This window comes from Dendrobates tinctorius, unplaced genomic scaffold (assembly GCF_039654945.1).
Source record: "Dendrobates tinctorius isolate UK_male_01 unplaced genomic scaffold, ASM3965494v1 ptg000038l, whole genome shotgun sequence".
NCBI lineage: Eukaryota > Metazoa > Chordata > Amphibia > Anura > Dendrobatidae > Dendrobates > Dendrobates tinctorius.
Genome location: NW_027361706.1, coordinates 11,728,327 through 11,872,505, shown reverse-complemented (window position 1 = coordinate 11,872,505; position 144,179 = coordinate 11,728,327). Strand labels below are relative to the sequence as shown.

Genomic DNA, 144,179 nt, shown 5'->3' with positions numbered 1-144,179 from the left:
ATTAAAATATTCCCAAACTGGGTCTCTTTTACGGCCTGCTGCCATTATAAGGAAAGAATGTAATAAACCTCAGATCGTACACACAAACAGATCCAGACTTGTCTGTCTGTGGCTATGCTGCAGTATTGTGCTCAAAGTTTCACTTTCATTTTCTTGTCTGCTTGCCCTTCCTCCTCCTCACACTTAGATTCACATTCTTCTTGTGTTGTGCAGATCTATTCCACTCCAAACAATCAGAAACATATTGTCTAACTTCTTGGACTTGGCACTGAAGGGGTTAATTCTGTATTCATAGGTTTGTAGAACAATAGGATTAAGGTCTTTTTCTCAACTCTGTTCATGTTGTAACATTTTTGCCGTGAAGAAGAGGCTGGGACCTCTGCGGAGTCAAATTCAGTTTTGAGAACTGCATAAGTAAAGCGAGCGTCTGTGATAATATAGGAGAGAAACTGCCCACTAATCCTACAGAAACCTCTGGAAGAGCATGGCATTGTGAATGTTACACATATACAGCCTTTATTCTACTGAGTTAAACTCAGCTTTATCTCATGATGGAAGAACCTTTGGATGGTAAAATATTTTCCTCAAAAAGCAGTTTATTGAAAAAAATCCGATTTAAATCAAAAAAATCCAATTTAAATAAAAAAAATCCGATTTTTTTGATTTTTTTTAAAAAAACATTGATTTTTTCCACCCTGCCTCCATCACACCTATCCTCAAAAAGCCCTCTCTTGACCCATCCTCTGTATCTAGCTATCGCCCTATATCACTTCTCCCCTACGCCTCCAAGCTACTGGAACAACACGTCTACCTTGAACTGTCCTCCCATCTCTCTTCTTGCTCCCTCTTCGACCGCTTACAATCTGGCTTCCGGTCACACCACTCCACTGAAACTGCCCTTACTAAGGTCACCAATGACCTCTTAACCGCCAAGAGCAAGCGACACTACTCTGTCCTCCTCCTCCTGGACCTGTCGGCTGCCTTTGACACAGTGGACCATTCCCTATTATTGCAGACCCTCTCATCCCTCGGCATCACAGACTTGGCTATCCTGTATCTCATCATACCTAACAGACCGGACATTCAGCGTCTCCCACTCACACACTACCTCCTCACCTCGCCCCCTATCTGTCGGAGTCCCACAAGGTTCAGTCCTTGGGCCCCTGCTGTTCTCTATTTACACCTTTGGCCTGGGACAGCTCATAGAATCTCATGGCTTTCAGTATCATCTCTACGCTGATGACACACAGATCTACATCTCTGGACCAGATATCACCTCCCTACTAACCAGAATCCCTCAATGTCTGTCCACTATTTCATCCTTCTTCTCCGCTAGATTTCTGAAACTCAACATGGACAAAACAGAATTCATCATCTTTCCCCCATCTCACGTGACCCCCCCCTACGAACCTATCAATTACAGTAAATGACTGCCCACTCTCCCCAGTCCCACAAGCTCGCTGCCTCGGAGTAATCCTTGACGCTGATCTCTCCTTCAAACCACATATCCAAGAACTTTCCACTGCCTGCCGACTTCAACTCAAAAATATTTCACGAATCCGTTCATTCCTCACCCAAGAATCTGCAAAAACCCTAGTCCATGCCCTCATCATCTCGCGCCTTGACTACTGCAACCTCCTGCTCTGTGGCCTCCCCTCAAACACTCTCGCACCCCTCCAATCTATTCTAAACTCTGCTGCCCGACTAATCCACCTGTCCCCCCGCTATTCCCCAGCTTCTCCCCTCTGTCAATCCCTTCACTGGCTCCCAATTGCCCAGAGACTCCATTACAAAACCCTAACCATGACATACAAAGCCATCCACAACCTGTCTCCTCCATACATGTGACCTCGTCTCCTGGTACTTTCCCGCACGCAACCTCCGATCCTCACAAGATCTCCTTCTCTACTCCCCTCTTATCTCCTCTTCCCACAATCGCATACAAGATTTCTCTCGCGCATCACCCCTACTCTGGAACTCTCTACCACAATATATCAGACTCTCACCTACCATCGAAACCTTCAAAAAGAGCCTGAAGACCCACCTCTTCCGACAAGCCTATAACCTGCAGTAACCACCGATCGACCAAACCGCTGCATGACCAGCTCTACCCTCGCCTACTGTATTATCACCCATCCCTTGTAGATTGTGACCCCTCGCGGGCAGGGTCCTCTCTCCTCCTGTACCAGTTATGACTTGTATTGTTTAAGATTATTGTACTTGTTTTTATGTATACCCCTCCTTACATGTAAAGCGCCATGGAACAAATGGCGCTATAACAATAAATAATAATAATAATCTTAAATAAGACTCCAGGTTCTGGTTTGTTCTCTCAGTCTGCCCATTGGTCTGGGGATGAAACGCGGAGGAAAAGGATAACTGAATTCCCAGATTGGAACAAAAGGCTTTCCAGAATCTGGAAACAAACTGGACCCCTCTATCGGACACAATGTTCTCAGGAATCCCGTGTAACCGAACCACCTGTTGTAAAAACAAGGCCACCAACTCAGCGAAAGATGGCAACTTTGGGAGTGGTACAAGATGGACCATCTTCGAAAATCTATCACAAATCACCCAGATAACAGTCGTTCTCTGAGAGACAGGAAGATCAGAAATAAAATCCATTGAGATATGGGTCCATGGCCTCTTGGGCACCGGCAGGGGCATCAGCAACCCACTAGAACGAGAACAGGGTTTAGACCGAGAACAAGTCCCACAGGACTGTACAAAATTCCTGACATCACGAGATAAGGCAGGCCACCCAAACAACCGACTCACCAAATCTCTGGTACCAAAAATATCCGGATGACCAGCCAATGCGGAGCAATGGACTTCAGACATCACTCTTTCTCCACTGGTCAGAAACATACAATTTTCCCATAGGGCAGCGCTCAGGTTTATCCTCCTGAAACTCCTCCAGGGCGCATCTCAAATCGGGCGAAATGGCAGAAAGAACTACCCCCTCACCTAGGATAGTAGTAGGCTCGGTCACATTAAGAGAATCAGCAAAGAAACTCCTAGAAAGGGCATCTGCCTTAACATTCTTAGTGCCCGGAAGAAAAGAGACCACAAAATTAAAACACGTGAAAAACAAGGCCCATCTAGCCTGTCTAGGATTCAAGCGTTTGGCCGACTCCAGATAAATCAGATTCTTGTGATCGGTGAGGACCACAAATTGATTTCTAGCTCCCTCCAACCAATGTCTCCACTCCTCAAATGCCCATTTCATGGCCAACAATTCCCCACGTCATAGTTGCGTTCAGATGGGGAAAACTTTCGAGAAAAGAAGGCACAGGGATTCATCTTAGAAGTCACAGGGTCTTTTTGGGACAACACAGCTTCTGCACCAATCTCAGAAGCGTCCACCTCCACTTGAAATGGAAGTGAGACATCAGGTTGCCGTAAAACTGGAGCTGAAGTAAATCTCCGCTTAAGCTCCTGAAATGCTGAGACAGCCTCAGGAGACCAATTCAGCACATCAGCTCCCTTCTTGGTCAGATCAGTCAGTGGTTTGACAATACTAGAAAAATTACCTATAAATTTACGATAGAAATTAGAAAAACACAAAATCTTCTGGAGAGCCTTCAAAGAAGTAGGCTGAACCCAATCATAAATGGCCTATACCTTGGCCGGGTCCATTTCAATAGTCGATGGAGACAAGATAAATCCCAAAAATGAAATCCTCTGTACACCAAAGAGGCATTTCGATCCCTTAACAAACAGGGAATTCTCCCTCAAAATCCGGAACACAGTCCGGACATGTTCCACATGGGAATCCCAATCACTAGAAAAGATCAAAATATCATCCAGATACATGATCAAAAACTTATCCACAAAGTCTCGGAAAATATAATTCATAAAGGACTGGAAGACAGAAGGGGCATTAGAGAGCCCAAAAGGCATCACCAGGTACTCAAAATGTCCCTCCGGAGTATTAAACGTCATCTTCCATTTATCCCCGTGCTTGATGCGAATAAGATTATACGCCCCCCTGAGGTCAAGCTTAGTAAACCAGCAGGAACTCTTAACTATGGAGAATAAATCAGACATCAGAGGTAACGGGTACTGATATTTAACCGTCATCTTGTTAAGGGAACGATAATCAATACACGGTCTTAATGAACCATCTTTCTTGGCCACAAAAAAAAAAACAGCGCCTAACGGTGACGAGGATGGTCTAATATGACCCTTCTCCAACGACTCCTTAATATAGGATCGCATAGCATCATGTTCGGGTACTGATAAGTTGAAAAGCCGACCCTTGGGAATTTACACCCAGGCATCAACTCAATTGCACAGTCATAACTCCTATGAGGAGGCAAAGACGCAGACTTACTCTCACTAAAAACATCAGAGAAATCAGCCAGATAGTCAGGAATATCATGAGACTGAGGAGAGGTGGAGAAAACAGGAGCGTCCTTAAGAACACACTGACAACCCCAACTCACCACAGACACAGATTTCCAATCCAAAACTGGGTTATGAGTTTGCAACCAGGGGAAACCCAGAACAATAGTATCATGCAAATTATGCAGCACCAAAAATGTACAATTTTCTTGGTGGTCTGGGGCAACTCGCATTATCACCTGGGTACAAAACTGAGGTTTATTCTCCGCCAAAGGAGTGGCATCAATACCCCTCAAAGGAATAGGTGTCTGCAGAGGCATCATGGACAAACCACAACGTTTAGCAAAGTCCAAATCCATCAGATTCAGAGCTGCTCCTGAATCCACAAAAGCCTTAGTGGAAAATGTGGACAAGGAGCAGATCAGAGTAATTGCCAAAAGGAACTTAGGTTGTACATTGCCCACAGCAAATGTGTGTGCAAAACGTTTCTCTCGTTTAGGGCAGACAGAAATAGTATGAGAGGCGTCTCCACAGAAAAAAACACAGCTTATTACGCCTTCTAAACTCCCGACGTTGCGCCCTAGACAAAACCCCATCACATTGCATAGGTTCAGACATTTGTTCAAAAGGTGGCAGCGCCTCCCGCGTAGTCTTACGTTCACGTAAACGCCGATCAACTTGAATGGCTAATGACATAAAGCCATCCAGACCAGAGGGAACAGGAAATCCCACCATATCATCTTTTACGGTCTCTGACAAACCTTTCCGAAAGAGAGCTGCCAATGCACTATCATTCCATGTAGTAAGGACCACCCACTTGGATAAATGAAGGCAGTGCTGAGGGCCATATAGTCTGGGATACTATGAAGGCCTTTTTGAGAGGGATTTTATTCAGTGAAGTATCTCGATATAAGACTAAGTCTCAAAATCAAGACAAAGCAGTGATGGAGGAACTAAGGGCAGCGGAGGAGACATTGGGTGCGCAGTGTAATACAGATACGCAGACCCGCATGAAAGTGGCCCAATTGGAAGTTAATAAACTTCATATCCGTAAGGCGGAGAGACGGCGGGCGTTTCAGAATGAGGCATTCTACGCGGAGGGTGAAAAAGTGGGGCACCTGCTCAGTGGTGGCGTCGGCACAACGGGAATCTTCCCATGTATATGCAATTAAAAATAAGGAAGGTACCGTGGTTTCACATCGGGATCAAATTTTGGAAGTATTTAAACAGTTTTACAGTGAGTTATACTCCTCACAGACACATAAAGGTCAAGAGGAGATGGACAGTTATTTGGGGACGATTGAGCTTCCTAGATTGGGGGATGAAGATAGAGAGTGGATGGATAGGCCGCTTACGGCAGAGGAGTTGAGGGTGGCATTGGCGGACATGGCGGGTAATAAGGCCCCGGGGGCAGATGGTATTCCAATGGAGGTCTATAAAATACTAAATGAAGAAGTAATAACTAAATTGGGGAAGGTATTTGATGAGTCGTTGGAGAGGGGACAGCTGCCTACTTCTATGAGAGAGGCCATTGTTGTGGTCATTCCTAAAGCCGATAGAGACCCTTTGGATCCGGAGTCCTACAGACCGATTTCACTTCTTACGACAGATATTAAGATATTGGCAAAGGCCTTGGCCAACTGGTTGACCCGTGTGGTGGCTAAAATAATTCACCCAGATCAATCGGGTTTTATGCCCAATAAATCTACAGCAATCAATCTAAGAAGATTATATTTAAATATGCAAATTCCGGCCGATAATGCTGGAAAAAGAGTGGTAGTGTCTTTGGATGCCCATAAGGCTTTTGACTGTGTAGAATGGAAGTACTTGTGGTCGGTCCTGTTGGGCTTTGGGTTCGGGCCTAGGTTTATGTCTTGGGTGGGGTTGCTGTATTCCACTCCGACGGCAAAAATCAGAGTAAACAATAAATTATCTGATAGTTTCTCACTACTTAGGGGTACGAGACAGGGATGCCCATTATCTCCGTTGCTGTTTGCCCTCGCCGTGGAACCCCAAGCTATTAAAATAAGGGATACACAGGAGATAAAGGGATTTGTTTATGGAAGGAAGGAGGAGAAGGTGTCTCTGTACGCTGATGATATTCTACTATACCTGGGGGACTTGGGGGAGAACTTGGATAATGCGATGGCATTAATTGAGGAATTCGGAGAATTTTCTGGACTCAAAATTAACTGGGATAAATCGTGCATCATGCCCATTGATACAGTAGATGGAGATATTGGGGAGGTTGGAATATCACCGAAATTGAGAGTAGTTTCGAGATTTAAATATCTGGGGATACAGATCGCCCTCCCTTTGAGTAGTTTTGAAGAACTTAATTTAAGCCCTCTGCTACAAAAAGTTCGTTCCAAGATTTCGGCGTGGAATAAATTACATCTTTCGGTGATTGGAAGGGTAAATCTTTTAAAAATGATTGTGATGCCGCAGCTGCTGTATGTACTGCATAATTCTCCAATTTGGATCCCACAGAGTAGGTTCTGTAAAATTAAATCGCTGTTCGGCGACCTAATATGGGGGGGGGGGGAAGCCCACGGTTTAAACAAGAAACGCTGCAGAGGCCGAAAGAGGACGGGGGGGTGGCGCTTCCTAATCCCTGGGTATATTTTTTAGCAGCACAATGTCAACATATGGGAGGATGGGGGGAGGAGACGGGACAGAAACAATCGCCCAGTAGTTTGAGAAAGCTGTTTGGGAAATGGCCTTTGGGAGAGAGCCTGGAAGGGGGGCAGTTTTTAAAATTTGGCTCTAGGTTTCCTACGGTTCTCCTTATTCATAAGGTATGGGAGAAAGTTAAACAGATTAGGGGTGTCACGGGCCTTACTAAATACTCTCCAGTGTGGGATAACATAAATTTACAAGAATTCCAGCGAATGGAGGGCTTTGGGCTTTGGAGAGAGGCAGGAATCAGACGGATGGGTCAGCTTGTGGGTCAGGGGAGACTTAAATCATTCATGGAGCTACAATCAGAGTTCCAGCTTCCACACTCAAATATGTATCATTATAAAAGAATTCAGCATGCGTATCGGTCGCAATGTCGGAGGAGGCCTGTTGAGGTCCAGATTGATGTCACGCTGGCCTCCATTTTGGGGAACAGCGAGACGAAGGGGGCAATCTCAGAAGTGTATAGAGATTTATTATTTACATTTCTAGTCAGTCATCCCATCAAGGCTAGAGTGAAATGGGAGGCTGAATTGGGAGAAATAAGTGATGATAGATGGGAATCTATTTTAGAATATGTGCCTAAGATTTCTATGAGCGAACCTGGGAGGATGTCTCAGCTGTACGTAATTCAAAGAGCTTACAGAACTCCTGATAGATTGTTCAAGATGGGTTTGAGGTCTGATTCCGATTGTCCACGGTGTTCGCAGGAACGGGCAGATACGATGCACATGTTGTGGTGTTGCCCTAGATTGTCTACATACTGGACAGTTGTACTGAATCGGATCTATAAATGTGTAATCCCCAGAGACCCTTTGATCTGTATTTTAGTCTTTGTGGAAGAATTGGCAGCGGCGGCTATGGTCAAACTGGCGATTGCTAGGCTGTTGTTCATAGCAAGGAAATTGATTGCCCGGTTTTGGATCAGAGAGGAGCCTCCGACTAGACGGGACTTTCTTGCGCAGGCGGAGCATATAATTTCATTGGAAAAAAGTATTTACACTAAGAGAAATAAACTTGAGGTGTTTCACAAGATATGTGTCATGTCGGACGCTGTTCACACCACAGCGTCCGGCAGGCAGCGGTAGTTCCATCTCCGTCCACTATAGCCTCAGTGGCGCCGGCTTGATTTTACTCAGGTTATCTGGGGTTAATCTAGCTGGAAATCAGGTGGGATGTTTGGTCACGCCCACGGTCTTTAAATAGTCGTGCTGGCCTGTGGGCGTCGCCGATTATAGCTTGTGTTTTGTGCCAAGTGGTTCCGGTCTGGAGTGGAGGTCTTGGAGAGAGAAATTCATAGCTGGTGGCGTATGATCCGTTGTTACCTTTTCGTCTTCCTATATTTGTGCTTTGTTTTGCCCTGTTCACATTATAGTATTGTCCTGTGTGGTTGCGGCGCGGTGTGGTTTGAGTTCTCCCTGTCTGTCATTACTGTGTGGGTTTTGGTGGTTTGACAACTCACTGGGTGGAGGGTTCAGCTTAGGGCTGAGCAGGAGATAAGGAGAGGCTGGAGGCTCAGGCATTTGCACCTTTAGCAAAAACCCTGGGTTGAGGGTCAGACAGGGTTTTCCCTAGTTTGAGGGACTCGGCAGGGCCCCAGGTATTTCAGCCTCCTTCGACCTAAGCCTCGCATAACATTATAATCGGCCCAACATTTTTCCATGGATTCCATGACTTCCATAAACCGCCAGTTGGCGGCGCTGTCCGTACAGGTCACCGAGTTGAAGGGGGCAGTTCAGCAGCAGGGCCTGGTTGTAGCTAATGTACAAGCGGCTTCTGCTGGTGCAGGTGCAGAGCCTAAGATTCCGCTGCCTGAACGATTTTCTGGGGAACGCAGCAAATTTGTCATCTTTCGGGAGGCCTGCCAGTTATACTTTCGCATGCGCCCAGTCTCCTCAGGTAATGAGGCTCAGCGGGTGGGTCTGGTGTTATCATTACTGAGTGGGGACCCCCAAGCATGGGCGTTTTCCTTACCAGCCGACTCTGCTACATTTCATTCGGTTGAGAATGTTTTTTCAGCACTCGGGCTCATTTATGATGACCCCGACAGATTGGCTTTAGCAGAATCTAAGATCCGCGCCCTCCGTCAGGGGGAACGTATGGCGGAAGACTATTGTTCAGAATTTCGCCGTTGGGCAGTAGACACACAGTGGAACGACCCAGCGCTGCGGAGTCAGTTTATTCATGGGGTCTCAGGAAGAGTTAAACAGGCCCTCCTGATGTATGAGACTCCTGCATCGTTAGAATATGCCATGAGTTTGGTTATTCGTATTGATCGCCGTTTGCGTCAAGGGGCGCAGGAGACGCTGCCTCTGGGGGAAAGCAGGGGTGCCAGTGTGGTTGCTGCAGATGAGCCCACGGAACCTATGCAAATCGCTGGGGTATCACATGTGCAGCGTCGCGTTCCTGGGTTCAGGAAGCATGGAGCATGTTTTTACTGTGGTAAAAGAGATCATTATGTAAATGCTTGTCCTGTGCTACCAAAGAAAGTCGCACCGGCGGAAAACTGGTAAGCTCAGAGGGTATGGAGGAGGCCCATCTGAGCGTATGCATATCCTCCATGATGGTATCTCAATGTATGCTCCCTGCCAGGGTTATTATTGCGGGCAGAGAGCTACCACTATCAGTGTTTGTGGATAGCGGTTCAGCCACCAATCTCATGGATGAGGAGTTTGCACGCATGGCAGGTTTCAAGATCGAAAAACTCCCTCATCCTATTCGCGTGGTTACCATTAATGCCGCTCCCCTCCCACAGGGGGAGATTACTGAGTTTGTAGCTGAGGTTAAACTCCACATTGGGGTCCTACATTCTGAGTGGGTTACATGTAAGGTACTCAATAATCTCCCAGCACAAATAGTCCTGGGTTTCCCATGGTTGTCTAAGCACAACCCGGTGATTGACTGGAGAACCCAGGACATAGTCCAGTGGAGCAGTTTCTGCCAGGAAAATTGCTTGGCCACATGTGTGTCCGCCGTGAAGTCCAGCCTTCCGGAGGCATTGCTGGATTTTGCGAACGTATTCTCTGAGAGGGGTTGCTCAGAACTACCTCCACATCGAGCCTATGACTGTCAAATTAGGTTAAAACCCGGGGCTAAATTGCCAAAGGCGAGGATGTTTAGTATTTCTGGTCCGGAGAGACAAGCTCTTAAGGACTACATTGCAGAGAGTTTAAGTAAAGGGCACATCCGGCCTTCATCCTCACCTGTAGCAGCGGGGATTTTCTTTATTAAGAAGAAAGATGGGGGGTTACGCCCGTGTCTGGATTTCCGGGAGTTAAACCAGATTACGGTCCGTGATCCCTACCCGATGCCTCTGATCCCTGATTTGTTCAACCAGGTGGCTGGTGCGAAGTGGTTTTCCAAACTTGACCTCAGGGGGGCATATAACCTCATAAGGGTCCGTCAGGGGGATGAGTGGAAGACGGCATTTAATACCCCTGAGGGTCATTTTGAAAGCCTAGTTATGCCATTTGGGTTGACAACCGCGCCTGCTGTGTTCCAACATTTCATAAATGATGTATTTGCTCATGTGCTGGGGAAATTTGTGATTGTGTACCTGGATGATATCCTTATTTATTCGAGCGACCAGGACACTCATTTAGAGCATGTCAGGCAGGTGTTACAGCTGCTCCGTGAGAATAAGCTCTATGCTAAGCTTGAAAAATGCGTGTTTTTTGTTCAAGAGTTGCCTTTTTTGGGTTATATTGTGTCCGCCGCAGGGTTTAAAATGGATGCCGCGAAGGTGCAAGCGGTGCTGCGATGGGAACAGCCTGGTAATCTAAAGGCGCTCCAGCGGTTCCTTGGGTTTGCCAACTATTATAGGAAGTTTATTAAGAATTTCTCTACTATAGCCAAACTGCTCACGGACATGACGAAAAAAGGTACCAATCTCGCTATCTGGTCTGAGGATGCGGTGCGTGCATTTGAGCTTCTGAAGAACCGTTTTGCTTCAGCCCCCATTCTGGTGCAACCGGACGTATCTAAACCTTTTACGGTGGAGGTCGATGCGTCTGAGGTGGGAGTGGGGGCAGTACTGTCACAGGGCTCGTCCTTGAGCAATTTGCGTCCATGCGCCTACTTCTCCAAGAAGCTGTCGCCGGCCGAACGGAATTACGACATCGGCAACAGGGAGTTGTTGGCCATCAAATTGGCTTTTGAGGAATGGCGACACTTCTTGGAGGGGGCGGCCCACCAGGTCACAGTCATCACCGACCATAAAAACCTGCTCTATCTGGAGTCGGCCAAGCTTCTGTCTCCCAGGCAGGCTCGCTGGGCATTGTTTTTTACACGTTTTAACTTTCTGGTGACTTACCGTCCTGGGGCGAAAAACACCAAGGCGGATGCCTTGTCCAGGTGTTTTCCGGGGGGAGAACCTCGGGAAGAGCCGATACCCATCCTCCAGGAAGGTGTAGTGGTTTCGGCTCTCACGACTGAGGTAGAGGCGGAGATTGCCGAGGCCCAGGAGGAGGTACCACCAGGACTTCCCGCTAATAAGTCGTTCGTACCCCTTCATCTTCGTCTTAAAGTGTTGGGGGAACACCATGACTCGGTCCTGGCCGGTCATCCAGGGGTTAGGGGCACCTTGGAACTGGTATCGCGCCGCTTCTGGTGGCCAAAAATCCGGCAGGATGTGGTTTCCTACGTGACAGCTTGCATCACGTGCGCCAGGGCCAAGTCGCCCAGAACCCGTCCTGCTGGCACTCTACAGCCTCTGGGGATACCTAGTAGGCCATGGACAGAAATCTCCATGGACTTTATCACAGACTTGCCTGCCTCGGCGGGGAACACGGTCATCCTGGTGGTGGTTGATCGATTTTCGAAGATGGCGCATTTTGTGTCGTTGCCTTCCTTGCCCAACGCGAAGACGTTGGCTCAGGTCTTTGTGCAGGAGGTGGTCAGACTGCACGGAGTTCCGTCGGACATAGTGTCTGATAGGGGTACCCAGTTTGTGGCGAAGTTTTGGAAAGCTTTTTGCTCACGATTGGGGATCAAGTTGTCTCATTCGTCGGCGTTTCATCCGCAGTCAAATGGTCAAAATGAGCGTATGAACCAAAATCTGGAGCAGTATTTGCGATGTTTTGTGTCTGACAACCAAGAGGAGTGGTCGACGTTCCTTCCCTTGGCCGAGTTCGCATTAAATAATCACCGCCAAGAATCATCGGGAGAGTCTCCGTTCTTTTGTGTTTATGGGCACCATCCTCAATTTTGTACCTTGCATCAGGGGGGCTCTGGGGGCGTCCCAGAGGAGGACCGGTTAGGAGTTCAACTATCATCGGTCTGGAGGAGTGTGAAACAGCGATTGCTGAGCATGAGTGCAAGATACAAACGTGTGGCTGACTCTAGACGCGTGCCAGGTCCGGACCTGTGTGTGGGTGATTGGGTGTGGTTAGCTACTAAAAACATAAAACTCAAAATTCCATCATTGAAATTGGGTCCAAGGTTTATTGGCCCTTTTAAGATTGCTGCCATCATAAACCCGGTTGCTTTTCGGTTGGAGCTTCCTGCGGTATACAAGATACACAACATGTTTCACAGGTCTTTATTGAAAAACGTGGTATGCTCTGTGGACACGACGCTGATGCCACCTCCAGTCATGGTGGATGGCGATTTAGAGTTTGAAGTCTCCAAAGTGGTGGACTCTCGAGTACTGCGCAGTACCCTTCAGTATTTGGTGCACTGGCGGGGGTATGGTCCGGAGGAGAGGTCTTGGGTACCAGCCTCGGACATACATGCGGATCGGCTGGTCAGTTCCTTTCACCGCCGTCATCCGGACAAGCCGGGTCCTATGAGTCTTGAGGGCCCTGGGGTCCCTCGTAGAAGACGGGGTACTGTCATGTCGGACGCTGTTCACACCACAGCGTCCGGCAGGCAGCGGTAGTTCCATCTCCGTCCACTATAGCCTCAGTGGCGCCGGCTTGATTTTACTCAGGTTATCTGGGGTTAATCTAGCTGGAAATCAGGTGGGATGTTTGGTCACGCCCACGGTCTTTAAATAGTCGTGCTGGCCTGTGGGCGTCGCCGATTATAGCTTGTGTTTTGTGCCAAGTGGTTCCGGTCTGGAGTGGAGGTGTTGGAGAGAGAAATTCATAGCTGGTGGCGTATGATCCGTTGTTACCTTTTCGTCTTCCTATATTTGTGCTTTGTTTTGCCCTGTTCACATTATAGTATTGTCCTGTGTGGTTGCGGCGCGGTGTGGTTTGAGTTCTCCCTGTCTGTCATTACTGTGTGGGTTTTGGTGGTTTGACAACTCACTGGGTGGAGGGTGGAGGGTTCAGCTTAGGGCTGAGCAGGAGATAAGGAGAGGCTGGAGGCTCAGGCATTTGCACCTTTAGCAAAAACCCTGGGTTGAGGGTCAGACAGGGTTTTCCCTAGTTTGAGGGACTCCGCAGGGGCCCGGGTTTTGTCAGCCTCCTTCGACCTAAGCCTCGCATAACAATATGGCAGCCATGGGTAGAATGGAGTTAGAGGGGTGGGAGGGACGTATTGGGATATGGAAGATATTCACATTACATAACTATATATGGATGTTGGAAAGAGTACTGGACGAGGAACGGGGAAGGCACTGAAGGGATCTCGGAGGGGGATGGGGGGGAAAAGGGAGGGAGGAGTTTTGTTTTTGTTTATAAAAACATGTTTATATGTGAACAATTGCTTGATGTCATGTATATGATGTAATTGTTATCATAAATAAAAATGTATCTGATAAAAAAAAAAAAAAAGGACCACCCACTTTTGGAATTTTTGACAGTACAACTCTGCAGGATCCTGACCCTGGTTTAATGCCAACAGTGTTCTCTCAGCTTGATCAACGGCATTAGGGTCATCATACAACAACCCCAAGGCCTGAAAAAATGCATCCACATTAGGCAGAATAGGATTTTCAGGTGTCAGAGAAAAAGCCCAATCTTGGGGATCGCCGCGCAGCAAGGAGATGACAATTTTAACCTGCTGCACAGAGCTCCCCGATGAGTTAGGCTTCAAAGCAAGAAATAATTTACAATTGTTCTTAAAGTTCAGAAATTCAATCCGATCCCCAGAAAACACATCAGGAGTAGGAATCCTGGGTTCAGCAGCATGTGACTGAATAAGGTAGGTGGAAGTTCCCTGTACTTCAGCAGCAAGCTGCTCCACACGATCAGACAGTTGCTTAATCTCAATTAGGAAAAAAATCCTCCTACGGCCCCAGAGAAAAAGAGGAAAAAATACATAATAAAAAAAAAAATTCTGACACTTTTTCTTTTTTTTTTTTCTTTTTCTTTCTCTAACAATTCTTTCCTGCTTTTGAGTACCCTAGAATCTGCGGTATGGCTGGTGATTCTGTTATGAATGGGTAACCAAGGAGGAAAAAAAGACAACAAGCTAAGTCTCAGAACACCAGAGAAGTTGGTAACTATGCAGATTGCAGATCCCTGAACTTAACCGCACAGCTAGCAGCAGTCGTGGAGCGTTCCTACGTTGGTCCTAGACGCCTCGTCACAACCGGAGAACTACATAAGCCTAAAGCAGGAAAAGAGGAAAACTAACTGCCCCAGAGCAGACCCCAATGGAAAGACAGTCCCCCACATGTATTGACAGTGAAAGAAGATGAAAATACAAACAAAGGCATGAAAATAGGCTGAGCAAACGATGGGGCCCGGCTAACTATAAAGGACAGAAAAGGAAAGACACTGCCTGCAATCTGCCAAAAAAACCTACAAAAATATTGTCCAACACTTCTGATAGCAAAATTAACCCTGAAGTAACTAAACTTCTAAACCTATATCAGCACTCTGAAATATTCTGAGACAGAGCAAAAAGAGGCCAATCTAATAAGGGACACAAAGCAATTTGGCAAATACTGATTAATAGGAGTGGAATTTCAGCATCGCCCCAGCAGGGGCAGGCTGATTACACAAAAAACTGATTGACCAACAAGCGCAAGTGTGAACATTAGCAAAAAACAAACTTAACTTGAGAAGACTGGAAGAGAGCTGAAGTCCAGGACCTGAGAAACAGACTGAATCACCAACACCCGGATAGGGCGTCGGCTGTCTTATATCCAGTCTGATACTCCAGAGATCCAATCGTTATCTTCCTCATCAGGTGGCAGATCACTACCGCTTAAACCAACTGCACTACCTCCTGTCACCACCAGAGGGAGAACGGAAGGGGAACTCTCAACTGGTGGAGCAGGAAATGAGTTTATGACCCATAACCCTACCCACAACCCTAACCCCAACACACCCCTAGCCCTAATCGCAACCCTAACCATAACCCTAACTACAAACCTAACCCTAACACACCCATAACCATAATCCCAACCCTAATCCTAATTTTAGCCCCAACCCTAACCCGAACTCCCTTTAGCTCAACTCACTTTAGCCCAACTCTAACCCTGATAGGAAAATGGAAATACACTTTTTTTATTTTATTATTTTTCCCTAACTAAGGGGGTGATAAAGGGGGGGTTGACTTACAATTTTTTTTTTGATGACTGTGATAGGGTCTATCAGAACCAATAGGAAAAATCTCCTATTGTTGCCAGAAGCCGGCCGGCAGATCTCAGTGGAGAAATTCCGAATCTGAGGGGTGCTATACACTTTTTCCTTAGTGCTGTTAATTAACGGCACTGTGGTTTAAGTACCTTTAACTGCCGCAGTTAAAAGCTGTATCGGCGGTCATTAAGGAGTTAAATGGCATCATTTATTTATTTCTTACTAAATTTTTTTATTTTTTTTCACCAATTAAATAAAAAAGAACCTAGACATGTTTGATGTCTATAAACTCGTAATGACCTGGAGAATCATTATAGCAGGTCAGTTTAAGCATTTAGTGAACATAATAAAAAAAATAATAACTGTGGAGTTTCACTTTTTTTGCAATTTCACAGCACTTATATTTTTTTTTTTACCATTTTTCAGTACATGATATGTTAAAACCAATAGTGTTGTTCAAAAGTACAACTCGTCCCGTTAAAAACAAGCCCTCACATGGCCATATTGTCTGAAAAAAAAAAGTTATGGCTCTGGGAAGAAGGGGAGAAAAATACGAAAACGCAAAAACTGGAGTACCTCTGGTCGTTAAGGGATTAAAAACTTCACCAAATACATGCGTAGTGTATGTAGCATTTTTCCTGCCAACTCTGTCTGTTTTTCATGTGGATAACAGGAGATAGCCGCACGCTCCTCCGATCCTGTCCAGCTTCAAAGCTGTGCTTACAAACTAAATAGGAAAGAGCTTGCGAGCACTGCCCCATGTAATATTACAGCCCAGGTACAGTGAAGTAAATGAATGACCTGCAATGCCACATTTAGCCTGTGGACAGACACGGGCTGTTTTTTTTTTAGTTTTTGTTTTTTTTTAAGAATGAGTATATTTTATTAATCTCAGAAAACCTTTTAATTAGGTTTTCTAGTAGTATAATAATAATGATCTCTATTGGTGATGGGTAATCAATATCACATCAGCGGGGCTGTAAACAGTGACGGAGCTAACCATCATTGCTCGGATCAGTGGCTGCTGCCGGGTAGTGCAGATCAGCTAATATTCATGTAATAGGAGCTGATCCGCAGCACCAGGAAGCGGCCACTAAACAGTGAACGGAGCCCTGATGTTCGACTCCTCAACCCTGTTGACATCAGACCTACGCCGGAGGTGAAAACATCTGATTAGTGGAGGATTGCAAAGAAGAATGTGAAAACATTTCAGCCTCTAGATGTGCAAAGATGGTAGAGATACACCCCAAAAAGACTTGTACCAGTAATTGCAGCGAAAGGTGTACTTACAAAGTATTGACTCTGAAGGGGCTGAATACAAATGCACGTCTCAGTTTTCAGATTTATGAAAAATTTAGGGTATGTTTCCACGGTCCGGAAACATTCAGTATTTGCTGCGGATTGAACGCTGCTTCTTGCCGCAGCGGCCAGATGTTCCTGCATAGTGGAGGGGATTTTAAGAAATCCTGTCTCCACTATGCATCCGATTACGTGAGTGACACCCGCTAAACCGCACACACGGCGCATCTTTTTAGAACGCAGCATGTCGGTTTACCTTGTGGAGGTGCTCAGTCTTTGCAAGGTAAACTGCCTACTCTATGGCTACGCTGCGGTGATTCCGGATGTATTCAAAGAGCACATCCGGAATCACCGGGGTTTCCGCTCTGTCCAAAGCGCAGGGATTACGGTACGTGGAAATGTACCCTTAGAAAACCATGAATCATTTCCTTTACACCTCACAAATACTTGCTGCTTTGTGGGAGACAGATTCCTTTTATGTTACATTAGCTACTTAGATGGTAGTTGCACTTAGGTATGATGGTATTGGATGTAAGATAATTGCCACATAACAAAAGTTACTAAAACTGAGCTCTTCAATTGCTGGAGACATTTTGGTTATGTGCACCGTTCTGTACCATTTCGGCATCTCTTGGCAGGAAAAGAACGACTGCAAAAACACACGTTTTTACTGCATTTTTTTTTTTTTTACTTTCGTTTTTGGTGCAGATTTTCCCCCCACTTTAAGGGTAAGGAAAACCACTGAAAGAATTGACATTCGCAAGTCACACATAAGCAACGTGTGCATGGCACTTCAGGATCCTCAATCATTTTGCCGGCATCAGGAAACCCTTCAGGTTTTGTGACAAATCTGCACTGAAAAAAAACAAAATGCAGCAAAAATGAAACGTGTGCACACAACCGTTGAGTCTAAAGAGTATAGTAAAAGATTAATTTGTAATGCTGATGTGAGAACTATCTATTCATGAAGAAGAAACATAACAACTAAGAGGAGGGACCCACAAGACTAGGGAGAAACAAGGGGAAATAATGGGACCGCCGGGCACACATTCCCGCTCTCATTCCAAGCAAGGGAGGGGCTTCGCTTGAGCAAACATTTTAAGAACCCTGGAATAAAAAGTGTTGACTTTAGTGAAGTTTGATCATGTCGGCCAATGTATCACAGTCATATATTATGTATTACATTACTGGCTTTAATCCAGACAATCTTGAAGATTAGAGCCTAAGTAAATGTTGCTTCTAGCGATGAGCGATCATGCTCGTCACTACTCGTTACACGCTCGAGCATCAGTGTACTCGTGATGCTCGTTACTCGGCGAGCATTTTATTAATGCTTGAGCGAAAGCCCAAGTCCCCGCCCTGCCAATAAACATGCAGGGATTGCCTGCCAGTCACTAATGCCGTAGCCATCTTGGCTGTGATTGGCTGGCCACATAGCGTCATCGGGTCTATGTAAGACCCGTGACGCTATGCTCATCACACTGTAACAGGCAGAGCAGGGAGAGGTGCTGGTGATTTTGGGAAAGTTTAGTTGCGAATACGCAGGGATTGCACAGTAAGGCCGGGGTCACACTAACCGACGCAAAATACGGTCAGTATTTTACATGCGTAATACGGATGAATGGCCCCTAAACAGTGCTCCGTATGTCATCCGTAATCAAGGTGTGGTCGCGTATTTTGCGCATGTAAGCATCCGTATGCTGAGATTTTCTCGCCGCCTTGCAAAATGGACATATAATGGAGCCCTATGACAGGGTTTATAACAGAAACCAAAGAATAGATATAGACACATAGAATGCATATATATATATATATATATATGTATTCTATGTGTACATATCTATTCATTCGTTTCTATATTAAAACTGTCAGTGTGAGTTTACTGTATAGCGCACTGAATTGCCGGCTTTGCTAAAAGACACCGGGTGTGTATTTCTCGCAAGTCACATGTGTGGTCCGTGTGTAATGTGTATTTTTTGCGCACCCATAGACTTGCATTGGCGTACTACGGGCGTAGTACGCTGACAATCGTAGCATGCTGCGATTGGCACGGAGTGTAGAATACGGACGAGAAATATACGCCTGGTGCGAGTGACCCCATAGAGAATCATTTGTCCGTGTCTAATGCGTGCTTTTAGCGCCTCTCACTCGGCCGTATTCTTCGCCAGTGTGACCCCGGCCTAAGAGTTATATTTCTTTTAACTGCAGCAACAGCAGCCTAATAGGGCTAATATCAATATTCATACTGCTGTTAGAAGCACTAAGGGCTCATACTCATCTGCGAGGAAAACGGAGGAGTGCAATCAAATAAAAAATAGGATTGCACTCAGACCTATGTTAAGCTTTGAGTCATAAATTTTTTTTAAGGGTGTTCATGATGCCCACATTAAGAATTTTGAGAGGTCTACATCAACATTCTTTATATATATGTATAGCCCCCAGGGGTAAATGTTTTTCAGCTTATGCACTTAGTGTATGCGCATTACCAGTCTAAGTCTAGTTTCACACTAGCGTTTATTCCACGCAGCGCACGGCGCCGCTAAGTCCCACCCCATCCGGTCATCGCCGCCTACTATCGCACATGGACGCTTGTGATCTGCGCACCCTATCTTTAGTATAGGGTGCGCAGATCGTGCGCTGGCCGTGCCCTAGTAGGATTTTGGCGTGCGCTGCGCATTTTTGAAGGCGCGCCCGTGTGCGCCGAACGCAGCATGTTGCATTTCGGCACGCTCGGCGCACCTTCAAAAATGCGCAGTGCACGCCAAAATCCTACTAACGCATGGCCAGCGCACGATCTGCGCACCCTATGTTAAAGATAGGGTGCGCAGATCGCAAGCGTCCATGTGCGATAGTAGGCGGCAATGACCGGATGGGGCAGGCAGGGAGCCGGCAGGGGACGGGGCTTAGTGGCGCCGTGCGCTGCGTGGAATAAACGCTAGTGTGAAACTAGCCTGAGATACTCACTTCTTAATAATGGGAAAACAATGTTTGCGTCTCTCATAGGGCAATTGTAGTGCCTCCTAATTTTTTGACATCCCTTGCACTTAGTGCATATGCTTTACCAGTGAAGGACACCCACTCTTTAGTAAAGGGAAAAAATGCTTTTCTGAAGCTCCACCTTCTAGTTGAGGGAACATTTTTGGAAACCAAAGGAGCCGGTGGGTTCTATTATTATATGATCCTGTGCATTGTTGTGGGCTGTCAGGTGGTCGTCACATAGGGAGTTCTCACACTGCATACAGGGTTTCGCAGCCAGGACAGAAGACTTTGGTCTCCTCTATATCAGTCTGAGTAAATGTGAAATGCGCCACTATATTCCTCAGCAGGGTTGATGAGATAACAGTACTTGATGCTGCTACTTTAAACTAAACTTTTTTCAGGGCTAACTCTTCTCTGTCGAAATTATACTGCTCTTATCTGCAATTCATCTACAGTGAGGTGTGCAAGTAGGTATAGCATAAAAGATGATGTATCGGGTGCACCACAATATCTTAATATTAGATATAGTATAAATCAGGGTGCTACAGACTGCATGGAAAAATAGCATAACAAAGGAGAAAAAAAAGACAATGCATAAAAACCTGTGCACACCTGTAATGTATTGAAGCATAAATTTTATTACACCAAAGACAACAAGGGAAACAATTAAAAACATGATACGAACACCCTTCCCTGAAAAAGGACAACCACCATGATGGAAAGTCCTATACAAGAATAACCCATACTATGACACCTATGGCACTAGGTACTATAATAATTACATAAAGTCACCATGTAAACACCAGTCAAATCCAATAAACCTGAGCTGGCTTGTTGCTAATCACAGTATATACAACATGATTATGGTGAGCTAGGTCACTATATGCATGAGTATAAAACCCAACAAATAATATATCTCATATGTAAAACCCCCACACAGGCATTCAATGGGCGTCCCCAAAGAAGACCTCATAAGTACCTGTTAGTGAAAGAGTCATGTGGTGTAGTAAAAGGGTTGAATAAGAAGAGCACCTATCAGGTCCCTGCTGGTTGGACATAAGATGCATATGGAGAGCACATGGAAAATAGGAATTAAATGATAAATAATACCAAATGTGCCACATGCATTATGAGGACCAGGAGTGGAAATTGCTCAAAGTAAGCATGAACTGAAAGTCCCGTTAAAGTGTCAATGAAAAAACTCCCCCATGGTCCTGGTGAAGCAACAGCAGGGAGAGCTACAGAGTGGAGTACATAAGGTGCAAAAGGGAAGGGTGTGGGAAGACCCATAGGTAAAGTGTATGACAGGCATCTAGTTAGGGATTATTGCCTTATAAATTCTAAGCCTTGCTGCTGCTGATTTCCATGCACTCATTGTCCGATTTGTGCTTTTTACAGTGAACTGTACTCAGAAATTCATCAAAGCTTGTAGTGTTGCTTGCATTCCTCCAAACTTAAGATAAAAAGGCGGCTCCTCTCTCTGCATCAGTGGTTTCCTGTCCTTATAGGGCGGAGCCTTTACCTGTATGATTTTTCCCTGGCATACGCCTTTCCCCCAATCTGTCTGGTACCAGCAGTCCTCAGGAAAATCAGGCAGGACAGGGCGAGAGTAATACTCATAGCTCCCTTTTGGCGCAAGAGGCCCTGGTTCTTTTGGCTGAGGAGTATATCGGTCACGGATCCCTGGGTCCTTCCAGAGATCCCAGACCTTCTGGCTCAGGGGCCGGTGCTTCACCCTCAGGTGACTGGGCTGCACTTAACAGCCTAGAACTTGAAAGGTCGGTGCTAGAAAGTAAGCGATTCTCGGCCAATCTGATTTCTACATTACTTGCTAGTAGAAAGCCGGTCACTACAAAAATTTATGGTACATGGTGGTGGACATGGAAGAAGTTTTTGTTGGCCACGGGGTATTTCCCAGATGGAAAGGTACCCCTGAAAGAAATCCTGGAGTTCCTTCAGAAAGGGCGAGATCACGGCTTGTCACTGAGTTCAGCTGTCAGCGTTAGGGGCGCTTTATAACTACAAATTAGCTGGTAATTGGTGGATGATTAGATTCATTAAGGCCTGTGCTAGATCCAGACCAGCCCCGATAGCCAGAGTCCCTCTGTGGGACTTCAACTTGGTCTTGAATGCCTTGACTTAACCCCCATTTGAGCCTTTAGCGGATAGATCCATGAAACTGGTTATATTTAAAACCATACTCCTAGTAGCCCTTACATCGGCATGCAGAATCAGTGATCTACAGGCCCTTTCAGCAGATCCACCCTTCAAGGCGGTAATGGATGATAGAGAGGTTCTGAAGCCTGATCCATCTTATTTGCCTAAAGTAGTGTCTAGATTCCATAGATCACAAGAGATATCTATACTTATGGATATCTATACCCTAGATGTTAGGAGGTGCCTCCTTCATTATTTGCAGGCAACAAAATCCTGGAGGAAGGATATGGCTCTGTTTATCTCCTTCCTAGAGGTGGAATTACCACTTCTGAACTCTCCAGTTCTTTGTTTCCATCCATTTCTGGCTGCTTCTTGAAGTATGTTTGGGGTCATTGTCCTGTTGTAAGCCCCATTACCTAGGATGTGTTTGCTTTCTGACCCTGGGCACTATATTGCGACACAAAATCTTTTGGGAATCTTCACATTTAATGACGCCTTGCACACAGTCAAGGCACCCAGGGCCAGAGGCAGCAAAACAACCCCAAATTATCTTTCAACCTCCAACCTATTTGACTGTAACTACTGTGTTTTTTTTATTTGTATGCCTAAATTCATTTACACTAAATAGTAGAATGCTGTGCTTTACCAAAATGCTCTATCTTGGTCTCATCTGTTCACAAGACAGCGGCAGGCTCTCTAAAACTAGTGGGGGCCGCCTGCTGGCCCTCTATAAATTGTGAGGACCAGCTGCTGGCCCTCCAAGTTTCATCTTTACATTATTCATTTGAAAAAGAAAAGTTGCCCACCTCAGATGGATAAATTATGTTGCAGTAGCAATATATAGCTAGGCAAAGCATAGCCAGCTCCTGGCCTTCCAAAAATGCTTTAGTGAGGGCCACCTTCTGGCCCTGTAGCAATAGTAAGGGCTGACTGATGGCTCTCTACAAATAGTGACTGCCTCCTCATGGCCCTGAAAAAAAAACAATTTTTGTGGCTTTCAGAGTCCTTCCTTCATAAATTAAACAGGATGTGCCTGATCATGTCGCACATACCACATGGCCAGATAAGGTATTTAAATGATTAAATTACATTTCCTGGTGAAATGTTTTTTCACCATTGAAAGCAATGCAAATATGCACAAATGCAGCAAAAACACTGCATGTGAACATAGCCCAAGGTGTGGAGGAGGATTTTTTTCCCTTATTTATTTTGCCTTATATACAAGTCATTATCCTGGAAAGATTATTAAATTAACATTTTTTTTCCAGTAAAATCCATTTTATCTTCGGTTTTGTATGTTTTATTGTCAGTCTGTAAAAGTGGCTTTATACTCTGCCAACATTGTTCCCAGCAGCGACCCGAGATGCTTCCTGGGGTCTTCCCCATGCTGTTCCCATGTCATTTCAGAACTGTTTCCATCGATTTCAGCAATTTTTAGACCCCCTCCAGTCGTCGGGAAAATGATTGAATTTCTCATTGATTTCCATTATACTCAGGTTAAGCATCCGAGCATTACGATTTGCTCAACTCGAGTAACTAGTACCCGAGCATATTAGTGCTCGTTCATCACTAGTACTAGTTGCTTCCAAACATTACGTAACACCATATAGACGGATCTTGTACAGAGACATATAGGATCCCCTTAGCTCATTGCTATCTAACTTTGGGCACTTCATGGGTCACCAAATAGTGCCTCCTTATGTCACATATCAGGAAGCTCTTACCTAAAGGCAATGCTTCAATTCATCAATCAATGGCACCATTTTTTCTGTTCTCATACAGAGGTAAATGAAGAATAGCTATTTCTGCTGTTCAGGGTCCTCTGCAGAATGACATTTTGTCCTTAAAGATGACAACACCACGTAAGTGTGTCAGTCACAATACACTATAAGGACGTTTGTGATGGTCATCATGCTTGTGTAAAGTGATTCAGAGGGGACTATTAGGTTATGCAAATCTGGGACCCTTCCATTTCTGAAAATATGTAGAAAAATCCAGTGAGAAAAAATGAGGCAGATTTTTTTTTTTGGCAGAAATACTGCGGATCAGCCACACATTTCACTCTTTGAATTACAAAGGATGCAATATGTATCTTGGAGCGAACTTTGCAGTCATTTTTTTTTTAACTGAGTGCCTCCTCCAATGGGTGCTGGTCCACTGAATCTGGAAGTTTTTCTTTTTCTTCTGTGGCCCTCCTTTCCAAAGAGATGTTCACCGGCAATAACACGCTCTTTGCATTACAAAGGGTAAAATCTGTTGTGTATTACGTACCTTAAAAGACACCTTCCACTAGATGTTTAAATTTTAACTGAGAACCTCCTCCATCTGCTGCTGCTTCGCTGATTATGGAACAGTTTTTTTTTCTTCTGTGCCCCTCCATTCCAAAGATATACACCCCGTAATAAAGGTGCTAATTTTTCCTTTAACTAACTGGGGGGCGTATACCACAGACCTCCTGTGTGGGTGTTTGCTTTTCCTCCTCTGATGCTAGCCTATCAAAACACAGCCACGCCCATAGTTTTGTAGCATGTGCCCAGTTCGTTGTAGGGAAAATTTTCATCTTTATTACCAGGAGCCATAACTTTGGAACAGAGGGGTCCAAAACAAAAAGAAAACTGTTCCATAATCGGCAAAGCAGCACTAATTGGAGGATGACCTATGTCTAAAGGTCCTCTTTAAAACGATATGCTACTGCCTTTGTGGTGAAATCTGTAGTGTTGGTCAGTTTTCTCTACAATGTGTATATGATATTTTATTAAAATTTTTATCCAGGCCAATTTTTTTTTTTTTTACTATGAGCCTAAAAACTAAATGGCAAGTAGGTGCTATACCTGCCTGTTCTACCCGGTGCTGGCACAGAGCAGATAATGACGAATGCCAGCAATTCAATTTTTCCACATCAACAGAACAGCTCTTTTTCTTCCTCTCTGCTCTGTTGATGTGGAATGACTGTTGATGTGGAATGACTGCCGATTCCCGACATCTTGCTGATTGACAGCTGGCTCCCCGCAGTTAGGCAACAGGGAGCCATCTGTAAATCATCATGACCATTCTGTGCTGGCAGAAATTACCTTGTGGGTATCTCCCCTGTGGTATATCCACAGCTACAAAATTCACAGTTGAAAAAGTTGTCGCTGTGGATTTTGTTGCAGATTTGCCGAATGACGGTTTTTGAATTGCAAATGCCAAATTCAGCGGCAAAAATTGCCACGCTGCAAAAGTAAAATTTTGTCTCCCAATAGCCACTACTGTAACTTTCAGCTGATTTTCTGTAAAACCCTAACAAAACGTCCACTCCTTTTTTCGTTTTTCACTGAAGCCTTTTCTGAAAAAGTTTTTGAAGCCTTTTTTTTTTTCCAAACTGTGTTTTGCAGACTTTTGACTTGTGTCAAGTTGGGTACGGATTTGACAAGAAATTCACCGCTAAGAAATGACATGGCACTTATTTTTTTTTTCGCAACGAAGTTTTCAAAATTTCGTTAGAAAAAAACTTAGAATGCATTTTCAATTTAAAGGGGTTGTCCAGGCTTGGGGCTCAAGTCTGCAGTCACTCTATTTGACTGCAGACTTGTGAATCTTCACTGTGCTTACGGTGCGCGCTATAAGGATTCCCCGGTGTCGGTGGCAGGAAGTTATGTGACCGCAAGTAAGTCATGACTTACATACTTCTGGCCACATTCCGACTAGACGTGTCCAGCCTCTCTCAATTTACCGACATTGGGCGAGGCAATGCACGTCTAGTTGACATGTGACCGCATGTTTGCTAAATATGCAGATCGCATACTTGCGGTCACGCTCTCGCCTGTTCTTAGCGTCGACGAATCGTGACTCACATAGTGACTGCAGACTTAAACCCCAAGCCTGGAATAGGAAGTGAAGTTAAAGAATATTTGAATGAGTCAGAATGAGAGTATTCAAAGAGTATTTGAAGCCTTTTTTGATGATGATTTTTGGAGCGAATCTGCTTTCAAATCCTTGTAAAAACATCTTTAAAAATGAAATGTGTAATTAGTAGCTTAGTACCACTAATTTAAAACATAACTGTGCAGATATATACACTAGGAGGCGCTGTATATCTTTCTACCAAAATGACATTTATGTTTGAGTTTGTCTAAGCTGCAGAGACGCGGCTAAGGCCGGGATCACTCATGCGAGAAACTCGGACGAGTCTAGCATACCCGGCACTGCCGCCGGCACTCGGAACGGAGCGTGCGGCCGCATAGCAATACATGCAACCGCACGCTCCGCTCCTGAGTGCCGGCGGCAGTGCGAAGTATTAACATGCGAGACACGGCCGTGTTTCTCGCATGTGTGATCCCGACCTAAGGGTTCAGCTCATGGGGAGCGAAACATTGGAATAGGCGCTTAACCACGCAGCCCTCATTACAACTAAGGTGGCGGACCCTGAGGCCTCATTGACACTTCAGTTTTGGGTCAGTATTTTACATCAGTGTTTGTACACCAAAACCAAGAGTGGAACTTTATAGAGAAAAACTATAACTCAAAGATTGACACCTGTTCTCTGTTTTGGAGACACTCCTGGTTTGGGCATACAAATACTGATGAAACACTGATCAAAAATAATGATGTGTCAATGAAGCCTAATAATGGGTACACCCATAACCTCAGCAGATGTTTACGCAATTACTGTAATTACTTTCTATACAAAGGCAAACACTGATATTACCGCCATATGGTGCCCACATAGTGGTAGATACCAGTGCTGCAGCACATGTAAGATTACAGCAGTTATAGATGGTGACCTACAGCTGATGTTGTTTCCGATGGCATTGTCCACTTTTCCCTTCTTTTCCATCTGGCCCAGGCCGACATGACAATTTCTCCAGCCACGATTTGGCTGCAAAGATTACAGCAAAGCCACATTTGACTTCTCATATTTCCAGCACTATCCATATCTATTCCCAACCTGCACAAACCCCTTATCCTGCTGATGCCCCAATACTGAGCCACTGCTGCCATATGTGTCCCTATTACTGCACCTGCTGTGTAAAACAACCCTCTAGAATATAGTAATGCTGTGTGCAAGTGTCCTAGAAAACAGTGCCCACGTTTTGCTGCTAAAATGAAATAATGCCCCATGTGTACCCTTGATGGTCACAATACTCTGAGTGCACCTATAACAATAATTGCTGTCAGCAGGATTGTGCTTAGTAACCTACAGACAATGTCATGCCGGCACCATTATACTGATAAAAATGATACCTTGGGTGATGAAATCCGTCTTGTGGCTATTGTTTAATCTTTATTTTCAGTTTTGAGTTAATGATATGCTCGTGCTCCGGGGCAGCCTGTGGGGGGGTCTTCATGTCCGTGCCCGCATTAGATATTCATAATGCAGACTGCTGACAGGTCTTTGATCCCTCCCTGACCTGTCCCCTAGTTTACATAATGAATAATATACAGTACAGACCAAAAGTTTGGACACACCTTCTCAATCAAAGCGTTTTCTTTATTTTCATGACTATGAAAATTGTAGATTCACTCTGAAGGCATCAAAACTATGAATTACCACATGTGGAATTATATAATTAACAAAAAAGTGTGAAACAACTGAAAATACTGTATGTCTCATATTCTAGGTTCTTCAAAGTAGCCACCTTTTGCTTTGATTTCTGCTTTGCACACTCTTGGCATTCTCTTGATGAGCTTCAAGAGGTAGTCACCGGAAATGGTTTTCACTTCACAGGTGTGCCCTGTCAGGTTTAAAAAGTTGGATTTCATGCCTTATAAATGGGGTTGGGACCATCAGTTGTGTTGTGCAGAAGTCTGGTGGATACACAGCTGATAGTCCTACTGAATAGACTGTTAGAATTTGTATTATGGCAAGAAAAAAGCAGTCAAGTAAAGAAAAACGAGTGGCCATCATTACGTTAAGAAATTAAGGTCAGTCAGTCCGAAAAATTGGGAAAACTTTGAAAGTGTCCCCAAGTGCAGTGGCAAAAACCATCAAGTGCTAAAAAGAAACTGGCTCACATGAGGACCGCCCCAGGAAAGGAAGACCAAGAGTCACCTCTGCTGCGGAGGATAAGTTCATCCGAGTCACCAGCCTCAGAAATCGCAGGTTAAACAGCAGCTCAGAATAGAGACCAGGTCAATGCCACACAGAGTTCTAGCAGCAAACACCTCTCTACAACAACTGTTAAGAGACTTTGTGCAGCAGGCCTTCATGGTAAAATAGCTGCTAGGAAACCACTGCTAAGGACAGGCAACAAGCAGAAGAGACTTGTTTGGGCTAGAGAACACAAAGAATGGACATTAGACCAGTGGAAATCTGTGCTTTGGTCTGATGAGTCCAAATTTGAGATCTTTGGTTCCAACCACTGTCTTTGTGCGACGCAGAAAAGGTGAACGGATGGACTCTACATGCCTGGCTCCCACCGTGAAGCATGGAGGAGGAGGTGTGATGGTGTGGGGGTGCTTGCTGGTGACACTGCTGGGGATTTATTCAAAATTGAAGGCATACTGAACCAGCATGGCTACCACAGCATCTTGCAGCAGCATGCTATTCCATCCAGTTTGCGTTTAGTTGGACCATCATTTATTTTTCAACAGGACAATGACCCCAAACACCCCTCCAGGCTGTGTAAGAGCTATTTGACCAAGAAGGAGAGTGATGGGGTGCTACGCCAGATGACCTGGCCTCCACAGTCACCAGACCTGAACCCAATCGAGATGGTTTGGGGTGACCTGGACCACAGAGTGAAGGCAAAAGGGCCAACAAGGGCTAAGCATCTCTGGGAACTCCATCAAGACTGTTGGAAGACCATTTCTGGTGACTACCTCTTGGAGCTCATCAAGAGAATGCCAAGAGTGTGCAAAGCAGTAATCAAAGCAAAAGGTGGCTACTTTGAGGAACCTAGAATATAAGACATATTTTCAGTTGTTTCACATTTTTTTGTTTATTATATAATTCCACATGTGTTAATTCACAGTTTTGATGCCTTCAGAGTGAATCTACAATTTTCACAGTCATGAAAATAAAGAAAACTCTTTGAATGAAAAGGTGTGTCCAAACTTTTGGTCTGTACTATATATAAATATATATTGTATATTCCCCTTCGCCAGCTGTGCCATCTTGCTAGAGAAGAAAAAATTGTCTCCTACAAGATGGCGCCGCCCCGCCCCGCAGAGTAGCATCTATTGGATCACCAATAGCGTTACTGCACAGGTGCAGCCGGCACCATTTTGAGACTGATTTTTTTTTTTTTTTTTTTTTTTTAATGAATTTATGCATATCATTAAATAAAACCATTTAATACACATTATAGATGTAATCATGCTGCAGTGCAGGTGCGCCTGCCTGCCGGTGGTGATTTTTTTTTTCCATATGTATAATATTCATTATGTAAACTAGGGGGCGGGTCAGTGAGGGATCAGTGACCTGTCAGAAGCCAGACTGGTGAACACCTAATCAGAGCAACACATGAAGACCCTGCACAGGCCGCCCCGAAGCACGAGCATAACTCAAAATAAAGATTAAACAACAACCACAAGAAGGATTGCATCACCAGGTATCATATTAATCATTATAACGGTGCCGCCCTGACACAGTCTGTAGGTTACTGTGCACAATCCAGGTTTTCATTAATCACACAAGTTGCCCAAACTTTTGCATCAGCCCATTTTTTTTTTGGAATTTGTAAAATGGAAAAGGTGAAACTATATATGTGTATTTTTGCCTAATATACAAATGAAATGTGTCATCTTTAACTGTAGGCCTTTTAGAGATTAATTTAATCTTCAACTTGCTTAACTGTTCACAAAAAGAGTAATTTTGACCAGGGGTGCCCAAACTTTTACTTACCACTGCATACTGTTTTACGAAAAAGCTAGAAAAAATAAACTGTAGTTAATGTTTAAAAGTCTCTTCAGGTTGTTATGTACACCCTTGCACAGATTTTCTTTTTTCATCGTTCATTTGCTTCCTAAATGCAAAATTAGACAACTTTCCAAATAATCTACATAAAAATGTTCTATCAGTGAGTATGTAAATCCTTTATCCGAGTGGTTTTGAAAATATTCTACAAATCAGTCAGATCTGCTCACGGTTTTGACGTCTCTGTTCTCACCTTCCCTTTTCTCAGTGTTAAGGCGCAGTCAGATATCCACTTAATTCAGAAGAAGTTCGAACTGGCTTCCCAGATCCGAGTGTCACAGCATGTATTCCTATGCAGCTGTCACGCTCAGGTCAGGAGAGCGGACGGACAGTTTGAGCGTTGCATTGGATCATTGTCCAAGTTAGGCGAAGGTCGCTTGGCCGCTGAATTTATTCGATCGATCACCTGAATACACAGAGCTCCCATCCAGCCTAAATTACTAGGAGAGTTACTCGAACAAGAAAAAAATCTGAACCTTGAATTAGACTGCAAAATGCATATCAAGTGGTATGAACATAAATGTAGGAATGAAGAGCGCAACCTGAAACGTAGTGCAATTTTATTAACGAATGGTTACCACTAGGGATAAGTGAACCCGAACTGGAAAGTTCAGGGTCTGTACCGGACACAGACATATCACTGTATATCCGCTTTTATGTTCGGTTTCACTAGTCTAATAAAGCTTCTTGGAAGACTGCAGTGCAGCCAATCAACATGCTTTTAGACTGTGAGCACTTCCAGGACCATCACAGCCATACCAAGTATTAGCATGGCTGTGATTGGCCGGCGCAGCACGTGACCCGGCTTGTATAAAAGGCTCGGTCATGAGTGCTGCTGCCATTATGCTCTCGTTAGAGTAGGGATAGGATGCAACTGGAGTGAGGGACAGATTCTGACTGCGCTTTCTACAAACACAGCGCTGTGTGTACTCTGCAACCCCTATATGTCCTATTTCTGTGGTAAAAGCTGCTGTGTGCACTTTGCACCACCCCTGCCTGAGAGAGTACTGTCGTTTAAACCTCTGTGGGTACTCTGCACTCCCCAACTGTGGGAGTACTGTCCTTTAAGCTGCTGCGTGTACTCTGCACCCCCCAACTGTGGGAGTACTGTCCTTTAAGCTGCTGCGTGTACTCTGCACCCCCCAACTGTGGGAGTACTGTCCTTTAAGCTGCTGTGTGTACTCTGCACCCCCCAACTGTGGGAGTACTGTCCTCTAAGCTATGTGTACTCTGCACCCTCCAACTGTGGGAGTACTGTCCTTTAAGCTGCTGTGTGTACTCTGCACCCCCCAACTGTGGGAGTACTGTCCTTTAAGCTATGTGTACTCTGCACCCCCAACTGTGGGAGTACTGTCCTTTAAGCTGCTGTGTGTACTCTGCACCCCCCATCTGTGGGAGTACTGTCCTTTAAGCTGCTGTGTGTACTCTGCACCCCTCAACTGTGGGACTATAGTCCTTTAAGCTGCTGTGTGTACTCTGCACCCCCCAACTGTGGGAGTACTGTCCTTTAAGCTATGTGTACTCTGCACCCTCCAACTGTGGGAGTACTGTCCTTTAAGCTATGTGTACTCTGCACCCCCCAACTGTGGGAGTACTGTCCTTTAAGCTATGTGTACTCTGCACCCCCCAACTGTGGGACTCTAGTCCTTTAAGCTGCTGTGTGTACTCTGCACCCTCCAACTGTGGGAGTACTGTCCTTTAAGCTATGTGTACTCTGCACCCTCCAACTGTGGGAGTACTGTCCTTTAAGCTATGTGTACTCTGCACCCTCCAACTGTGGGAGTACTGTCCTTTAAGCTATGTGTACTCTGCACCCTCCAACTGTGGGAGTGCTAGCCTTTAAGCTGCTGTGTGTACTCTGCACCCCCCAATTGTGGGAGTACTGTCCTTGACGCAACTGTGTGTACTTGTAAGATACCCAAGTGAGGTAGTGGGTGAGCTCCTGTCTCCACTCGCTTTGACATCCTAGAGACAACTCGTGTCCCAGTCCCGGTGGACTGCTGCATGTGGGGTGCATCACACTTACTGCAGGCCTCTTCTGACTCCAGGAATCCCTCTTCTGGAACCAGGGCAGCAATCAATCCAGGAAACACAAGGGTCATAAAAAGAATTAAACTTTTACTTGGTGATTGGCAGTATTTACAGGCAGGTATAGAGGATCTTTCCCACGGCTACAGGACACAACTTCATCCCTGGTTCTCAGTACTGGTAGAACATTCCTTTTACTATCTTCTCTAGCTCTAGGGAATCTTCTTTTCTAGCAGTATATCTGGATTACATCTCACCCCGCCTCTTAGGGTTTGAGTCCAGTTTCTCCTGCAGCATCACAGAAGGAGGGTGCCCCCGGGCCCCAACATCTATCTCAAGATTCCCAGACTGGAAAAAGGGGAATTGTGCGGAGTTCTCTCACAATCCACTGATTGAAGGTTAGGGGCTCACAATGTCCCTAGCAGCCCCTGTCATGAGCCTGTTGCTTGTCACTGCTCACCACACTGACTGTCACTTCCTGTACTTGACAAAATCTCTCAGTTCCCCTTCTAAACTGGAGCAGTCATTACAGTCAACCCTGTCTAAGCTAACTGCTGGAGCTTCACCACTCCTACATTCTCCCACACTTTAATTATGGTCATCCCCAACCATGTCAGACCTTAAAAGAATAGTTGGTGCAGAGGCTGCCAGGGCTGTGGTGTTGGTAAGTCAAAACTCCAACACCACAGACCTGGTTGTGGGGTGCAAAAAAATGGTGTATGGCAATGGTGGATGGATTTATTACTGTGTAATTTGTTATTGAGTTTAAAGCGGTTTTGATAAAAACTATTTGTAAAAAAACATGTCAATAATCAAGATGAGGATGGTATGAAGTTGTCATAGTGGTCTGGGCTGCACGGAGAACATGGTACTTCATTAATCGCACCACTCCATCGTTTTTTTATAGTGCAGTGCTGTAACTAGTTTAAATTCCCTGTCCCTAGTATTGTACTTACCAGCCGCCGTCTTCATCGTTTACTCATGCTGCTCCAGTTGGTTTTCAACATGTTGTGACCTACCAGATCGCTCCAGTGTTTGCTGGGTGGACCAGAAAGTCACTTTTCATTGTACGTCTATGAGAGCAAGAATTAGGCCCTCAGACTTACATTGAGAGCTTGTGCCCATTACCTCTGACTTCCGGTCATTCAGGCGTCGTGGTCACAAGATGGCATGGGGAAGCAGCTGAAGACCGTCTCTTGAAGAACAAGTATAAAAAGATTTTCTTCTCCCTAAACGTTCATCCTCGTGAACGGATTTTTCTTATGTATAATCATCACTGATACCAAGTTGAATTTATTCATCCTTTGCAATCAGAATGCTCATTCTTTGTACCATTTTTTATTATATATTTCCAATCCATTTTGTTCAGCTGAAGAGCTCTATATCCAAATAAATGTTAGAGGTTGCCCAGCCTTTTTTCTTCTTTTGGAAAGTTCCCAGAATGATAAAAATAATACTCATCTTACCAAATTTGTATTATTTCACAGCATTCTGGGTGTTTTACAACCCCTTTAGAGGGAACCTGTCACTACCTTTTAGCCCTTTTCAAAGGCACTCCTATAATCCAGATGTCTCACCTAAGACAATGTCTCTAACGACAGTCCCGATGTGTCTCTCTCTCTCTCCGGGGCCCAGTGCTTCCTCTGTCTCCGCAATCGCCGTCTCCGACAACATTCACAAAGTCTGTTCAACTCTCGCGCCTGCACAGTGGGTAACGGGAGCTGCGCAGTGCAACGGACTGTGTGGAGGACATTGACCACGTCAATCAGGGCAGGAGGGTTGGCCATTGCATTATGGGAATAAAGGAGGCAGCGGAGCAAAGTCGAAAGACGCCCACTGACTCGATTGGTGCCAATTAGCATGGGGTGAGGGATAATTATAAAAGACATTTCTTAGTTATACAGGTGAGCTTGGCTCTTCCGAAAAAAAGTTTCAGGAGTGCTTGTAAAGACAACAAAGTTGGTGAATCTAGTTTACATAGGGAAAACTTGGGTGACCGGTTGCCTTAAAATGAGAACATTCCAGTTAGCTGCATCTATCACTAGAGAGAACTCAAACCCGCCGGGATTGGATGACCGTCTAACGTGTTTGGGGGCCCTCAAACTTATCCCGACAGATTGTCAGGGAGAGAAGGATCTGGCTTGTTGAATTTCAACAGCCAATCCTTTAGTTCGGTGATAAGATAAGCCGCTGCCAGAGGAATCCGGCAGCTCTCTCGAAAAGAACACAGGAGCAAAACGATCTGAGAAAAGAGAGTCAGTAGATCGCTGTCGGTCAAACGAACAAAGGTGTCCTAAATTCTATGGGTGAGGCTTAAGAGAGAGGCAAGCTTTTAGCTTGGAGCAGATAAGCGGGAAAAGAAGGTTTCTACACTTATAGTACTGAGAGAATGCTGATGAAGAGGAACCACTCACTTATAAAAAAAAAAAGTTACAGAAACTTTTAGGAACGAGGAACATGCATGGTTTTCTACGAAACATTTTAAATGAAGCTAAATCATATATAAAAAAAAAGAAAACAAATACACCAAAAAGCAATAAAAAGACAAGACATCCAGATGTATACTAAAAGAATAAAGATTTTTATTAAGCATTGTAAGTTGCATTCAATAGCCTTCAAACAAAACACACCACAATCCACCGACTTCCAGTCAAAGCCAACAGTAGTTCATTCTTGCACAATCCATGAGTTGGGGCAAAACTCCTTTCAACTTACATTAAAAAATACCTACTCAGCTCTTGCGGGCAAGGAACGGGGGAGTTACACCTCATTTCTGATCACTAATGAGTGATGAAGAGCATTAGGAGAATTATATGAAAACGAAGAGAAAGAAGTGATTTGGGATTTTTTTTCCCGTCAAAAAAGTACATTTAAAAGTTTTTTTTTGGAAACACGTTAACAGAAACATCGAAAAGGATACAGGTGTACTTTGCGGAAGGAAAAAAAAAAAAAGACTACGTTCCTGAAAGAGAAGATGCCAGGAAAGTAGCAGACCTGTCCTGCTAAAGAAGTTGGGGAGGGTGGGAGAAAGAGAGATTGGAAAGGATTAAAGAGCAAAGCACTTTATGATTTTTTTCATCACAGAATTCATTTTCTAACGTGAAAACAGCAACAAAGAACAATAATGCAATACAGCAATGGATACACCAGGGAAACGTTGATATTTAAACGGCTAGATAATTCGTATTATTTTTTTTTTTAGGATAAATGCAAACAGAGGTCAATAAATCACAAAAGTTTTTTTTTTTGTTTTTTCTTTAAAGGTTAGAGAGAGATCAGTCAATGACTAAACATAAGTAACATCTTTCAAAGAACTATTACTGATTATTAGTTTTTATTTTTTGTTTTTTTTCTCGTTTTGCAGATGGGCACAGAACTTGTAAGAATGGTAGAAATAGGACGAGAACATGCATAATATTAAACTACACACCTTAAAAATGATGGAACCATGCAGGTCAATAGTAGCACTAATGGTCTACGTCTGATTCAAGAAACCACACGACGTCATCGATCACGGATGCATGGTAGAACAGTATTACGGAAACTTTTTTTTTTTTTTTTTTAAAGAACGCCCGTTTTTCTCAATTTCGGGGTGGGGGGAAAGAAAAATAAGGGTTTTTTTTCTTCCTATGATTTCTAACTTGCTTGAATAATATGAGTAATGAGCATTTAAAATATCAGCAAAAATCTGCAAAGGTTACGCTATATTTTTTTGTGTTCCAATAAGTTGCATGTCTTAGTAGGAAAAAAAAAAAAAACCACGTCAACAGCGATGAAATAAAGAATGAAAAAAAATGCTTGTGCCATATTATCATAATCTGGAAACCAAAGTTTCTGATTTTTTTTTTTAAATCTCGTGACACAGTAATGTAAAATCAAATATAATGGCATACATATGGTGCCAGATACTACAAATTATATTTAAGCTATTTATATAAATATATACTGGGAAAAAAAAAAACTGCCAAAAATTTGTGTTCTAGTATCGCAAGAAACAGAACAAGCGGTTTTATTTTTGTCTTTCTTGTTGTTAGAACCAGTTTTTAAACTCTGCGTGTGTTTCTTTAAAGATGGGAGTCAAATGCTCTTATTCTCAACCTGTGATTCATCCTCGCGGCATTTTGACTACAACTGGTTAAAAAGTAAAATAAAATCTTTTCCTTTTTTTATTTTTTTTTAGCCTGACGTCAGAAGAGGGATCCGAATTTTTCCAAAAATCCTCATTTTTCGCTTAAAGAAAGGAAAAAAATGTACTTAACTGTAGGCTCTCCATCTTTCCAGATATTCCTCACCCAGAACTGTCTAACATCCTTCACCCTCTAGAAAAATAAGTTTACTCTTCTTTTTTAAAGACAGCCGCCGCGAGAGTCTCATCGTCGTGGCGCCCGCTGTCTGGAGCTAGTGCATTTGAGTGAGGATTTGTATTGCACTGTTTAGAGTCACTGCTTAAGGCACTTTCAGAGTGATTGGAAGGTCGGACGTCTCCCGAGCCCCCGTTGATCTGGGAAGCTTGTTTTTCCTCGTTCCCCACTCCGTTCTCGGCCAGAGATCCATCTGAAGACACGGCGGATGATTTGGAGTCTTCGGATTGTGTCTTAAGCTCTTTGGCCACTTCGGCGGCAGAAGTGGCGTATGGCGGCTTGGTCTACCGGTAAAAATGCACACAAGTCATAGTTATTAGCGGAAATTACAGCAAAGACGCATTTCAATGGAGATGGCAATCGTCGGAATGGGCTGTCGTAAGAAAGCTCACCCCTGATCATGGGCCGGTGCAAATATCCAAGCGATCACCGGATGAAAGAGCAAAACGCTAGTTTGCCGGGTGGTTCAATAGTTTATGCCGGAATAAATATAATTGTTGTCAACAGCACACAATACGTTATAGGGACAGAAAGCGCTTATCTATATTCTTCCTTCTTTGTAAGAGCGTAGAGAAGACTGTATCATATCAACGGTCGCCAACTGGCGGCAGTGGTCACATGAAGTAGCTGCATCACCTGCCTGCTGGGATATGCAGTGGGGAGGGTCAGAGGTGTGGAGAGTACGCAGTTTAGTTTATTTACTTTAACTATTAAAGGGGTTGTCCAGGTTTGGGGTTCAAGTCTGCAGTCGTGTGACTGCAGACTTGTGAATCCTCACATCATGCGCAGGATTCTCTGGTGCAAAGAGCCGGCAGTCATGTGACAGCAATCACGCAATTTGCACACTTTCGGCCTCATTACAACTAGACTTGTCAATTAACTTGTATTGAGAGAAGCGGGTCAAGTCTAGTTGGCATATGACTGCCTATACGCAATTGCATACATGCGCGCACATATTTTCAAAGTGGCTACCTGGCACGTTGTAGTGTTTACAGAGACACAGTCAGACTATACATCAAGTCTTGCGTCATACCAAACGTTAGGTGTTTTGAAGAGTTTCATTTTTTGTTAGATCTTAACGGGAACCAGTGAGCTGATTTGTGCTGCCCAGACCGCGGGCAGCATGATTGCAGTGAGGTATATCTTTCTCTAACGGTCCGGCGTTTCAGAGAAAATGTACTTTACAAATTTGCCTGGATCGACTTTGAAATGCCCCCAGGTAGATCTTCCCAGCGCTGCTAGAGGTGATTGACAGGTCTGTCCCTCGCGTGCACAGCGCAAGGGACTTGTCAATCAAGTGAAGCAGCATTGGGAGAAGCCGTCTGGGCACAGAGACAGACTAGTCTCGTCTCTGGTGGTAGGACAGTACAAGTGCACACACACTCCAATATCAAGCCCTCGATAATTTCCAGCATAGGTCAGTCATGTACCTGAAATGGCCCTTGATTTTTGTATCCTCCTCTTCCATAGTATTTACCCCCTCTTCCAAAAGTTCTTATAACTGGGGTTGATATAACTCCTCTGGGGCGTCTGAAAACAATATATAAAAAAATAATAATAAAATTACATTTCTGATGTTCCGTAAAAATAATTTTGTTAGGCATCAATTTGCAGAAAATCATTAAGCTAGGGTATGGACGTAGGTATTTCTGTCCAAACAGGTAAGAAATCTGAGAGTAGATGTTGGTGTTACGATCAAAAAATTATCACAATGGTAGTATTGAGCTATGCATACATACCCTCTATTTGGTCCACCAACGGAAACCACCTGCAGGGGAAACGGTCCTCTGCCACGTCCACGTCTTGTTCCTGCCCATTGACCGACCACCGTCCCGGCTATTTCTAGCTTTCCTCCCTGAGAAGGAATGGGCTGGACTCCTAAAGACATGACCAAATCACAAGTGGCTTAAGACTGGCTGTAAGATATCGCCGAGATGGCTGCACCCGGACAGCACGCTTGATCGTAATGATCTAGCGAGCCGACTGGCGTTCGTCTACTTTCATGGAAATGATCCCACCATCAAAAGATTTGAAGTTTTCAGAGAATTGTTTTCTGCCCCCCCCCAGTCACTCCATATTGTCAGCAGCACTCCTCGTGTATACACGGGTGAATGTGCTGCCAACCAGCAATGATTATTCTGCCATCAAAAATGCAATCCGTGGTAAAGCAGCCAATTATTGTTCACCATTCGATCGACTGATGCATTTAGACGGACAATGATCAGGAATAACAGATTCCTCTGGGAAAAGGGCTCCTTGGGGGCGGGGTGTACACCACCCAACTTCCTCCGTCACATGACCGACCATGACCTACTTGTGTCGGCAGCATTTTCCTACTCCCGCAGAACGATCAGTAATAGATCTTTCTGTGCACATAGGTTGCCGTTGTTCCCCATAGGACCACGTGCTGCTGAGAACGATGATTTTTTAAAGGGACTGGTCTTGGGATAACTAATTGATTGCTGGAAATCTTCCAAGAGTGATAACTTTTTCATTCGATATAGCAGAATGAAGGATTTATTTTTCTTTTACAGAAGTAGTTTTTGGGACAGAAATTTTCAAGTTTGGAGAAAAAATGCTTTTCCGATATATTGTTCTTTGTTTTGTGTTTTATAGCAGTCATTGTGCGGCAAAAATTCCTCAGGTAAAGACAATTAAAGAGATAAACCAAAAACGAAAAAAGTTATTATTGTATTTTTCGGATTATAAGACGCACTTTTTCCCCAAAAAATTTAGAGGGGGGGGTGCGTCTTATAATGCGGACATACCTTACCAGTCGCGGTGGAGGAGGGTCACAGGGTCGCTGGTGGAGGAGGCAAGAGTTGAGTGTTGCTGCAGGCTGGGATGAGGGAGTGTTCCGATATGCGCTGCTGCGGGTGTTCGGTGGTCCGGGGGGGGCTCTGCCGGCATTTTGTGAAAGCTCCGAGCTCCCGCACTTACATGCGGCCTCCAGCAACGCTCCACTCCTGCCTCATCCAGCAGCAAACCTGGGACCTTGCTGCAACGCAGCCACCACCCCCGGTAAGCAATAAGACGCATAGATTATAAGAAGCACCACCATTTTATTAAAAAAAAATTTTCGCCTCACAATTTGGGGTGCGTCTTATAATCCACAAAATACGGTACATCTTTTCTAAGTGTTTAAAAAGAGTTTAGAACTTTGCAAGAAACCAAAAATGGCAGTTTTGGCGTTTTGATTTTATTTCCCTTTATATTTGGAGAGTATGTTTATAGAGCATTTATGTTTTTACAGCTTCACAGATTATTTTTAATTTCTTCATTTTTAAAAGAGGGAAAAGCCAGATGATTTCCATGTTGTTGTTTTTATAATAGTTTTGAAAGTTTTTGTTTTTTTTTAACCTTTTCACTGTATTTATTACCCATAGGGAGCTTAATCGTGAGTATTTTTATATAATACAATAAAGTATTGCAGTATATAGTGAAAATCGCAGTCTCCTATGAAGATAAGCCTGTGCCTGGGATCAAAATTTAACCATGATGGCAGCGAGGTAGAGGGCTTCAGCAGGCCCTGGCAACCTATCAAAACCCACAATTGAATTGCAGGAATCAATGAGCTCCCAATCTGGATGTCCACTGTGATTGTGCCTCTTATGCGTCGCTGTTGGTGATTGACATTTTAGTGGTAAAACAGCAGCGATCGGAACCAGCTTCGATAGCTGCCATCATTGGCCATTGCCAGCTGTATAATACAGTCAGCACCAGCTTTGTATAAAGGCCGGGATCACACATGCGAGGAATACGGACGAGTCTCGCATGTTAATACCCGGCACTGCAGCCGGCACTCGGGAGCGGAGAGTGCAGCTCCATGTATTGCTGTGCGGCCCCATGCTCCGATCCGGGTGCGGCAGTGCCGGGTGTTAACATGCAAGACGCGCCCGTATTCCTCTCATGTGTGATCCCGGCCTAATGTGGGCTCAGCTTCTGAGCCCATTCCCAATATAGGATGTATTTGTACGTCCTAGATTAGGAAGGGGTTAACCTGACAGGCATTCTTACCCCAATTAAAAATGTAACGATATGATAGGAATTAAATCTTCCTTTGGTAACAGGGTTACATGAGCCTGATGCAAACCCAGTGACCTCCAATCTGCTCTGGAAACCCCCATCTTCCTTAAAGTGTAGGATGCACCCTTTATAATATTTCCTTCTCATGAAAATGCAACCAATAAGTAGGTCCAAATTAGCATTTGGTTTCGCCACACACACACACGTACCAGAGAATCCTCCTCTTCCTCTGCCTGGAGGTGGAGGCATTGGTCCAAAAGGTCGTGGATACATAGCAGCAGGGTAGAAAGGCATGGCAGGTGGCGGTGGGAATGGCAGTGGGTGGTTCTGCCTGGAAAAGTGTAGCCCTTCCAGGATGCTTTGCCTCATCTTATCCACCTTGGCAGCTTGTTCAGCCTGCAAAAGAAACGCACCTTACTGCATCTTGGAGGCCCATTTTTGGGGAATTTTTCTGGAATAATTTGGGGTTTTGTCTTGATTAAAGTTGCTGCTCTCTAACCTGATCTCTCGGAATAACTCCCGGACACGGCCAAAGACATTTTTAAGCCTTTGTATTACTGGGATATCTCCATCAGCCATCTACAGGTTAGAAGATAACTACTACAATAGAAGGGATTTGACTCCTTGGACTGATCGTCACAGTGGGGTCCCACGTCCCCCTTTTGAATGAAGCAGCACTGGCACCTGCCCGGACTGAACATCTTCTAGTCCAGGAATATGTCCACTGAACCTGCTCCCAACGTGATTTCTCTACATTCCCAAGACGACCGATTCCTCAAGCACTTACCTAGAAGAGCTCTGGGGGACATACCTGACCATCACAGAGGTCAATTAGTGAGGCCTTTTCCCTGGTGGCTTTTATGAGCTTGCTTTGAAACAATTTTCCATCAAAATACATCCAGGGACAGCAGTGCTCCCAGGGAATGGGCTGGCCGCAGGCGTCGTTGGCCAGAAGAGCCATGTCCACGCCACTCATGAATAGGGCAGACAGCTGAATCCCTCTGGGGTCTAGATTATCAATCTGCAACAAGAATAACCCAAGTGAAGAGACAATACACAAACTAAAAGGTTTGGGACTTTGACCTAACGTGAAGGCATCATAGCAGAAATGGATCAAATTTTCCATAAATTTTTTTAAAAACTTTGGCACTGAATGTAAATTTGTGTATTGTCAAAGGACGCGTTTTTGTTCCATCTGTAAGCTACATTTTTATTTCTGAGGTCATACTTTTAGTACGAGGGGCGGGACTACCGCTGATGCAGCTGCGACGGGGCCTGGAGTCCTCAGGGGCCCAATCGCGGAGCTGCAGCCGCTCATTGGCTGTGCAGCTCAGTTCTTTGATTGGCTGCAACTGGCTGCTCTGTGGGCACAGGACCTGTGAGGAGGTCACAGGAGGGGAGGAATCAGGAGTCACATGCTCAGGGGCCTCTGTCCGAGGTCCCTGATCATGTGTCCCCCTGACTTCTCCCCTCCTGTGACCTCATCACAGGTCCTGTGCACACAGCCCTCAGTGTTGGCAGAACTCTGCCGTGCTGGTTGTCATTTTGCACTGCTGGATGAGGGTAAGTTTGTGTGTGGAGTGAGGAGTTAACAGCAGGGCTGTGGAGTCGGAGTCGTGGAGTCGGAGCTCATTTTGGTGGAGTCGGAGTCAGTATAAAATGGACCGACTCAGACTCCTAAAATATATAATAAATTGGGTACAGTAGTTCAATGCCGAATGTGCTGAATATTTTTTCATAGGAATTTGGGAAATGTCCTATAAATGGCTGTTCTATTCCTGATCTAAGGCTACATTCACACACAGCGTTTTTTGAGTATACGTTTTTCAGTTGCAAAACCAGATCAGATTTTTAAAAAACGGCATCACCTGGAAGGTTTTTGAGCTCATAGCTAATGTTTTCAATAGCAAAAGCAGATTAGAAATCTGCTCTATCCATTTATCCCTATCTGTCTATCAATACCATATCTGTACCAAAAAGAATGAAAGCCGGGTAGCACACAGACTAACACTCCTTTTTTTTTTAGCACCAGTCAGGTACACCTCATAGCTGCCCAAAAGGACACCCAGGACAGGCATTGCTCGTCTTCAGTAACACATCAACATCAATCGATAGTTGGAATAAATAGACTGCATTCACCACCACATCTTCTTAAGGTGCAGGCTTTATTTTCAAGTGTAGGGGTGTGCAGTATGATGTTCTGCAGCAGCTGAGGTGTGCAGTATGAAATTCTGCGCAACAGTATGAGGTTCTGCCCCCCCCCCCCCCCCTAGGTTTGATCCTGGCTACACCCATAGTATGAATGCAACCTGAGGATCTAGGCTTTATCTTAGCCGAGATAAGTCATAGTGTGTGTGTGTGTGTGTGTATGTATATATATACATACATATATATATATTATATATACACATACATATATATACATACACACACACACACACACACACACACACACACACACACAGTACAGACCAAAAGTTTGGACACACCTTCTCATTCAAAGCGTTTTCTTTATTTTCATGACTATGAAAATTGCAGATTCACTCTGAAGGCATCAAAACAATGAATTAACACATGTGGAATTATATAATTAACAAAAAAGTGTGAAGCAACTGAAAATATGTCTTATATTCTAGGTTCTTCAAAGTAGCCACCTTTTGCTTTGATTTCTGCTTTGCACACTCTTGGCATTCTCTTGATGAGCTTCAAGAGGTAGTCACCGGAAATGGTTTTCACTTCACAGGTGTTTAATAAGTGGGATTTCTTGCCTTATAAATGAGGTTGGGACCATCAGTTGTGTTGTGCAGAAGTCTGGTGGATACACAGCTGATAGTCCTACTGAATAGACGGCTAGAATTTGTATTATGGCAAGAAAAAAGCAGCTGAGTAAAGAAAAACGAGTGGCCATCATTACTTTTAGGCTATGTGCACACGTACCGGAACTCTCGCGGAAATTACCACGAGAATTCCGGAATTCCATTCCGCGGGAAACACGGGTATTACATACCTGGTAATGTGTTTTTCCAGGGGACATGACGGCACCACGAGAGAGGGGATCCGCCCTACGAGGACAGGAAACCTTCAAGATAAAAGGGGGCGGCTCCTCTCTCCGCATCAGTTGTTTTACAGAGCACAAGAGGAACTCCGCCGGTTAGTGCACACATAAATAATACCTATTTTACACTGCTAAATTTCCCACACCAAGGGAGTGTATAATACTAACAAAAAACACCCAACTAATGACGTGATCAAATAGGGCGGGAATATAAGGGTGCCGTCATGTCCCCTGGAAAAACACATTACCAGGTACGTAATACCCGTGTTTTTCCATGGTACATGACGGCACCACGAGAGAGTTACAGAGATTTGTATTCTCTTTTAGGGGGGGATCACTGCCTGCAACACTCTTCTCCCAAATGTGAGATCAGAGGTAGCAGATAGGTCTAATCTGTAATGTCTGAAAAAGGTAGATGGAGAGGACCAAGTGGCCGCCTTACATATTTGGTCGATGGAGGCGTCCGCTCTCTCCGCCCAGGATGTTGCCATGGCTCTCGTGGAGTGGGCTTTTAGGCCCTCTGGAACAGCCCTGCCTGCACTACTATATGCTAGTATGATGGCCTCTCTCACCCATCTAGCTATAGTTTGCTTAGAGGCTTTAAGGCCTTTCCTTGCCCCCTGGTATGAGATAAACAAGGCCCTCTGTTTCCTCCATGGTTTTGTCACCTCTAAATACTGTAGGATACATCTCCTAACGTCTAGACAATGTAACCTCTCTTCCTTTTTGTTACCAGGGTAAGGACAGAAGGATGGCAAGATTATTTCCTGAGCTCTGTGGAATTTCGACACTACCTTAGGGAGGTATGCTGGATCTAATCTTAACACGACTCTATCGTCCATAACCTGAGTGTATGGCGGGTCTGCTGATAGCACGTAGGGTTGGGGACTTACACGCACTGATGTGAGTGCCACTAATAAGGCTGTTTTTAAGGTTAACACTTTGTCTGATATTGCGTCTATTGGTTCAAATGGACTTTCCGTTAGGGATGATAGGACTAAATTTAGATCCCAGGGAGGAGGTTTAGGCGATGGGACAGAGTCAGCTCTAGTACAGGCCCGGATAAATCTGGCGACCCATCTATCGCTTGCCAGGTCATAGTTGAATAATGCTGCCAGGGCTGAAACGTGTACTTTCAGGGTGCTGACCGCTAAGCCCAAGTCTAAGCCCCTTTGCAGAAACTCTAGCACTGCCCTTACCGGTACTTCCCCTTCCTGTATTGGGCCTGAGGTGGATAAGAACTTCCTCCATATCCTCCCATATATTTTTGTAGTCACTGGTTTTCTGCTGCTGATTAAGGTGGAAATCAATCTCGCTGAAAACCCTTTCTTTTCTAATAGTGACCTTTCAAATTCCAGGCTGTCAAATGCAGCCTGAAATTCGGAGGATGATTGAAGGGACCCTGTGTTAGGAGGTCGTGATCCTCTGGGAGCACCCATGGGTCTGTCACTGACATTACTCTCAGCCAATAGAACCACGGCCTTTTTGGCCAAAAGGGAGCTATCATAATTACTCTGGCTTGGTCCTCCCTGATCTTTTTCAGGACTAATGGAATGAGGCATATCGGAGGGAATGAGTACAGGAGACCTGATGTCCATTTTATTCTGAAGGCGTCTACCGCCAGTGACTTGTCTGCTGGTCTTAGGGAGCAGAATTTTTGAACTTTTCTGTTGGTTTTTGAGGCGAAGAGATCTATTATGGGTTTTCTCCACCTCTGCACAATTTGCTGAAAAATGGACTCTTTTAGGCACCATTCTCCTTGCTTTAAGTGATTCCTGCTCAGAAAGTCCGCCCTCAGGTTGTCCGCGCCTCGGATATGCAGGGCCGATAATGAAAGGAACTGATGTTCCGCCAGAGTCAGGATTCTTTTTGCTATTTCCATCAATGACCGAGAACGAGTGCCCCCTTGATGGTTCACGTATGCAACCGCTGTACGATTGTCTGATAGGACTTTCACATGATGTCCTCTCAGGTGTGTCAGTAATCCTTCCAGCGCTCTTTCGATGGCTAGCAGTTCCCACTCGTTTGAGGATAGATCTTTTTCCCCCTGAGCCCAAATATCTTGGAGCCATAGGGTGTCTAGATGGGCTCCCCAGCCCCAGGGACTGGCATCTGTCGTGACTACTCTGGAGGCTGCATATGTCCAGGGTACTCCCCTCGGAGCGGACTCTATCTGTAACCACCATTTTAGCGACTGGAGTACAGGATCCGGGATGGTGAGCTTCTGTTCTAACTGCCCCTGAAGCGTCAGATCGCTTTGTAACACACACCACTGAAGTTCCCTTGCGTGAAATTGTGCCCATTTTACCGCTGGTATGCAGGAGGTTAGGGACCCCAGCACTGACATGGCTTTCCTCAGAGTCATTGTTGGCTTTCCTAATGTTGTTCTGATTAGGTTTTTGATTTTCTCTTCTTTTTCCTTTGGGAGGCGACACTCCTGTATTACCGAGTCTATTGTTAGGCCCAAAAAATTCTGGACCATCGTTGGCTCCAACCTGGATTTTTTGAAGTTCAGTTGCCAACCCAGAGTCTGAAGAGTCTCTATCACTGTCTTGACTTGTTCCTGACAGTGAGCGAAATCTTTCCCCACTATCAAGAAGTCGTCCAGATATGGTATTACTAGAGCATCTTTTTCTCTGAGATGTGCCGTGACCTCCGCAATTAACTTCGTAAAGACCCGGGGGGCTGTTGCTACCCCAAAGGGCAGAGCCTTGTATTGAAAATGATGCCACTGAGAGTTTATCTGGACTGCCACCCTGAGATATTTGCGGTCTTGCTGCCGAATCGGGACATGATAGTAAGCGTCCTTGAGATCCAGGACCGCCATGTAACACCGAGGGAAGAGGAGTTTTACTGTAGATCTTATTGTCTCCATCTTGAATGATGGGACTACTAGATACTTGTTGAGGCCTTTCAGGTTTACAATCGTCCTCCAGGAATCGTCTGGTTTCTTTATCAGAAACAGGGGGGAGTAAAAGCCTCTCTTCTTTTCTTTTTCTGGAACTTCTTCCAGTACGAGTTTTTGTACAAGCGATAATACCTCCTCTTCCAAACTCTTTTGTCTTTCCTGAGATGATTGTACCGGAGTTTGAATGAATTTTTGTGGTGGCCAATGGTGGAATTTTAACTCCAGACCTGACCCTACTATCTGTCGGATCCAGGTGCTGGATGAGATTCTTTCCCAGGCTGGGAGGAAGTGAGAGAGCCTTCCCCCCACCTGAGAAGGACCGTCACTGGGTGGGTTTTTTGGCTTCTCTCGGGGGCTTACTGAAATAGAAGCCTCTCCCTCCTCTGTATCGTCTGTCGGAATTGCTCCTGTCACGATCTTTAAATTGTTGTCTCCTGAACTTTCGGCCCCTCTGAATGGAGCGCCGAAAGGCCTGAACTGGTTGTTTCGGAAAATTCTTTTTGGTATCACTCGCTTTCTCCAGCACTTCATCCAATGCCGGGCCGAACAAGAAATTTCCTTCACATGGTAGAGAGCAAAGTTTCATTTTCGCCTGGATGTCCCCCGGCCAGCATTTGAGCCATACCGCCCGCCGTCCTACATTGGTTAAGGCTGCTGATTTTGAGGCTAGTCTGGCCGAATCTGCTGATGCCTCTGCGAGAAAGTTTGCCGCTGCCCTAATAGCCGGTAATGATTCCAGAATCGTCTCTCTGGGAACCCCTTGTTCCAATTGATCCTCCAAGTTGTCTGTCCATATCTTTAAGGACCTAGCCACACAAGTGGCTGCGATGGCGGGTCTTAGTGCGCCAGCCGAGGTTTCCCAGGCTGCCTTAAGGCAACTATCCGCCTTTCGGTCCAGTGGCTCTTTTAGAAACCCCAAGTCTTCAAAGGGTAGGGAGGATTTTCTGGCGACCTTTGATATCGCCACATCAATTTTGGGGGTCCTATCCCAGGATGAGGATGCCTCTTCCTCAAATGGGTATCTCCTCTTCAGGGAATTTGTATTCTGGGATTTCCTTTCTGGTTTTTCCCACTCGCGATTTATGAGTGCTTTCAGTTGCTCATTAACAGGGAAGGTTCTACGTTTTCTCTTTTGCAGTCCACTAAACATGAGATCTTGGGCTGTCTTTTTTGTCCGCTCTTCTACTAGCCCCATGGTAGATCTAACTGCTTTAATGAGTTCATCCGTAGCTTCTACTGGAAACGTATCTTCCCCGTCCGAGCTACTTCCTGAGTACTGCCACTTATTTGAGTCGTCTTCTGACCCTGTAGAGTCCTGTTGAGAGACCCCTGAGGGGCTTAATCTCCTAGCTTTTCTTTCCGTATCTACCGTTTGTAATGCTCTTACTGACTTGGAAACTTCTGTCTGAATTATGGCCCTCAAACTATCCAAAAATGAGGGTGTCTCCTCCGCTATGGTCTTGTTAATGCACTCCTGGCATAATTTTTTGTTCCAGGCTGTTTCTACGGGACTTTTACATAAAGCACATTCTTTATTTTTTGACTTTCCTCTATATTTCTTAGGGACCTCCTATACTCCATCCCGTCCATATATATAAGAGGAGGAGGAGAGAAAAAGAGAGGCAAAAAAGAGAAAGAGAACAGACATTAGATTACTGGACTTTCTCGAGGTTCACTCACCACTCGGACGCTTCATAGAACGGGTACCGGATCTGGAGGTTGGCTGGTCCTCTCACTGTCTCCCAACGAGACTACGGACCCCTCTTTTTTGCGGTGACGATCCGCCCGTGCGCCGCCCGAGTGGCTCACACTACTGCTGCGGCGTGCTTTTGCTTTTTCGTCTGAGCACGACCGCCTCTCCTTCGCTTCCTGGCGCGGTTGTATATGCTCTGGCGAAGGGCTCTCCATTATGCTGCATATGGCTGCAAGCAGTCACCCCACTCAGAATTGGTGATGTGACACCCGCTCGCCTTTCCTGGCGATTTAAATAGTACCTTTTTTTTTTTTTTTTTCCCTTCCTTCCCTTCCGTGCGCGCTCGTGCCCCCCCCGGGACCGCGCACTCTTCCTGTCACTCCCAGGCCCCGCGGTGCCGTGCGCCCCCTCCACTTCCGGGTCGCACGCAACCGCTTCCGGTTCGGCGGCCATCATGCGCGCTCCGAGTGCGCGCTGCCCCCGGTGCGGCCAGACGACCTGCTGTGCGGGCCGGGTGAGCGCTTGGGCCCCCTATTTCGGGGCCCCACTGCCTGCAACACTCCCCCTTACCCCCGATGGACCTGGACCACGGATCAGCCACACCTGCCGCCGCTGATGTCATCCATGGTGGGCCTGGACTCCCATGCTGCAGAGCACCTTCTGACTGCAGGTACGCTGCAGGGTCCGGTGTCTGGCCTTCGACAGGGAGGGTCACTGTCCGTGGCCTCCGAGGAGCTCTTCTGCCCCGGCACCGATGTGTCTCCTGGGCTGCATGGCCACTATATGTCGACAGGGAGGGAGCACGGAAAGTGGCCTCCGTGGACTTCTATGGGGCAAGTTTTGGTCATCTTGGAGGGTACACGAACTATGGTCTCCGAGGCATCATTCCTTCACCCGGGCAACTGCCTCACGGGCTGTGGCCATGCACTCGCTCAGGGGGGACATAGGAATATATGGCCCCCGAGGCGACTACCGGTACCTGGTGACGGGTGTAGCAGACCAGTGCCTGCCACTAATCACCCGACCCAGGCCCAGGCATCCTCTTCGGAATCTTTAAAGAGGCTTTCATCTTGAGGGTTCCCCGTCGAGGACAGGAAACCAACTGATGCGGAGAGAGGAGCTGCCCCCTTTTATCTTGAAGGTTTCCTGTCCTCGTAGGGCGGATCCCCTCTCTCGTGGTGCCGTCATGTACCATGGGAAAAAAAATCGCATTTTAAATTCCCGCGATTTTCCCGCGGAAAAACTAGCATTTTGCAAGCATAATTAGATTGCAAAATGCTAGCGTTTTCCAAGCGATCTGTAGCATCGCTTGGAGAACTGATTGACAGGTTGGTCACACTCGTCAAACAGTGTTTGACGAGTGTGACCAACTTTTTACTACTGAGGCCGCCTATGCAGCATCAGTAGTAAAAGATAAAATGCAAAAAAAAATAAAAAATGGTGTTATTCTTACCTTCCGACGTCCCGCGCAGCCGTTCCCAGTAATCCTTTGCGAAAATGCCCGCGATGACGTCCGTTCTCGCGGGATCGCGATGTCTCGCGGTAATTCGCGATGACGTCGCTCGAATGACCGAGAGACTTCGCGATCCCGCGAGAACGGACGCCATCGCGGGCACTTTCGCAAAGGATTACTGGGAACAAGAGCGTGGAGAGGCGCGGGAAGGCTGCGCAGGACGCCAGAAGGTGAGAATAACAATATTTTTTATTTTAAATTCTATTTTTTACAGGGATATGGTACCCAAAGACCGGAGGACAGTCTCTTCTCCTCCGGACCGTGGGTACCATCCGCAAATGTTCTGCTTACTTTCCGCATGGTGTGCACAGCCACATGCGGGAAGTAAGCGGAACAATGCATTCCTATGGGTGCGGGATCGCCGCGATTCCGCAAAATTAATGAGCATGCTGCGTTTTTTACCGCGAAGCGATTCCGCCGCGGTAAAAACCGCAGCATTAGCACAGCATTGCGGAATCCCATAGGAATGCATGGGATGCTTATTTTTCGCGTTTTCGCGGTTAAAACCACCGCGGAAACGCGAAAAAAACGCCACGTGTGAACTCAGCCTAAGAGATGAAGGTCAGTCAGTCCGAAAAATTGGGAAAACTTTGAAAGTGTCCCCAAGTGCAGTGGCAAAAAACAAAAAGCGCTACAAAGAAACTGGCTCACATGAGGACCACCCCAGGAAAGGAAGACCAAGAGTCACCTATACTGCGGAGGATAAGTTCATCCGAGTCACCAGCCTCAGAAATCGCAGGTTAACAGCAGCTCAGATTAGAGACCAGGTCAATGCACACAGAGTTCTAGCAGCAGACACATCTCTACAACTGTTAAGAGGAGACTTTATGCAGCAGGCCTTCATGGTAAAATAGCTGCTAGGAAACCACTGCTAAGGACAGGCAACAAGCAGAAGAGACTTGTTTGGGCTAAAGAACACAAGGAATGGACATTAGACCAGTGGAAGTCTGTGCCTTGGTCTGATGAGTCCAAATTTGAGATATTTGGTTCCAACCACCATGTCTTTGTGCGACGCAGAAAAGGTGAACGGATGGACTCTACATGCCTAGTTCCCACCGTGAAGCATGGAGGAGGAGGTGTGATGGTGTGGGGGTGCTTTGCTGGTGACACTGTTGGGGATTTATTCAAAACTGAAGGCATACTGAAGCAGCATGGCTACCACAGCATCTTGCAGCGTCATGCTATTCCATCCGGTTTGTGTTTAGTTGGACCATCATTTATTTTTCAACAGGACAATGATCCCAAACACCCCTCCAGGCTGTGTAAGGGCTATTTGACCAAGAAGGAGAGTGATGGGGTGCTACGCCAGATGACCTGGCCTCCACAGTCACCAGACCTGAACCCAATCGAGATTGTTTGGGGTGAGCTGGACCGCAGAGTGAAGGCAAAAGGGCCAACAAGTGCTAAGCATCTCTGGGAACTCCTTCAAGACTGTTGGAAGACCATTTCCAGTGACTACCTCTTGAAGCTCATCAAGAGAATGCCAAGAGTGTGCAAAGCAGTAAAGCAAAAGGTGGATACTTTGAAGAATCTAGAATACAAGACTTTCAGTTGTTTCACACTTTTTTGTTAATTATATAATTCCACATGTGGTAATTCATAGTTTTGATGCCTTCAGAGTAAATCTACAATTTTCATAGTCATGAAAATAAAGAAAACTCTTTGAATGAGAAGGTGTGTCCAAACTTTGGTCTGTTCTGTATGTATGTAATCGATATTATAAAGTGTATTACATATTTACAATTTATTACAGTTTTTTGTGTTCTAAAGTTGTATTCCAATAAATAGATATTCTGTTCTATCTAAATATCTTGATTATTGGATCATAGAAATGATTAAATGTCTGATGTTCACATTGCACTAGAATAAATTTTTCACTTAAATATAAGCAATATATGTGGGAGTCGGAGTCGGAGTCTGTGTAAGGGAAATTGAGGAGTCGGAGTCGCAGGTTTGGCTTACCGACTCCACAGCCCTGGTTAACAGGGTGGATGTAGCAGAACCGTGTGTATGAGGTGTGGGGAACCGTGTGTGTACGAAGTGTATGGTACGAAGTGTATGGTGCGGAGCCGTGTGTGTACGGAGCGCAGCCGTGTGTGTATGAGGTGTACGGAGCGGAGCCGTATGTGTACTAGGTGTACGGAGCAGAGCCGTGTGTGTACGAGGTGAGCGGAGCAGTGTGTGCGCGAGTTGTATGGAGCAGAGCCGAGTGTGTACGGAGCAGAGCCGAGTGTGTACGGAGCAGAGCCGAGTGTGTACGAGGTGAGCGGAGCCGTGTGTGTGCGAGTTGTATGGAGTAGAGTCGAGTGTGTACGAGGTGTGCGGAGCCATGTGTGTACGGAGCACAGCCGTGTGTGTACGAGGTGTACGGAGCGGAGCCGTGTGTGTACGAGGTGAGCGGAGCGGTGTGTGCACGAGGTGTATGGAGAAGAGCCGTGTCTGCGAAGTGTATGGAGCGCAGCCGTGTACGAAGCGGAGCCTGTGTGTACGGAGCGCTGCCGTGTGTATACGAGGTGTACGGAGCGGAGCTGTGTGTGTACCAGGTGAGTGGAGTCGTGTGTACGAGGTGTACGGAGCAGAGCTGTGTGTGCGAAGTGTATGGAGCGCAGCCGTGTGTGTGTGAGGTGTACGAAGCGGAGCCATGTGTGTATGAGGTGAGCGGAGCAGAGCCGCGCATGTAAAAGGTGTATGGAGCCGCGAGTGTACGAGGAGATGTGCGTGTATTTTGGCATGGGGGCCCCATTTGACAGTTCGAAGCGGGGCCCATAACTCTCTAGTTACGCCATTGTTTAGCACCATAATGTTTTTACTATGAGTAAAACTCTCAGCTCTCGTGACATGTTCTGACCCAGCTTTACAATAACTAGCAATGTTATAAAAATGGCAGAGTTGATCAAAACTATTCACAGAAGCCACGAGGATAAGTCCATGACCACCTGAGCAGAGCACCGAGAGCCTCCAACTACCTGTGGCATCCACGGCATCTCTTCTTATGTAGGCCATGAGATGTTTAACGTTGCAGAGCGACACACACATGATGTCATGGGAGTCTACTAAACAAGAGACACCGAGGATGTCACAGGTACTTGGAGGTTCGCTGTGCTCTGGTCCGGCTGCCACGGATTACCGTATCGACTGCTGACGTGGCTGCATAACGATTTACTCAACTCTTAACAAAAAACATCACAACACTGGCCTAAAGTGCTGCTGAAAAGAATAAACTATTAGGGAGCACAGTTAAAGGGAATCTGTCAACTGGTTTTTGTCACCTAATCTGAGAGCAGCATAATGTAGAGACTGAGATCCTAGTTTCAGTGATGTGTCACTTTACCGGGTTGCTAACTGTAGTTTTGATAAAATCATTGTTTTATCAGTAGGAGATTATCATTACAGGATTAGTAAACCTGCTGCCAGGGAGTCAGGCATATTCATGAGCTTTGTATAAACCCACCACCACCACTGATTGGCAGCTTTCTTTGTACACTGTACATAGGCAGCCAATCAGTGCTGTGGGAGGGGTTAAACTGAGCTTAACATTCAGAGAACTGGTAAATCTGCAGCAGATAAAATAGTGATTTTTTTTCTAAATGCTAGCAAGCAGCTCGGTAAGTGACATCACTAAAATCAGGGTCTCTGCCGCTACTTTATTCTGCTCTCTCATGGAGTAGCAAACACATAACAGATTCCCTTTAAGTCTAAAATCAAGGCAGAAGGGCATGACAAACAAATTGGGGGCACTTACCTTGAGCTCTTGAAGCTGATCAGGCTCATAGAGTTTTGGTGACAGTGCTTGGGTGAGGAAGGCATCGAGTTCCTGGCGACGAAGTATTCGGATGCCGGGCCACTGTACCATATACCTACGAAGGAAAAACAAATAAAGTACAGTACTGAGCTTGTATAAATTGGTAACAATTTCTACTGTACGATAAACTGACTGTGCAAACCAAGCTCAGTCTCCCGCTGCATACCTGATGTGGTCGAACAGGTCAGATCACCAGCCACCTACTTGTTTTGCATTTATCTCCTCTCCGTCCACCCTACCCTTGTCGTGAATGACAGCTCTGGCTTTATAGTGTATGTAAACTTCTGGTTTCAACTGTAGTTTTTAACGAGACCATTTATTTTACCATACAAAAATGGTGGGGGAAAAAAAATGAAATGACGCCATTATTTTAGGGGTTTTGTTTGTAGAGCGTTCAATGTATGGTAGAAATGAACTGAAACATTCTCCAGGTCAGTACAATTATTTGCGATACCAAGGGAAGCATAGATTTTTTTTTTTCTAGAAGTGGTGAAAGAAAAAAATTCAGAAGTTGGAGAATTTTTAGTTTTTTTTTTAAATGTAGTTTTGGGTCACAAACGGCAACACGAACTCGACCCTGAGACCTTCTGACTTTACACCGGAATACACTAGTCTTGCAGTATATAGTGTAAGTGCAGACTATGGCCGAGCTTCACAGGAGTATTGAGGAGGCAGCGACGGTGGACTTCAGCGGGCCCTGTCTGACATGGTAACCCACTGGGGCCCAGTCATCGGTTTGTGGGCGGTCGTTTGTAATCTGTGCGTGCGAGCACTGGTATCCATTCCATTTAAATGCCGCTGTCGGATACTGACGGTGCCATATAAATAGATAACAGCAGTGATCAGAGCCCGGCTCCATTCGCTGCTGCTACAAAAGACCATTGAACAGTCCGACGTGATCATCTGGGGAAAAACGTATCATAAAAGAAGTAGTCTTTAACCAGCTGCTGCAAAACTGTAACATTCACAGCATGCTGGGAGTTGTAGTTTCACGCCAGCTGGAGAATCACAGGTTGCAAACAGCTCCTTGGAAACAAGGAATTGTTCTGCAACATGCTGGGAATTGTAAAAAAAAAAAAAATAGTTGTAAGCCACTTACCGTAAAACACAGCACAGCACCATGAGGTGAGTGGGCACATTGGCGGGATTGAGCATGGCCGGGGTGTCAGATCTCATGCATGCCAGGAAAGCTCTCATCCTCCGATTCTTGTCCTCCACCGCTTTTCCCAACCAAAGTTTCTTCAGATTAGGGCAAGTCCATTCCCTGAAAGCAAGGGCTTCCACAAGCTCTGGTGTCTGTGGAGACTTGCCCTTGTAGGTGGCCCACTCCTTAATAATGACAGGGTAATCTGTAAGGTACACATAGTGAGTCAGGAGGGCAGAGAAAGCTGAGACCACCCTGGCAGGGGCAACCACCCAGGCCATGAATTGTAAATGACGCTGTCAGCTTGCCACTGGAACTGTCCTGATGTAATTCCAAGTCCTCCTGGTTTATGTGCAGTGCAGTCTGTCTCAGCTGTCGTCCTGCCGGTGTCACTCTGCCTCAAGCACGGACAAAGTGTTTTTTACCTTCAGAATTCACTTTTATCCTCCTTCCTATGCATTCTCTGCTCCTGTACAGTACCCGGACTGACAGATTTTATCTTCTGCCATATGCATCACTTGACTGGGTGGTTTTACATTGATGGCAGGTTTCTAGCGGAGCTCAACTCTCCTGCATGCCTCCGCAACATAGCTTGTAATATAGCTAGACAGTGCAGAGCGGCATCTGTTCATGCACATGGTAGAATAATCCTCTGTCATTCACATCAACAGAACGGCATGTGCAACTTCACATCACGGATCTGTCAGCAGAAGGCAACAAACAGCTCAACTCTGCAAGCTCGGCTATAGAGGACTGAAGGAGAGTTGAGCTCTGCTAGAAACCAGTTAATAATATAAAACTACCAAAGTATCTATACTGATGCAGATGGCAGAAGAAAACATCGATCAGGCAGGGTACTATACCGGAACAGAGTGTGCACAAGGCAATAAGGTGAATTCTACACTTACATTAGCACGATGATAACTCAGAGGTGGGGCTAAGATGGAGCTGCAGCACTGAGGAGAAGCAAGAGCTGCTGGGAAACATAGTTTTAGCAGAATAGGACAGCCCGTTCAGCTATATGAAGCACAGAGGGGCAGATAGACATGAAAAAGACACAAAAGTACAAGAAAGAAAAGTTTTGTTGGGCTTAGTCTCTATTTTACCAATAAGTATGCTTTTACTGTGTTTTCTGAAAATAAGTGGAAATATGAGAATAACCCTTTAATGACAAAAGGGCCGAGTGTTAAAATTGAAACTGCCTGATCCTTATCTTTCCCAGAAAGAAAAGTCAGGAGACCCCAAACATTTCATATTGTCAGCCGATCCAGGTTTGGTTGGCTTAAAGCGGTATTCCAATCTCCACGATCCTATCCCAATATGTAGTAGGTGTAATAATATTATTAGAAAATACACAAGTTGGAAATGTAGTATAGTTCTTCTGATTAGGTATGTCACTTACCCCATGTGCTGGGTATTGCAGTAGCTTAGGTGTCCATAGTTACGACCACTGACAATTAACTGTCACTATATGAACGGTTGTGACCAGGAATACGTAAGCTACTACAATGCCCTGCACATGAGGTAAGTGACACATTGAATCAGAAGAACTATTCTCCATTTTTAACTGCAGGTATTTGTTATAATTATTACACATACTACATATTGGGATAGCGGCTTGGAGATGGGAATACCCCTTTAAGTCAAATGTGAACTTGGACTCTTAGTTCACAAATCAACCAAATTTTCTTTTCTGCTTTGTAAAACTAAAATTAAGCAAATATTTTTGTGCCTAGTCTCATAAATCCTTTAAAAATATATGTAGCGCGCTGATCATTTACATTACTGCACGTAGCTGTACTGCGTAGAGTAGATCACTTTCATGCAGCTGGGTGGCAGCTTTGGCCAACGGAACATGTGAAAAAGTCCGTCATCATTACTCCATAAATGGCGCCCTCCCTTTAAATCACGCGGGATCACTTACGGTCTGGGGGCATTCTGTTTTTTCTGAATGCCAGGCGCTCCGTTTTCTTCCTGCTTTCTGCCAGGCTGAAGAGGACTCCATAGACGTACTGGCGCACTGCTCGGTAAAGGATTGCGGCAGGAGGGAGGTCCTTGTTGGCTTCATCTTCTATTGTAACTGGAATTTTTATTTCACCCTTTTATATATATAAAAAATATATATATTAAGAAACCTTATAGGGAGGATTCTCTCAGATTATGGCCTTTAATTTCCTTGAAATATAATTTAACATCTGCATAATAAATCTTCATTTCTTGCTGACTGTTTCCCCAAAAGCAACATATTTGTTTATGGAAAGAGTAAAAAAAAGTTTTCTGGTTTTGGAAAAAAAAAACAAAAAACTACAGTTTGTTATACAAAAAAAACAAAAACAAAACTGCATTACTCCCTCTCCCCGCCTCCTATGTTGCTCCCAATGTCCGTCATTATCTGCACTGCTGATGTCATGTCTACAGCCCTGCAGCCAATCAATCATTCAACTCAATGGACGGATCTGGTCATTTTGTGCCGTCAACTCACTGACTGGCTGCAGCACTGGGAGCAGCGGCGGAGATTCAGCGCCGAACCTCAACAGGGTAAGTAAAGCGCATTTTGTTTGGGGACATTGGTTTTCCAAAACCAGAAAACCCCTTTAAATATATATAAAACTTTGGTAAAACACGTTTCTGTAAAGAAACATTGAGAAAAAGGCCTGATTTATGGCTCATAGTAGGAATCATAAGAATAGCTGTCAATACTATGAAAATTTTGGAATTTGCCCCTGCAGAAAAATCCAAAACTACATAAAACAGCCACAATATCTAACTTTAAAAAGGATTTTGTTACAGGCATCTAGGGATGGTACAACTGATTTGTAGGATTCTGGTCCATTAGACAGATTGGAGCAGGACCGCCATAAGGGCATTACTGCTCTTTCTGGCATATGGGGCCCGGTGAGGAGGGAGGCCTGGTCCTGGCCCCTCTACTCACCAGGCTCAAGGGGCAGGATTTGGCCGTTCACTCAGTCCCTGAATGTGCGTCCTTGGATGCACGTTCAGTTGCAATCTATTGCTGTGCAGGACCCTCTTCCTGCACTGCAATAGGAGATGCCAGCCAATCAGAGGCCGGCAGCTGACGTCGGCACGCACGTTGCTAATATATGGCGTCACTGTCATGCACCAGAACGTCCACGCTTCAAATGGTTGAGGAAGAGGACACCGCTGGACCGCGGCTAGGTAAGATTTTTTTTTGTACTGAAATAAACAATTTAGGTAGACATATGGGAGGGGGCAGGATATAGGAGACATATGGGAGGGAGCAGGATAGAGGCATATGGGGGGCTCTAGATGACTTATTTTCTGCAGAGCAGAGTCCTGGCTGGAAGTGATGGCGGTCTGTGCTGGATGAAGAAGAGAAGATGAATATCTTCAACTTGAGACATCACTGATGAGTCAGTGTGCTACCTGTACACTTACAATATATAGTATATACAGAGCTCCTGTGTGTAATGTTACCAGGGATCCCTGTATTACCTGTACACTGACACTATATACAGAGCTTCTGTGTATAACGTCACTGGTGATCACCATTTTACCTGCACGCTATACACTACATACCGAGCTCCTGTGTATAATGTCACTGGTGGGATACTATTACCTGTACACTGACACTATATACAAAGCTTCTGTGTATAATGGCACTGGCAATCACTGATTTACCTGTACACTATACGCTATATACAGAGCTCCTGTATATAATGTCACTGGTGATCACTGTATTACCTGTACACTATACACTATATACAGAGCTCCTATGTATGTCACTGTTGAGCCCTGTATTATCTGTACACTATACACTATATACAGAGCTCCTATGTATAATGTCACTGTTGAGCCCTGTATTATCTGTACACTATACACAGAGCTCCTATGTATAATGTCACTGGTGAGCACTGTATTATCTGTACACTATACACAGAGCTCCTATGTATAATGTCACTGGTGAGCCCTGTATTATCTGTACACTATATACAGAGCTCCTGTGTATAATGTCACTGGTGAGCACTGTATTATCTGTACACTATACACAGAGCTCCTGTGTATAATGTCACTGGAGATCACGGTTTTACCTGTACACCATATACAGAGCTCCTGTGTATAGTGTCACTGGTGATCACTATATTACCTGTACACTATACACTATATACAGAGCTCCTACGTATGTCACTGGTGAGTCACTATTACCTGTACACTGAATACACTGTATACTATGTACAGAGTTCCCTGTGTATTATTACACTAAGGCTATGTTCACAAGTTGCTTTTTTTCCAACTTTTTTTAATGCTTTTTTATGCAAATTTTCACCTCCATTATACAGTACCAGCAAAGTCTGAGATTTCAGAGATCTCATGCACACAGCTTGTTTTTTTTTGTCCTCAGGATTTTGTGCAAAACATTTGGTTTTACAGAATGCAGCATGTCACATTCAGCATTTTTTTCAGCGGTTTTCACTTATTGAAAGCAATGGATGGTGAAAAAAAATAGGGATTTTTTTTTACTCACCGTAAAATCCTTTTCTCCGAGACAATCATTGGGGGACACAGACAATGGGTGTTATAATGCTTGCCACTAGGAGGACACTAAGTAAACACAGAAAAAAAAGTTAACTCCTCCCCTGCAGTATACACCCTCTCGCTGCCTGGGAATTCCCCAGTTCGGAGAAAAAAAGCAGTAGGAGCATTAAACGAATGACAATAATCATAACTCGGTCAAAAGCTAATAATGCTACAGTGAGCCAATAGGCCAAGCATTGTGGGTGCTGTGTCCCCCAATGATTGGCTCGGAGAAAAGGATTTTACGGTGAGTACACAAAATTCCCTATTTCTCCTACGCCTCATTGGGGGACACAGAGACAGTGGGACGTCCCAAAGCAGTCCCTGGGTGGGGAGCATACATTTGCTAATACCCCATGTACCACTGAGTCAACACTGTGGTACTGCCGATTGCAGGATGCGTCTGCCAAGAGCTGCATCCCCACAGGCCCGAGAATGAAATTAGTCAATGTTTGTAAAGGTATGCAGGCTGGACCAAATCGCAGCCTTGCGGAGAGGCCTGAGAATGAATTTGGAAATGTTTTGTAAAGGTATGTGGGCTGGACTAAGTCGCAGCGTTGAAGACCTGTTCTGCCGACGCCTAGAGCCGAATGGCCTAAGAGGCGTCACTGAGCGGATAGAATGCGCCTTAATCCTTGCTGGGACAGGTATGTCTCGGACACGGTAGGATTCCTGAGTAGCCAAGCAAATCCACCTGGCTAGCGTGGTTTTTTTTTTTTGAAGCGGCTAGACCCTTCCTATTCCCCTCTGGAAGTATGAACAGGGCATCTGACTTGCGGAAGGGAGCCGTCCGCAAGATGTACCGTCTCAGAGCCCTAACCACATCGAGGTTGTGGAGGGGCCTTCTCAATGCGATGGACCGGTGTTGACAAAAGGAGGGCAAAACAAATTTCCAGATAGAGATGGAAAGAGGATACGACTTTAGGCAGGACGGACGGGGACGTCCTGAGAACTGCCTTGTGCTGATGAAACTTCAGGAACTGATGACGGCAGGACAGGGCCGCCAATTTCGAAACTCGACTGATTGACGTACTTGCCACTAGAAAGACCACTTCTTTCCAAGAGAGAATAGGTAGTGGTACGTCCTGCAACGGTTCGAAAGGAGCCTCCTGTAGGCCCCGAGAATCAAGTTAAGGTCCCATGATTCGAATGGCCCTTTATAGGGAGGCGCTACATGAGAAACTCCCTGAATGAACGTCTTGACTTGAAGTTTTGTGGCAACTCTGCGTAGGAATAGCACTGACAAGGCTGAAATTTGGCCCTTGAGCGAGCTAAGCGTGAGGACTGACCTTAAACCTGACTGAAGGGATTCCAATATGGCAGGAATGGAAAACACTAGAGGGGATCGACCATGATCCTTGCACCACGAAAAGAAGGTTTTCCAGGTGCGGTGATAAATGCGCATGGACACGAACTTCCTAGCACTAATCATGGTGGAAATCACGTCGTGAGAAAATCCAGCCTGTGCTAAAATCCAGGATTCAACGGCCACGCCGTCAAAGACAGGGCCCCGGAGTTCCGGTGGTAAATCGGACCCTGAGAGAGTAGATCCATGCGATCTGGAAGTCGTCAAGGGACGTCGGTGACTAGTTGTACTAGTTCTGCGTACCATGCCCGGCCAATCTGGCGCGACTAGGATCACTGATACGTCCTCTGCTCTGATCTTCTTGACCCTCGGGAGCAAAGGGAGAGGGGGAAAGATGTACAGGAGCTGGAACTGGTGCCACGGCAGAACTAGGGCATCCGCTCCAATGGCGATCGGGCAACAAATCGAGGAATCTTGTTGTTTAGGCTTGAAGCCATGAGATCCACATCCGGAGTGCCCCAACAACGGCAAATCTGCTGAAAACCTTCCGGATGAAGAGACCACTCTCCCGAGGCAAGGGCTTGGCGACTGAGAAAGTCTGCCGCCCAATTCTCTATGTCTGGGATGAGGATCGCTGAGATGGGCGAACGGTTGGTCTAGGCCCAGTGGAGGATGTGACTCACTTCGTGCATGGCCATCCTGCTCCGAGTACCCCCTTGACGGTTGATATACGCTACAGCTGTGGCATTGACGGTTTGGATCCTGATGGGGAGACCTTCGAGGAGAAAGTGGAAACTCAATAGGGCTAATTTGATCGCTCGTGTCTCCAAAGACGTTGATGGGGAGACGTGACTCCCGAATTGACCAATGACCCTGTGCCGTGTGGTGACAAACACCGCACCCCAGAAGACTTGCGTTGGTGGACACCACCAACCATCGTACTTGGAGAAAAGACCTCCCTTGACTCAGGGAGGATTTCAATGTCCACAACTTGAGGGCTTGTCTGATCCGCAGGGACAGAAGGCACCAATGGTCCAGGGAAGACGGGTTCTTGTCCCAATTCAACAGAAAGGTTTGTTGCAAAAGGCGGAGATGGAATTGTGCGAATGGCACCGCTTCCATTGCTGCCACCACCTTTCCGAGAACTCTCATGCTGAAACGAATAGAATGAGAGAACGGACGGGAAAGAGTCCGCGCTGCCTGTTGCAAAGCTCAGCCCTTCTCTGGGGAAGAAAGACCACCCGCGGGAAGTGTCCAAGACCATTCCCAAAAGGGAAATCTGCTGGACTGGTATTGGGGAAGACTTTTCGATGTTTATCTTCAGACCCAGGTGAGAAAGTGTATTTACTGTGATATCCATGGATTTCTCGCAGGCTGGAAGGGATGGACCCTTGATTAACAGGTCGTCCAGATACGGCAGAACCACCACTCCCTGAGTGTTGAGAATGGCCATGACATCCACCATGTCCTTGGTATAGGCCCTGGGGGGCGGTGGCAAGACCGAACGGCAACACAACGAACTAGAAGTGTTCTTCTCGAATTGCAAAACGCAGGAATTGCTGGATGATAGGGGCTCTCCCCTTTTGCATGGAAGTGACACCGACCGGAGGAATTCCATTCGGAATCGCCGTACTTTGACAAACTGATTTAACAGCCTGAGGTCCAGTATGGACCGCATCATTCCTTCTTTCTTTAGAACCACAAAGAAAAGTTTGAATAAAAACCGCTGAACCATTCTGAATGACAGCAGACGGCCGCCTACTTTGTCGGTGTCGGCCAGATACCACAACAAGTCAGAGTAGAGGATCTATGAGATCTGCTACCTTAGATCCACATGCTGCCGGCCTGGGTTTCCAAGAGTGGTTAGGATTGTGAGAGACCTGGGAACCTCTGTCTCCACGCGAGGACTGATCCGGAAGATAAGGTTGTGGGGGACCAGCTGGAGCTGTTGCGAAAAAAGGTAGAAAAACTAGTCAGCCGTTGATTCCGAAAAACGCCGGGCAGCCCCTTGTTTGGGGAAAAAAACCTACTCTTAACCCCCCCCCCGGAAGTGTCAGAAAAGAGCTGGTCAAGTTTCTTGACCAAACAAGCGACCAGTTTGATACGGCAGAGAAGTCTCATCTCTTGGAGGTGGAATCTGCTCACCAGTCGCATAGCCACAGGGCTCCCAGATGAAGACTGCATTAGCGGTTGCCTTAGCAGCGAAATTAACGGCATCTAAAGAGGCATCTACTGCAAAATCCCCTGCCTGAATTATCTGCTTGGAAAGCAGTAATTAAGACTTCTGCCCAAGTGGCCATGCCTTAGCCACTCAAGTCGCCGCGAAAGATGGGGAAAAAAGCCGCTCCTGAAGCTCCAAAAAACTGAACTGATGAGATAGCCAATTTGACGATCAGAGGGGTTTCTGACTGTGGAGCGCTCAGAAACAGATCGAAGCGTTTTAGGAGCAAGGCACAATACAGGAGAATCCACCGAGGGGGACTGTAACCAATTCATCAGCAGATATGGAGTAAAGGGGGTATTCAGCCTCGATAGGTTTGTGCCCTGTGAACCGCTTATGTGGTTGGTTCCTACGTTTCTAGACAATGTCCATCAACTTCGGATAGCTGGCAAATACCCTGCGTTCACGTTTAGTCCTCTTAAAGGAGATAACGTGTTCTGTAGCGGGAATATTCTCCTTGTCCAACGTCAGAAACTCTGTCAAAGAATCAAGCGATTCATGGACATTTGGGGAATTCTGAGGGACTGACGTGTCAGACTCAAATTCAAAAGACATGTTCTCTGCGAACATTAGGAGAGGGAGAGCGAGAGACAGAACTCGCAGATGCTGAATCGAGAGCATGACTAGGGGACGCGTCATTGGTCCGCTTTCTAGAGACCTGAGGATCCCTTGAACGAGCACGGTCCCTGCAGGCGGACGGTTCCCGGCCGCTGCCAAAGCCCTCCTCGGGCGGTAAAGACGCGTTCTGACAAAGAGGATTCCTGGAGGAGTCTATAGCCTTGGTCAGTGACTCCATAGACCGTGACAAGGACGCGGCCCACACAGCAGCGACGGCGGATGGCGTTTTAGCACAAGCCGGGTCGCAATCCGTGCATAGCGGATTAGTCTGGGTACTAGGCAAGGCAGTCTTGCAAGAGGTACCAGCGGCAAAGAACGCAGTGCGATTCTCATTAGCTCCCTTTTTGCTTCCTTTGACTGAGACACAGTGCCCATTAAAGGGTTACAAGCAGAGCCTGGGCTGCAGCTGCAAGGAACGTGCAGCGAAGGGTTAAGCTTTGCTCTGAGGCAGATGCAGCTTACCTGTGTGACGGTCCTGATGCTGTGTCCCTGGGAGGAATATCGGTGGCCCTGTAGCGTCACCAGGTGTTGTCATCCGTACGCGCACCCCTCGCAGCCGTCCCAGAGCCCAAGGGGCAGAGAAGGGGTAAAGGATATGGCCCCTGAGACTAGCAGGGTGTGTCTCCTACAGAGGGAGAGGTGCCAAAGACGTGGGCGGCAGCGCTAACGGTGGATGGCGCTATGTAAATTGCGGCCTAGTAGGCCGAAAAGCCGGGGACTAAATTTTTGGGCCTGCCCACCGCGAGCGTCGGGTGAAGGGGGGAGCCGTGACGGGGCGACAGTATGCTGCCATTGAGACTCGGTGAGCGCTTCTCCCAGGGACCAGGACCCGACCCCATACCTACAATCCGATGCTCACGCCGTCTGCGCTGTCCAGGAGCCTGCAGTGTGTTTCATCCCATCTTCAGATTCTGAGGTAAAAAAGCTCCCGGGCGATGTAGCAAAGCCGGAGAGATTGTTACAGGGGTATTGCTCAAATCGGTCCACCCCATGGGCAGGGGGACGAAGAGCTATAGGGCTGATTCAGGGCATCCGAAAGCGCTGGTCAAGTCTTCTCCGTGCACTCGCCCTCGTATCCGTGTGGGGTACCGGGACCGTAAAGAAACCATCGCCAAAAGAATCAGCCCCAGTCGTCGCAGGAAAGTGTACGGGGAGGTATACTCCACGTGTTGTTGGTTCGGGGGAGAGCGGGCCGTAGAAAGGAACAGTCGCCCCCTTCACTCCGTTAATTAAAAAATAAAAATTTACAGAAAATTCAAACATAAAATAAAAACGGTGGGGTCTGAAACCAGACCCAAGTGCCTCCTACAGACACTAAGAACTGGGGAATTCCCAGCCAGCGAGAGGGTGTATACTGCAGGGGAGGAGCTAACTTTTTTCTGTGTTTACTTAGTGTCCTCCTAGTGGCAAGCAGCATAACACCCACTGTCTCGGTGTCCCCCAATGAGGCGTAGGAGAATTGCAGGCATCAGTTTTTGCTGCGTTTTTTGTGCCAAAACCTGATGAAGTAGAATCAGATTTTTTTTTGCACTAAACTTTATCAGCATGCACAGCAGACAAATGTTGCATTACAAAAACACAGGGGGAAAAAAAGCACCAAAAACGCAGCAAAACCTGCTCTTTTTCAGAAAGTTTCTTACTGCCAAGAGAGCAGGCTTTGCCTATGGTAAAAAAATGCATCAAATAAGCAATGTGTGAACATAGCCTTATGGTAATATTAGTATTGAGGTTGTGTTTTTTTGATCAGTATTATAGTATTTGTCACTATGTGATGGTAATAGGTGGTCCGACCATGGTGTGGCGATATTTATCACTTGTATGTGGTATTTGGTCACTATGTGGTGGTAATATGTGGTCTGGTCATGATGTGACTATTTTTTCCGTGTATGTGGTATTATTCGGTCACTATGTGGTGGTAATATGTGGTTTGGCCATTTTGTGACGGTATTTTTCCCTTGTACATGGTATTATACATTTCTTAAAATGATCAATGTGAACACATTCCCTTAAGGAGAAAAATATATCCACAAAAACGAGTATTGGATATTTTAAGGAATGTTTAATAGGTTAGAGTAGAGTAGGGCCCGGCCAAAAGAGTCTACCTTGTTGTGGTGGTGACTTAACAAAAGCTGATGGCTACGTATGCGATCTGGTGTTCAATGGGATCTGTTAATGTGTGATTGGTGAGGATGTGGTGCTGAAGTGGAGTTTTCCAAGAGTGGGTGGTGGAATTTTTAAAGGTTCGAGGGGTGAAGGTGAAGTATCAAAGTAGCCCAAAAATGTTGCCAGTATGGGGCCCTGAAATTCTTGGTGGCAGTCCTGAGTCGGAGGCCTATGAATCTCCTCTTACCTCCCAGCATTCAAGGCTCATTTGATTGGGCAGTCTGGCGTGATGTGTCACACTGCGATGACGTCACGCCAGCCTGGCTAATAAAAGAAGAGATGTGAATGCCGGGAGGTAAGGAGATTCTCGCAGGGTTCTCGTCGAGTGGTCACAGCTTACTGACCCGGCTGATGGATCGCAGTCCTGCAAATAGATTCTCCCATAAATGTAGATAACATATTACAAGCACCAGATTTTTTTGAGGCATGCAGTAAAGCCATTGTGTACCTTTGTCAGGATGTGAAAGATGTAGGGGTACATTAACCCTTTCTTGTGACGATGTTCCGCTACTCTCAATACTTCAGGTGCCACCAGAGGCAGCGGAGGAGTTGTGATGTCCATGTGGTTCCTGGTGGGCATGGAAAGAAGACAGGGTATCTGTAGAGACCCTTGGTTGCCTTTCTTGTCTGTAGCCTTGGATCCTGATTGGGCGGGAGAGGGATTTTCGGTCTGTGTAAATGACAAGAAACAAGAAAGGAAGAAGGGTACTCGTCTGGCTCATCACAGCCTGACATTCGGCACAGTAGAAGTAACTGCTGTAAAAAAATCAGAACACCCCTATATCCAGACCAAATATTCATATACTACAGTATGTGCACTGGCCGTCTTACTGGCAGAAGACCATGCCTAAAAGACCACCTTTAATGCAATTTAGTTAGTCTCGAGGACGTTTCATTGAATGATCTGATTTTATAGGGTAGTGTTTAGCATTATGGCATATATAATGAAACCTACAGGTCTAGCAAAGGTTACAAAGTTTACCTTAAAGATGTATTCCCATCTCCAAGATCCTATCACAATATGCAGTATAGGTGTAATAATAATAATATTAGCAAAAACCTAAAATTAGAAACGTAGTATCGTTCTTCTGATTCACTATGTCTCTTTCCTCATGTGCAGGACCTTAGGTATCCGTGGTTACGACCACTAGCAACTAGCTGTCAATATATCAGTGGACGTAACCATGGATACCTAAGGTCCTGCAATGCCTGCAAATGAGGAGAGAGACATAGAAAATCAGAAAAACTATACTACATTTCTAATTGGAGGTATTTGCTAATACTATTCTTATTACGCCTAATACATAATGGGATAGGATGTTGGAGATGAGAACACCCCTTAAACTCCTAATACAGCACTCGATACCGAGGCACAAAAAAATGGAATTTGACACAGGTCAATGGTTTGTGTAATGCTAAAGGGGTTTTCCGCTTTCAGAAAACTGTTCATCAGGTTCAGTTTGATAAAAAAAAAAAAAAATCTCTTTACTCACCCTCCCCAGGTCCAGCGCTGCACCTCCACCACTGCTCCTGGTGTCTGTCTTGTTGACAGCGCTGCGGCCAATAACTAAACTCACCGACTGGCTGCAGTTCTGTCGACGTGACAACAGCATTAACACACGCTGGTAGCAGCAGCGGAGATTCAGCGCTGGACCTGGGGAGGGTGAATAAAGCTTAGTTTATTTTCGTATAACACATTGAATCATGATAACCTTTGCTACATCTTTATACAAAAGAAAAAAATAAGCAAAAAGTCGCGTTCTTCTGTACACATGTCTGCAATACAATATGTACCAGTTCCACTAGAATTGGCCGAGACAATTATGAAGCTTTCTGATATTTCGGCCATATAATGTGGGCCTGGGACTATAGTAAAGTGTACCTTGGCTTGGTCTGTGGCATCCTTCTTTGTTTTGCTCAGTGACTTGCCCTTTTTATCCCAGTCACATTTGGTCCTGCTGATGTGGCTAAAAAAAAAAAAAAAAAAAAATGAAAAAATGCATCGCCGAAATTCTTAATTTCATCTATACCAATATTTACGGCAAATTGCGTCACCCAATTAACAACAAAAACAAAACTGATTATTTTATGGAGCTCGGTGCAGTCACCAGCATATGATATTAAAGCATTACTCTTTGCTATAATCCAGAAGAAACCGTCTCAAGAGGCAAATGGTGGCGAGCTGGGCGTAAAACCCAGTATTGGTCAAGACACTCACTTGGTAGCTCCTCCGTTGCCATCGTCGTTATCGGATGAGGATGAAGCAGATGATGGTGGGAAGTAAGCAGAGTCCACGTGGTTTGGGCTCCCGCTCTGCACTGGGTTGATGGGAGACGACCGCTCATACAGGGGGGTATGTTTGCCTTCATGAGGAATGTTACTGTAGTTGTTCTGATCACAAACGCTTTTGTTTGTTGGACCGATAGCGGCAGTAGATTCCGAGAGGTTGTATGGATATGGACCTTTATGGGGAGTTCCACAAGGGACGGACATGTGCGGTGCCTGAAAACATGGCAAAAGTTACTTCTATGGGAAACGTGCAATAGAAATATACTCCAATAATGCATCACTGCAGGCAGATGATGGCTGTGTGATACAGCCATCATCTGCCTGTAACAGCAGGGCTCCAACTGCGGCTGCTAACCTGTTAAATGCTGCTGTCAATCTGTGATAGTGGCCTTTATAGCGTTCAGCCTGCGGGGAGCTCTAACCCCTCATCAGCTCCCACCATGACAAGATGGCGGGGTACCAATGGATGGCCATGACGGGCGGGGTCTACTGAAAACCCCCGGTACTCCAATGAAAGCCAGCCTGTGGCCGGTGTTCATAAGACCCTGATTTTTATTATACACAGGAACACAGCAGTATTGAGGTGTCTAGCATGAGCGATCAGACGATCGTAGGTTCAGGTCCCTAAGGTGACTACAAAGAACAGTAAGCAGTTAAAAGAAAAAAAAAAAAAAAAATATGTAAAGAAAAAAAAAGTTTGAATCCTCTCTCCTTTTCTCCTTACTAAAAGTAAAGGAATAAAAAAAAAAAAAAAAAATACAAGTCCGTATTCTGTAAATGTCTGCTCCAAATATAAAATTAATACGATCAGTAAACATAAGACAAAAAAATGCCATTATTGTGGTTATTCACCTACTGCAAAAAAATAAAAAATAAAATAAGGGGCAAGGAAAACATCTTATCTACCCCAAAATGGTATCAATAAAAGCATCGTCTCAGGACACAAAAATCAAGCCCTCCCACAGCTCCATTGGCCGAAACCTGAAAATGTTACGGAAAAATGTGACATAAGCCAAAACTTTTTTAATGAGTATCATATTTTTATTACCACTTAAAAAAACAAATACAATATATATATATATTCCAAAAAAAGGCAGCACTCCATAGTAACTTTTTTCAAAGACTTTGAAAAAAGTTACTATGGAGTGCTGCCTTTTTTTGGAATGAATATTGAAATTGTGGCTGAAAATAGGACTTTCTGCCAGGGGCCGTGCACCCGAAGCCAAGTACTGTGCTGCTTCCTTTTTTTCTATAATATGTATGTATATGTATATACACGTCTATGTGTGTATGTATAAATGCATATACATGCATGCACACACACACACACACACACACACACACACACACACACACACACACACACACACACAGCGCCTTGTGAAAGTATTTGGTCCCCTGGAACTTTTCAACCTTTTCCCACATAACATGCTTCAAACAAAGATTCCAAATGTAAATTTTTGGTGAAGAATCAACAACAAGTGGGAGACAATTGTGAAGTTGAACGAAATTTATTGGATATTTTAAATTTTTGTGGAAATTCAAAAACTGAAAAGTGGGGCGTGCAATATTATTCACCCCCATTAACTTAATACTTTGTTGCGCCACCTTTTGCTGTGATTTCAGCTGCAAGTCGCTTGGGGTATGTCTCTATCAGTTTTGTACATCGAGAGACTGAAATTCTTGCCCATTCTTCCTTGGCAAACAGCTCGAGCGCAGTGAGGTTGGATGGAGATCGTTTGTGAACAGCAGTTTTCAGCTCTTTCCAGATTCTCGATTGGATTCAGGTCTGGACTGTGACTTGGCCATTCTAACACCTGGATATGTTTATTTGTGAACCATTCCATTGTAGATTTGGCTTTATATTTGGGATCATTGTCTTGTTGAAAGACAAATCTCTGCACCAGTCTCAGGTCTTATGCTGCCTCCAACAGGTGTTCTTCAAGAATGGTCCTGTATTTGGCTCCATCCATCTTCCCATCAATTTTAACCATCTTCCCTGTACCTGCTGAAGAAAAGCAGGTCCAAACCATGATGCTGCCACCGCCATGTTTGACAGTGGGGATGGTGTGTTCAGGGTGATGAGCTGTGTTGCCTTTACACCAAACATATCGTTTGGCATTGTTGCCAAAAAGTTCGATTTTGGTTTCATCTGACCAGAGCACCTTCTTCCACATGTTTGGTGTGTCTCCCAGGTGGCTTGTTGCAAACTTTAAACGACACTTTTTATGGATATCTTTGAGAAATGGCTTTCATCTTGCCACTCCTCCATAAAGGCCAGATTTGTGCAGTGTACGACTGATTGTTGTCCTATGGACAGACTGTCCCACCTCAGCTGTAGATCTCTGCAGTTCATGAGTGATCATGGGCCTCTTGGCTGCATCTGTGATCAGTCTTTTCCTTGTTTGAGATGAAAGAGGGACGTCCGGGTCTTGGTAGATTTGCAGTGGTATGATACTGCTTCCATTTCAATATGATCGCTTGCCCAGTGCTCCTTGGGATGTTTAAAGTTTTGGAAATCATTTTGTACCCAAATCTGGTTTTAAACTTCTCCACAACAGTATCACGGACCTGCCTGTTGTGCTCCTTGGCTTCATGATGCTCTCTGTGCTTCAAACAGAACCCTGAGACTATCACAGAGCAGGTGCATTTATACGGAGACTTGATTACACACAGGTGGATTACAGTTATCATCATTAGGAGTGAGTCCGCTGCACTGAAAGTAAAGGGGCCGAATAATATTGCACGCCCCACTATTCATTTTTTGATTTTCCACAAGAATTTAAAATAACCAATAAATTTTGTTCAACTTCACAATTCTGTCCTACTTGTTGATTCTTCACCAAAAATTTACATTTGGTATCTTTATGTTTGAAGCATGATATGTGGGAAAAGGTTGAAAAGTTACAGGGGGCCGAATACTTTCGTAAGGCACTGTATGTATGTGTATATATTGTATATATTATATATATATATATATATATATATATATATATATATATATATATATATATATATATATATATATATACATATACACACACACACACACACACACACACACATATACATACACACACAGTACAGACCAAAAGTTTGGACACACCTTCTCATTCAAAGAGTTTTCTTTATTTTCATGACTGTGAAAATTGTAAATTCACTCTGGAGGCATCAAGACTATGAATTAACACATGTGGAATTATATAATTAACAAAAAAGTGTAAAACAACTGAAAATATGTCTTATATTCTAGGTTCTTCAAAGTAGCCACCTCTTGCTTTGATTACTTCTTTGCACACTCTTGGCATTCTCTTGATGAGCTTCAAGAGGTGAATCTACAATTTTCATAGTCATGAAAATAAAGAAAGCTCTTTGAATGAGAAGGTGTGTCCAAACTTTTGGTCTGCACTGTGTGTATGATATATATATATATATATATATATATACACATATACACACACACACACAATTTCAGGGCACTTGGAATTTTTTCCCAAATTTATGTACATCACATGATGAAGTCAAATGGTGTCAGTCAAAAGTACAACTCATCCCGCAAAGAAAATAAATAAATAAACCCTCCCAAAGCTGTTAATAGAAGAAAAAAAAGTTAATGGCTCTTGGAAGAAGGGGAGGGAAAAGCAAGGGCAAAAACATTAGAAGAAAAAAAATTGCCCATTCGAGAAGGATAAGGGGATGTATGAAAATCAACTTGTAACCTGCCATGACATGCATTATTGGAACCTTACAAATCATAAAAAGGGGGCCTCTAAAGTCCCCTGTGTGACCAGCACTATAGTGAGCATGTGCAACCACCGAGCCATTAACACATGCTCACTACTGCTCCATTCAACAATGACCGTCCACCCCCCCCTCTTCTGTGGGTTCCCATTCAGCCATCACACATATATCCTGTGTATAGGTGGTATATGCTTCCTATAGAACAACCACTTCAATCCCCAATTCCACTGCACGGCCTATAAGTCTTCTTACACTGGCATGCCACTATCAACAAGAAGAGACTTTACCCCTTGTGAACAGCAGTCACCGGCTACTCATACAGCCGGCTACTCATACAGCCAATTCAGATCTCACGCTTTGCACTGAGGAAGGGTAACATCCCAAAACACGTGTCTGCAAATTAAGATTCTGGCTTGGCTTTTATTCTAAGTCAAGTGACAAGGCACATTACAGAGTGGATATTGACTTTTAAGATTGTTACTTCCAACAGGTGGCACTAGAGTGCATATTTGATTTCTCAGAGGAGCACTGCACACGGCCTATAAGTCTCCTTACACTGCAATGTCAAATGTTATCCCTTAGAATCTAGGTCTAATCAGGAAATACTGGTGATTATGTTGCATTTGACCAAGTGTACACAATTAAGACAGAATTAAGACTTGTGTGTATAAAACACAATGCCTTGACCAACCGTGGGCTCTCCTGATGCCTACAAGGCTATTAGTTCAGGTTATTCAGGGAATAGTGGTTTAAATACAGATCGTGAAACATAGGAAACCTGAATTAAACAATAATCTGTTATTTATACGTGCATTCATTAGTTTTATACACTAACCAGAACTAAAAATGACCAGACCTAATGGTCTCGGGCAGATTTACATTTCAATGAACAGACATACCTGCATCATACCAGGACCTCTATTTGGTCTGCCTGTAAAGAGTAAAAACACCACGTAAGTAACCTGTATGGTAGCTACTATTCAGATATATACTCATACACTTCTTTATTGTTTACAATATTGCCATATTCATTATTATTTGTTGGTGTGAATCGATTTGCAGGACCAGGTCCAGGGGACGCCTCCTTAATCTGTGACTGGACCAGAGAGAACTGTCTCTTACCTGAAGGTCATCCATGGCTCTTCTTTTGATTAGCCAGCCTGGTGCGACATTATCGTTAACGCATGTGTGACATCACGCCAGGCCGGCTAATCAAAAGAAAAGCCACTGATGACGGGAGGTAGGACGGCGTTTCTCAGCCGCAGATTACTGACGCGACTGCAGGACCTGGTCTTGTAAATCGATTTTCCCCATCTTCATTCAGAAAATAATTATTATAATTGGCGACTGAGTATCACAGATACATGAAGGTCATCATTATTAAATTCATCCAATAAAATGGTCTGATAAGCCAAAGATCAAGGCGGGCCGGATTACTCCAATAGAGAGAGGATGTCTCGGAAGGATAATTGCTCCCAATGGGTTAGTGGGGCATAAAGATGCCATAGGGGAGGTCACCCGCTTGTGACTAGCCTCTATCGGTCAGCCTAAAAGGACATAGCGCATAGCTTCTCTCAATGTGGAGTGTTAAAATGTATTAGGTCTATCTTTTGTTTGTTATATTAACTTCCGAAAGACAGGAAAAAGTCATTACTTTAACACGATTTGTGACCCTACAATAGACCTGGGCAAAGTGCGGCCCAGGGACCACATTTGGCCCTCTGGCTGTTCCTGCCCGTCCCACGGACCAAGATAGGCACAGGGCTGAAAACCGTGTCCCAAGAGCGGCACCATGAGTCTGCCCCACCCCTGCCCTACAGGATTTATGGCCATGAGGACAGAGCTACAAAGCAAGAAGGCATTTGTTTCCTCAGACTCACCAAGATAAGGAGCTGGGTATGGCAGGGGCTTGTTGGTGGCTCTGTAATAAGCGACTGCTCTCTTGAAACGGGAAACTTTGTCATCTGTTCTTGACTGGAAAACAGAATTAACCATTAACATCTGAGATAAGGTCACCAAACTTCTGACAATACGCCAATATAAGTCCATTGCCAACCATTACCCCCCACTGTCATGTCCTGCCGCCAAGCAGAGAGACCTCATTAACACAAGGACAGATAAAAATTCACCATTCTTCATTGATGGATTTGGGAGCAAACACACAGAACTTGTGGCAATGATTGGCACAAGTTTTACAATGGCTGTCTGAACCCAGATAGACGGGAATATGTTCACCTGTGAATGCTGGAAAACATCAGAGGAGATCGAGTCCAAATCATTTGTATCCTTAATATTACGGACATAGTCGGCAACCGCTTTGATGACGACATCACATGGGGGCAACACCAGCTGGTGGGCGCGGACCTAAACATGGGAAATGACATTTAGAATGAGGGTTCCACATCTGAATATTAATATAGTCTCTCATCAACACAGAATTTTGGACCTTATTGATAGAAAAAAAAATCTGAAAATGTCCTATGACTTTACGGAGATTATGGAATAGAATTAGCACTATATATGTATATTATGCATTAAAATGAAAAGCAAAAGTCACCGGGTACAAGAAGTGATGCTGGTAAACTCTTCTGTACACCTTGGTTATCCACAAGCACCACAAAACGTCCTTTACCCAGCAACCCCTCCCCGAGTTTTGGTGCCGCAATCTCACAAAGAAGTCCTGAAGAAGAGCAGCCATTACTGTTTATTGACCTGCGGCCTTTTGTATTCCAAGTCAATTACATCCGGTACATGATGTTCGCGCCTGTAAACAAGTATTGCATCTGTCACCATCATTTAGGATGGAATGACATCTCCCCAGGCCATGGATGTACGCGTGGCCGTCAGGAGAGCAACCTCCAATGGCGATGTGTGCGACGTCTACAGGAAACCTTTACCGAGATGTTCCGCTGACAGGTGAGCGGCTTAATTCTCAGATGGCCCATTGTTAATGAGATCCGAGGACAGCAATAAATTGTGAGAATGATGAACAATCAATGGCGGATACGGGGTGAACTGCGTTTTCAATTCTAAAAGGATTGATCAGGCTTATTATTTTTTACTGGGTAGTAGAGCGCAGAAGAGCACACTATTGTGCCAATAAGGGGCAAAAAAAAAAAAAAAAAAAAAGCTTGAAAACGGGATGCCATATGGCTACAAAATGATTAAAAAAAAAATAAAAAAGAAAGTGTATGATGTACGCCATCTCTGTGAACACAGATATATAGTGCAGGCTGATGGGGGTTTCAGTAGGATGTGTGCTCTGAAGTAGATAATGGATGGTTTGGGGGTATTTATGCATACAAGAAAAAAAAAAAAACAACTTTTTTCAGAATTTTGCTGGAGCCAATTTTCATCTATCCCTGGTCCATGTGTCAACTTTTACCATCAGTTTTTAATCCGCATGCAAAAAATAAATACATTTGAAAACTTCTACTTATTTAGGGTATTTTCACAAATCCAGTTCTCCCACCCACCACCCCCCCCCAAAAAAAAAAAAAACCCGCAGCAGATTACAGTCCCAGCAAAGTGTATTACATTTCTGAAATGTTACGCACTTGTTGTTTTTATTTTTTTTCTTTTCTAAATCTGCAGCATGTCAATTTTTATTTTTAGCATTTTACACCTATTCTGGTGAATGGAGAAAAATGCAAAAAAAACCCTAAACACAAGTTTTTTTATGCAACGTTTTTCGATGCAGAAATGTCTGCAGCAAATATATAACGTGTCCACAGACCCTTAGACAGTAAGAAGCTGAAAAGCATTCTGATGACACAAGATTGGCTTCATCCATGAGATAGATATACTAGCTGAAGAGCCCGGCGTTGCCTGGGCATAGTAACCAACTGTGGTTAGTTATAACCAATTATAATGATTATATTGCACATAAAAACCGTGCATCTAATCCTATCCTGTGTGATACTGACTGCTGAGCTGTGTATCCAATACTATTCTGTGTGATACTGTCTGCTGAGCCGTGTATCTAATCCTATCCTGTGTGATATTGACTGCAGAGCAGTGTATCTAATCCTATCCTGTGTGATACTGACTGCAGAGCCGTGCATCTAATTCTATCCTGTGTGATACTGTCTGCTGAGCCGTGTATCTAATCCTACTCTGTGTGATACTGACTGCTGAGCCATGTATCTAATACTATTCTGTGTGATACTGTCTGCTGAGTCATGTATCTAATACTATTCTGTGTGATACTGTCTGCTGAGCCATGTATCTAATACTATTCTGTGTGATACTGTCTGCTGAGCCGTGTATCTAATCCTATCCTGTGTGATACTGACTGCTGAGCTGTGTATCTAATCCTATCCTGTGTGATACTGACTGCAGAGTCGTGTAGATAATCCTATCCTGTGTGATACTGACTGCTGAGCCGTGTATCTAATCCTATCCTGTGTGATACTGTCTGCTGAGCCGTGTATCTAATCCTACTGTGTGATACTGACTGCTGAGCCATGTAGCTACTATTATTCTGTGTGATACTGACTGCAGAGCCGCATATCTAATACTATTCTGTGTGATACTGTCTGCTGAGCCGTGTATCTAATACTATTCTGTGTGATACTGACTGCAGAGCCACGTATCTAATACTATTCAGTGTGATACTGTCTGCTGAGCCGAGTATCTAATCCTATCCTGTGTGATACTGTCTGCTGAGTCGTGTATCCAATCCTATCCTGTGATACTGTCTGCTGAGCCGTGTATCTAATCCTACTCTGTGTGATACTGACTGCTGAGCCGTGTATCTAATCCTATCCTGTGTGATACTGACTGCAGAGCCGTGTATCTAATCCTATCCTGTGTGATACTGACTGCTGAGCTGTGTATCCAATCCTATCCTGTGTGATACTGCCTGCTGAGCCGTGTATCTAATCCTATCCTGTGTGATACTGACTGCGGAGCCGTGTAGCTAATCCTATCCTGTGTGATACTGACTGCGGAGCCGTGTACCTAATTCTATCCTGTGTGATACTGACTGCTGAGCCGTGTATCTAATCTTATACTGTGTGATACTGACTGCTGAGAAGTGTATCTAATCCTATCCTGTGTGATACTGACTGCTGAGCCGTGTATCTAATCCTATCCTGTGTGATACTGGGCTCCCCTGCAGTCTGTGTCAGAGGGTGGTCTGTGTTGGCACGGTAATAAATTGTGTTATTTCGAGCTTTACAGAAGGACGATAACACCATAGAAATGATAAGAATAATAGGCCTCATTTATCACAACTGTCTACAAAGAAAACTTTTGCTGATAGCAACCAATCACAGCTCATTTTTCATCTTTTAAACAGCTCTGGGACAACGTGGCGAGTTTTGAGTGGCGACTTTTGTGTTTCGACTTTTATGTGGCGAGGTTGGTGTATGTGTGGTGACATGTGTGCTGAGGGTGGTATATGTGTTGGAGCACGTGGTAGTGTGTGGCGCATTTTGTGTGTGTGTTCATATCCCCGTGTGTAGTGAGTGTCCCATGTCAGGGCCCCACCTTAGCAACTGTACGGTATATACTCTTTGGCGCCATCGCTCTCATTCTTATAGTCCCCCTTGTTCACATCTGGCAGCTGTCAATTTGCCTCCAACACTTTTCCTTTCACTGTTTCCCCATTATGTAGATAGGGGCAAAATTGTTTGGTGAATTGGAACGCGCGGGGTTAAAATTTCGCCTCGCAACATAGCCTATGACGCTCTCGGGGTCCAGACGTGTGACTGTGCAAAATTTTGTGGCTGTAAATGCGACGGTGCGGCTGCTAATCCCGGACATACACACATACATACATACACACATTGAGCTTTATATAATATATATATACACACACACACATACATTGAGCTTTATATAATATATATATATATATATACACACACATACATTGAGCTTTATATAATATATATATATATATATATATATATATATATATATATATATATATATATATATATATATATAGATAGACACACACACACACACATATATACATACATATATATATATTCCCCCCCCCCCCCCCCCCCGTTTTTACTTGAGCGGACTTTTTGATCCACAAAATAATTTTTTTTTTTTTTTTTTTTGTGACTGGTTACAAGAACGGACGAGTGAATTATAAAGCTTGGAGGACGCACATACACCAATTGGCCATAACAGAAAAAATATATTTTTTGGGGGAAAGTTTCTGCTAAAAAAATATTCCCCTCATAAAAATCAGTGTGCACAGACCCTTAGTCCATGAAGGTGTCTATGGTATGTGATATCAAGTAGTTCTATAGCAGTCAGTGGTTTTCATTGTGGCTGATGGGTGTATACAGCACAAGTGGGTTATTCACCTACTTTCAATGAAGCCAATGGATGATCTGGCCCAAGTAAGCTCCAATGGAAAGCGGCTAAATCTTCATCCGGTAAGATGTGGTTACCTGAGGAACAAAAACAGAAAAAGAACAATCCTGATAAGTACATTTACAGTTGTAGTCACTTGGTGGTAATAAAGACGTGGCTCTTCGGTACTTATATCTGATAAAATAGTCCTACTCCGGTCCACCTGCAGAAGCTGTAAACCGGGTATAGAGCCACAGGTCATGATTGCTGGTGAGGACATGAGCTTACAGTCATGCGTGAATAGCTCTTCTGCCCCTTTTCCACCCGACTTTCATTGCAGATGCTCCCCGTAGATAAACACAACAGAGCAGAGCTAAAAGCAGAAAATATCATGTACTGGGCACATGTCCTGGTAATAAAGGGGTACAGAGGGTCTCCGAGTTGGGGGCAATGCACCTAGGTCTAGAGCTGTGCTGGAGCACTCTTATTAACAGCCTTAATGCTAAAATACAGACAAAAGCATACAGCAGCACTCCGTGTGCTGAGATGTATGCAGACATTGAATATATGACATTTGGACTGCTTTACTGCTATATAGGACCATAAGACGCACCCCAAATTTTCAAAAGGAAAATAGGAAAAAAGAAAAAATTACCGTACATGCTTATACAATTAAGGTACTTAATGGACAAATTGGCCAATTCATGAGAGCCCCCTCAGCTGCACATGGAAGGATCCAGTACTAATTAAAAGCGGCTTAACAGTAGAGTTGAGCGAATTTTGAAAAATTCCGATTATGATCGGCGGCGTATATCGTTTTTGCAATATTCATCGAACGTCATTGGGAGTCATGGGAACAGAAGTTACTGAATGTGTTTGGAAAACGAACATAAATTTGGTAGGGTACGAATATGGCAAATTCAGGTTCGGCGACCGATTCCGAACACATTTGCTCAACTCTACTTAATAGTAGGTTCGCATGACCATTTTCTCCACGTCCCAAGAAAAACTGTCCGATGACTGATGAGAAAGTTTCTCCGCCTTCTCCATTCTGTCAGTCCGTGAAAATCGGAACGCACTTGGATGTCAAACGAGTGCGGTTGGATTTTTTTTTTCACGAACCCATGGACTTGCATCGTCGATTTTGATCTGTCATCTGGATCAAAATGGGACATTTTTTCCGCAGACCACTCAATCCATGGAAGAGAAAAAAAAACAAAAAAAAACAACAAATTAGACATGTGCTCCACCCAGAATATCACAAGTACGAGTGATACCTGTGAAAATTGTGGATAGTACTCGTCCGAGAAAATTGGTCATGTGCACAAGCCCTTAGACTGATGGGAGAAGTGCTCAGCCAACTAAGAAGTCCCTCATACACAGGAGCGCTCCCTCCTGGAGAACAAGGAGGAATCTTTATTCAGAAATCCTACATGCCTGATCCTTCTTTCCCTTAATAGTTGATGGGCCGTAACAGGCCTTTTTGAGAGCGGTGCTATTTTGTGGGTGACATGGCCGTTTCAATCAGCTGATCGCGAGTGACCTAGAAGTCAGATCCCCACCGACCCAATACTGATGACCTATCCAAAAGGACCGGTCATCTATATTACCCACTTTAATCATATATGTCCATTTGCCGTCCAAAAATGCGATTTGGCTCCTAAATTTTTTCAGTTTAGGAGCCAAAATGATTTTTTATTTTACCTCAGTGTTGATTAAACCTTGTACAAGCAACTGAACGTCTAAAAAAGCAGTGGAAATAGGACAAAGGCAGAATGTATTATGTATGCTGCGAGCAAACCATGGAGATTGCCCCTCTAGGACAGATTATTTTACAATTTGGATTCAGTACACAGTTTGGCTTCCCCATATAGAAACGCCGCGCATTTTCCTTGTAGCCATCCCTCATACACGACTGCTCCATCGCGGGCAAATGAGTGAGCGTCGGGAAACAATGAGACACTTCTGGCTAAGCCCAGAGAGCGAGCTCGGCCGCCTCCATCGGAGATTAGCACCTGACACCCCACTGAAGGGTTTGGTAACCTTGACGACGGAACAGGCCTCTCCATGTATGTAGAGCGGTAATGATCATGTCACACAGACTGTGCTCTTCTACCACAGACTCCTGACTGGAGAAAGAAAAATGCTAACTGGCAATTTATTCAGCCATTACTTTCACCGCTGACACCGTCAATCCCCGTCGCCAGGATTAGCACATTGTTCACACCATTCTTTACTGTCAAATTAACGGTGGTTGGGCGGTGGCGCCATTTCAAACGCTTTTCCATGGTGACAATGTGAGCGGTAAAAGAAGCGTGAGACTGGATTATTTGTACAGTGGCCACATCTGCGAGGACACAATGATTAGCGGAGACCGCGACAAATACTACAGAGCAGAGTCTTCACGGTCCTGTTCACATTACAAACATAACAACTTATAGGAAAAGCAAAGCTTAGAGCGGCTGTAGCCCCCCAAATGTTACATGTAATAATAGTATATCAGACGGATCAACCCCGTAGCTAGATATGACATATATTTTTGTAAGAGGACCGTGATTTCCCTATATACTGCAATACTGTGATTTATATATAGTACAGTGCGGGAAATAGATGGATTTTTGGTTCTTACCGTAAAATCTCTTTCTTGGAGCCTTCATTGGGGGACACAGATTACCATGGGGTGTATGCTGCTGCTGCTAGGAGGCTGACACTATGCAAAAACAAGAAAATTGGCTCCTCCCCGGCAGTATACACCCACCGACAGATACCAAGTACCTCAGTTGGTGAGAAAGCAGTAGGAGAAGCCACGGAACTTTAAACATATGTACCAACCCAACAAGGAGCTCAAAGCCCAACACGGTACAACTTAAACAGGGAGGGTGCTGTGTCCCCCAATGAAGGCTCCAAGAAAGAGATTTTACGGTAAGAACCAAAAATCCATCTTTCTTTATCGCCTTATTGGGGGACACAGATTACCATGGGACGTTCCAAAGCAGTCCCAAGGGCGGGAACAGCAAAAAGAAACGAAAGAACCGGAAAGGCTTAGGTCGGCCGGTGAGCCACCGCCGCCTGCAGAACCTTCCTACCAACAACTGCATCAGACGAGGCCTGGGTATGAACCCTGTAGAACCTCGCAAAAGTGAGAAAGGACGACCAGGTCACGGCCCTGCAAATCTGTAAAGCCGAAGCCTGGTGACGCACAGCCCACGAAGCTGCCACAGCCCGGGTAGAGAGGGCTCTCACTCCCGGAGGGTGCCGCTTTTCCTGAAGTCGGTACGCTTCCAGAATGGTAGAACGAATCCAGCAAGCTATCGTGGATTTGGACGCCGGAACCCTTTCCGGCGACCTTCATAGAAGACTAGCAAGGAATCGGATTGACGAAAAGAAGCAGTCCTGGAGAGATAAGCACGCAAGGCTCTGACTACATCTAGTTTGTGGAGGGACTTCTCAATAGGGTGAGACGGAGCCGGGCAAAAAGATGTAAGAACGATATCCTCATTGATGTGGAAAGAGGATACGACCTTTGGGAGAAAGGAAGGAACGAGTCTGAGAATGACCTTAACCTGATGGAGAATCAGGTACGGGGAACGGCATGACAAGGCCGCCAATTCAGAAACTCTTCTGATGGATGTAATGGCAATCAAGAAAGTTACCTTCCACGAGAGAAGGGATAAAGGAATGTCCTGGATAGGCTCGAACGGCGCCTTTTGGAGAGCGCTAAGGACGAGATTGAGATCCCACGGATCTATCGGCGAATGATGCGGAGGAGCCACATGGGCGACCCCTTGTAGAAAAGTCAACCTACGGTAAGGCCGCCAGCTCTCTTTGGGAGAGGACAGACAGGGCGGAGACCTGGCCCTTGAGGGTACTGAGGGACAGACCCGCATCAACCAGACTGGAGGAACCCCAGAATAGATGGAATGGAAAAGGACATAGGAAAGACTTTTTTTTTTTTTTTTTTTTTACCGTCGCAACAACGGAAAAAAGGTCTTCCAGCACCTATGGTAAATGCGGGAAGAGGCCGGTTTTCTGGCTTTGATCATGGCTTAGTCTGAATCACCTGGTCAGACAAGCCTGATTCTCTCCGAATCGCGGCCTCAATGGCCATGCCGTTAAGTTCAGAGACTGAGAATTCTCGTGGTAAAGGGAGCCTTGCGAGAGAAGATCCGGACGGTCTGGAAGCCTCCAGGGAACGTCCGCGAGCATGTTCACCAGCTCCGCGTACCAAGGGTGTCTTGGCCAGTCTGGGGCCACCAGAATCACTGGTACGCCTTCCGATTTTATCTTTTTGACCACTCGAGGGATCAAGGCAAGAGGCGGAAATAGATAAGGAAGTCGGAACTGGGACCACGGAAGTATCAGGGCGTCGCAAGAGACGGCTAGAGGGTCCCTGGACCTGGCTACGAACTGCGGAACTTTGTGGTTCATCCGAGATGCCATGAGATCGACATCTGGGGTGTCCCAGCGCTGGCATATCTGATGGAAGACTGAGGAGTGAAGAGCCCATTCGCCTGATGCTAGACCTTGACGACTTAAAGTAGGCCGCCCAATTTTCCACCCCTGGAATGTGAACGGCGGAGATCGCAGGAACGTGACGTTCAGCCCAGCGCAGTATCTTGGCTACTTCCGCCATTACTTGATTGCTGCGCGTGGCCCCCTGGTGGTTTATGTATGCCACAGCCGTGGCGTTGTCCGACTGAATGCGGACCGGCTTGCCGAGGAAGATTGCTCTGATCTCCAGAAGATTGATGGGGAGAAGAGCCTCCTGTGGGTTCCACCGGCCTTGAGACGTTTTTAGATGGCACACCGCTCCCCACCCTAGAAGGCTGGCATCGGTGGTGATGACTTGCCATTGAAGCGGAAGAAAGGACCGACTCTGGCCTTGCCCACCAAGTCAGGGATTGTTTCCCTCTGAGGGGAAGGAGAATGGGACGGTCCAAGGACAGCGAGGTCTTGTCCCAGGCCGAAAGAAGAGCCAACTGGAGGGGACGAAGATGAAATTGTGCAAAGGACACCGCTTCCATGGAAGCTACCATCTTCCTCAGAACCTTCATGCCGGACCGAAGGGGAATGGGGGTTGGCCGCTTGAGAAGTCGGATCCCTTTGGAAAGAGCTGAAAATCTCTCCTTTGGAAGAAACACACGGGCTAGATTTGTGTCGAATTCCATGCCTAGGAAGGTCAGGAGCTGTGTGGGGATCAAAATGGACTTTCCTTTGTTGATTATCCACCCAAGACGGCAAAGAGTGTCTAGGACTATCTGAAGACTCTGAAGACAGTCTTGCCAGGACGGTCCCTTGATCAAAAGGTCGTCCAGATAAGGGATGATGAGGATCCCCCTGGAGCGGAGGATGGCCATGACTGTCGCCATTACCTTCGGGAAAACCCGGGGAGCGGAGGCCAGACCGAAGGGAAGAGCAGTGAACTGGTAGTGGTCTTCCTGAATCGCAAAACGAAGGTATTTCTGATGTTGCAAACACACAGGGATGTGAAGGTAGGCATCCCGTATGTCCACAGAACAGAGAAATTCCTTGTGTTCCATTGAGGCTATCACCGACTGAAGAGACTCCATTCTGAAGTGGAAAATCTTTACTTGGCAATTGAGCAATTTGAGGTCCAGGATTGGCCGAAAAGAACCATTTTTTTTTTTTTTTTTTTTTGGGACAACGAAGATACTTGAATAGAAGCCTGAAAATCGTTAGTGTGTGGGAACCGGAACGATCACTCCGGCGGCAAGAAGAGAGGAGACGGCTTGAAAGAATCCTGGAATGTGAGACCGCTGTCTTGGAGGTCGGAACAGGAAAAAAACGTCCCTTTGGCGGAGACGCAAACTCGATCTTGTATCCGGATGTGATGATTTCCCTGACCCAAGCGTCGTTGACAACAAACAGCAGGCGTCCATGAAAAAGGAAAGTCTGCCTCCCACCCTGGAAGAAATTCCAGGTGGGGGTGACCCGTCACTTGGAGACAAACCGACCGGACCGGGTACCCGACGACCTGGGGTATTGACCTCTAGATCTCCAGCGGGGAGCGGGTTTGTAAGATGGTCTTTTCTGCTCTCGCTCCTTAGAGGCGGAAGGCCGATCTTTGAGGTAGTGTCCGCATTCCATGACTTTAGGCAAAGGACTCGGCGTACGGCCACTATGTTGCTGTTAGCCCTTGCCACGCACCCAGCTGCATCTAGGGCGGCGGCCAAAAGGTATTTACCCGCATGATTAATTTGATCTGCCAGATCCGCCAACTCGTCCTGAGGAGCTGCTGCTAAGATGCCCCTGCGAAGAATCTTTGCCCAAGCAGAGATGACCTTTGCTACCCAGGCAGGTGCGAAAATCGGACAGAGGGAGGCACCAGATGCCTCAAAAATTGATTTAGCTAGAGACTCTATTTGTCTGTCTGTTGGATCCTTAAGTGATGTCCCATCCGGGAGGGATAGGACCATCTTTGAGGCTATGCAAGAGACAGGAGGATCCACTTCGGGGGCTTTGGACCATTTTGCGAGTAAATCCGCATCAAAGGAGTACAGGACATCTAAGTACCTGCGGCCTGAGAAGCTCTGCTCGGGGTGCTCCCAGTGTTTGGTCAGTGTAGTATCAAACTCTTTATGGTTTGGGAAAGTTTGGGATAGAGGCCTTGCCCGCTTAAATGGAATGGAACATTCCTGAGAAGGGGGCTTGTCTTGTTTAATTTCTAAGGTTTGAAAGATAGCTGAAAGGAGGCTATCTTCCATCTTCCGAGTTTTAGACATGCCATCTGCTTCTGAGCTAGATCCTGATTGGGGATCCTCATCTGACCTAGTGTCGTCTCCTGAAGAGGGAGAAGGGCACCTGGGAGAAGCAGTCGGGCCTAGAGAGCTGGAAGACGAGCCAAAGAGAACACGCTTCCTAGTAATTCTACTCGATCTGTCCCTCTGAAGGTCGCGGTCAGGTGCAGACGACTCACCTTGCGAGGCAGTCGGTGCACAGGTGGCTGTAGATAGCTGAGGCAAACGTTCTAGGACCTGGACCAGGGACTGAGACACTTTAGTCAGATCAGAGACCGACTGCGACATTGCCACGGCCCACTCTGGGAGAGAAGAGGTACCCTAATCCCGGGAATCTGTGTGCTCCTGAGAGGGTGATATGGCAGAGGGACTGCAGGACGGACAGAGGGGCGACGACTGACCTGAAGGCCACTTTTTAAAGCGTGCACAGGCGTAGTGAATAACGTTGGGCTTGAAAGAAAGCGCCGTTGAAGGGTTGAACATAGGTGGGATACGCCGTATGGCCGCACTATATAAGATCAGGGACTGCAGATGGGAGCTAATTTGCAATAAAGGGCTGAGCTTACTGAGAATCTGACGAGCAGCAGGACCCTGAAGTGTCCTCCAAGCAGCGAAGGAAGAAGAGAGATTCCAGTCAGGAAACTGGCTGTGAGGTTGAGGAAGGCGGAGCTTGGCGCCGGGACGTGATCGGGCCATGGAGGCGGGGGGGAGCGGTAATAAAAAGATTGATGTCTCTGAAAGCAAAAGGAGCCCTGTAATAGGGTGGAATGGGTGCGCGAAAAAGGGCACCAGAGAGAAAAGGAGAAGCGCGTCCTGAGCAGGGAGACAGGAGAAAGTGAAAGTGAAACCGCTCTCCCTCCCCGCCTGGATCTCTAACCTGCAATGGCCGCGGCGCCGATAAAGGTGAGCTGCGCCCCCACCGCTCTGGAAGCCCCCCCCCACAGTGATGAAAAGACCCATTCAGCTGGAGCGACCGCTCCAGGGGACCGCTGATGCCTGTGCACGGCGGGGAGTGCGGCTGTCAGCATGAAGCGCGCGGCTGGCAGAGAGGGAGGAGGGCGGGAATTTCAAATGTTGCTCAGAGACATGCCGGCTGAAGGGAACGATCAGACTCTTACCTGACGTCCCTGAAGAGGATAACCGCAGGGGCCCTGCGTAACAGTCAGGCCGCTGGGAGAAGACCTCTTACTCTCTGACATGTAGAAGACGGCGTTTTCTTGCTGGGAGCGAGGGATAGCCTGCTGACCACCACCGTCTTCCTCTCAGCCCTGTCCCAGGAGAGGGGTGAGGGGTTGTTTTGGCAAGGACCGGCCACCCATCATTCGCCCACAACACCGACTGGTGTTAGGGAAAGGTCCTGCCTGCGGTACTGAGAGTTGCGATGTGGGAAATCACCACACTGCTCGCTCAGCCGCCTGATATAGGAAATCAGAGTGAAAACTACACCCTGTTTCCTGATGTGATGACCTGAAAGAAATAAGCGAGAAAAGATTAAAAAGTTCGACAAACACCTAAGGAAATAAAGGGATTATTAACTGCGGATCTGAGAAGATCCCAGTCCACCTCCTACAGACACTAAGCACAAACTGAGGTACTTGGTATCTGTCGGTGGGTGTATACTGCCGGGGAGGAGCCAATTTTCTTGTTTTTGCATAGTGTCAGCCTCCTAGCAGCAGCAGCATACACCCCATGGTAATCTGTGTCCCCCAATAAGGCGATAAAGAAAAGTATTTGATCCCTTGCTGATTTTGTACGTTTGCCCTCTCACAAAGACATGAACAGTCTGTAACTTTAATGGTAGGTTAATTTTAACATTGAGAGATAGAATATCAAAAATAAAATCCAGAAAAGCACATTGTATAAATTATATAAATGTATTTTCATTTTGCAGTGAGAAATAAGTATTTGATCCTTCTGGCAAACAAGACTTAATACTTGGTGGCAAAACCCTTGTTGGCAAGCACAGCAGTCAGACGTTTTTTGTAGTTGATGATGAGGTTTGCGCACATGTCAGGAGGAATTTTGGTCCACTCCTCTTTGCAGATCATCTCTAAATCATTACGATTTTGAGCCTGTCGCTTGACAACTCAGAGCTTCAACTCCCTCCATAAGGTTTTTTATGGGATTAAGATCTCCAAACACTAGTGTGAAACTAGCCTTACCAATGGTTTTCTTGGTGACTGTGGTCCCAGCTGCCTGGGAATCATTAACAAGTTCCCCCGTGTAGTTTTAGGCTGATTTCTCACCTTCCTCATGATCAAGGATACCCCCACAAGGTGAGATTTCGCATGGTGCCCCAGATCGATGTCGATTGACGGTTATTTTGTATTTCTTCCATTTTCTTACCACTGCACCAACAGTTGTCTCCTTCTCTCCAAGTGTCTTACTAATGGTTTTGTAGCCCATTCCAGCTATGTGCAGGTCTCTGATCTTGTCCCTAACATCCTTATAAAGCTGTTTGGTCTGGCCCATGTTGTAGAGGTTAGAGTCTGACTGATTAATTGTGTCTGTGGACAGGAGTCTTGTATAAAGGTGACTATGTAAGAGCTGTCTTTAATGAAGGTAATGAGCTGATTGGTAGAGTGTGAGCCCTTGTGGGCAGGGTCCTCTCTCCTCCTGTACCAGTCGTGACACGTATTGTTTGAGATGACTTTACTCCTTTTTATTATGAACAACCCTTTTCACATGTAAAGCGCCATGGAATAAATAGCACTATAATAATAAATAATAATAATAATTAGGAGCGTCTAACTGGTCTGTAGGAGTCAGAACTCTTAATGGTTGGTAGGGGATCAAATACTTATTTCTCACTGCCAAATGAAATTAAAATTTACATAATTTATACAATGTGATTTTCTGGATTTTATTTTTGATATTCTATCTCTCAATGTTAAAATTAACCTACCCTTAAAATTATAGACTGTGTCAGTGGGAAAACTTACAAAATCAGCAAGGGATCAAATACTTATTTCCCCACAGTACAGTAGGAGTGGTTGCGAGTAAAAGTCCCCTAAGGGGACTAAAAACAAAAAGGAAAATATATACATTTTAAACAATTTGAACTGGAAGAGCCAGAATTGCCGCTTTCTGGTTGTTGCACTTCCACCAAAAATATAAGAACAAGTGATCAAAATGTTATATGTACCCTACAGTATCAATAAAGACATAAGTTCTGTGCGTGAAAAACACAAAAACGAAAAAAAACAAACAAACTGAACAAGCCCTCATACAGCACTATGGACCAAAAAAAAAAAAAAAAAAAGCAAAATTAGTTTTCTTTGGTCCCCCCTCCATCAGTTTATGCCATGTGGATTTTTTCTGTTTCTCAGTACATTATTTAGTAAGATGAATGCCATAATTGAAATCCACATCTCGTCCTGCAAAAAAAAAAAAAATAATGACGGAAATAAAAAGTTATGGTTCTTGAAACAAGAGGAGATGAAAATGAAAGGGAAAAACAAAAAGTTCCCATGTTGTAAAAGGGTTTAAGGGATTTTCCAGTACGAGGGTGTGCTCCCTCTACAAAAAAAACAAAAAACAAAAGTACATCTTGTAAACCATGAAGCCCCCAACACACCAAGTAAAATCCCAGCCAGGTAGAAGGATTTTAGTACGTTCAGAATGCCCATTTTGATTACATCAGTGTATGACAGGTCGCAACTATCTCCTGACACCAGATATCGCACTAAAGAAGGATCAGGCCTGCTGGATTTTAACATGCCCGATCTTTGGTTTTGAAGTTACAGTAGATAAGTCACCACCAGAGGTGACTGGCAGTGGCTTCTTTAATTTTGTTAGGACGTTATAAGGGTTAAAAGTTGATCAGCAATTTCTCATTTTTCCAACAAAATTTACAAAACCATTTACAACACACACACACACACACATGTATTCACATATACACACACATCTAATATATATTTGCCTTAAATTGTCCGTCATCCACTTCCGTCTGGATGTCCTCGAATCCCATAATTCACTGCGTCGACCGGAAGTACGCCAACCGCCATATTGGAATACCCTAGTGATGGGTATTCCAATATGGCACCCGGTGGTGGTACCACCAGCGGGACACCCACGCCGGACCACCACCACCATCACTGAACCCGCCGCCGGAACCTGCCGCTGGACCCGCCGCCGCATGACTACAGTCGCCGGATCCTGCTGCTTCCTACCCACCCACCTCCGTGCTGTCACGTCCGGCAGGAAAGACCACGGCTTGCGGAATGTGACTGCATGGAGGTGGGTGGGCAGGCAGTGGCGGGACACACACCTCACACTTCCCTCCCGATGCGATAGCATCCGTCACACCTCTAGTTACTACATAAATGCAAACAGAAAGAATATCCAGTGTACGCGGCTGCTCACATGGTTGTGGTTTTTCATGGACCGAATGTCCGCAGAAAACCCCCCCCCCCCCCAAAACTGAGACATGTTTAATTTTGATTCACAGATCAAGCTCACCCATACAAGACAAAGGGGGAGTGAAAAAAAAGTTTCATTTCCGTTTAACCCTTGTACCAGTACATCCGCGCTGGGTTCTACAAATCTGGAAGCATCACAGGAGCAGAATTCTTCCAAGAAGGGTTAGATGCGGCTCTTACATAGCCGGCGTCTGTCTCGAAGCTCCAACTGCGGCTGTTAGTCTATCTTCGACAGTGTAATTCAAGTGGAGCAATCAAAGATGCAATCAGAGGGTACCAAAGGGTTAACGCTGCAGCCAGGTTTCTGCTGAAGACCCCTATGACTGCCATCTTGGCACTTCTATGAAGCCTAGCCACAGGCGGAGCTTCATAGGAGACAATGATTGATAATATACACTGCAACTACGTTGGATAAAATATTTTATTATATATACGGATGGATGCATACACGGATGGATAGCTGGACGCATGCATACACGGATGGATACACGCATGCATGCATACACGGATGGATACAAGGATGCATGCATACACGGATGGATAGCTGGACGCATGCATACACTGATGGATACACGCATGCATGCATACACGGATGGATACAAGGATGCATGCATACACGGATGGATAGCTGGACGCATGCATACACGGATGGATACATGCATGCATGCATACACGGATGGATACAAGGATGCATGCATACACGAACGGATGGATGGATGCATACACGGACGGACCCCTGGATGGATGCATGCATCGACGGATGCACGCACAGATATACGCACGGATGGATGCATGCATACACAGATGGATAAATGCATGCATATACGGATAGGTAGATGGATGCATACACGGATGGATGCATGGCTACACAGATAGATGCATATACGGATGGATGCACACATGACAGATGGATGGATAAAATCTATGCGGGGGGGGGGGGGGGACGTATACTATAGTCTTATTTAAGGAGAAAGGAAAAATGAAAAAGGTGTTGCTCACCTAGGGGATGCTTTTTTTGTTTTTGAAACTCTACCATACGGGTCCAGAGATATCGGCACATATTTAGTGCTGTTTTCCTGGTCTCTTTCCAAGGGGGCGTGGCTCCCAGGATAACAATACAAAGATCCTGAAGACACGCCCCAGAGGATCTTGAAGGCAACGACCATAAAAAACGCTAAAAAGGATGTTACAAAGATAAGTTGCTATTGGCAGAATTTTCACAAAAAATTTATTTCAACCGATTCTCAACAGTGCATAAAATGGGCATAAAAATGTAAATCTATTCTATTATTTCTAAACACTGTTTTTCGGTGATTCCTTTGTATCCTCGTTCATACTGCACCCACACACACAAATGATACACCATTTGAAAGGTAAACTTGCCCCCTTCAGCAAGTAAATAGCCAAACAAACCACACATCCACGATTTGATCACAAAATACAGCTTAAACATTAATTTTCATAAACCTGCAGTAATAATAATAATAATCTTTATTTTTATATAGCGCTAACATTCCGCAGCGCTTTACAGTTTGCACACATTTTCATCACTGTCCCCGATGGGGCTCACAATCTAAATTCCCTATCAGTATGTCTTTAGAATGTGGGAGGAAACCCACGCAAACACGGGGAGAACATACAAACTCCTTGCAGATGTTGTCCTTGGTGGGATTCGAACCCAGGACTCCAGCGCTGCAAGGCTGCAGCGCTAACCACTGAGCCACCGTGCTGCCCAGTAAGGAAAAATGACCTGCAGGTGGCAACACAGTACCCCAAAGCACACTACAACACATTTGTAAACATGCACTGCTTTTTCTCTGATTACTTCGCCCCACACACACACACAAATGATACACCATTTGAAAGGTAAACTTGCCCCCTTTCAGCAAGAAAACAGCGAAACAAACCACATATTCACGATTTTATCACTAAATACAGTTTAAACATTTATTTTCATAAACCTGCAGAAAGACACAATGACCTGCAGGTGGCACCTCAACCGGAAAACATTTTTTGGCCTCTACTTATCAAACCAATTTATTGTATTACCAATCTACATATATAAATACCTGTCTGTGTTCATCAGCTCATGAAACACATTTACATTTGACCAGCTTGCTTTTTCTGAAATTGTCTGCGCCCCCGACGACCAATGTGCGGAAATTTCACACAGGCCAAGCTAGTATTGAATAAAACAAAAAAGGTTACCTAGAAGAGCAGCAAATATGGGAAAGCGGTTGGGGTTGAGGTCCAGTTGTTTGGCCACCTCGTGCATCAGATACTGGCTGGTTGTGATACTTTTCCCGTTGCGGCTCAGCTTTAGCGCATGGGCACTGAAGTAGTATGGGATGTTGCACAGAGCGTAGTCTGAATCGTAGGCAACAAGGCCATGGAAACCATTTTCTCGGCAGAAACTTATAACTTCTTGGTGATGGTCTTCAATGCTCTGGGCGACCTGTAATAAAAAGGAAGATGGTTACAGGAAGACGTAAAATAATGAGAACATTGTAAGAAACTTTGTAAAATACCAGAGAACTCTGCTACTTCCTCCTCATGAGCCACCTCTTCCCCTCCCTCCTAAATTTTTTACACTGAAAAGACAGCTCAACTCTACCCTGCCCAAAACAAGACAGCTATTCGCAACAGCGATGCATCAAGATATACCTATTATACTCTAGGGATAGGGGATTGAGGAGCAAACCGGCCTGTGAGAGACCAGACATACACAGGTAGATGTCGTGCTGCAGCTCCTAGGGCTGGATGCACAGTCACACTGCTCAATACTGCTGTATTATGTCCTCCACGCTGATTCTCTTGGTATACTTTGAATAGGAGACATAGCAACCAGTCTCTAGCAAATCGCTCCAAGAGAACTAAAAATTAGAGAGAAATCCCATGGAGGTAAAAGTGGTAAAAAATGCAGGATACAAGTCACATAATGGCCAAAGATAGTGTTACTCCTCATGTCCACACAACAGATTATATTGAAACATTACCTAAAATGTCAGGGACATGTTAATGAAGCCCCAAATGCTGGGTGACTGGCAGCAAAATCAACAGACTAGCCCGCCCGCAACAGACTAGCCCGCCCGCAACAGACTAGCCCGCCCGCAACAGACTAGCCCGCCCGCAACAAAGACCAACATACAAATTAGTCTAGGGGCTCTCAACTCTACCCCCAAAAAATGATTTTTTTGGGGAGAAAAGGATGTTTGCCCACCGGTTATCTAAGGTCCATGGCATCTTAAAGGAATAAACATGCTAAAAATGCCAATGTGCCACAGCTACAATACTAGACCTACAGCATTCAAGGGACAATATCTCCCAAAAATGCAGCAAAGACGTAGCTTTCCGCATCAGTGATGCTGTCACTGGTGGAGTCATTCACAGTCAGACAGGAATCCCAGAGAACCTGAGGACAGAGATTCCGGGTAACAGGTGTCAAGGCAGCAGTCTTCAGTTCTGCGCTGCATACCAAGATCACAGCGGCAAAACACAGTGTGTGGATCAAGTGTCAATCACCTCTACTGTGAATCAAGGGCCAGCGGGGGTCATACTGGATTCTTTCCAATACTTTATTGTTCCAATATTTCTCAGGCTTTGTTCACACTCAGTGTTTTTTGTATGCAAACTAAAGGCTGCTATTTACAGTACCAGCAAAAAGCTATGGGATTAGAGAGATCTCCTGCACAGGCGGCATTTTTGGTGAATAAAACTAACTTTATTAACAATAATGTAAACAAAAGTACACATGTAATCCGCACTCTAAACACGTGTAAAAAAAAATATTGTGAAAGTGTGGATAAAAGGGCTTTGTCTGCAGGAAAAAAACACACCGAAATGGAAAATCTAGCAAATCGTTCTAGTTCTACAGCTATTATGCAGACCTATGCATCTTGGTAAAAAAAAAACAAAAAACTATAAGTAATACTATAAAAACTTCCTTGATTTTCGAAAATCCACCCAGTTTGGTCCAGACCTGCTGTGGAATTGTGTCTGGCACTCTTATTCGAGCAGTGCCAGAACGTAATCTGTCAGCAGTTTTATGTAATCTGACAGCAGATTGGTGTAAGGACAGAGAGCCTGATTCCAGCGATGTATCACATAGGGGGCAGGCAGACACACGTATTTCTCGTGTGAGGATCGCGTCGAAAACCATGGACTGACCGTCGGTTCTCCGGACCTGAGTGTGACAGCTGCATAGAAATATATCACGCTGTCACGCTCTATTCAGGAGAGGTGTCGGGCCTGTCCGTGCACTGCATAGTAATACATCACGCTGTCACGCTCAGGTCAGGAGAGGTGTCCGTGCACTGCGATGTGATCCTTGCACAATAAATATGTCTGTCTGTGTCATTACTTGGCTGTTTGGTGCAGTAGGGGCAGAGACCTTGATTCCAGCGATGTCACTTACTGGGCTGCTTGCTTTACGTTTGCTAAAATCAGTTTTCTCTGCCGCAGATCTAGCAGTGCTCTGAATGTGGAGCCAAATATAACCCCACCCACACCACTGATTGGCAGCTTTCTATGGACATCGTGCAGAAAGCTGCCAATCAGTGGTGGGGGGCAGCGTTGTACATTACAAGAGGATTACATGAGACATGACACCTTTAGTGATAATCTCCTGCTGAGACTGATTGTATAGAAACTACAAACCAGCAGCCCACTGAGTGGAATAACTGGAATTAGGGTCTCTGCCCCTACATCGTGCTGCTCTCGGATTAAATAGCAAACAGTTTCCATTTAAGATGGCTAGAATTTAATTCTTGAATCACAAAACTACTGGGAGCATAAACGGGAAAACCCAGAAAAAAAACAGTTGCTTATGTAAAATCTCACCAGAAAGAGCAATGACCTCGACAATCCTTTTTCAAGGAGTCTGACAAAATTTGCTTCAGCCAAATAAAGCAATTCCCACCATCTCTGCCAAGTCTTTTTTTTGTCACAATCATTCGCCCCAGATGCCGAGTCCCAATAGATGATTTCTTCAAAATCGGATTAAAAATCTAGCTCAAGGCCTCATCTACCTGTAAGAATAAGGCTGAGTTCACACGTGGCTTTTCTTCGCGTTTCCGCGGCGGTTTTAACCGCGCGATTTTGCAGCGAAAAATAAGCATCCCATGCATTCCTATGGGATTCCGCAATGCTGTGCTAATGCTGCTGTTTTTACCGCGGCGGAATCGCTTCACGGTAAAAAACGCAGCATGCTCATTAATTTTGCGGAATCGCGGCGATCCCGCACCCATAGGAATACATTGTTCTGCTTACTTTCCGCATGTGGCTGTGCCCACCATGCAAAAAGTAAGCAGAACAATTGCGGATGGTACCCACGGTCCGGAGGAGAGGAGACACTCCTCCGGGCTTTGGGTACCATATCCCTGTAAAAAATAGAATTAAAATAAAAAAATATTGTTATTCTCACCTTCCGACGTCCCGCGCAGCCTTCCCGCCTCTCTCTACGCTCCGGTCCCAGTAATCCTTTGCGAAAATGCCTGCGATGACGTCCGTTCTCGTGGGATCGCAAAGTCTCGCGGTCATACACGCGACGTCATCGCGAATTACCGCGATCCTGCGAGAACAGACATCATCGCGGACATTTTCGCAAAGGATTACTGGGAACGAGAGCGTGGAGAGGCGGGAAGGCTGCGCGGGACGTCGGAAGGTAAGAATAACACAATTTTTATTTTTTTATTATTTTTTACATTTTATCTTTTACTACTGATGCTGCATAGGCGGCCTCAGTAGTAAAAAGTTGGTCACACTCGTCAAACACTATGTTTGATGAGTGTGACCAACCTGTCAATCAGTTCTCCAAGTGATGCTACAGATCGCTTGGAAAACGCTAGCATTTTGCAAGCTAATTACGCTTGCAAAATGCTAGTTTTTCCACGGGAAAATCGCGGGAATTTAAAATGCGATTTTCCCGCAGAATGGAATTCCGGAACTCTCGCGGTAATTTCCGCGAGGGTTTCGCTACGTGTGAACCCAGCCTCTCAATCACGATTCTCCAGGTCACTACGATAAACTATGGCAACTAACTTGGATGGGTTTTTCCCTCCATTTTAAAAACAAAATGCAATTTTACAATTTTAGCGTTTTGATTATTCCTCATTATAGCATTTATCGATCTAGTTCATTTCTACATTTTGACAGATTACCTTTACTTTCTTTGGGCGACTTGAACCACAGATCGCTCATACTATATACTGCAATCTCACAGTATTGCAGTATGTAGTGAAAAATCCAGGTCTCCTTTAAGATTAAAGCCATCCCCCGGCTTTCATGGCAACCCACTGAACAGATCACAGGGAGCGAATGGGAATCTATGTGCGTGATCCATTTAAAAGCCAATGTCAGAGATTGATAGCAGCAATTAAATGGTTAACAGCCGCAAATGGAGTTTGGCTCTTGCTGGCGCCATTACACACTGATGTCGGGTATTTAACATAGCTCCTGAGCCCCCTCCACACACAATTATCCCCTCAACCATGTACACGTACAGGATATTTCACTAAGGGGTTGAACATCTAGGCCGAAAAACCAACACTACGAAGCCAGAACAGTTGATAAGACGATTGTTAGATTCCATACAGCAGGCATGTTGTCGGCAGCACATGAGTAGTTTACACAGGGTGCTGTGCTGCTGTCAGTGGTATTATACATGCCCAAATAATTCATCGATCCAGTCAAGTGATCAATGACACCTTTGATCGGTAGACCCTTGTTTGGCCAATTACGAGCCGATGCGAAAGGGCTCTTAAAGTTAAAGTGGTATTCCCATCTCAATATGTAGGTGTAATAATAACAACAACAAATACCTCCAAATAGAAATGTAGTATAGTTCTTCTGATTTGCTATGTCGCTTTCCTCATGTGCAGGCATTGCAGGACCTTAGGTATCCAGGGTTACAACCATTGATAGAGTGATAACTATTTTCTATTGGTTGTAACCATGGATACCTAAGGTCCTGCAATACCTGCACATGAGGAAAGAGACATAGTGAATCAGAAAAACTATACTACATTTCTAACTGGAGGCATGTTATTATTATTACATCTACTCCATTTTTGAATAGGGTCTTGGGAGATGGGACTACCCCTATAAGTCATAATAAGCTATTTTGTCTCATCCCTGGAGGGGCAGAATCTCGGAGAAATGTGGGCAAAATTAGTTTTATGAGAAATTGGTAATAAAACTGCTGATGATTTTGTCGGGTTCCACAGATTACTGCTGATCACAGGAGGTCCAACAGAGGGACAATGCGATCGGCTTAAAGTCAAGGGGGATCCTCAAACAAGTAGAGATTGTCCAAAGAGGAGAAGCCCTTTAGGCCTCATTCACACATACGCTAAAAAAACAGGTCCGAGTGTCATCAGTGTTTTGCACCCCGGTTTCATCAGTATTTGGTCCCTGTGTCACTTTTCACCAGCAGTGATTTTTAAGTAGATGACAAAGGTTATTCAATCCATTGTAATGCTAATCACCCGGACTAAACTGACGCCATCTATCCCTTTCATGGAACCATAGACTTGTATTGTTGTTTTTTTATCTGTGATGACAGTAAAAAAAAAAACAAAACAAAAACTGGACAGATCTCCATGAATTTTGCAAGGACATATGGTCCTCAAAACATTTTATTTTCTTAGTTTTTTTTTTTTAAGAATCACAATACGACTGCAGATTTCATTACCTTGCAGCACAATGGAGACTGCACACAGTAGACCAACGTTGGTCGTACCTGCCGATATCAATGAGTTTGGCGAATAATCGAATAGGGACACCAGACCTTTCCCTGGCACATGTCAGGTGAGATAAGGACCTGGCCTGTAAGATGTTCTGCTGCCGATTAGTGATGAGTGAGTATACTCGTTGCTCGGGTGACCTCCCAGTATTTTGGCGTGCTCGGAGATTTAGTTTTCGTCGTCTCAGCTGCATGATTTGCGGCTTGTAGACAGGCTGAATACATGTGGGAATTCCCTAACAAACAGGCATTCCACACATGTATTCAGGCTGTCTAGCAGCCGCAAATCATGCAGCTGAGACGACGAAAACTAAATCTCCGAGCACGCCAAAATACTGGGAGGACACCCGAGCATGCTCGGAAAAACCCGAACATCGAGTGTACTCGCTCATCACTAGTGCCGATCCTTTCGTTCTCGGCAAGGTAAGCTAGCGCTCCTGTGTATGGAGTCGGGGGATATAACCACAGCTATCTCAAGGTTTTGGGGGGAGGGGCTTTGATGTCTTGTTAAGAGACAATGCCTACATAAGGAACAGTCAACAAGAAGTTAAGGCTTCCTCATCTATGAAGACCTGTCGGCTCACGTCGTCTTCTACTGAGAAGACCAATGCTCGTGGGCTCGGGTAGGTGAACACATTACGTGGTGTTAGTCACACAAAAAAAGGGTTAAAATTCTGCCATCTACAAGAAAAGGAGGTGCACGGTACAACACCCACACTTCCTGCATCACCGGGGCAAGCGGCCAGCTCGAGAGGGAAGTGCGGTAATCTCTGCTGACAGATCACCAACGTGTTACTTATCAGGTAGCAAATAATTACACAGCGCCAGTGCCCAACCATGGGCGGACAAGGCGGTGACCACGGGACCTACTGCCCCGACCGATAAACAAAGCAAATGTGGAGGCAGTCGTCAACCAAAACCAGGATTGGACCAGACCCTGAGCAAAAGTATATGTAAAATACAGGTTATACATTTTTTGAGTATAGTAGTGCAGTAAATTGTATAAAAGCACAGATCTGTGATGCCGGGGGCGCCGAGCCGTACTGTCAGACACGAGTCTTCTCTTCGATAACCCTACAAAATGTAGACGAGGCGCTTAGGGTCATCAGCGCATCTATAGAACATGGAATCATTCATGAAAGCAGAAAAGATGGCCGTCAGGCCTCGGACCTGTACTATTTACAGCCATCTTTATTACTAGAGACATATTAACGCTCAAAAATAATGACAAGCCTTATATATACACGGTGCTAAAACCGGTCCTGGGAACACTGACAGATCTGGTGTTCACTCCCAGAAGAAAAGCGCCAGAGAAGGGTTAATGGATTATTCTACGCCCTGCATCTCTCCCAGCCACCACCATGGTATAATCTTGTAGATAGGGCGGGAGATAATGCCGTAAGCTCTGGTTACTAATCTCTCCGCTTGGAAGGTCATATCCTATAGACTAATGTGTGTAAGCAGACCTGTACCAAGTCATGCAAGCCCGAGACACCTGTTGTGGCGGACATGGCCGGAGGGAGGGAAGAAATCACAGCTTAGCCAACAAATAGGAGAAACTCACTAGAGCGGCGCAATGAGGGCAATGGAAAGTCCCACAGAGATCAGATGCCTGCCCATAAAAGATGGAAACAGCCGGCAACCGATTGTTGACTCATCTATCTTCCTAACATCCACCGGCCGCGGGTGCATAGAGCGGGCTCCTGACCATACGTAGCGGGTGCTGGCTAATTTATAACAGCAATGACCAGATCTAGCTCCGTTCGCTGCCGTCAACCACTCAAATGCCCCCTGTCAACCCCAGGCAGCGGCATTTGAAAAGGGAACCCGTCGCCATATTATCCATATATAAACTGTATCCACCACCTTTCTGTCTTCTTTAATAACACTACTGCAACCCCTTCATAAGATCACAGCACACCCTCATACCTGAGAAAGTGCCCATTAGGATTGTTCCTTTCCATATAGAGAGAGGCCTCCTCAGTCCCTGCTATCGGCTTCTCTCCTGCCTTGACCGACGTCTTCTACGTCATCAACTTTCGCACAAACAGGAGGTGCACAGGTACAACAGGTGGTGTGGATGACATCGGCCACGGCCATCGAGGCTGGAGATTGTGAGGTCCGAGGTGGCACTGAGCACAGTCAGGAGACGTCCATCGGACTGCTTGGCAAAAAATTAGCCGAAAAAGGGTGATGGATATAGTTTATATAGGGAAGACCTGGTGACGGGTTCCCTTTAAGCTGCGCCATCCAAGTGAGGTGTTTATTATGCTCCCCTTGAGCATATTTGGTTTTGGGTCCATAAAAGTCCAAAATATAAAAATGATTTGACCCATACGAAAATGCCATAAAAAAGGGGGAAAAAAAAAGTCTGGAATTGCTGTCTGTTGGTCGGCACTCCTCCCCTCCAAAAATATAACTAAAGGACACTATATGTACCCCAATATATTATTAATAAAAACCGTTCGCAACACAAAAAAAAGCCCTGTCAATAATAATAAAGTTAAGAACTAAGAAAATGGAAAGACAACTAAATTTTTCTTTTCTATACAAAATTTTGTATTTTAAACCACTAAATTAAAAAAAAATAAAAAACAAACACTACACAAGTTTGGTATTTCTGTAAGCTTACTGATCGAAGACGTATGCTGCCAGGTCATCGTTACCAATCACTTGAGCGTTGTGAAAATGAGACCCAAATAACAATGGCGGAACTGCGTTTGTTTTTGTAGAATTTTTCTAACCATTTCTCCCCACTTGGAATTATTTTTCTCCCCCATTTTTCAATACATTGTATGGGGGGGAAAAAAAATTTTGTTCTGCAAAAACAAAGCCCTCATATGCGCAAACAAAAAAAAAATTAGAAAAAAAAAAAGGGAGGAAAGAACCGAAGCGCAAAAATGAAAAAGGGTCTGCGACGGGAACGAGTTCAAATTTCAAAATAGGAACACAAGTCCCCTGGTTCTGGAAATCAGCTGGGATCTCAGCAGTCAGACCCCCTCATGATGACTTGTTAATACCCCTAAAAAGGAGATATAGAATCTGAGTGATCAGTGATCTCAGTCGATCACCAATATTCCTCATAAAATGACTTTATAGATGAAGTACTTTGGCATGGCTCAGAAATTTCTGCTGCTGAAACCAAACTCGGCAAAGAGCCACCGATGGCCGTGCACTTAGGATATTGTATTCTGCCAGGTTTCCTGTAACCGGTCTCTAAGCGGTGCCAAGAGGAGAAGTTGGCGGCAATACCACAGTAGGGAAGGGGGAAGCCTCAATACTGAGGTATGTTCAGTGCAATGGATCCAGGCATCAGGGATCGAGCTCCCGGCCCATCCCAAGGCCGTTTAGACATGGCCGCTCTACTTTACACATGCACATTGCGCGGCTGGTAATTAACCGACTAAAGGAAAACCTCGATGTCAAAGAGCTGCAGTTTCCGGTTACACACAGGGATAGCGAGACTCAAAGGTCATGTGTGCCAGAGATTATAATGGCACAATGCAAGAACGGCAAGAAAATGGCTCCGATAAAACGCTCTGCAGCAGAATCCTTGGTGTTAATGTTGGTCTGATCCTCCATGACATTCTTCACTTTTGTGCCCGGTATCTGGGCGCCTCTTGCGTTTACTAGGCCTCAAACCCCCTCATGACGTGCGACATCATGGCACTGCAGGTCCTAGTGAGCGCCAGGATGCCGGACTGGCTACCGCGGAAGACCGGACTGGATGCCAGGGCAGTCTCAACTTCTCAGTCCAGCATCCTGGGCGCTCACTAGGTCCTTCAATGCCATGATGTCGCAACATCATGAGGTAATTTGAGGCCTAGTAAACACAAGAGGCGCCCATGATACGGGGCAAAAAACGGAAGAATGCCCCGGCCTGGCAGCCATGGAGAACAGGACTGGACGGCAGACAAACTCAAAATACCGCTTCATGGCGAAGACGTCTAGGCAAAACTAGGGGCCATGACGGTGTAATGTACAAGCCCATTACACAGGCCGTGGGGCACAAAAATCTGATTAGTGTGGCCGCAAAAGACATGCGAAGCTACACTTTCAGTATGGCAGATCCCCGAATAATTGAGATGGACTAGTTGCTAAGGGAGCACTGCCTAACAACGCCATATTAAAATAAGCTTTAGCTGTGTCTCCATGGCAGCCAGTGACTCCGCTCTTCTGTCAAAGTGCGCAGGAAAATCGTAAGCAAAGCTTGGACATAGGCAGAGCCTGCTAAGTGATCGGATTATTCTAAAAATAATTTTAGGCGGAGATCCATTTTAAAAACCAAAGTTCTGCTGCTTTCTAGTAATTTTCCTCCCATGTAAGAGATCGGGCTCCAGCGAGCGGTATAACAATGGCACATCTCCCAGCATGCACTGCTGAGTATTCGACAGTGGCGGTAGGGCGTTGTTGCAGAAGACAGGGAGATTTTCGGATAGTACTGGGGTTTTTTTTTCAGTCTCTACATTTATTATGAAGGGAACTTCACTTTATAGAGATGCTGAGAGTCTGACATCTGGAGGTGACACTGGTGACCTTATTTTTTTGGGAAGCGTGCAGATATAAAAGCAGAGCGGTTGCCATGGCAGCCTAAAGAAGCGCTTCCATTTCTTCCTTCCACTTTCAAGACAATACCAGAATCTGCAGGTTGCCATGGTCAGACATATACAATACAACAGTGGGTAGTAGGCGGTTATAAGTCACCGATTCTCACCCTGAGGCCAAGTTCACATGAACGGAAAAAATATATAAATAAAATAGAATTACAATTTTAATAAATTAAGAAAAAAATATGTATCTATTTATATAATTGCCTTGTAATGTTTTCATTTCCTGTTCTGTCCAGATGTGAACGTATCCCAGAATTCCAAGCGGAGGAAGTTCACCGACCGCCATATTGGGACACCCAAGTGATGGGTGTCTCAATATGGAAACTGCTGCTGGTACCAACCTATTGCCACCACCAGCGGAACACCGTCGCACCACACACTCACGCCGGGATCACACTACTGTGTGAGATGCGAGAATCTCGCATCAACACCCGGCTGCGGTCCCAAGTGCCAGCGGTAGCGCCGGGTGTTGATGAGAGAAACTCGTGCGAGATTCTCGCATATCACATGGAAGTGTGATCCCGGCCTTACACTCACACAGCCTCTTGCGCGGTACCACCAACAGAACACCGTCGCACCACACACATCCACTCTATACGCGGTACGCATCTCTCACACGGTGCCACCAGCAGAACACCGTTGCACTGCGCCTGCGTGAATTCCGCGCAGGCGCAGTGAATCATTCGGCTGATCCCGGCGGCAGACGCGCGACGTGTCTACAAGCGGTGGAAGCCGGTCACGTTAAAGGGGTCCCACCAACTAAAGTTCATTTTAAAAATTGTGTCTGACCATGTACGGAGCATACCACATCTCCTGGGCAGGGGAGGAAGCAACAGACAATACTGACATTACAGCAGGGGATCACAGAGGATTCATTTTGTGAGGTAAAATATTTCACTGACTGTTTTTAAACAATATTTTACCTCACAAAATGTATCCTCTGCGGTTTCCTGCTGTAATGTCAGTACTGTCTTTTGCTTCATCCCCTGCCCAGGAGATGTGGTATGCTCCGTACACGGTCAGACACAGACAATTTTTCGTTCACGGGAAAACCCTTTTAAATAGAAATTCCTCCTGACATGCTGTGCACTGACTGTTTAGTGATGGGGTACACAGGTCAAACAAGAGATGACATGAGAGGAGAAGACAGCAGAATGGGGGAGAGAGAAAGCACACAGGGGTGACAAAGACAGAGCACAGGGGGAGACAGCACAAACGGGACAGCACATGAGGAGAGAACACAGCACAGGAAGGAGAGAGAGACAGCAGACAAGGGGGATAGCACATGAGGAGAGAACACAGCACCACAGGAAGGAGAGAGACAGCAGACAAGGGGGATAGCACATGAGGAGAGAACACAGCACCACAGGAAGGAGAGAGACAGCAGACAAGGGGGATAGCACATGGGGCAGACAGGTCAAAGACGAGAGCACAGATGGGAGAAGTCAGCACATGGGGAAAGAGAGAGTGGATAGGTGGGTGAGCACATGGGGGGGGGGGGGGGGGGGATTCTCAACGCTGCAAAGCCTGCCCCCATAGTGACATTACCGCCCTCCCGATGCGACAGCATCGGACCTCCATCTAGTATATATATATATATATATATATATTAAATATTGCCCAATTTCTATTCAGTATTATTGAGCGTAGCCTTAGTCTGCTTACACACACACACTGTCGGATTGATATCGGGCCGTAATCGTTACCATAGCATTGAATAAATTTGGGATCACCACGTTGGATTTGAGAGACTCAGAACATGTCCCATTCTCATCCGAGTTTGGGGATCAGTCTCGGTCATTCAAGTGTATAGGGATCTGAATAAAACGCGGACGCAAGGAAGACAGACTTTCTACTTTAGTGCCGCATCCTAGTTTCATCCATGTTTAACTAATACATTGCTAAGAGTCTAGAGATACAAAAAGATAAAAAAAAAAAATTATATATTATATATATATATATATATATATATACGGAAGCAACTACGAGAAAAATAAGAGGCAAATCAATCCGTTTCTCTTGCATGGTAGCACACACAGATGCGTGAATGCAGCCTTAAGGCCCCAATACACATCTCACAAATGGCGTCTGAACCTACAGATACCGACAGATTTGACTGATGGTATGTATGGTGGGGGGGGGCACCGGCCGACTGATGGTCAGGAGAGATGTTGATTTTGGAATGCCGATCGCATTGTCCTCCCCTGAGTAAGCCGCCGGCCGATGTGTCAGTCAGCAGCTTTCGCACAGAAAACAGAGGAGCGTGCCTGTGTATGGAAGAGAAGGTAAAGATGGCTGTCAGCCAAAGCAGCGATCGTCTGACTGCCATCTTAGGCTATGTGCACACGCTGCGGTTTTTGCTGCGGTTCAGGCCCTGCAGAACCGCAGCAGTTCCGCAGACATGGTACAGTACCATGTAACCCTATGGGTTTTCAAAACCGCAGTGCTCACGCTGCGGTTTATAAACCGCAGCATGTCAATTGTTTCTGCGGATTCCACTGCGGTTTCACACCTTTAACATAGTAGAGGTGTGAAACCGCAGGGAAAAACCGCAGGTCACTTTACCTGCGGTTCCGCGGGGAAAAACCCGCAGGTGATTCCACAGTGTGTGCACATAGCCTTAAGTGTATGGCCAGCTCCATGCACTGTTATTTTTTTACTGATGAGCGAATGTGCTTGGATAAGGTGTTATCTGAGCATGCTCGGGTCCTAACAGTGTCTTCAGCGTGCTCGAAAAATACGTTCGAGTCACAACCCATGCCAAGGATTATCCGTCCGTCAGGACATAAGACCTTATCCGAGCACATTTGCTCATCGATATTTATTTTCCGTTACAAACTTTCCACTTAATTCATCTGTGAATTGTGGCTGCAATCCGCATCTAATGGGAATTTCGCATCGGCTTGGAGGCCAATTTCACCCCTCCATAGTCCTTCTGTATCTGCATGGTAAATCCTGTCCCACATGGAGGAAATCTCAATACGCTCATTCACATATATAGACCCCCCAAGAGGAAGAGCCGGCATTACTATTTTGCTTGCATGTATGTAGCTATTCCTACCATTGATTTTGGTTGCCCGTCACTTACATAAGACCCTGAGCGATACAGATCACCGATAGACTGCGGAAAAGAAGGAAAGTACACCAGTAGAAGCACAGAGAACGGGTGACCAAGGACAGCTCCGCATACTGGAAAAATAGCGTCCTAGGATTGTAGCGTCCTGTCTGCAGTCACAGAATGCCTCCTCTGGAGCACAAACTGCAGCTCGAACAAGAGAAACGCTAAAACTGAGAATATTTTAGCATCCAGACACGGTCCGATCACTAGCACCAAGCCACGGATTGTGCACATTCAAGAGTAATTTGCATCTTCCAAGATGTGGACATTTGTAAAGTGCTTGCAAATAAAGCAACTTTGCAATTTGCTTATTAAAATTAGTCTTCGTTCTCGCCAAATCTTTGTTTACTGCTCATTGCCAAGGTGATCGGCCACTGCTGCTGTTCTGGGAGTGGTGGCCGAGTATGAGCATCGCTCTGAAGCTGCCGATCCGGCACTGCATTGGGGAGAGGGCACAGTTTGGGCTAGCGGTGTGACGATGCAAAGTAATGCTGCCGCTAGTCCAAACTATTAAACAGAAGCCCCCCAAAGCAGGAAGTCGGCTAGCTAATCAGAGCTGCGTTCCTGAAAACACAAGAGGGATTAACCCTTCGGCGTGAAGATGACTAGCCTCAAATCAACAGATAGACTGTCGCACTGCACCCCCAGGGTCATCGTCTGATACGACAATCCCCCCTCTATTGTGACAGCTAGCCCGCGTATTACGGGACACATCGATTTCTACCGGGACGGCACAATAAAAGGGGCGAAATCCACGAACATCCACACAGGAAAGTTTCCCGGCATGTAGATGCCAGCTGCTCCAGTCTCAGCCACGCGCCGGGGGCTGGATAATCCGATGCACAATGCAGCTTTTCTGCTCCTTAAGAAAGTATCCAAAACCATATACTGTACCCTCTCCCCATACACGCTTGGCTCAAGCATAGCGATCTCATGGGCAGAGAGGAATAAGGGGCAGACAGACCCCCGGACACCATATTATGTGTGCTATGGAAATAAAGAATGTGGCATACTGAAATCCAACATGTCCGGTCCATCCTCCATTAGGACTCCCCCCTACTAGGACTTTTATTTTTCCATTGACAGTAGGCCTTGTTGGCATCCCCCTAGGGTGGGCTTCCGGCCTCGCTTGCTCTAGAACCATCATGTAAATGACCGGACTGGTGGAAGTGGCAGAAGGCCCCGCCATACCCACATCATATCATATAGAGCACCATCTGCTGTGTGGGGCCAAAAGACGCCATCGCTCAAAGGTATTTTTGACTGGCACACTGTCAGCAGCCACGGCACAGGTGGGGAGGTGCAACTTCACCATGATTATTCTGGCTACAGCAGAGACATATATTGCTGGCATTAGTCCGATTTACAGCTGATGGCAGACATGGCGGTGGGCGGCTATGCCCAGAGGACATACAGAGGGAATGATAACGCCAGAAAGCAATGAGGGGCGACCAGTTGTTTAGGTGGAACCAACCATGCAATAACTTCTATGGGCATCTATACGTGTGCAACCCCCCCTGACATCCTATGGGCATCTAGACGTGTGAAAACCCCCCCCCCGACATTCTATGGGCATCTATAGGGGTCAAGCCCCCCCCCCGACATTCTATGGCCATCTATAGGGGTGCAGCCCCCCCCCGACATTCTATGGCCATCTATAGGGGTGCAGCCCCCCCCCCCCGACATTCTATGGCCATCTATAGGGGTGCAGCCCCCCCCGACATTCTATGGCCATCTATAGGGGTGCAGCCCCCCCCGACATTCTATGGCCATCTATAGGGGTGCAGCCCCCCCCGACATTCTATGGCCATCTATAGGGGTGCAGCCCCCCCCTGACATTCTATGGCCATCTATACGGGTGCAGCCCCCCCCTGACATTCTATGGCCATCTATACGGGTGCAGCCCCCCCCTGACATTCTATGGCCATCTATACGGGTGCAGCCCCCCCGACATTCTATGGCCATCTATACGGGTGCAGCCCCCCCCCGACATTCTATGGCCATCTATACAGGTGCAGCCCCCCCTGGCAGTCACATCTATGGGCATCTATAGGGGTGCACAGGGGTGGCACGGCCTCTTGCAGGGGGCACAGGGTAACAGGGGGGCTCAGCTTCCTATAGGGGGCTCGGCCTCTTGCAGGGGGCACAGGGTAACAGGGGGGCTCAGCTTCCTATAGGGGGCTCGGCCTCTTGCAGGGGGCACAGGGTAACAGGGGGGGCTCAGCTTCCTATAGGGGGCTCGGCCTCTTGCAGGGGGCACAGGGTAACAGGGGGGCTCAGCTTCCTATAGGGGGCTCGGCCTCTTGCAGGGGGCACAGGGTAACAGGGGGGCTCAGCTTCCTATAGGGGGCTCGGCCTCTTGCAGGGGGCTCGGGTAACAGGGGGGCTCAGCTTCCTATAGGGGGCTCGGCCTCTTGCAGGGGGCACAGGGTAACAGGGGGGCTCAGCTTCCTATAGGGGGCTCGGCCTCTTGCACCTGTCTCACCTTGATGTGGAAGCGGACGAGCGCCAGGCGGATGCAGTGGGCCATGCACACGGGGGGCAGGAACCAGACCTTGGGGGGCGGGGTGCCCTTGTTCTGGACGTGGTGGATGATCTGCTGGCCGGTCTGCCGCTCGTTGCTCTGCCGCTTCACCCACTCGTGGAGCCGGGCCTTGTCCAGGGCGCCATTGAAGAAGACGAAGAGCTCGATGTTGCCGGCGTAGCAGGCCTTGGCCAGGGCCGCCAGGTAGCCCAGCATGTGGTTCCATTGGCCCCCGCTCACCCAGTCGGTGTAGAAGCCGCCGTACAGCCGGTGCAGGCAGTTCTCGGCGTCGATGAGTAGGCGGAGCGGGGTCTGCGGGGGTCTCTGCCGGCCGCCCCCAACTAAGCTGCCGCGGGCCAGCTTCTGCAGCTCCACCGGGACTACCGCGCCCGGGCAGCGCTTCTCGATGTAGTCCTGGAAGCCGTGCACCCCCATGATGTCGCCGCTGCTGCTTATTGTGGTGGTGGTGGTGGGATGGGCGGGTGTGTCGGGAGTAGTGTCGGGTGTCTAGTGGCGGAGGAAGAGCGGGGGGGTGCTGGATGGTTTGGGGGGGCTCTGCATGGCCGCGGCCGCCATGTGCTGTCTACAGAGCCATGTCCGGGGATGTGTGCTGGAGAGAGAGAGGAGGGGGACAGGAAACCGGAACGGGAGGAGCCGGCCCCGAGTGCACCGCCGGCCCGGAATACTGTGTGCACCGCCGGCCCGGGGAGTGTACACCGGAGAGTGCACCGCCGGCCCGGAATACTGTGTACACCCGAGAGTGCACCGCCGGCCCGGAATACTGTGTACACCGGAGAGTGCACCGCCGGCCCGGAATACTGTGTACACCGGAGAGTGCACCGCCGGCCCGGAATACTGTGTACACCGGAGAGTGCACCGCCGGCCCGGAATACTGTGTACACCCGAGAGTGCACCGCCGGCCCGGAATACTGTGTACACCGGAGAGTGCACCGCCGGCCCGGAATACTGTGTACACCGGAGAGTGCACCGCCGGCCCGGAATACTGTGTACACCGGAGAGTGCACCGCCGGCCCGGAATACTGTGTGCACCCGAGAGTGCACCGCCGGCCCGGAATACTGTGTACACCGGAGAGTGCACCGCCGGCCCGGAATACTGTGTGCACCGGAGAGTGCACCGCCGGCCCGGAATACTGTGTGCACCGCCGGCCCGGAATACTGTGTGCACCCGAGAGTGCACCGCCGGCCCGGAATACTGTGTGCACCGGAGAGTGCACCGCCGGCCCGGAATACTGTGTGCACCCGAGAGTGCACCGCCGGCCCGGAATACTGTGTACACCGGAGAGTGCACCGCCGGCCCGGAATACTGTGTGCACCGGAGAGTGCACCGCCGGCCCGGAATACTGTGTGCACCGCCGGCCCGGGGAGTGTACACCGGAGAGTGCACCGCCGGCCCGGAATACTGTGTACACCGGAGAGTGCACCGCCGGCCCGGAATACTGTGTACACCCGAGAGTGCACCGCCGGCCCAGAATACTGTGTACACCCGAGAGTGCACCGCCGGCCCGGAATACTGTGTGCACCGCCGGCCCGGAATACTGTGTACACCGGAGAGTGCACCGCCGGCCCGGAATACTGTGTGCACCGGAGAGTGCACCGCCGGCCCGGAATACTGTGTGCACCCGAGAGTGCACCGCCGGCCCGGAATACTGTGTACACCGGAGAGTGCACCGCCGGCCCGGAATACTGTGTGCACCGGAGAGTGCACCGCCGGCCCGGAATACTGTGTGCACCGCCGGCCCGGGGAGTGTACACCGGAGAGTGCACCGCCGGCCCGGAATACTGTGTACACCGGAGAGTGCACCGCCGGCCCGGAATACTGTGTACACCCGAGAGTGCACCGCCGGCCCAGAATACTGTGTACACCCGAGAGTGCACCGCCGGCCCGGAATACTGTGTGCACCGCCGGCCCGGAATACTGTGTACACCGGAGAGTGCACCGCCGGCCCGGAATACTGTGTACACCGGAGAGTGCACCGCCGGCCCGGAATACTGTGTGCACCGCCGGCCCGGAATACTGTGTACACCCGAGAGTGCACCGCCGGCCCGGAATACTGTGTACACCGGAGAGTGCACCGCCGGCCCGGAATACTGTGTGCACCGCCGGCCCGGAATACTGTGTGCACCGCCGGCCCGGAATACTGTGTACACCGGAGAGTGCACCGCCGGCCCGGAATACTGTGTACACCGGAGAGTGCACCGCCGGCCCGGAATACTGTGTGCACCGCCGGCCCGGAATACTGTGTACACCCGAGAGTGCACCGCCGGCCCGGAATACTGTGTACACCGGAGAGTGCACCGCCGGCCCGGAATACTGTGTGCACCGCCGGCCCGGAATACTGTGTGCACCGCCGGCCCGGAATACTGTGTACACCGGAGAGTGCACCGCCGGCCCGGAATACTGTGTACACCGGAGAGTGCACCGCCGGCCCGGAATACTGTGTGCACCCGAGAGTGCACCGCCGGCCCGGAATACTGTGTACACCGGAGAGTGCACCGCCGGCCCGGAATACTGTGTGCACCGGAGAGTGCACCGCCGGCCCGGAATAATAATAATAATAATAATAATAAATTTTATTTTTATAGCGCCGACATATTCCGCAGCACTTTACATTTCAGAGGGGATTTGTACAGACAATAGACATTACAGCATAACAATAATCACATACAGTAGATTATAACAAATACCAAGAGGAGTGAGGGCCCTGCTCGCAAGCTTACAGTCTATGAGGAAAGAGGTAGACACGAAAGGTGGGTGGTAACAGTTGCCCTGATTGTATGGACCAGCCATAATGTTAAGTGTGTAACAGTACAGACACAGAGGGCTAATGGATGCATAAAGCATGTGGGAACATGATGCTGGGAACCTGGTTATGGTAAAATTTTTGGCTCTGCCACACAGGGATAGGTTAGGTTAATGTGTTGAGGCGATAGGCCAGTCTGAATAAATGCGTTTTCAGGACACGCTTAAAATTGTGGGGACTGGGGACTAATCGTATTGACCTGGGAAGTGCATTCCAAAGAATTGGCGCGGCACGTGTAAAGTCTTGGAGACGGGAGTGGGAGGTTCTGACTATTGAGGATACTAACCTCAGGTCATCAGCAGAACGGAGGGCGCGGGTAGGGTGGTATACTGAAACAAGGGAGGAGATGTAGGGTGGTGCTGAGCCATGGAGGGCTTTGTGGGTGAGGGTAATAAGTTTATACTGAATTCTGGAGTGGATGGGTAGCCAGTGTAATGACTGGCACAAGGTAGAGGCATCGGTGTAACGATTGGTGAGGAATATGATCCTGGCTGCAGCATTCAAGACAGATTGGAGAGGGGAGAGTTTTGTAAGAGGGAGACCGATTAGAAGAGAGTTACAATAGTCGAGACGAGAATGAATAAGAGAAACAGTAAGAGTTTTTGCAGAGTCAAAAGTAAGAAAAGGTCGAATTCTAGAAATGTTTTTGAGGTGCAGATGACAAGAGCGAGCCAGTGATCGAATGTGGGGGGCAAAGGAAAGCTCGGAATCAAGTATGACCCCAAGACAGCGGGCATGTTGCTGGGGAGTAATAGTGGAACCACAGACGGAAATGGCAATGTCGGGTGTAGGTACATTAGTAGCGGGAGGAAACACAAGGAGTTCAGTCTTTGATAGGTTCAGTTTCAGATATAGTGAGGACATGATATTAGACACAGCGTTTAGACAATCGCCAGTGTTTTCTAGAAAGGCTGGCGTGATGTCAGGAGAAGCAGCGTATAATTGGGTGTCATCAGCATAGAGATGGTACTGGAAACCAAATCTACTGATTGTTTGACCAATAGGGGCAGTGTACAAGGAGAAGAGGAGGGGGCCTAGAACCGATCCTGTGTGGAATACTGTGTGCACCGCCGGCCCGGAATACTGTGTGCACCCGAGAGTGCACCGCCGGCCCGGAATACTGTGTACACCGGAGAGTGCACCGCCGGCCCGGAATACTGTGTGCACCGGAGAGTGCACCGCCGGCCCGGAATACTGTGTGCACCCGAGAGTGCACCGCCGGCCCGGAATACTGTGTACACCGGAGAGTGCACCGCCGGCCCGGAATACTGTGTGCACCGGAGAGTGCACCGCCGGCCCGGAATACTGTGTGCACCGCCGGCCCGGGGAGTGTACACCGGAGAGTGCACCGCCGGCCCGGAATACTGTGTACACCGGAGAGTGCACCGCCGGCCCGGAATACTGTGTACACCCGAGAGTGCACCGCCGGCCCGGAATACTGTGTACACCCGAGAGTGCACCGCCGGCCCGGAATACTGTGTACACCCGAGAGTGCACCGCCGGCCCGGAATACTGTGTACACCCGAGAGTGCACCGCCGGCCCGGAATACTGTGTACACCCGAGAGTGCACCGCCGGCCCGGAATACTGTGTGCACCCGAGAGTGCACCGCCGGCCCGGAATACTGTGTACACCGGAGAGTGCACCGCCGGCCCGGAATACTGTGTGCACCGGAGAGTGCACCGCCGGCCCGGAATACTGTGTGCACCGCCGGCCCGGGGAGTGTACACCGGAGAGTGCACCGCCGGCCCGGAATACTGTGTACACCGGAGAGTGCACCGCCGGCCCGGAATACTGTGTACACCCGAGAGTGCACCGCCGGCCCGGAATACTGTGTACACCGGAGAGTGCACCGCCGGCCCGGAATAATGTGTACACCGGAGAGTGCACCGCCGGCCCGGAATACTGTGTGCACCGCCGGCCCGGGGAGTGTACACCCGAGAGTGCACCGCCGGCCCGGGGAGTGTACACCCGAGAGTGCACCGCCGGCCCGGGAAGTGTACACCCGAGAGTGCACCGCCGGCCCGGAATACTGTGTACACCCGAGAGTGCACCGCCGGCCCGGGGAGTGTACACCCGAGAGTGCACCGCCGGCCCGGAATACTGTGTACACCGGAGAGTGCACCGCCGGCCCGGAATACTGTGTGCACCGCCGGCCCGGGGAGTGTACACCCGAGAGTGCACCGCCGGCCCGGAATACTGTGTACACCGGAGAGTGCACCGCCGGCCCGGAATACTGTGTACACCGGAGAGTGCACCGCCGGCCCGGAATACTGTGTGCACCCGAGAGTGCACCGCCGGCCCGGAATACTGTGTGCACCCGAGAGTGCACCGCCGGCCCGGGGAGTGTACACCCGAGAGTGCACCGCCGGCCCGGAATACTGTGTACACCGGAGAGTGCACCGCCGGCCCGGAATACTGTGTGCACCGCCGGCCCGGGGAGTGTACACCCGAGAGTGCACCGCCGGCCCGGAATACTGTGTACACCGGAGAGTGCACCGCCGGCCCGGAATACTGTGTGCACCCGAGAGTGCACCGCCGGCCCGGAATACTGTGTGCACCTGAGAGTGCACCGCCGGCCCGGGGAGTGTACACCCGAGAGTGCACCGCCGGCCCGGAATACTGTGTACACCGGAGAGTGCACCGCCGGCCCGGAATACTGTGTACACCCGAGAGTGCACCGCCGGCCCGGAATACTGTGTACACCGGAGAGTGCACCGCCGGCCCGGAATACTGTGTGCACCGGAGAGTGCACCGTCGGCCCGGAATACTGTGTACACCGGAGAGTGCACCGCCGGCCCGGAATACTGTGTACACCGGAGAGTGCACCGCCGGCCCGGAATACTGTGTACACCCGAGAGTGCACCGCCGGCCCGGAATACTGTGTACACCGGAGAGTGCACCGCCGGCCCGGAATACTGTGTACACCCGAGAGTGCACCGCCGGCCCGGAATACTGTGTGCACCCGAGAGTGCACCGCCGGCCCGGGGAGTGTACACCCGAGAGTGCACCGCCGGCCCGGGGAGTGTACACCCGAGAGTGCACCGCCGGCCCGGAATACTGTGTACACCGGAGAGTGCACCGCCGGCCCGGAATACTGTGTACACCGGAGAGTGCACCGCCGGCCCGGAATACTGTGTACACCGGAGAGTGCACCGCCGGCCCGGAATACTGTGTACACCGGAGAGTGCACCGCCGGCCCGGAATACTGTGTACACCCGAGAGTGCACCGCCGGCCCGGGGAGTGTACACCCGAGAGTGCACCGGCGGCCCGGGGAGTGTACACCCGAGAGTGCACCGCCGGCCCGGGGAGTGTACACCCGAGAGTGCACCGCCGGCCCGGAATACTGTGTACACCGGAGAGTGCACCGCCGGCCCGGAATACTGTGTGCACCCGAGAGTGCACCGCTGGCCCGGAATACTGTGTGCACCCGAGAGTGCACCGCCGGCCCGGAATACTGTGTGCACCGCCGGCCCGGAATACTGTGTACACCCGAGTGTGCACCGCCGGCCCGGAATACTGTGTACACCCGAGAGTGCACCGCCGGCCCGGAATACTGTGTGCACCGCCGGCCCGGGGAGTGTACACCCGAGAGTGCACCGCCGGCCCGGAATACTGTGTGCACCGCCGGCCCGGGGAATGTACACCCGAGAGTGCACCGCCGACCCGGGGAGTGTACACCCGAGAGTGCACCGCCGGCCAGAATACTGTGTACACCGGAGAGTGCACCGCCGGCCCGGAATACTGTGTGCACCGCCGGCCCGGGGAATGTACAGCCGAGAGTGCACCGCCGGCCCGGAATACTGTGTACACCCGAGAGTGTACCGCCGGCCCGGGGAATGTACACCCGAGAGTGCACCGCCGGCTCGGAATACTGTGTGCACCGCCGGCCCGGGGAATGTACAGCCGAGAGTGCACCGCCGGCCCGGAATACTGTGTGCACCGGAGAGTGCACCGCCGGCCCGGAATACTGTGTACACCCGAGAGTGTACCGCCGGCCCGGGGAATGTACACCCGAGAGTGCACCGCCGGCTCGGAATACTGTGTGCACCGCCGGCCCGGGGAATGTACAGCCGAGAGTGCACCGCCGGCCCGGAATACTGTGTGCACCGGAGAGTGCACCGCCGGCCCGGAATACTGTGTACACCCGAGAGTGTACCGCCGGCCCGTGGAATGTACACCCGAGAGTGCACCGCCGGCCCAGAATACTGTGTGCACCGCCGGCCCGGGGAATGTACAGCCGAGAGTGCACCGCCGGCCCGGAATACTGTGTGCACCGGAGAGTGCACCGCCGACCCGGAATACTGTGTACACCCGAGAGTGCACCGCCGGCCCGGGGAATGTACACCGGAGAGTGCACCGCCGGCCCGGAATACTGTGTACACCGGAGAGTGCACCGCCGGCCCGGAATACTGTGTACACCCGAGAGTGCACCGCCGGCCCGGGGAATGTACACCCGAGAGTGCACCGCCGGCCCGGAATACTGTGTGCACCGCCGGCCCGGGGAGTGTACACCCGAGAGTGCACCGCCGGCCCGGAATACTGTGTACACCGGAGAGTGCACCGCCGGCCCGGAATACTGTGTACACCCGAGAGTGCACCGCCGGCCCGGAATACTGTGTACACCGGAGAGAGCACCGCCGGCCCGGAATACTGTGTACACCAGAGAGTGCACCGCCGGCCCGGAATACTGTGTACACCCGAGAGTGCACCGCCGGCCCGGAATACTGTGTACACCGGAGAGTGCACCGCCGGCCCGGGGAATGTACACCCGAGAGTGCACCGCCGGCCCGGAATACTGTGTACACCGAAGAGTGCACCGCCGGCCCGGAATACTGTGTACACCCGAGAGTGCACCGCCGGCCCCGGGAATGTACACCCGAGAGTGCACCGCCGGCCCGGAATACTGTGTGCACCGCCGGCCCGGGGAGTGTACACCCGAGAGTGCACCGCCGGCCCGGAATACTGTGTACACCGGAGAGTGCACCGCCGGCCCGGAATACTGTGTACACCCGAGAGTGCACCGCCGGCCCGGGGAATGTACACCGGAGAGTGCACCGCCGGCCCGGGGAATGTACACCCGAGAGTGCACCGCCGGCCCCGAATACTGTGTGCACCCGAGAGTGCACCGCCGGCCCAGGGAATGTACACCCGAGAGTGCACCGCCGGCCCGGAATACTGTGTACACCGGAGAGTGCACCGCCGGCCCGGAATACTGTGTACACCGGAGAGTGCACCGCCGGCCCGGAATACTGTGTACACCGGAGAGTGCACCGCCGGCCCGGAATACTGTGTACACCGGAAAGTGCACCGCCGGCCCGGAATACTGTGTACACCGGAGAGTGCACCGCCGGCCCGGAATACTGTGTACACCGGAGAGTGCACCGCCGGCCCGGAATACTGTGCACCGCCGGCCCGGGGAATGTACACCCGAGAGTGCACCGCCGGCCCGGGGAATGTACACCCGAGAGTGCACCGCCGGCCCGGGGAGTGTGACACCCGAGAGTGCACCGCCGGCCCGGGGAATGTACACCCGAGAGTGCACCGCCGGCCCGGGGAATGTACACCCGAGAGTGCACCGCCGGCCCAGGGAGTGTGACACCTGAGAGTGCACCGCCGGCCCGGGGAATGTGTGCACCCGAGAGTGCACCGCCGGCCCGGGGAATGTACACCCGAGAGTGCACCGCCGGCCCGGAATAATGTGTGCACCCGAGAGTGCACCGCCGGCTCGGGGAATGTACACCCGAGAGTGCACCGCCGGCCCGGGGAATGTACACCCGAGAGTGCACCGCCGGCCCGGGGAATGTACACCCGAGAGTGCACCGCCGGCCCGGGGAATGTACACTCGAGAGTGCACCGCCGGCCCGGGGAGTGTGACACCCGAGAGTGAACCGCCGGCCCGGGGAATGTACACCCGAGAGTGAACCGCCGGCCCGGGGAATGTACACCCGAGAGTGCACCGCCGGCCCGGGGAGTGTGACACCCGAGAGTGCACCGCCGGCCCGGGGAATGTGACACCCGAGAGTGCACCGCCGGCCCGGGGAATGTACACCCGAGTGTGCACCGCCGGCCCGGGGAATGTACACCCGAGAGTGCACCGCCGGCCCGGGGAGTGTGACACCCGAGAGTGCACCGCCGGCCCGGGGAATGTGACACCCGAGAGTGCACCGCCGGCCCGGGGAATGTGACACCCGAGAGTGCACCGCCGGCCCCGGGGAATGTACACCCGAGAGTGCACCGCCGGCCCGGGGAGTGTGACACCCGAGAGTGCACCGCCGGCCCGGGGAATGTAATACCCGAGAGTGCACCGCCGGCCCGGGGAATGTACACCCGAGTGTGCACTGCTGGCCAAGATATGTACACCCCCAGACCACACCATGGAGTGGAGATAAGGTGGACAACTTCCCACCCACTCTATGGTTGTCCACAAAAACAGCCCATTACATAAATTTGCTGTTAACCCTAAATGTGCTGGAGGAAAATCTTTGGGTTTTACTTCTTCACTGACGACATTAAGCATAGTGAAATATATCTCCACTCCAGCACTTTACCACTCAGTTTGTCACATATCCCCCCCGCCCAAAGCAGGGTTTTTGGCACCTTGATTCGCTAAACAGGAGTCGGCTGTATATTTTCCAGCACAGCAGTACATTATGTGAGGCCACCTACGGTTAGGTCTATATTTGGACAGAGACAGCATTTTTCTAATTTTGGTTCTAGACATTACCACAATGAATTTTAAACAAAACAATTCAGATGCAGTTGAAGTTCAGACTTTCCGCTTTCATTTGAGGGTATCCACATTAACATTAGATGAAGGGTTTAGGAGTTTCAGCTCTTTAACATGTGCCACCCTGTTTTTAAAGGGACCAAAAGTAATTGGACAATTGACTCCAAGGCTATTTCATGGACAGGTGTGAGCAATCCCTTCATTATGTCATTCTCAAGCAGATAAAAGGCCTGGAGTTGATTTGAGGTGTGGTGCATGCATTTGGAAGGTTTTGCTGTGGAGGAAACATGCGGTCAAAGGAGCTCTCCATGCAGGTGAAACAAGCCATCCTTAAGCTGCAAAAACAGAAAAAACCCATCCGAGAAATTGCTACAACATTAGGAGTGGCAAAATCTACAGTTTGGTACATCCTGAGAAAGAAAAGCACTGGTGAACTCATCAATGCAAAAAGACCTGGGCGCCCACGGAAGACAACAGTGGTGGATGATCGCAGAATAGTCTCCATGGTGAAGAGAAACCCCTTCACAACAGCCAACCAAGTGAGCAACACTCTCCAGGAGGTAGGCGTATCTATATCCAAATCTACCATAAAGAGAAGACTGCATGAAAGTAAATACAGAGGGTTCACTGCACGGTGCAAGCCACTCATAAGCATCAAGAATCAAAAGGCTAGACTGGACCTTGCTAAAAAACATCTAAAAAGCCAGCACAGTTCTGGAAGAACATTCTTTGGACAGATGAAACCAAGATCAACCTCTACCAGAATGATGGAAAGAGAAAAGTATGGTGAAGACGTGGTACAGCTCATGATCCAAAGCATACCACATCATCTCTAAAACACGGCGGAGGCAATGTGATGGCTTGGGCATGCATGGCTGCCAGTGGCACTGGATCACTAGTGCTTATTGATGATGTGACACAGGACAGAAGCAGCCGAATGAATTCTGAGATATTCAGAGCCATACTGTGTGCTCAGATCCAGCCAAATGCAGCCAAACTGATTGGTCGTCGTTTCATACTACAGATGGACAATGACCCAAAACATAAAGCCAACGCAACCCAGGAGATTATTAAAGCAAAGAAGTAGAATATTCTTGAATGGCCAAGTCAGTCACCTGACCTCAACCCAATTGAGCATGCATTTCACTTGTTAAAGACTAAACTTCAGACAGAAAGGCCCACAAACAATCAGCAACTGAAAACCACCGCAGTGAAGGCCTGGCAGAGCATCAAAAAGGAGGAAACACAGCGTCTGGTGATGTCCATGAGTTCAAGACTTCAGGCAGTCATTGCCAACATAGGGTTTTCAACCAAGTACTAGAAATGAACATTTTAGGCCTCTTTCACACTTCAGTTTTTTACAATCAGTCACAATCCGCCAGGTTTTGAAAAAAACGGATCCGCAATTTTCTTTTGAGGATCCGTTTTTTTCCCCATTGACTTCCGTTATTGGCGGATTGTGACGGATTGCTGTCCGTTGCATCCGTTTTTTTTGCGGATCCGTCAAAAGTTCCTGTCCGTTACCATCCTCAAAGATTTCAAAACGGAGCTTGCAACGTTTTTTTCTGTGGCGGATCCTCCAGACACTCATTTAACCCGAAATTCTTTCTGGGTGCCGGCCAGAAAAAAATTCTCTCTCTCCTCTCTCTCTCTCTCCTTTTCCAGGCTGCGATTCCTTTAAAATTCTTCATTTGTCGGATCCGTCAAAAAAACGGACGGGTGCCATCCGTTGTCATCAGTACTAAAACGGATCCGCCATCCGTCCTTTTGGCGGATTTTGACTAATGCAAAAAACTGAAGTGTGAAAGAGGCCTAAGTTACAATTATTTAATCTGTCCAATTACTTTTGGCCCCTTTAAAAACAGGGTGGCACATGTTAAGGAGCTGAAACTCCTAAACCCTTCATCCAATTTTAATGTGGATACCCTCAAATGAAAGCTGAAAGTCTGAACTTCAACTGCATCTGAATTGTTTTGTCTAAAATTCATTGTGGTAATGTCTAGAACCAAAATTAGAAAAATGTCTCTGTCCAAATATATATGGACCTAACTGTATGTATTCTCAAAGCCAGGTGTACTTTACTCAAGGCCAGCAGAGTGTTACTTGGCGCCGGCAGTGTATAACCAAGGCAGGGTATTGTCAAGGTCGAGTGTACATTACTCTGCACCGGCTGTGTTTTCTTGGGGTCAGGTGTACATTCTTGGCACAGGCAGAGTATTCTCGAGGTGGCAGTATACAGTATTCAGTGTGCACTGTAATCCCGAAGTCCAGAATAATTTACACCCTAGCACTGTACACCAGGAGCCAGGGAATGTACACCCAGCCCAGAATAATGTACACCCGAGTACTGTACGCCTGACCCAGAATGATGTTCAATCAAGCACTATACTCCCGTCCCGGAATAATGTACACCCAAGTACTGTACACCCGGCCTGGCATAAGGTACACGAAAGCACTGTACACCCAGTGCGGAATAATGTACACCTATGCACTACACCAGAAGCCGGGGAATGTACACCTGGTCCAGAACAATGTACACCCGCATACTGTACGCCCGACCCCGAATAATATTCAATCAAGCACTGTACACTCGTCCCGGAATAATGTACACCTGTGTACTGTACACCCAGCCTGGCATAAGGTACATCCGAGCACTGTACACCCGCTCCGAAATAATATACACCTGAGCACTGTACACCTTGCCCGGAATAATGTACACCCGAGCACTGTACACCAGGAGCCGGGGAATGTGCACCCGAGTCCTGTACACCCGGTCTGGAATAATGTACACCTGAGCACTGTACACCCTGTCTGGAATAATGTGCACCTGAGCACTGTACACCCTGCCCAGAATAATGTACACACGAGCACTGTACACCCTGCCCGGAATAATGTACACCTGAGCACTGTACACCCTGCCCAGAATAATGTACACCCAAGCACTGTACACCCTCCCCAGAATAATGTACACCCGAGCACTGTACACCCTGCCCGGAATAATGTACACCTGAGCACTGTACACCCGGTCTGGAATAATGTACACCTGAGCACTGTACACCCGGTCCGGAATAATGTCCACCTGAGCACTGTACACCTGGTCAGGAATAATGTACACCCGAGCACTGTACACCCTGCCTGGAATAATGTACACCTGAGCACAGTACACCCGGTCTGGAATAATGTACACCTGAGAACAGTACACCCGGTCTGGAATAATGTACACCTGAGCACAGTACATCCAGTCTGGAATAATGTACACCTGAGCACTGTTCACCCGATCCGGAATAATGTACACCTGAGCACTGTACACCTGGTCAGGAGTAATGTACACCTGAGCACTTTACACCCTCCCCGGAATAATGTACACCCGAGCACTGTACACCAGGAGCCGGGGAATGTACACCCGGTCGGGAATAATGTACACCTGAGCACTGTACACCCGGTCCGGAATAATGTACACCTGAGTACTGTACACCCGGTCCGGAATAATGTACACCTGAGTACTGTACACCCGGTCCGGAATAATGTACACCCGAGCACTGTGCACCCGGTCCGGAATAATGTACTCCTGAGCACTGTACACCCGGTCCGGAATAATGTACACCTGAGTACTGTACACCCGGTCCGGAATAATGTGCACCTGAGTACTGTACACCCGGTCCGGAATAATGTGCACCTGAGCACTGTACACCCGGCCCGGAATAATGTACAGCCGAGCACTGTACACCCTGCCCAGAATAATGTACACCTGAATACTGTACAACTGGCCCGGAATAATGTACACCCGAGCACTGTGCACCCGGTCCGGAATAATGTACTCCTGAGCACTGTACACCCGGTCCGGAATAATGTACACCTGAGTACTGTACACCCGGTCCGGAATAATGTGCACCTGAGTACTGTACACCCGGTCCGGAATAATGTGCACCTGAGCACTGTACACCCGGCCCGGAATAATGTACAGCCGAGCACTGTACACCCTGCCCAGAATAATGTACACCTGAATACTGTACAACTGGCCCGGAATAATGTACACCCGAGCACTGTACACTTGGCCCAAAATAATGTACACCCGGAATAATGTACTCCCGAGCACTGTACACCCTGCCCGGAATAATGTACACCCGAGCATGGTACACCTGGCCCGGAATAATGTACACCCGGAATAATGTACTCCCGAGCACTGTACACCCTGCCCGGAATAATGTACACCGGAGCACTTTACACCTGGCCTGAAATAATGTACACCCGAGCACTGTATACCCTGCCCAAATTACAGTACATCCTGCCTGGAGTAATGTATATCCTGACTAGAGTACTGTACACCCAGGTCAGAGAATACACAGTCGATCCATGTAATATACACCCAGTGCCGCAAATAAACACCTGGCCCGGAAAATGCTCTTCTGGACTGGAGTTATGTACACTGAAAGCTGAGAATAAACACCCGAACCTGAGTAATATACACCTGGCCCTGAAAATAGAAGCTTCTCTTCTATCATGGCATCCTGTATCCTTGGCATCGCCAATATCAATCAGGCCTCCTGATGAACTGCGACAACGGGGAAACGCGTTAGGACACATCCTGTCTACGATAAGTCTGATTTTTATTACAACCATTTGAAACCAAGTATATAGTGTGTATTTGATTCCTGAGCTTACCATCATATTATAGGCCAGGAAATGAGGGGGCCATACATACCAGGATAGGGATGAGTGGTGCCATGCATACCAGGATAGGGATGAGGGGACCATACATACCAGGATAGGGATGCCGGGTGCCATGCATACCAGGATAGGGATGAGGGGACCATACATACCAGGATAGGGATGAGTGGTGCCATGCATACCAGGATAGGGATGAGGGCCATGCATACCAGGATAGGGATGAGGGCCATGCATACCAGGATAGGGATGAGGGGTGCCATACATACCAGGATAGGGATGAGGGGTGCCATACATACCAGGATAGGGATGAGGGGTGCCATACATACCAGGATAGGGATGAGGGGTGCCATACATACCAGGATAGGGATGAGGGGTGCCATGCATACCAGGATAGGGATGAGGGGACCATACATACCAGGATAGGGATGAGAGCCATGCATACCAGGATAGGGATGAGGAGCCATGTGTACCAGGATAGGGATGAGGGGACCATACCTACCAGGATAGGGATGAGGGGTGCCATACATACCAGGATAGGGATGAGGGGACCATACATACCAGGATAGGGATGAGTGGTGCCATGCATACCAGGATAGGGATGAGGGCCATGCATACCAGGATAGGGATGAGGGCCATGCATACCAGGATAGGGATGAGGGGTGCCATACATACCAGGATAGGGATGAGGGGTGCCATACATACCAGGATAGGGATGAGGGGTGCCATACATACCAGGATAGGGATGAGGGGTGCCATACATACCAGGATAGGGATGAGGGGACCATACCAGGATAGGGATGAGTGGTGCCATGCATACCAGGATAGGGATGAGGGCCATGCATACCAGGATAGGGATGAGGGGTGCCATACATACCAGGATAGGGATGAGGGGTGCCATACATACCAGGATAGGGATGAGGGGTGCCATACATACCAGGATAGGGATGAGGGGACCATACATACCAGGATAGGGATGAGTGGTGCCATGCATACCAGGATAGGGATGAGGGCCATGCATACCAGGATAGGGATGAGGGCCATGCATACCAGGATAGGGATGAGGGCCATGCATACCAGGATAGGGATGAGGGGGCCATACATACCAGGATAGGGATGAGTGGTGCCATGCATGCCAGGATAGGGATGAGTGGTGCCATGCATACCAGGATTGGGATGAGGGGACCATACATACCAGGATAGGGATGAGGGCCATGCATACCAGGATAGGGATGAAGGGACCATACATACCAGGATAGGGATGAGGGCCATGCATACCAGAATAGGGATGAGGGGTGCCATACATACCAGGATAGGGATGAGGGGATCATACATACCAGGATAGGGATGAGTGGTGCCATGCATACCAGGATAGGGATGAGGGCCATGCATACCAGGATAGGGATGAGGGCCATGCATACCAGGATAGGGATGAGGGCCATGCATACCAGGATAGGGATGAGGGGGCCATACATACCAGGATAGGGATGAGTGGTGCCATGCATGCCAGGATAGGGATGAGTGGTGCCATGCATACCAGGATTGGGATGAGGGGACCATACATACCAGGATAGGGATGAGGGCCATGCATACCAGGATAGGGATGAAGGGACCATACATACCAGGATAGGGATGAGGGCCATGCATACCAGAATAGGGATGAGGGGTGCCATACATACCAGGATAGGGATGAGGGGACCATACATACCAGGATAGGGATGAGGGGTGCCATGCATACCAGGATAGGGATGAGGGGACCATACATTCCCGGATAGGGATGAGGGCCATGCATACCAGGATAGGGATGAGGGGTGCCATGCATTCCAGGATAGGGATGGGGGCCAACCAGGATAGGGATGAGGGGGCCATACATACCAGGATAGGGATGAGTGGTGCCATGCATGCCAGGATAGGGATGAGAGGTGCCATGCATACCAGGATAGGGATGAGTGGTGCCATGCATACCAGGATAGGGATGAGGGGACCATACATACCAGGATAGGGATGAGGGCCATGCATACCAGGATAGGGATGAGGGGACCATACATACCAGAATAGGGATGAGGGCCATGCATACCAGAATAGGGATGAGGGGTGCCATACATACCAGGATAGGGATGAGGGGACCATACATACCAGGATAGGGATGAGGGGTGCCATGCATACCAGGATAGGGATGAGGGGTGCCATACATACCAGGATAGGGATGAGGGGTGCCATGCATACCAGGATAGGGATGAGGGGACCATACATACCAGGATAGGGATGAGAGCCATGCATACCAGGATAGGGATGAGGAGCCATGTGTACCAGGATAGGGATGAGGGGACCATACTTACCAGGATAGGGATGAGGGGTGCCATACATACCAGGATAGGGATGAGGGGACCATACATACCAGGATAGGGATGAGTGGTGCCATGCATACCAGGATAGGGATGAGGGCCATGCATACCAGGATAGGGATGAGGGCCATGCATACCAGGATAGGGATGAGGGGTGCCATACATACCAGGATAGGGATGAGGGGACCATACATTCCAGGATAGGGATGAGGGCCATGCATACCAGGATAGGGATGAGGGGTGCCATACATACCAGGATAGGGATGAGGGGTGCCATACATACCAGGATAGGGATGAGGGGTGCCATACATACCAGGATAGGGATGAGGGGACCATACATTCCAGGATAGGGATGAGGGCCATGCATACCAGGATAGGGATGAGGGGTGCCATACATACCAGGATAGGGATGAGGGGTGCCATACATACCAGGATAGGGATGAGGGGTGCCATGCATACCAGGATAGGGATGAGGGGACCATACATTCCAGGATAGGGATGAGGGCCATGCATACCAGGATAGGGATGAGGGGTGCCATGCATACCAGGATAGGGATGGGGGCCAACCAGGATAGGGATGAGGGGGCCATACATACCAGGATAGGGATGAGTGGTGCCATGCATGCCAGGATAGGGATGAGAGGTGCCATGCATACCAGGATAGGGATGAGTGGTGCCATGCATACCAGGATAGGGATGAGGCGACCATACATATCAGGACAGGGATGAGGGCCATGCATACCAGGATAGGGATGAGGGGACCATACATACCAGGATAGGGATGAGGGCCATGCATACCAGAATAGGGATGAGGGGTGCCATACATACCAGGATAGGGATGAGTGGTGCCATGCATACCAGGATAGGGATGAGGGGTGCCATACATACCAGGATAGGGATGAGGGGTGCCATGCATACCAGGATAGGGATGAGGGCCATGCATACCAGGATAGGGATGAGGGGTGCCATACATACCAGGATAGGGATGAGTGGTGCCATGCATACCAGGATAGGGATGAGGGGTGCCATGCATACCAGGATAGGGATGAGGGGTGCCATGTATACCAGGATAGGGATGAGGGGTGCCATGCATACCAGGATAGGGATGAGGGGACCATACATACCAGGATAGGGATGAGTGGTGCCATGCATACCAGGATAGGGATGAGTGGTGCCATGCATACCAGGATAGGGATGAGGGGTGCCATGCATACCAGGATAGGGATGAGGGCCATGCATACCAGGATAGGGATGAGGGGTGCCATGCATACCAGGATAGGGATGAGGGCCATGCATACCAGGATAGGGATGAGGGCCATGCATACCAGGATAGGGATGAGGGGACCATACATACCAGGATAGGGATGAGGGGTGCCATGCATACCAGGATAGGGATGAGGGGTGCCATACATACCAGGATAGGGATGAGGGGACCATACATACCAGGATAGGGATGAGGGCCATGCATACCAGGATAGGGATGAGGGGGCCATACATACCAGGATAGGGATGAGGGGACCATACATACCAGGATAGGGATGAGCGGTGCCATGCATACCAGGATAGGGATAAGGGGTGCCATACATACCAGGATAGGGATGAGGGCCATGCATACCAGGATAGGGATGAGGGGGGCCATACATACCAGGATAGGGATGAGGGGTGCCATGCATACCAGGATAGGGATGAGGGGTGCCATACATACCAGGATAGGGATGAGGGGTGCCATGCATACCAGGATAGGGATGAGGGGTGCCATGCATACCAGGATAGGGATGAGCAGTGCCATGCATACCAGGATAGGGATGAGGGTTACCAGGATAGGGATGAGTGGTGCCATGCATACCAGGATAGGGATGAGGGGTGCCATACATACCAGGATAGGGATGAGGTGCCATGCATACCAGGATAGGGATGAGGGGACCATACATACCAGGATAGGGATGAGTGGTGCCATGCATACCAGGATAGGGATGAGTGGTGCCATGCATACCAGGATAGGGATGAGGGGTGCCATGTATACCAGGATAGGGATGAGCAGTGCCATGCATACCAGGATAGGGATGAGGGATACCAGGATAGGGATGAGTAGTGCCATGCATACCAGGATAGGGATGAGGGGTGCCATACATACCAGGATAGGGATGAGGTGCCATGCATACCAGGATAGGGATGATGGGACCATACATACCAGGATAGGGATGAGTGGTGCCATGCATACCAGGATAGGGATGAGGGGTGCCATGCATACCAGGATAGGGATGAGGGGTGCCATGTATACCAGGATAGGGATGAGGGGTGCCATGCATACCAGGATAGGGATGAGGGGACCATACATACCAGGATAGGGATGAGTGGTGCCATGCATACCAGGATAGGGATGAGTGGTGCCATGCATACCAGGATAGGGATGAGGGGTGCCATGCATACCAGGATAGGGATGAGGGGTGCCATGCATACCAGGATAGGGATGAGGGGTGCCATGCATACCAGGATAGGGATGAGGGGTGCCATGCATACCAGGATAGGGATGAGGGGTGCCATGCATACCAGGATAGGGATGAGGGCCATGCATACCAGGATAGGGATGAGGGGACCATACATACCAGGATAGGGATGACGGGTGCCATGCATACCAGGATAGGGATGAGGGGTGCCATACATACCAGGATAGGGATGAGGGCCATGCATACCAGGATAGGGATGAGGGGACCATACATACCAGGATAGGGATGAGGGGGCCATACATACCAGGATAGGGATGAGGGGTGCCATGCATACCAGGATAGGGATGAGGGGTGCCATACATACCAGGATAGGGATGAGGGGGCCATACATACCAGGATAGGGATGAGGGGGCCATACATACCAGGATAGGGATGAGTGGTGCCATGCATACCAGGATAGGGATGAGGGGTGCCATACATACCAGGATAGGGATGAGGTGCCATGCATACCAGGATAGGGATGAGGGGACCATACATACCAGGATAGGGATGAGTGGTGCCATGCATACCAGGATAGGGATGAGTGGTGCCATGCATACCAGGATAGGGATGAGGGGTGCCATGTATACCAGGATAGGGATGAGCAGTGCCATGCATACCAGGATAGGGATGAGGGATACCAGGATAGGGATGAGTAGTGCCATGCATACCTGGATAGGGATGAGGGGTGCCATACATACCAGGATAGGGATGAGGTGCCATGCATACCAGGATAGGGATGAGGGGACCATACATACCAGGATAGGGATGAGTGGTGCCATGCATACCAGGATAGGGATGAGGGGTGCCATGCATACCAGGATAGGGATGAGGGGTGCCATGTATACCAGGATAGGGATGAGGGGTGCCATGCATACCAGGATAGGGATGAGGGGACCATACATACCAGGATAGGGATGAGTGGTGCCATGCATACCAGGATAGGGATGAGTGGTGCCATGCATACCAGGATAGGGATGAGGGGTGCCATGCATACCAGGATAGGGATGAGGGGTGCCATGCATACCAGGATAGGGATGAGGGGTGCCATGCATACCAGGATAGGGATGAGGGCCATGCATACCAGGATAGGGATGAGGGCCATGCATACCAGGATAGGGATGAGGGGACCATACATACCAGGATAGGGATGACGGGTGCCATGCATACCAGGATAGGGATGAGGGGTGCCATACATACCAGGATAGGGATGAGGGCCATGCATACCAGGATAGGGATGAGGGGACCATACATACCAGGATAGGGATGAGGGGGCCATACATACCAGGATAGGGATGAGGGGTGCCATGCATACCAGGATAGGGATGAGGGGTGCCATACATACCAGGATAGGGATGAGGGGGCCATACATACCAGGATAGGGATGAGGGGGCCATACATACCAGGATAGGGATGAGGGATGCCATACATACCAGGATAGGGATGAGGGGTGCCATGCATACCAGTATAGGAGGGGGGCAGCACATACCAGGATGGGAGACCATATACCAATAAAAATGCCTGCCACCCGGGCATAGAACGGGTTCAATAGCTACTAATATTATAGGCCAGGAAAAGTGCTTATTCAACAAAAAAATTTTTTTCAGAGAAGTTGTCATAGGGCCGGATGTGTTTTTAGAATGTCTATCATTAATATATTTGTGTGATCTACGGAATACCTGCAGGGTATTTTTTTTTTGTTAATCTGCCATTTGAAAATATTATTGATTTGTTTTTCATCTCTTATCTCTCATCTATATGTTTTCCTACCTGCTCTCATAGTGTCATCCAGGGAAGTGAGGGATAGTACTCGTTGAGTGGGGGCATCAAAAAATCATACTCTTAGGGTGCCAACCTCCATTGCTAGGCAGGTTAAGGGTTAGGATTACTGTAGGGTTTATGTAGGACATTTGGTGTATGTTTACATTTTGGTATTGAACCAATTGGCTACACTGGGTAGGTGTCTTTTAATAATTGAATTTAATAAAAAGAAAATTTTAAACGGTTATACTGTATGTTCACAGAAATTTAATTTTTCCTAGTCTGTATATGACCTTGTCACACAAAATTAGAAATGGGACACTCTGGTTACAGGATATAACTATTTTGGCAACCAAAAAAGTATAATGTACATATACAGTGCCTTGCTAAAGTATTCGGCCCCCTGGAACTTTTCAACCTTTTCCCACATATCATGCTTCAAACATAAAGATACCAAATGTAAATTTTTGGTGAAGAATCATCAACAAGTGGGACACAATTGTGAAGTTGAAAGAAATTTATTGGTTATTTTAAATTTTTGTGGAAATACAAAAACTGAAAAGTGGGGCGTGCAATATTATTCGGCCCCTTTAACTTAATACTTTGTTGCGCCACCTTCTGCTGTGATTGCAGCTGCAAGTCGCTTGGGGTATGTCTCTATCAGTTTTGTACATTGAGAGACTGAAATTCTTGCCCATTCTTCCTCGGCAAACAGCTCAAGCGCAGTGAGGTTTGATGGAGATCATTTGTGTCATGATTCATACTGCATCATGACAGGTAAAAAGCACAGGTAACCTTTTTTTTTTTTTCCTTAAGCTGTTTGCTTAAGTTTGGTTTTGCCCCCGGTGGCCATTAGGATTATTACACAGTGGTGTCTTTTGTTTTAGTTTGCCCCCGGTGGTGGTGAGCGTTATTGCACATGATTATAAAGCAGGTGTGATTGCTCGCTCTTACCTATAAAAGAGTGTCAGGTGTTGCAATCACTGTTGGTGATAGTGTTCATTTCAACCATCCTTGGTGGCGGAAGGATCTAGAAAGAGGTCCTGGCAGCTCAGTCAGAGCCCTGGTGTGGAAGGAGTCAGAGGGGATTTCCTTGCAGCTCTGACAGAGCTTGGTGGCAGCTATTCAGGAGGAAAGCTGCATTCTGGTGGTGGACTCTGTTGCTGGGAGCAAGAGCAACAGAGCAAAGCTAAGTGGTGTTTCCCTGTTTGTATTTTTCCCTGGTGTGTATTAGTACAGCGGTCGGGCCAGTGCCTGCATCACCCAGCTCCCTAGCAAGGGATAGGTGTAGGGTGTCAGGTATCCTGATCGGCGCCCGGTGCGGAACCGGCCTAGGGAACGTTAGGAGTGTGAAGGACACTGACTCAGGGGAGTGCAGGAGGTCTCCACGTCCCCGTTCCCTATCGCAGGGCCCACTGTTGTAACTGTTTCCCCTTCCCCCCGTGTCTTGTTGTTTTAGTTACCGGCCTGCAGGCTGTGTCACACAGGACAGTTTCACATGCCGTGTCTTGTTGTTTCAGTTACCGGCCTGCTGGTCGCGTCACACAGGACGGGTCCACCTGACAGTTTGTGAACAGCAGTTTTCAGCTCTTTCCACAGATTCTCGATTGGATTCAGGTCTGGACTTTGACTTGGACATTCTAACACCTGGATACGATTATTTTTTAACCATTCCATTGTAGATTTTGCTTTATGTTTGGGATCATTGTCTTGTTGGAAGACAAATCTCCGTCCCAGTCTCAGGTCTTTTGCAGACTCCAACAGGTTTTCTTCAAGAATGGTCCTGTATTTGGCTCCATCCATCTTCCCATCAATTTTAACCATCTTCCCTGTCCCTGCTGAAGAAAAGCAGGCCCAAACCGTGGTGCTGCCACCACCATGTTTGACAGTGGGGATGGTGTGTTCAGGGTGATGAGCTGTGTTGCCTTTATGCCAAACATATCGTTTGGCATTGTTGCCAAAAAGTTCAATTTTGGTTTCATCTAACCAGAGCACCTTCTTCCACATGTTTGGTCTGTCTCCTAGGTGGCTTGTTGCGAACTTTAAACAACACTTTTTATGGATATCTTTGAGAAATGGTTTTCTTCTTGCCACTCTTCCATAAAGGCCAGATTTGTGCAGTGTACGACTGATTGTCCTATGGACAGACTATCCCACCTCAGCTGTAGATCTCTTCAGTTCATACAGAGTGATCATGGGCCTCTTGGCTGCATCTCTGATCAGTCTTCTCCTTGTTTGAGATGAAAGTTTAGAGGGACGGCTGGGTCTTGGTAGATTTGCAGTGGTGTGATACTCCTTCCATTTCAATATGATCGCTTGCACAGTGCTCCTTGGGATGTTTAAAGTTTTGGAAATCATTTTATATCCAAATCCGGCTTTAAACTTCTCCACAACAGTATCACGGACCTGCCTGTTGTATTCCTTGGCTTCATGATGCTCTCTGTGCTTCAAACAGAACCCTGAGACTATCACAGAGCAGGTGCATTTATACAGAGACTTGATTACACACAGGTGGATTATATTTATCATTAGTCATTTAGGACAACATTGGATCATTCAGAGATCCACAATGAACTTCTGGAGTGAGTTTGCTGCACTGAAAGTAAAGGGGCCGAATAATATTGCACGCCCCACTTTTTCAGTTTTTGAATTTCCACAAAAATTTAAAATAACCAATAATTTTCATTCAACTTCACAATTGTGTCCCAGTTGTTGTTGATTCTTCACCAAAAATTTACATTTGGTATCTTTATGTTTGAAGCATGATATGTGGGAAAAGGTTGAAAAGTTCCAGGGGACCGAATACTTTTGCAAGGCACTGTATACTTTACGCTTTTATTTTATAAAACAAACAGTGTTTACCAAGTACCCTATGTCCTTTTCGAAACATGGTAAGGTTTTAATACTAGAGGTTGGGACTGTCTCGACTGGGTGCACCTTGGCGCTGATGGGATGGCTTTTATGCTTTTTTTTTTTAAATCAAAAACAGTATTTACTATGTATATACGGTATGTTATTTATATGCACTATTGCTTTTTACCTATAGCAGGGTATATGTTCATTTTGTTTCTATCTTAGGTTTTGATCATTTCCCTTACAGCCACGTTTTTTGGCAACGCTTTGGAGGTGTCATGATCTCAGTGCGGGTTTGACTCGCACACGTGGGGTTAATGTCTGGAACCAGTGCTGATGACTGGCATTTCTGGGGTTAAAGGTTGTGATCCCGGTGCAGGCTTACCTGCACACCTGGGGCTATGATTGTGGCCACTCCCTGGTTCTGGGGGAGGCTTCTTATAGCCTCAGGACGCTCCCATCCCCATCAGTTATACTTTCGCCCTTGGCATTGTGTGGTGACCCCTGAGTGTGTTAGTGCTGTGTTCTGGTTACTTGATTCTCTGTGTATGACTCGGTCTGTTTCCTGGATATCGCTTTGGATTCTGCCTGGTACCTTCTATGTCTGTTTGGTTTTGATCTCTGCTTGGCCCTGATTATCCGCTCTGTCTCCTCCCTGGTACTGTACTGTGATCCTGTGTATGACCTTTGGCTTTGTCTGATCTCCCGTCTGTTTATCCCTCCTGTACCTCGCTGGTCTGTACTGTGCATAACCTCTGCTTTGCTTGGACTCTGAGTTCTCTTCCTTCTCTGTGTGCAGGACGCTAAGCCCCGCCCCCTTGCAGTCACATGACCATTCACATGACCATAGGTCCTATGCTGGCTTCCTAAACTTCAGCATCCACAGGTCCTGTGCATCGGTACTTTCTGGCTGTACCTGACCCCGGTACCCCTACATTGCGGGTGAGTCACTGCTCAGCGGAGGCTGCACGCCGGCGCTGACACTCAGGACACGCGCACTGGCTCAGTGAGCAAGTACAGTGCTGTGTTCCTGACATTATAACTGACCATTTCAGTTTTTTTTTTTTCTTCGGAAAAAAAAAAAAAGTGTGTGTTATCCTCATGGATCCCATACAAGCCTTGTCTGGTCAGGTCAAGCACCTGACCCAAATGTTCCATAAGCTCAATGTGGAACAACGCACGATGGCCCAGACCCAGCAACAGTTGGTGGTTACTGTGCAGGAGGCTGTCGATGCAGGGGCTCCTAGTGCTGGGGATAGGGATGTGTCGTTAGCGTCCCCCGAATCTCCAGTCAAATTGCCAGACTTTTTCTCAGGAGACAAAAAGGAGTTCAGGTCTTTCAGAGAAGGATGCAAGCTTTTTTTTTCTCTAAGGCCCCGCTCCTCCGGGGATGAGTTCCAGAGGGTGGGAGTCATTATTTCCCTACTTCGGGGGGCTCCGCAAGCATGGGCTTTCTCTCTGTCTTCCTCTGCTCCTGAACGTATGTCAGTGAACGCATTCTTTGAGGCCCTCGGGCACATTTATGATGAACCTGACCGAGTGCGATTGGCAGAGGATATGTTGATGAGTGTCTGTCAGGGGAAACATTCAGCTGAGTGGTTTTGTTCTGAGTTCCGCCGCTGAGCGGCAGAGGTCTCTTGGAGCGACGCCGCACTCCGAGGACTCTTTCGCAGAGGCTTGTCCGAGCGGCTGCAGGATGCTTTGGCGTTACATCCCCCACCTAACTCTCTCGAGGACGCCATGACCCAGGCCGTCCGGATGGACCGCAGGCTGCGGGCCAGAGGGGTGATGCAGGTGGATACTCCATTATTCCCCAGTGAAAAAGAGACTGCCCCTGAGCCCATGGATGTAGGCGCCCTCTCCCTGAAGGATACGGAGAGGAAACGCCGGAAGGACAAGCAGTTATGCTTTTACTGCGGTAAAACGGGACATTGGAAAAGGGAGTGCCCGAATTGCCCGTCTTCAAACCCGGTCGGCGGGAAACGACTAGGTCTGGGTAGTCAACGGGGAGGCTGCTCAGACCCTCAGGTACCATTTTCCTCGTTTTCTAAAGTGTTACTGCCTGTGGAACTGTTTGTGGACGGTAGTTCTTTTTCCTCTACAGCCTTCGTCGACTGCGGATCATCTATTAACCTCATTGACTCCCAATTGGTCACACACTGCAAGATAGGGACAGTTAGGCTCAAGGTTCCGATCAAGGTGATGGCCATTGACTCATCTCCCCTCACTAAGGAGGGAATTCGCTTTATGTCTGATGTGTTTTCGCTCAGAGTGGGCGCTATTCATGTGGAAAACATAAGTTGTTTTGTGCTGGACAATCTACCTGCAGGGTTGGTGTTGGGCATGCCCTGGTTACAACGCCATAACCCAGTTATTAACTGGAAAACAGGGGAGATTGTTCAATGGGGGTTTAATGATTTTGAGTTATGTGATAAATCCGCACTGCTGGTTGAACCTGTTAAATCTGTCTCTGTATCATCTGTCGAGCTGGAAGGTATTCCGGAATACCTGAAGGACTTCGAAGATGTATTCTCCGAAAGCGAGGCCGAGACGTTACCGCCACATAGACCCTTTGACTGCGCTATTGAGCTGGTCCCGGAGGCTAAATTACCCAAAGCCCGTCTGTTTAATTTGTCTGGTCCTGAGCGCTTGGCTATGAAGGAGTACATTACTGAAAGTCTGCGCAAAGGACACATACGTCCTTCAGTCTCACCTGTAGCGGCAGGTTTCTTTTTTGTAAAGAAAAAAGATGGCGGGTTACGTCCCTGTCTCGACTTCCGGGAGCTTAATCAAATTACTGTACGGAATACGTACCCCCTTCCGTTGATTCCCGATTTACGTAACCAGCTATCAGGGGCAAAGTGGTTTTCTAAACTTGACCTTCGGGGGGCATATAATTTGATAAGGGTCCGGGAGGGGGATGAATGGAAAACCGCGTTCCTCACGACTGAGGGACTATTTGAAAATTTAGTCATGCCGTTTGGTCTTACCAACGCCCCTGCCATATTTCAGAATTTCATCAACGTGGTATTCTCGGATCTCATTGGTCGTTTTGTCGTTATCTACTTAGATGATATTTTGACATATTCCCCCGACAAGTATTCTCATTTGGAACATGTACGAACTGTGCTCCAAAGGCTTAGAGAAAATCATTTGTATGCCAAATTGGAGAAATGTGTATTCTGTGTACAAGAGTTGTCCTTTTTGGGGTTAATTGTATCCGGTGAGGGTTTTCGCATGGACCCCAAGAAGGTGCAGGCCATTGCGGATTGGGTGCAACCCCGAGATCTTAAGGGTCTTCAGCGCTTCTTGGGGTTCGCCAATTATTACCGCAAATTTATCCGGGGGTTTTCGCAAGTGGTCAAACCTCTCACGGATCTAACATGCAAAGGTGCGGATGTGAGAAATTGGTCCTCGCTCGCAAAAGAGGCCTTTGCAACGCTGAAAAAATGTTTTATGTCTGCTCCTGTGTTAGTGCAGCCAGATCCGTCCAAACCATTCGTCGTGGAAGTGGACGCCTCTGAGGTGGGGGTGGGGGCGGTGTTGTCCCAAGGGCCTGCCACTCTAACCAACCTCAGGCCATGTGCTTTCTTTTCCAAGAAGTTCTCTGCTGCGGAAAGAAATTACAACGTAGGCAATAGAGAGCTTCTTGCGGTCAAATTGGCGTTTGAAGAATGGAGGCACTTTTTGGAGGGGGCCAGTCACCCGGTTACGGTGATCACGGATCACAAAAATCTGTCGTACATTGAGTCTGCTAAAAGACTAACGCCCAGAGAGGCCCGTTGGTCACTTTTTTTTTCCCGTTTTCAGTTTACGATTACATTTCGTCCACGGTCTAAGAATGTCAAGGCTGACGCCTTATCACGCAGTTTTCAGCCGGTGTCGCCCCCTGAGCCACCGTCCTCCATTCTTCACCCTGGGGTTGTGATAGCAGAGGTCTCATCTGAATTGGAACGGGAGATTCTGGGGGCCCAGTCGCAGGCCTCGGCGGCCAAGCCGGAGGGGAAGTTGTTTGTCCCAGAGCAACTTCACCTGAAACTCTTGCAGGAGTTCCATGAATCCAAGCTGAGTGCTCACCCTGGTATTTCAGCCACACGTCTGGCGGTGGCTAGGATCTTTTGGTGGCCTACCCTTGGTTCGGACATAAAAAAATTCATTGCTGGTTGTGGGGTCTGCGCTCGTTCTAAAAGCTCTCATAGCCGGCCGGCAGGGGAGCTGATACCCTTGGCAGTGCCCGAAAGGCCATGGACTCATTTATCCATGGATTTTGTTACCAATCTCCCTCCATCTAAGGGTAATACAGTGGTATGGGTAGTGGTGGACAGGTTTTCTAAGCAGGCTCATTTCGTACCCCTGTCCGCACTACCGTCAGCTGAGACGTTGTCCAGGTTGTTTGTGCAGCATGTGATCCGGTTGCATGGGGTACCCCTGAATGTGGTGTCTGATCGTGGTGTGCAGTTTGTGGCTAAGTTTTGGCGTGCTTTCTGCAAAAAATTAGGTATGTCTCTGTCCTTTTCGTCTGCATACCATCCTGAGCGCACTAACCAGTCCCTGGAACAGATCCTCAGGTGTCTAACCTCTGCTAGACAGAATGACTGGTGCGATGCACTGCCGTTGGCTGAATTTGCCTTCAATAGTCGGGTGAGTCAATCCACTGGTAGGTCCCCTTTCTTGATTAACTATGGGTTCAGTCCTCATTTTGGTGAGTTTTCTCGTCTGGATTCGGGGTGTCCCGGGGCTGAGGATTCTGTTCAGCGGTTAAAAGATACATGGGCAGAAGTCCAGCGGCGTATATCTAGGTCTCAAGGCAGGTATAAGTTTTTCGCGGACAGGAAACGAACACCTGGTCCCATGTTTCGGGTGGTAGAGAAAGTTTGGCTCTCCACGCGAAACATTAAGTTAAAGATTCCGTCAGCCAAGTTGGGACCCAAATTCATTGGCCCGTACAAGATTGGTCAAAAAAATCAATCCAGTGGCGTATAGGCTGTGCCTTCCACCCTCTTTCAAGATCCCTAACGTCTTCCACAAATCTCTACTGAAACCTTTTGAAGCAGTACGGGGAGACTCCGAGTCTGCTGCTCCTCCGGTTTTGGTCGAGGGGCAGGTGGAGTACGAGGTTGGTCATATCGTAGATTCCAGGTTGGTACGGCGGTCGGTACAGTACCTGGTTCATTGGAAGGGGTATGGACCGGAGGACAGGTCCTGGGTACCAGCCCGGTTGATGCATGCTGATCGCCTGGTGCGGGCTTTCCATGCTAAGTACCCGGGCAAGCCTGGGGGTCCAGAGGCCCCCCGTTGAGAGGGGGGTACTGTCATGATCTCAGTGCGGGTTTGACTCGCACACGTGGGGTTAATGTTTGGAACCAGTGCTGATGACTGGCATTTCTGGGGTTAAAGGTTGTGATCCCGGTGCAGGCTTACCTGCACACCTGGGGCTATGATTGTGGCCTCTCCCTGGTTCTGGGGGAGGCTTCTTATAGCCTCAGGACGCTCCCATCCCCCATCAGTTATACTTTCGCCCTTGGCATTGTGTGGTGACCCCTGAGTGTGTCAGTGCTGTGTTCTGGTTACTTGATTCCCTGTGTATGACTCGGTCTGTTCCCTGGATATCGCTTTGGATTCTGCCTGGTACCTTATATGTCTGTTTGGTTTTGATCTCTGCTTGGCCCTGATTATCCGCTCTGTCTCCTCCCTGGTACTGTACTGTGATCCTGTGTATGACCTTTGGCTTTGTCTGACTTCCCGTCTGTTTATCTCTCCTGCACCTCGCTGGTCTGTACTGTGCATAACCTCTGCTTTGCTTGGACTCTGAGTTCTCTTCCTTCTCTGTGTGCAGGACGCTAAGCCCCGCCCCCTTGCAGTCACATGACCATTCACATGACCATAGGTCCTATGCTGGCTTCCTAAACTTCAGCATCCACAGGTCCTGTGCATCGGTACTTTCTGGCTGTACCTGACCCCGGTACCCCTACATTGCGGGTGAGTCACTGCTCATCGGAGGCTGCACGCCGGCGCTGACACTCAGGACACGCGCACTGGCTCAGTGAGCAAGTACAGTGCGGTGTTCCTGACAGGAGGCTGTTCGAAAAGGTGCGGCAGGCTAGTGGGAACCAGGTGCCATCTTCAAAGGGCTTTCCTACCTTCTTCAACCAGAGGCCTCTTAATAGACATTTTGCTGGTGGTTAAGACCATTTGTGTCCAATCTTAGCTTTTTTCAGTTTGCCTGGAGGTGAAGATAGATCGATGTATAAGATGGATATTATTCCTTTAGTGTTGACCTCAAGTCTGGAGATTCCAGTGAAGTTCTTGTCCTGCCCGCATTACCTTACAATGTCCGCATTATAAGCTTTGCTGATTTCACAAGCTTTCAGAGTCTGTTAACTTGCAGACGGTTGAGAAGATCTTTGAGGGGTCTTTAAGGGTTTTATGGTCTTATCAATTGAGGAATTGCCAAACCTCTAGAAAACCTATTCACCGGACAAACTCAGCTTAAAGTTTTGGTTCCGAAATATGTTTGAAGCCAGCTAATGGGCACACATCCAAGTCTGCCCATAAGGGTGGAGAATGACAGAGAATGTCCAGCCTTTTACTTGGAGAAGACCAGGAGGTCCATTGGAAAATTGGGCTTGTTGTGTCTTCTATCTCAACCTATCCAGGGGTAAGATGGACCAAGATGACTTGTGACGGCCTAGTCCCGCTGCCTCCTCATGGACCTTATTTAAACCTTTATCATTTAAAACTTTTGATCATAGTTCTTTCTAATTCACTGGTCTGATATACAGTAGTGTGCAAGTGTGGAAAAAAATTTCAAAATAAATTTACTTAAACAAACGGAAGTGTTACCAGTTTATTTTTTATCAATTAGCAAAGTGCAATGTGAATGAACAAAAGGAAAATCTAAATGGCATCAATATTTGCTGTGACCGCCTTTTGCTTTCAGAACAATCACTTCTTGTACGTACACTTTGGGAAGGAATTCGGCATTGAGGTTGTTCCAAACATCTCTGAGAACTAAGCACAGATCTTCTGTGGATGTTGCTTGTGCAAATCCTTCTGTCTCTTCATGTAATCTCAGGTAGACTTGATGATGTTGAGATGTTCAGAGATTTGTGGGGCCATGTCAAGTGATTGGCTAGATCAGGGAACCCGACAAAATACAGTTTGGAAAACACTTGGAAAAAAATCCAAACCCAACACTGACAGCCTGATACACCCCTGCCATCCATAGGGCGGCTGAGCTGTCACTTACAGCACTGACAGCCCAACACACCCCTGCTATCCATAGGGTGGCTGAGCTGTCACTCACAGCACTGACAGCCTGACACTCCCCTGCTATCCATAGGGCGGCTGAGCTGTCACTCACAGCACTGACAGCCTGACACGCCCCTGCTATCCATAGGGCGGCTGAGCTGTCACTCACAGCACTGACAGCCTGACACGCCCCTGCTATCCATAGGGCGGCTGAGCTATCACTCACAGCACTGACAGCCTGACACGCCCCTGCTATCCATAGGGCGGCTGAGCTATCACTCACAGCACTGACAGCCTGACACACTCCTGCTATCCATAGGCGGCTGAGCTGTCACTCACAGCACTGACAGCCTGACACACCCCTGCTATCCATAGGGCGGATGAGCTGTCACTCACAGCACTGACAGCCTGACACGCCCCTGCTATCCATAGGGCGGCTGAGCTGTCACTCACAGCACTGACAGCCTGACACGCCCCTGCTATCCATAGGGCGGCTGAGCTATCACTCACAGCACTGACAGCCTGACACGCCCCTGCTATCCATAGGGCGGCTGAGCTATCACTCACAGCACTGACAGCCTGACACACTCCTGCTATCCATAGGCGGCTGAGCTGTCACTCACAGCACTGACAGCCTGACACACCCCTGCTATCCATAGGGCGGATGAGCTGTCACTCACAGCACTGACAGCCTGACACGCCCCTGCTATCCATAGGGCGGCTGAGCTGTCACTCACAGCACTGACAGCCTGACACACTCCTGCTATCCATAGGCGGCTGAGCTGTCACTCACAGCACTGACAGCCTGACACACCCCTGCTATCCATAGGCGGCTGAGCTGTCACAGCACTGACAGCCTGACACACCCCTGCTATCCATAGGCGGCTGAGCTGTCACAGCACTGACAGCCTGACACACCCCTGCTATCCATAGGGCAGTTGAGCTGTCACCCACAGCACTGACAGCCTGACATTCCCATACTATCCATAGGGCAGCTGAGCTGACACAGCACTGACAGCCTGACATTCCCATACTATCCATAGGGCAGCTGAGCTGTCACTCACAGAACTGACAGCCTGACATGCCCCTGCTACCCATAGGGCGGCTGAGCTGTCACTGACAACCTGACATGCCCCTGCTACCCATAGGGCGGCTGAGCTGTCACTGACAGCCTGACACACCCCTGCTATCCATAGGGCGGCTGAGCTGTCACTCACAGCACTGACAGCCTGACACGCCCCTGCTATCCATAGAGCGTCTGAGCTATCACTCACAGCACTGACAGCCTGACGCCCCTGCTATCCATAAGGCGGCTGAGCTGTCACTCACAGCACTGACAGCCTGACACGCCCCTGCTATCCATAGGGCGGATGAGCTGTCACTCACAGCACTGACAGCCTGACACGCCCCTGCTATCCATAGGGCGGCTGAGCTATCACTCACAGCACTGACAGCCTGACGCCCCTGCTATCCATAAGGCGGCTGAGCTGTCACTCACAGCACTGACAGCCTGACACGCCCCTGCTATCCATAGGGCGGATGAGCTGTCACTCACAGCACTGACAGCCTGACACGCCCCTGCTATCCATAGGGCGGCTGAGCTATCACTCACAGCACTGACAGCCTGACACACTCCTGCTATCCATAGGCGGCTGAGCTGTCACTCACAGCACTGACAGCCTGACACACCCCTGCTATCCATAGGCGGCTGAGCTGTCACAGCACTGACAGCCTGACACACCCCTGCTATCCATAGGCGGCTGAGCTGTCACAGCACTGACAGCCTGACACACCCCTGCTATCCATAGGGCAGTTGAGCTGTCACCCACAGCACTGACAGCCTGACATTCCCATACTATCCATAGGGCAGCTGAGCTGACACAGCACTGACAGCCTGACATTCCCATACTATCCATAGGGCAGCTGAGCTGTCACTCACAGAACTGACAGCCTGACATGCCCCTGCTACCCATAGGGCGGCTGAGCTGTCACTGACAGCCTGACATGCCCCTGCTACCCATAGGGCGGCTGAGCTGTCACTGACAGCCTGACACGCCCCTGCTATCCATAGGGCGGCTGAGCTGTCACTCACAGCACTGACAGCCTGACACGCCCCTGCTATCCATAGGGCGGATGAGCTGTCACTCACAGCACTGACAGCCTGACACGCCCCTGCTATCCATAGGGCGGCTGAGCTATCACTCACAGCACTGACAGCCTGACACACTCCTGCTATCCATAGGCGGCTGAGCTGTCACTCACAGCACTGACAGCCTGACACACCCCTGCTATCCATAGGCGGCTGAGCTGTCACAGCACTGACAGCCTGACACACCCCTGCTATCCATAGGTGGCTGAGCTGTCACAGCACTGACAGCCTGACACACCCCTGCTATCCATAGGGCAGTTGAGCTGTCACCCACAGCACTGACAGCCTGACATTCCCATACTATCCATAGGGCAGCTGAGCTGACACAGCACTGACAGCCTGACATTCCCATACTATCCATAGGGCAGCTGAGCTGTCACTCACAGAACTGACAGCCTGACATGCCCCTGCTACCCATAGGGCGGCTGAGCTGTCACTGACAGCCTGACATGCCCCTGCTACCCATAGGGCGGCTGAGCTGTCACTGACAGCCTGACACACCCCTGCTATCCATAGGGCGGCTGAGCTATTACAGCAGCCTTAGGAGACAGCAGATGGCAGAATCGTGACCGTATCCAATGTATGATCATTTTGGTGCATCTTTGAATATAACACTTGTCTATATCAATTGTTCCAATTTTTACTTTATTTTCGTCAGTTTTCTGATCTAACAATGTTTTTCTATAAAACATGCGGAAATCTCGCTTCAGTAGAGGGGTAATATATTCCCGGTGTAGCTCTTGACCTTCAGTTCCTAGTAGATGCCGCTAGAATGCCTGCATGTGTTATGCCTATGTGACTAGCGTGCAGCTTCTGGTTAATTAGTGACTCTGTGCTCATAAACCCTCTGTATAATGCATGTGACGTCTTTCCCACCAGAAGACATTATGGACCATACATAAGACCAAACATAAGGATAGAACATCCATAAGACACAGCACATACATACAAATAGAACTTTCTGTATATAGATGATGTGTCCGCGGACAGACACAGGGTACGGCACACTTCTGTGCCCCGTAATGACACCGTGGAGCTAACGCACACTGACGTGGGGCATTTCTGTCTATGAAGCTTCAGCATTGATTGACGGGCGACTTCCAGCTTCAGGACTGCAATCATTAGTTGCTGTGGAAACCTCCTTTTAATAAGATTTAGATCATTTTTCCTTCAGTCCTATCTCACTTTCATGATGCAGCCTGAGAGATCTACTTCTGTATGATTGCCGTGAAATTGTGCATCACTGTTAAAATGGACGCCACTTCGACTAAGGGCAAGGTGCAATAAGATCCATTTTATTAAATGGTTTCTATCACCAGGTTTTTGCCAAGTAATCTGAGAGCAGCATAACGTAGAGACAGAGACCCTGATTCCAGTGATATGTCACTTACTTGGCTGCTTGTTGTAATTTTGATGAAATCACAGTTTTATCAGCAGGAGATTATCACTAAGGGACTAGTAAACCTGCTGCCATGTAGTCCTCCATATTCATGAGCTCTGTATAACCCCGCCCCACCACTCTTTGGCTGATTTCTGCCTATGCACAGTGTACACAGAAAGCGGCCAATCAGTGGTGTGGACGGGGTTATACAGGGCTCAGCATTCAGAGAACTGCTAGATCAGCGGCAGAGAAAATGGTGATTTTAGCAAAATGACAGCAAGTAGCACAGTAAGCGATACATTGCTGGAATCAAGGTCTCTGACCCTACATTATGCTGCTCTCATATGGATTTGCGAAAACCTGGTTACAGATTCTCTTTAAGTAGCACAGCCACAAAAAAATTTTGAAGTTGCTTATGGCCAAGAAAGATATCTTGTACCAAAGAAAGTCTCAGAATACATAAAGAAACATTAGTAGACCAAACTGGAGTTATTCTCCAGGGCTCGCTGAGAATTTAGCCATGTCTGGCTGCTATTTTCCTCTCCTTGGTCTGTAGGTGTGACCAGGCAGCTATAAAATCACTGTTAGTTGGGTATGAGAATTTCTTTCATGTTCTGGCAGAGGTCTATTCACAGAGAACATCAAGGAACATCTCTATTCTCACTGTCTATTGTGTATGACTGGGTGGTTCCCTTTAAATTATTTTTTCAGGGATATATCTAGTGGCTCTTGAAGAGGTATTCTCAAGTTATTAAATTGCTTTACTTGGTGGGCATGAAAATAAGCAAATTTGCAATCGACTTGCTTTTTCTATTTTCTGTAATGCTCCTGCAATGAGAGCTTTTATCTTTCATAGTGTACAGCTGGTTTCCATGGAAGTCGGCCAATAGTGTCTGCCATGACCCTGGCCGAAAGTTCACAGTAGTTACATTTTAAGACAGAAGTTAACTCCTAACATTCCAGCCACCTCTCTCCAGCCCATTGATTTCTATACAATTAACTGCTCACCTCTCTATTTTTCTCAGCTCCTGACAAACTGCAGCTATAACATTTGCAATATCGCCATCCTGCAGCATCGGGTTCTTCAAAGTGCAAAGTAGTCACATTTTAGGACAGAAGTTACATTCCAGCCACCTCTTTCCAGCCCATTGATTTGTATACAATTAGCTGCTCACCTCTATTTTTCTCAGCTCCTGACAAACTGCAGCTATAACATTTGCAATATCGCCATCCTGCAGCATCAGATTCTTCAAAGTGCAAAGTAGTCATATTTTAGGACAGAAGTTAACTCCTAACATTCCAGCCACCTCTCTCCAGCCCATTGATTTCTATACAATTAGCTGCTCACCTCTCTATTTTTCTCAGCTCCTGACAAACCGCAGCTATAACATTTGCAATATCGCCATCCTGCAGCATCAGATTCTTCAAAGTGCAAAGTAGTCACATTTTAGGACAGAAGTTAACTCCTAACATTCCAGCCACCTCTCTCCAGCCCATTGATTTCTATACAATTAGCTGCTCACCTCTCTATTTTTCTCAGCTCCTGGCAAACCGCAGCTATAACATTTGCAATATTGCCATCCTGCAGCATCAGATTCTTCAAAGTGCAAAGTAGTCACATTTTAGGACAGAAGTTAACTCCTAACATTCCAGCCACCTCTTTCCAGCCCATTGATTTCTATACAATTAGCTGCTCACCTCTCTATTTTTCTCAGCTCCTGACAAATTGCAGCTATAACATTTGCAGTAACGCCATCCTGCAGCATCAGGTTCTTCCATACACAGCAGCGTGGGAGGTATCCTGAGCTTCACTCACCAGAGCTGGCACTGGAGGAGAGCCTGCCCTGCCAGAAACTAGGAAGTAAGGAGACCGCAAACCTCTGAATTGCTCAAGAGACAACTTGAGAACACCCCATTAAAGTGTACCTGTAGTTTCAACTCACGTTTCATAATATGCTGTTGTGTGTATATGACCTTAACGGGGTCTGTGACTGCAATGTTCTGAATCCCACCAGCGCGAGCACTGTGCGCTGCAGGGATTTGTGGTTTCAGACCCTGGACCGGAGGTTATGTATGAGTTATACATACTCCTGGTCAGTGGGCGCAGTCTTGCTCTCCATACACTTGTACTGAGTGAGGCTGCATCCCATCTAGTGACACGGCCGTGCAGTGCGTGTGGCTGCTTAGAGGGTGCGGTGTTGTGAGTTCATTTTCCCCTTCGTCACTGAGGTCTGGTGAACTCCCTATTCTGGTAAAGGAAGGTAATGAGCCTGATTATCAGGCACCTGAGACTAATGAGGATGACTGGCTGAGTGGAGTCACTGACTGGATATAAGGCTGCCGACGCCCTTCTGCCCTGCGGGTGATTTCTCTGTGGACTTCTAGGACACCAGTCTGATTCCTGCTTCCCTAAAGCTAAGTTTTCTGCTTTGCCTGTTTGCATTTATGTTTTGTTTTTGTTTTCCTTGCTTTTCTGGATTCTGCCATTCCCTGCTGGGATCAGCTGAATCTCCTTTTGCCTGTTGCTCTGTCTTCAGAATATTCCTGAGTACTGACATAGCTTTTTTTGAAGCCTAGCGTCTTCAGGGCCTTTTTCACTGTCAGTCTGTTGGCTCTTATTTTCATAGGGGTTTTTCACAGATTGCAGACAGCAGCCTTCCTTTCCTTTCCTATCTAGGTAGTTTGGGCCCCGTCTTTGCTCAGTCTATCTTTCTGTCTGTGTTAGTGTTTTCATCTTGCTTTACCGTCACTATTTGTTAGGGGCTGCCTATTGCTTTGGGGTCTGCTCTGGGGCAGTTTAGATTTCCCCTTTCTTTAGGCCTATTTAATTCTCCGGCTGTGATCGAGGGGTCTAGGGCATCGTAGGAACCCCCCACGGCTACTGTTAGTTGTTGTGATAGGATCAGGGGTCTGCAATCCAATAGCTGCCAACCTCTCTGGTTTTCTGGACTTAGATAGCAGTTCTGTTTTTGCCTCCTACGGTGACTCA

The 144,179-nt window shown here is 47.4% G+C and overlaps 1 protein-coding gene across 1 annotated transcript; it reads right to left on the bottom strand.

Moving 5' to 3' along the window:
• Positions 1-34,420: 34,420 nt before the first annotated feature.
• FAM120A (family with sequence similarity 120 member A) lies at positions 34,421-107,375 on the bottom strand. The gene is made up of 17 exons (XM_073574212.1): positions 106,709-107,375; positions 90,963-91,209; positions 77,588-77,670; positions 73,490-73,618; positions 73,135-73,228; positions 72,154-72,185; positions 67,443-67,726; positions 67,107-67,191; positions 65,673-65,894; positions 56,287-56,461; positions 54,318-54,567; positions 53,159-53,273; positions 41,059-41,268; positions 40,457-40,643; positions 37,961-38,099; positions 37,652-37,751; positions 34,421-36,505 (listed from the first exon to the last, which is right to left on the bottom strand). Exons 1-17 carry the CDS (start codon positions 107,180-107,182, stop codon positions 36,194-36,196), a joined length of 3,138 nt encoding a protein of 1,045 aa, XP_073430313.1. The 5' UTR covers positions 107,183-107,375; the 3' UTR covers positions 34,421-36,193.
• Positions 107,376-144,179: the final 36,804 nt, after the last annotated feature.

Coding starts and splice junctions, on each gene's coding strand:
- FAM120A (XM_073574212.1), bottom strand. CDS start 107,182: ATGGGGGTGCACGGCTTCCAGGACTACATCGAGAAGCGCTGCCCGGGC. Junction 73,619..77,587: donor ATCCATTGGCTTCATTGAAA/GTAGGTGAATAA, acceptor TCCCATGTTTAG/GTCCGCGCCCACCAGCTGGT. Junction 38,100..40,456: donor AGGAAGAGGAGGATTCTCTG/GTACGTGTGTGT, acceptor TCATGTCTTTAG/GAGTCCAGCCCATTCCTTCT.